This window comes from Polyodon spathula, chromosome 5 (genome assembly GCF_017654505.1).
Source record: "Polyodon spathula isolate WHYD16114869_AA chromosome 5, ASM1765450v1, whole genome shotgun sequence".
NCBI lineage: Eukaryota > Metazoa > Chordata > Actinopteri > Acipenseriformes > Polyodontidae > Polyodon > Polyodon spathula.
Genome location: NC_054538.1, coordinates 63,631,710 through 63,765,069, shown reverse-complemented (window position 1 = coordinate 63,765,069; position 133,360 = coordinate 63,631,710). Strand labels below are relative to the sequence as shown.

Here is a 133,360-nt window from a genome sequence, read left to right as displayed (position 1 = left end):
AGCAACATTCCTTTTTTGAATGAAAGGCTAAGGAATTGCTTGGTGTTAAAGAGCCATAATGAAATCCACAACCACCGTGGATAAAAAGCTTCTAGTGTCATCATACATAGTGGCACAGAAATTTGCTAAAGCAAAAAAAAAAAATCGCACAGTACACGCACAATACGCAAACACAGTCACTAGTCCTGGGTGAGTGCTGTAGTGCTCATGGTGCAAATGCAATAATTATCGTGGCACAGGTGTAGTGTTGTCCGGGTTCGTGCTGGCCTCTGGCAACAGCTCTGTAATGTGTTAGCCGTCTACTAATAACAACAATCAACAAAACAAACAAAATACTCACGTATGACATCACAACAATCACAACAATGGAAAGGAACAGATTGCATCTCTCCTTTCCCTTTTATGCTATCACACATGACTCCTTGGTAAATGAGTGCAGCAGTCCCTCCAATCTGTGATTGCCACATCGTTTCCCTTCTGGGTCAATGAGTTAATGCACCGGAGATCCGCTCCCTTTCTAGCTGGCAGACTTCCCTTGAACCCTGGGAAAGAACTGTTGGGCCAACTTGTCCAAGGTACTCTATTCTTATTATTCTGCGCCTTCACGGGTTGGGAGGGAGATTTACCACCAAGAATCACTGTATTTCTGTCACAGTGTGTCATACAGAATCATACAGAACCATACAAATAAGATGGAGTGAAAAACCAGAAACAACAATTTTGACAACAGGCAATAGCAGATACCAGGCTTAAAGAGCATTGAAAGCAAGAGAGAACAAGTTTAGGGTTAGGTAGTGGGTTAGGGTTAGATTTTAGGGCTGGGGTTGTTAAGGTTAGAGTTGGGGTTGGGTTAGGGCTGTAGGGTTGCCAAGCTCTGGAAGTGAAAGGTGGGAGTGCTTGACAAATGCCTGTGTCAGAGAGATGAAGAATTCGAACTGTAAATCTTCCTCCCAACCAGAAAGGGCGCTGTGAAAGGTTGGTGGTACGATTCCTCCTAGATGGACTGCCTTGATGGTAGGAAACTGGAAGGTGACCATATTAGAGGGAGTGCGTAGCTGCATGTACCTGGAAGGACTCCATTGCAATCAGCTGTGGGGCGGCCCTCTATTGGAGAAACCATGGTGATGGGTTCATTGCAAGGAGGAGTTTTTGGGTACAGACGGGATGCAGCTATGCCAGTACGGCCCCTTGTGCTGACAACGTAATACAGCCAAAGTCTGTGTTTGTTATTGTTTTGTTGTGTTTTACAGACAAGGAGTAAGAGTTGGGAGCTACAGCCATGGAGCCAGCACCAAACCTGGAGCAGGTCCCTCACAGCACAACACCAGCAGTAACACTCTTTAATAAATCCAGAGCAACAAACTCCAGGTGTTTTGCTGCACTTTGTGAGGAAGTGGGTGCAGAGCACCATTCCTTGCGCATGCATACAGAGATGAGATAGGTACCCATATATTTAATCTCAAGGAAGAGTTATGTACTTTCTTAGCTGATAAGAAACCCAAACTTGCAGAAATGCTGAAAGATAATTTGTAGCTGGAAAGACTGGGTTACCTCACAGATGTATTCAGTGAAATTAATTAGCTTAATAAAACTATCCAAGGTGGGAGCACTCATTTCATTGCCCAGATTTAAAAGGAAACTACAACTCTGGAAAGTTTGTGTCTGTAATCGAACGGAACAAGCCACTGAACACCTGTGGGCTACAATCCCCATTAGTGAGAATACTGAAGCTAAACTGTCCCCTCTGTCCCATCAAAGCTGTTAGAAGAGTTCATTGACATTTCATCAGACAGTCCTTCAGAACCAAGTTCAGTGAAATGTTGCCAGAGACATTTTGGTGTGCGTGCTCTGATGAATACAGCATATATATATATATATATATATATATATATATATATATATATATATATATATATATATATATATATATATATATATATAAAATCGTTCTTTGTCTTCCGACTCACTCTGGTCTCTTTCACCACTTCACAGATAGCACTCTCTTTCAGGCGTTAGCTGTCCCTCACAGCCTAACTCGTCTACATGCGTTCTCACGCTCGCGACCTAGGGCTAAAAGTTTTGCATCGCGTACATATGTTTTTTTGGATTGAGCCATTATAACAAAAAAAAAAAAACGAAAAAACAAGATTAATATAATTTCGATGTTTTATTTAACACCATGTAATCAAGGAAACTACAGAACTATATTGCAAAAGTCTACCGGAAGCCATAATAGTTGTACAGTAGTATTTAGTTTTCAAATGTCACATTTTTTTAATTGTTGTCAGTTTTTTGTTTAGCATGGAACACTACAAAGCAGTATGTAATTCAATAATGTAGCATTATTCCACAGGCTTCGTTCGACTCAGTGACGCAAAATGATTTAATTATATAGGGAGATGCAAAATCTTTGGTCATAGCTGTATTGCTAATTCATTGTATTCTAATAGATACATTACATTACCAAAATATGACCTTTGGTTTAAAGAAAATAAATAAATATATAATACTGGCACTACAACTGAATCAATGGAAAATTACAAAATTGACCACTATAATGGAAAGTGATTTAATATGTAATATACAGGGCTCACACAGTAGGGTCATTGGTTAATAATGCATGTTGTATGAGTCTCTATTCTGAATACCTAATGAGAAACATTTTGCATATTAAATAAGGAAAAATCAATACTGAACAGTCCATTTTTCAAATAACAATAGCCCCAAGCAATTCATCTGTTAAGGGGACAATCTATATGAAGACAATGCTATAGTTTTCACAACTGTATTGGGCAAGTCATGGTGTTTATTTAGCTGGACGACCAGGACAATACTGTCTGCTGTTTGTGGTGGTGTTTTCCAGCATAGGGTGGGTCATGTGGGTGACTGCTTTTTTGGGGGATTCTATATTAATGCACTGCTTAAGCCCTATAGAACTTATACCAACTGTTAATATGTTTTGGAAGGACATATGTTTGCAGATATTGGCTCAAGAAGCAGTGGTAATAACAACAACACATCTCTAATCAACTGTTTGTTTACTTTGTCTCTGGAGTTGTGACATTTGCTTTGCCAAACAGAACCCCGTTTTGAACTGCTCCTGTGGAAAACACATTTCTAAGAGGTGTTGTGTGCTCCTATGAAAATGTTGCATTCTGATTTTTTGTAAAGTTCTCTTGTAACATGTATGTTGGCTAATTGCTATACGGACTACGTGCGGTCCCTAGTGTCTAAGTGCAGTGATAAATGTTGTGGACAACCTGCATACACAGGACACATAGAGTATTGTAGTTACTGTAGCCAAATAATCCAGCTGAAGTTATTTAATGCTAGATCTCTCAACACTTGTTGTATAGTACTGGATGCGATCTGATCTGATTCATGCAGGTGCATTATGCAACTCCAGCAGCAAAAGTGAATTCACTGCACTAGCTTCTCAAAATGACACCAAATTTTGAATTCACTTGTGATGTAAAGTGCTCTGAGCCAGGAAGATTACAGACAAGTTCTATGTCTTTAAATTGCTGCACCAGCTCTTTTCGTGCTGTTTTATTAATCTGCAGAATGAGTCATTCCAGTACATCAAACTGAAACATTTACAGTAGACTTAAGCTCCCATAAAGAACTATGGATGTGGTGTAGATAACTCTAGCCTCAACACTGCTCGCTCTGACTCTCAAATAGCCCTGGGACTGGGATAAAGTGGTGGTAGAATTTCAGCTTGCCGAATGGATTACTGTATTGTTCCATTCACACTAGTACCAAAGATCCCACAGATACAGTACAATGATCTGCATTTTATTCTATTATCTTCTGTACCCAGACAGCAAAAGATGGTCATTTCTGTTCCCACAAATATATAGTGCTCTCACAGCCAAGCTTACACATATGTTATACATCCCCATTTATATGTATATATTAAACTGGCACTAAATGGCAGTTTGACTGTGGGCAACAGGACTGGGTGATACAGATTTTTTTTCTGAAAGAGAAAGTTTTAGCCATGATTCCCTTACATTAATTACTGGACTTAGCTAAAGCGAGTTATGAGTGTTATTAATATTTTACAGACAATTTATTATTAGGTAAATACATACATCAACACTGCAGAGGGTAATGAACTTCTCTTTCTCCTTCAGCCATGAGCCCAGCCATGACCACAGCACGGGTCTCATGTAGCATACTGAACTGTAATTTTAGTTGCACATATTTGGTTTTCTCTCGTCACGTAGAGAATATTCTCATTTTACAGTGAAAGAGTCCCAGTAGGTCGTCACTGCACCCTGACCTCTTGTTTCCTGATTCTATATTGCAGCTTGGCACTGTGTATTGCTTGTACACATGGTGGACAAGCACTTCACTTTTTAGTTTGTACTATGGCAAACTTATAGAATTACACATTTTACAATTGGTTTTCCAACACCAGTACTGGTCTTGGCTAAGGGCCCTCCTAGACTGGAACAGTGGTTTTAAAACTTGGAAATAGATCAGTAACGTATCTTTTTTAAACATGTTGGGAATTAATGCTCTATAACATGATGTGTTTCATCAGCTTTGTGCTGTTTTATCAGCTCTGTGCTGTGTTTCTTATCAGTGATGTTGCTGTTACGATGTCTTATTGTAAGTAACTCTGCATATAATGCGCAGTTCACAGCCTACCTCTATAAAGCGCTTTGTGATGGTGGTCCACTATGAAAGGTGCTATATAAAACTAAAGATATTGTTATATTAGTATCATATTATTGTTCCTCTTTTAAAACATTGGTCTGTAGAAGTGTAATATAACACTGTCTGCTTAATTCATTGGCTACTTCATCCAAGCTGCCAATGGCATACATTTCCAAGACATCGCAAGTATTAAAAAAAAAATCTCTTTTGCCTTTAGGGCAAACAATCGCAGTGTGGTTAGATTGTGTTGAGCTGATATTTTTCCACTTCTATATTTTAAATATGGAATTTACATTGTATACACCGTGGGAGTAGCAGAGCTGTCTCTACTGATATTAAATCTACAGTGTGCAGTTCCTGCTTACAGAAGAGCTTTTTTCAACACAACATAACTTCACTTTCCCAAGGTCATGCATAGTGAATCTAGGACTGAGCTGGATGTCTCAGCCTTTATCAATTTGCAGACACAAAACCGCTCTTCTGCAGCCTACATTATACATTTCAACAGCAGCCTGCTTTCAAATGAACAGCCATTAAAAACATTTAAAGGCTCCATCAGTGATGGCAATACTTTTGATTGTCTTAATATATGCCAGTATTATAGCTGACGCCTCTGTTTCCAGACTGGCTACTATGCAGAACTGGAGGTGAGGACGTTCCCACGTGAAATATAAAAGCAGGCATGACTTGTAAAACACTTAAAGGTCGAAGTGAGGTAATCCTGTTTCTCCTCAAAATAGATGATTTAATGTTGCCAGGTAGCTAAACCTTTACCGTCTTATGAACCCACACATGCAACTTCTCACATAATAAGCCTATTAAAATATAGTAATGTAATGTGAAAGCAAGGCATGAAGCCTGAAACAGTAAAGCAGTGAATCCTTTGATACGTTTTAGTTCTGCATCTTTATATAGCCTTTACTTCTCATTCTGTTTATACGTTTGTGGTACTTCTAAAAAGAAACTTAATAATTATCTCTTGCAATGACAACCAGGTTTATTATGTACAGAAACCCTATTTCCCACCCAGAGCAGTCCACATAAACATTGAATTATGACACTGTTCAAACTCAGCAACAAGCTTTTCTCTTTAGCTGGTATTTGAGGAATGGTCCAGTACTGACAGCTACATAGATAAAAAGCCAAGTAAAGACTGGAAGGCAGTCAGACTTGTTATGTGGACTGTCTGCAATCTTATCAGGCTTGAACAATCAGTTGGCTTGATGAGGCTTCCTTTAAATATAACAGAACACATAGCCTAAGATAAGCACCACTGGGGCCAATTTCACTGATGGTAACAGATTACAGCACACAGTAAAATATCTGGACATATGTTAACCAGATTATCCAGATGGTCCCAATAAAATTTGTATTTGTATTTACTTTCCTTAAGCAACTGCATGTCAGATACAGATATGGCAAGCTGTTTTAAGATTTAATCCTCAATTTCTAATATCCGTAATGTTTTCTTGATATCAGAAATACCATTTTTTGACATCAGCAATTCTCAATACTATTTTTTGTATCAAAAATATAATTATTTCTATCAATAATACAATTGTTAATGTATAAAATTCACGAACAACTGTTTAATCAGTTTCTGATTTCAACAATTCTATTTTTGAGATAAAAAATGTGACAAAATTACTCATATCCAAAACAGAATTTTTGATATCAGAAACTGACTATCAAATGTTAAAACAACTTGCCATACAGAGTGGAATGTGAGTATTTTAATAGCTTTATATGTATTTCCAAAACTGACCAGACATCTTTATGCGCTGTATATTACATTCCTAGCATATTTTGGGAATTCATCCAGAAGTATTATGTAAAGTATTCTAGCATGTGCTGGTAGAATGTGCTGGAACTGAATCTTATATGGATGGACAACGTTAATGCTAACAAATAACCATAAAGCCAAAATAATCTACGATATTTCCAGATGTAAACAGACTTCAGTATACAGCAACAATAATCTTAATGATTCACTAAACCAGGATAGCCAGACCATTTTAATAGGGTCAATATTTTTTTTCACAGGGCATATTTTTTTTTTTTTTTTTTTTTAAGGAATTTACTAATTTTGTGAATTTAGTACTTTGAAAGAGAAGCGTCAATGGCACTCGCTATAGTTAGGAATGGCAAAGCTGGAAAACCTGAGGAGTCGAGAAGATGGCCTGAAATAACAAACATTTGAGTGGTATTAGTCCCTCCTCAGTGTGCGCTAAAACTGTTATTACATATTGAACTATCTTCTATTTATAACCTAACTGGGAAACACTCTTTTGGCTGCATTCACACTGGGTCCATTTCAAATGGACACTGTCTGGTTCGTTTAGTTTAAAACAATGTATCAATGTATATGCTGTTCACAGTTATCCGCAAACAAAGGGACAGAGTTAGTTTGGATGCAAACTAAAGTTTTTTTTTTTTGGTCCTTTTCTGTTTTTTTTCAGGACCGAGTCCATTTGTGTTCACAATGCAGTTTTCAAGTGAACTCGGTTCGGTTATATGGTGTGTGAACCAGATGTTTACAACATCCTGCAAGACATATTGAAAAATAGCAGCTATTGATGTATTGCTTCGGTTTTTAATATAGCATGTTTTAGAGTCTTACATATTGCTGTGGAAGAAAGCATTGGCGGAGCACTTCACTAATTTACACTGAACAAAAATATCAACGCAACATGCAACAATTTCAAAGATTTTACTGAGTTACTGTTCATATAAGGAAATCAGACAATTGAAATAAATTAATTAGGCCCTAATCTTTATGGATATGCATCTGTTGGTCACAGATACCTTAAAAAAAAAGGTAGCGTCGTGGATCAGAAATCAGTCAGTATCTGGTGTGACCACCATTTGCCTCATGCAGCACCTCATGAGGCTGTTGATTGTGATCTGTGGAATGTTGTCCCACTCCTCTTCAATGGCTGTACAAAGTTGTTGGATATTGGCGGAAACTGGAACACGCTGTCGTAAACGTCGATCCAGAGCATCCCAAACATGAAAGAACTGAGACATTTTCAGCTTCCAGGAATTGTGTACAGATCCTTGCGACATGGGGCCGTGCATTATCATGCTGAAACATGAGGTGATGGCGGCGGATGAATGGCACGACAATGGGCCTCAGGATCTCGTCACGGTATCTCTGTGCATTCAAATTGCCATCGATAAAATACAATTGTGTTCATTGTCCGTAGCTTATGCCTGCCCATACCATAACCCCACCGCCACCATCGGCCACTTTGTTTACAACGTTGACATCAGCAAACTGCTCCCCCACACGATGCGATACACGCTGTCTGCCATCTGCCCAGTACAGTTGAAACCGGGATTCATCCTTGAAGAATAAACTTTTCCAGCGGGCCAGTGGCCACTGAAGGTGAGCATTTGCCCTCTGAAGTCAGTTACTACGCTAAACTGCTGTCAGGTCAAGACCCTGGTGAGGATGACGAGCATGCAGATGAGCTTCCCTGAGATAATTTCTGACAGTTTGTGCAGGAATTCCCACAATTTCATCAGCTGTCCGAGTGGCTGGTCTCAGACGATCCCGCAGGTGAAGAAGCCGGATGTGGAGGTCCTGGGCTGGCATGGCTACACGTGGTCTGCGGTTGTGAGGCTGGTTGGACGTACTGCCAAATTCTCTAAAACGACGTTGGAGGCGGCTTATGGTGGAGAAATGAACATTCAATTCTCTGACAACAGCTCTGGTCGACATTCCCGCAGTCAGCATGCCAATTGCACACTCCCTCAAAATTTGAGACATCTGTGGCATTGTGTTGTGTGACAAAACTGCACATTTTAGAGTGGTCTTTTATTGTCCCCATGCTGTTTAATCAGCTTCTTGATATGCAACACCTGTCAGGTGGATGAATTATCTTGGTAAAGGAGAAATGCTCACTAACAGGGATGTAAACAAATTTGTGCACAAAATTTGAGAGAAATAAGCTTTTTGTGCATATGGAAAATTTCTGGGATCTTTTATTTCAGCTCATGAAACATGGGACCAACACTTTACATGTTGCGTTTATATTTTTGTTCAGTCCAATTAATACATGTATTGATTGATGCCTACAGTAGGAGAACAATGCAGTCTACACAATTCTGCACAGTTCTACTGTCAATCATTAAACAAAGGCATTTAAAAAAGACTGAATTTATTGCAGATCATAGCAGCTCATTATTTACTTTATACTGTCATCTTTCTCAATCCTGGGGATCCCCTGTGGCTGCTGGTTTTCATTTCAACCAAGCTCTCAATTACTTAACTAGACCCTTAACTGAACTGATCATTTGCTTAATTAGACCAGGGTTGAGAAACACTGATCTACTCAACACATGTTAAATGTACAAAAAGCTAGATTCAAATTGATCAGCTATTACCATTTAAACATATGGTATCAGATAGATTTTTTATTTCTATTTTTTTTTTATTTGGAATTGGCAATTATTTGTTCTCATTTTTCTCCCCAATTTGGAAAGCATTTTTTTTTTATTTCAACCCGGCTCACCGCTGTCACCTCCGTGCTAATTCGGGAGAGACGAAGACGGACACACGCGTCCTCCGTAACGTGTGCCGTCAGCTTCTTTTCACTCTGCAGAACCACCATGCAGCCACATCAGAGGACCACGCAGCTCTGGGCAACTTACAGGCAGACAGGGCAGGCGCCTGGCCAGTCTATAGGGGTTGATATAAACATTTTAAAAAATAAAACGGCAAAACTGGGATGATTAACAATTTTACTGTTGCCGACAGGGACAACAAATTAAGGCTGAAACTGTGACAATCCCAGTTTTCACTGGATGTCTGGTAACCATAATGTAGTTCCCAAAGACGTTTTTGTTTTTTCACACTACTTGTTTCCTTAGAATATGACACTACGTGCATAAAATGTTTACTTCCGAGTCAGGTTACCTTGTATAGTTTGTTTCCTAGGTGCAAAAGGACCTCTTTAGGTGAACTCGGTATGATTAGTTTCCCAAGTGGACATTGTTGGTCACACTTCCACACTCGGTATGGTTCAGTGCATTTGGTGGGGACAAACCCTTTACATTTAATATGGGTGTGGCCTACGTTTCAGGAGAGGAGTTACTTTTTAGACTTAATGGTGCCCTGTTGAAAGTTGCAGCTAGCCAGAACATTTAACATTTTCCATCAACGTCAGCTCAGAGAAGGGCACACTGCCAAAGATTTTCGACAGGGTGAAAAGCCGGGATTTCTGTAATGCAAAAAGCGGGATTCAGCTGCTTTGGCAGGGCAGTAAAGGACTCCCTCAGTTCCGTTGCCTGACCTGAACCAAAAGGAATTCTGTCAAAGTTGTCTTGCTGTGACTTGAATTTTAATAAGCGCAAAACAGATGCCGCAACACTGAATAGAGAAAGAAAACTGGAGCTAGCAAGACTACTGCTTCTATTAAGTGTTACGTTGAGCCATCAATATATAATGCTATAGTAAGCTATAGTATAATGTATACTAATAGCCCTTCCATAACTTTAAACACTCAATTCATCCTCGTTTTCTGAGGTAAGACTAGTAGAGGTAAAATGTTCAGCCTAATGCACTTTTGACATGAGTGGGAAACGTTAGTGATTACATTTTCTTAAGGTACAATTTTCCCTTTGTTCATGAAGGAGAAACTTACAAGCTGGAACCAAATTTGTTGTTAGACAGTTTAAAAATTATATAAACAACATAATGACATAATTTGGTAACAGCTAACACTGGGATCTTTAAAAAAAAAAAAATCTGCCTGGAGCAAATGATGTGTTAGCAATAGACATGCTTGGGGGGCTTATGGTCATATGTTCTTAAATCAGCAACATCCAGTTGTTTGCAAAAATATTCACCCCCCTGCAAAGTTTTCACATTTTGTTGGCACCTGAGCATTCTCCATGATGCTTTCAAATTAGAATTTACATGTAGAATCTACACAAACTGCTCTACATTGATAAAGTTAAAAAATGTATATAGAATATAAATATGTAAGATTTACAGAGAAAAAGAGATTAATCTCAGCTGCATAACTATTCAACACCTTTGCTACTTGCTGTCCTAAACCAGCTTAGGTGCAAATGACTTGTTTGAAAGGTCACAAAATTAGTAAAATGGTTTCAGCCTGTGTGTACTCAAAGTCATTTAACTTGTAGATCATTTCCCTCAGGATTATAAAGATCACATAGTGATCCAACAAAGCAACCATGAAGACCAAGGAGCTTTCGAAACAAGTCAGAGATAAAGTGGTAGAAAGGCACAGAGCAGGAGAAGGGTACAAGAACATTTCAAAGGTGTACAGTGAAGTCCATCATTAAGAAGTGGAAGATGTTTCATACCACCCAGGCACTACCCAGATCAGGTTGCCCTCCCAAACTGAGCAGCTGGGCAAGCAGGAAACTGGTTCGGGATGTCACTCTGAAGCCAACAATGACCTTGAGAGATCTGCAAAGTTCTGTGTCTGAGATGGGAGTCAGTGTTCACACATGAACAATAAGCCGGTCCCTGCACAAAGCTGGCCTGTATGGACAGGTGGCAAGAGAGAAGCCATTACTCAAAAAGCCTCATCTTAAAGCACGTATGACATTTGTGAAAAAGCATGCAGATGATACTGCAGACATGTGGACATTTTTTTTGTTGTCAGACAAGACAAAAATGTAACTTTTCGGTCTAAATTCCAAGCGTTACGTCTGGCCCAAGCCAAACACTACAATCACCCAGTCAACACCATCCTAACTGTCAAGCATGGGACTGGGAAGCTTGTCAGGAGAGAGGGGAGAATGGATGGTGCAAAGTACCAGCAAATCCTTGAGGAAAACCTGTTTGAGTCAGCCAAGACTCTGAAACTGGGGAGGAAATTTACATTTCAGCAGGACAATGACCTGAAGCACAAAGCCAAAAAGTCACACTGGAGTGATTGAATAAGAAAAGAATTAATGTTCTTGAGTGGCCCAGTCAAAGTCCTGACTTGAATCCAAATGAAAATTTATGGCGAGAATTGAAGATTGCAGTCCATTGACGATCGCCAACAAACTTATCGTAACTGGTGCAATTTTCCTTTGAAGAATGGGCAAAAATTTCACCATCCTACTGTGCAAAGCTAGTACAGACCTATCCAAAAAGACTCATAGCAGTAATTGCTGCAAAAGGTGCTTCTACCAAGTACTGACTTAAGGGGCTGAATACTTACGCAAGAAGTAAATTTCATTTTGTACATTTTCTTTGCAAGTTTTGCTGACATTTAACCTTCTCCTCATATAACAGTGTTCAATTTAACCACTAAGCTTTGAATAAAAAAAGTTGGTTTGAAAAACTGTGCATACATTATTTGTAATTCAACACAATGTCACATTATTGGTAGGGGGTGAATTCTTCTGCAAACCACTGTATATAACATATGCTTAGTTTGAATAGATGATGGCAAAGAAGGAAATGGGTTTATGCTAAATAATAAATTAAGCCCTGTTTTCCTTTACCATTTAAAAATGTTATGCAACCAGGCAAAACGTATTCATTCTCAGTCTAATAAATAACAAGGTCAAATCTGAAGTAAATAAATTTATCTCAAGAACAGGATTTTGATTTGAGAGGGGTATATGATGTAATGAATATGTGTCAATTATGACTTGCAGAGGGGGCTAATACATATTGGCTGGTGCTTTGACAAGAGGGAGTTGGGTAACACAAGCCATAAAGTTTAAGAGACTGTTAAAATGATTTGTTAAAAGGCTCATGAAAAATTAAACGTTATTTCTATGGCAGAAAATGAACTGGATTCCAAAATGCTTCTCCTGGCAAGAATGTCACAGGATTCTTCCCAGCTAATGAAACTCTTCTACCAAGGTGGCCCAGTTATTGATTTCTCTGCGACAAAGTGCCCTGTTCCATCTCACAGTGGAACAGTCACTGCAGGATGACTCGGTGCTTCTGGTTGAATTGTATTCCTGCTAGTTAGGGTGAAACTAGAGCTCTTATTTAATAGTGTAAGCAGTGCCATATCTAAATACAGATTCCCTTTACTTTATTTAACCCCTTGGGGTTTTTCTACAGGTGTGGTTTATTGACCTCCTTATTGACCTCACTATAAACAGTAATAATACAGCATAAAGAAGCCAGCTAAAAATGGTTTGTTGTATTGTGATGAATACAATGGCACCTCTCTCTCTCTCTCTCTCTCTCTCTCTCTCTAATTGCCTGCTTAATTGCTTACACCTGTACTAAATACACACATGAGACTCAGGGCTGCATTTAAAGAAGTATTACTTTTGTGGGGCAGTGATTGAGAATGAAGGCTAATTGATGTGCTGTGAGTGAGAGGCTGAAAATTTTAACAAGCTTAACCTGAGCGAGAAGCTCATGAACTGAAACCAGAGTGAGAGGCTCAAATAAAGCTAAATTGCATGCAACTAGAGCGAGAGTCTTACTTATTCATCGACTGTGCCAAACCAAGAATAAAGATCGCTGTATTACTTTGATGAGCTTAACTGCAACTTGGGGACTGATTGATTGCCGTGCCGGTGTCTGTTATACTTGGAGCTGAGGAATGTCTGACTGAGAGAGGCCGAGTCATAAAAGGATGTCAGAGGGCAGGATTGCGGTACATCTTCGGTTTAGGAAGACTTTGTGATTGAGACTTTGAGGAGTGTTCCTGACCATCAACCCAAGAGAAGTTTTTAAATCCTTTTTAACCTGTATTTGAATTGACTGTATTGAGGGGTGGGATTTTGTGCTGTGAGGGGACCTTGTTTAAATGCTTAGTTAATTACTGATTACTGATATTTAGAACTATTAACAAAAAAATCTATTGTAATTTGCACTATTTAAAACCTATAGCTATATTGCACAATATCCTATACTGGTTCAATAGGCCTGAGTTATCTATTGGCTACATGTTTGAAGATTCACTTATGTTTTTATATTTAGTGATTTGATATTGTGTTAATTTGAAGGGTTCACTTAATTGTTTTCTGTGTGTAATTTTAGATTAAGTTAAATGATCTGCTTTACTGTGCGCACTCGTAGATCATTTTATACATTTGTGTCATTAATTGATTTCTATGCAGACTTATTGATCCTGATTAGGTAACATGCCCTAATTGCTAATAGTGATTATTGTCATTTTGAGCATTTTGTATACAACGATTTTAAATGTTTCTTTTCTCTTGTGAATAAATAAGGGGTTATATCAGTCTAATTTCCTGGTGCTTCTGTTAGTGTACACAGCTTCCAGCAACCCATTATCTCTAGACCTTTTCGGGTAATCAAAGGTGGTGGCAGCTCCACGCTACTCCTCGTAAATCCAGTCAGTACACTACCCTACCTAGGAAAGGGGTTTTATTACAGTATTTAGGGCAACAGTATTTGAATCTGCCGCTGTTTAATTAATAAAAATAGGCCCTGTTAAGTGCAGACTTTCCAATGCTTTTAGGGATAAGTTACTGCTGCCACTGACCCCTGAAAGGCTCTAAATTGCTGCCCAATTTTAAACTGACAGTTGCAGGCCTCACATACAAAGAACACACGAGACAGCATGTGACAGAGAGAGATTCTTGGTGATAAAACTCTCTCCTAACCTGTGAGGGCGCGGTATAAAAGGAACAGAGTGCCCAGACTGGATGGCCACACAATTCATTCCCAGGGTTAGAAGGAAGTCTGTCACCTAGAAAGGGGGCGGAGCTAAAATCATCGACCCGGACGGCAAACAACGTAGCCATTTTCTGATGCATTAATTGCTTTCAATAGTGTAGAAAGGATAACTTTTTTCCAATTATTTTGTATTCACAAACTAGTCATTGTAAGGAGTAAGAGAATCTGGTTTTCATGTACAAACTATAACCAGTTTCCAAGGTACACTGATAATCAAATAATGTGCTTGTTCTTATTCTAATGCTAAATCTAATTCAGTAAAAAAAAAAAAAAAAAAAAAAAAACACTTTTTAAAGTAATAAACAAATAAATCACCAAGGAACACTCAGTTCTCAAATCTCCCTGTGGACCACATTTAAAAGTATTTGTATAGCAGTCTCAAAAGATTTGTGATCTTGTTTAGTCATACTAAAAGTGACACAACTGTAGATAGTGGGTTTCCTCTGAAGTATTTTTTCATATTGCATCCTGCCAAGACCCTCTGTTTTCTGGCTGGATAAGTTAAATATGTTATATTTCAAAATATGTTGCAATAATTGCAATTGGCATTTAATACACTGAACCCTAAAGGAATGCACAAAGAAGTTTACAAACGAGAGGAGGTCATTCGGCCCATTGTGTTCGTTTGGTTGTTAGTAGATTATTGATCCCAGAATCTCATCAAGCAGCTTCTTGAAGGATCCCAGGGTGTCAGCTTTAAGAGCATTACAGGGGAGTTGGTTCCAGACCCTCACAATTCTCTGTGTAAAAAAGTGGGCCACTCCTCTTATTTTTGTGTCATCTGCAAATTTAACAAGTTTGCTTACAATACCAGAATCTGTCATTAATGTAGATTAGGAACAGCAAAGGACCTAATACTGATTTACTTTATTATAGTTTCCATAAGTTTACATATAATAAGTCATTGGTCTGTGGTTACTTGGTTCAGTTTTGTCTGCTTTTTGGATCGGTATTACATTTGCAATTCTCCAGTCTGTCAGTACAACCCGTGTCAAGAGATTGTTGCATGATCTTGGTTAGCGGTTTGTAAATAACTTTCACTTCTTTGAGTACTATTGGAAGGACCTCATCCGGCCCAAGGGATTTGTTTATTTTAAGAGCTCCTAGTCCCTTTAACACTGCCTCTGTGGGGCATGTTGCCCGTATCCTCCTTTGTAAAAACTTCTAAAAAGTAATCATTTAATATACAGTATTTGCTATTTTTTATCTTTATGATTTTGCCATTTTCTCTACTTTACTCCAATCTACTTCTGTTAGTCTGTTTCATACCTTCATAGTTTGCCTTCCTAAAATTGTAAACCTTAGCTTTAGTCATTACTCTTTGGGTTTAAGAAGCACTTCAAATGAGACCATGTTGTGGTCTGAGTTTGCTAGTGGTTCTCTGACCTGTTTTAGTTATTCTATCTTTGTTATTTGAAAAGACTAAATCAAGGCATGCCTCCTCTTGGTTCGGTTCCTTGTCAAATTGTGTTAGGAAGCAATCATTTCCACCATTTCAATTTAGTCTGTCGTGCTCCCCAACGGGTTTTCCCATTTTCTATGGTGGAATTTGAAATCCCCCATTTAATATGGCTTCTCCTTTGCTGCACGCATTTCTAATGCCATTGCATAACAGATTATTTTGCTCGGCGTCTGAATTTGGACGATCCATATTGATTCTGTGTTTTTCTTCCAGATTTAACACCTGGGCTTCAAGACTATTTTTGATGTATAGCGCTACCCCTCCACCTCTTCTGTCCTGTCTGTCTTTCCTATACAGTATATACCCACAAATATTATATTCATCTCCATCACTCTCGGATAACCAAGTCTCTGTAATACCTATCACATCGTAGTTACTTGTTAGTGCAGTAGCTTCTAATCTTCTCAGGGCTTATGAGCAAAATCTTGCCACCGTCCCAACTGTAACTGATAGTGCCTGGGAGGCCTATTCTTTCTATCATGCCTTATCAAGTAAAGCAATCCTTTCAATGAACATTAATAGATTGTGTCAATTGCTAAATAGCAGTTACTCTCAGTAATTTTTATACTGTAGGAAAGTCAGAATGCCTGTGACACAGAGCATGTTTGTCCCCTGCATTGACCTTGAGTGGTACACGTTGAGAGGGAGCCTGTGTTTGTATGCCTGGCACTGATGCAGCTGCTGGTGGTTCTTTCTAAACAGAGTTACAATCAGCCTATTCATGTCAGTCTTTATTACAGGGATTTTTATGATGCCTCAACAAAGAACCATTCCAGTTTATAAAACAACTATCTTGAGGCCAGCACACTAAATGATTCAATTTGTGACACCATGGTATGTCCTATTTTCTATATGTAGACCATACTGGAAATGATTCCACTACCAATACCAACTTCACAAGAATGAGCCTAAATAGCAATGAACACCTGTCTTATACGCAGCAATACAAAACCGAAGCTCACACCAGCTAGCCCACCATCAACAGTAAAGTAACATTTGGAGCCAACTATTATACTTATTACAGTATTATGAATCTTCACCTTCAAACAGGATATTGTGTTGATATAAATTAGACTTTATGTTTACATGTCCTGGTAACACATGTCTAAATGTTAATTGTTCTGAAATAGCAGCTGTTTCTCAGTAGGAGCAAAGAGTCACTCATAATCAAGTTTCTGGACGACACATCAGAAATGACCAGACAGTTGGTGGCTGCGTGTGGGTACAAACCCTTTCGTACAGAGCCATGGGCTGAGCTTTAAGGAGGAGAAGGACTTGGATGACGATCCCTGCTCTGACAGGCCTTTCACTGCTGTCAAGGTAAGAGCTGCGACCTGTGTGGAAGGTACAATAATGGAAGAACCACACAGAATGAGATAGCAGATTTAAATATTTGAAATTAAATAGGTGTCCAGGGAGATGGCATTCAGTTTTTAACGATCCTGCAGACGACACTCGGCAGAGAGTGCGCAGTCAGAACTGTAGCGCAAGCAGGAGGGTGTGGCCACTGGACTACGTGTTCTGTCGTTGTGTGAGTGCTCTGTGATTGGTTGCTTATGTTTTGTTAGGCACACTGGACCTGCAATGCAGTGTTAGTAGCCTTCATACTAGCCCACGAAAGGCCGCTCACAAAACTGTTCACGTGAAGTGCACCTGAGAGGGGAAAGGACTGTATGGGGGAGTAATTTTGGAGTGTGTCTGTTAGAAGGACTGGGGAGTATGCTGAGAGGTATGAGGAACTAAAAACTACTGGTTACAGATGTATATAAAATATTAGCCAGCCAGTCCTTTTAAATCTTAAACGTCTTGGTAATATTTCATATTTCCCTTCAAAATTTTGTTTTATCATTCCCACTAAACCGTATAGATTGTTTGAACAATAAATGAAGAGAAACTACTCTCTGGTGAACATGTACATTTTAAAATCAATATAGCTGTGTCTAGCATCACTATGCGTTTAGGTGCCACTGTAAATAAATGGTGCAGCAACATTTTATGGCTTCCGATCATAATTGAGGTTAAAAGGTCTTCATTCTTTCAGTGTTTGAGTGAAGTTCAAAGTAGCTCCAGTCCAACTCTTTGGAAAAGAAAATGAGATCCCAAGAAAGTTCCCAGCTTGGGCCCTCGCTTCCAGGTTGCAAAGTTGCTTCGGTTTGATGGGTTAACAGAAGTGATTGGCTTGACAACAGAAACCAAGGTCAATCATTGATTTTCAGTCTACCTGAATGGGACGTGAGGGGTAAAATTATCAAAGAGTTAGTCATTTGAATGGGGGGGGGGGGGTCCTACCTTGGTACAATTGTGTACTTTGGAAGCCAGGAAAACTAGTTCCAGGTTAGGAAGCAGTTTTAATATGCCTCAAAGGGTGTCGATATATTATCAACCATGCATTCAATTATGTATTTGTCCTAAAGTGGTTAACTTATTGTTTACATGTTAAACCTGGAATTTACTATTTACACAGAAAGTAATAATACAAAAATAAATAACTAAAAATACATCACCTGTAGAGTATTGTTTAGGTCATTGAAAACAACTATATGTGTCTCTCATTGTTCATTGTGCCGAGCTGGGTAGCATTGTTTTCATTTAGATTTCCTCTTGGCAGCTGGCTGTCACTGCGTTCTGGAAAATCACAGAGTCAAATATCAGCCAACTCCACCTCCTCTGGTGCACAGAATGAAGTACTGTAATCACAAACTAGGCCTGAAATTACCACAGCAACGGCCCAAATGTAAACAAATATTATTACTATAAAACACACATAGTGGGAGCTCTGCTTCTACAAATAGTACCATAATAAGGTTTACAATATTATTATAGGTTCAGTCTAAAAATGATATCCAGGCACTCGCACGCAGGCCAATGGGTTCTGGTAAGCAAATTATAATTGGTTATCTTGCATGCACAATAGTTTGCCTTTGTGAGATTTTGTTTTTCATATTTTATTTAAAGGGGATGAATAAAAAACCTTGTCAATAGGCTGTGTGGCCAGGACACTGTTTTGAAGTTAAGTCTGCAGTGTGTTCAAATTGTTCTGGGGGGATACAGTATTCCTCTGTGATTATAGTTTTTAACTTTGTATATGTAAAATAACAGTATTTTTTTAATACCAAATACAGTATTGTAATATTGCATGTAACAAGAGGAAAGCATAGTGTGTTTAGAAAATTGAGCCATGCTCTGAAGATGAATGTGATCTCTAACAGGGACCCATTCCCCCCCACTACGCAGTCATTTATTCGTGTCAGGTAGAGAAGTTGCATTCTATAAAGCCTCTGTCTTAATGCTGATCTGCTGACTTCATTTGGCAGCGTTTCATCAATGACTAAGATTTTTTGTCTCAAGCTTAATTCACAATGGGCTAAACGGGGCTTTCAGATTTCTGCAGCCTGCGTTAATGAGACTTCAGTAAACGCGAAAGGGTATTTTTATTAAAAAGGGTATTTCACTAAAGTACAAAATCATGGAAATAATATTGAAGAAGCAAAAAGAAAAAAAAAAGAACATTATACGGTCTTATGTCTCTCCAGCCCCAATGTCCTAAAGAAAATGTGTTAAACTCACTTTGTCTTTCACATGCGATACAGTATAGTAACGCATACTATACAGTAAAGGGGCAGGGATTATACTGTAATTATTTCTGGAGGTTTAAAATCGATTTTATAAACACTCTTTGACCTTAATTAGCTTAAACAGCATCCAAGAAAAGCCTAGAAAAACATTTTTTAAATGAAAAGCAAGCCTTATTTAACGAATCAAACCGTACTTTAAACTAGTCTTCAAATAAAGCGCAACGCAAAGGCTCAGGAATAGGACACACACAGTGACTCAGAGAAAAAGTACAAATATAAACTGTTTGCCGTATTTGTATCATAACTTTCAGGCTAGTTTAAACTTTGATGTCTGTGGTAATTAAGAATGAGGACCCTATGCTATCTGATTTGAAAGCAGGGCTTTAAAAAATTTACTCTGGCCCTTTGTCTGCTTGGCAGCCTTGCGGCAGTACCACGGGCTATTTCTGAACTCTAAGTGGCAGCAGTACTGCACTTCTAAACATACAGCAGGTCCTAGCACAATACCAAGGCACCGCACAGGACTGCAGGATGATGTAATATCACCTGCTCTGCAAATGTATGAATCATGGTCAGCTGCTTCCGAACACTTTCTGTTTGAAACTAAAACAAAAATGAACAAATGGCTAACTGGTCATCAGTCCAAAATAGATGCTCACCCACCTATTTTAGGCACTATCTAAAACTAGTCGGGTGTGTAATTCGAGCACCAGATTATTTTCCAGCAGGACCGGTTTCTTCTGACATCAGCTTCTTCAATGTCATGTCAGTCTAATACTACGGGATTAACAACCAGAGAGTGAGACTTCGGCCTTAGAGTCAAGGCATGTAGTGTTGTGCTAAACCATCTACCTTGGCTAGTTGGCAATATCTTTTAAGACATATTTCTATATTCATTTATTTGAAATATTTTACCAGAACAAAAATATAATATCATTAAAACAGGATTCAATTTGATTTATCAATATCAAGACATAACCAAAGACATTGCTAAGGTGAGTTAAGTGCTTGGTTGGCTAAACATCACAACTTATAAAACTGGGACACTTTTTACTGCTAAATTAAGAAAGCTGCACATTTGTCTGTTTTGTGGCCACTGTAAATCCCCAGGAATACAAATTGTCACACTGCATTCATTTCAAAACAGATAGGCACCAGTTATGCTTTTAATGGTGTTCTTCAATGTGAATAAAAAGACATGATGCAGTGTCATTAGCATGTGGTCTACATTCACCACAAACATGTGCTTTCGATGCCTGCAGCAAAAGCAAACACACAAACCCTTTACAGCAGTGTGATATTTAAACGTTTTAATAATAAATGTTGCAATAACTAAATTAATTTTATTTATTTTAAAAGCAGCACACAGCAGCATTGAGTGATACTAATCTATTCAATTGTGGTGCAGGGAGGCAGGAAGAGGATTGTGACGACAAGTGTGTTGTCAAAGTCTATTCCAACCATGCTACACTAGATAGAGATGCTGGGATTTGTTGCAGGAGGGAGCATGATCTGGATCCACTGCAAGCCTTTGAAAAGAAATTCTCTTTCTTCAGGCAAATGCTCCTGAGTAAATGTTGAGAAATCTATTCCCCACGTGATTTATGAACTATGATGTGCACTTAAAATTTTCAAAAGACACTTTGATCATAAGCATGCTACTGAGTATATAGCAAATACAAATACTATGAAGGCTGTTTAATAAAGACACATTTTGTAGTAAGCCTTCTCTGGTAAACTAAGGTTAGTTGAAGGTCTTTGTGTCTGGAAATGTAACACTTATCATCCCTGTATGAAAGTGTTAATGCTACAAAGCTGTGTTGTCATTAAAAAAAATAATGTGGTTTTTAAAATGTGGGCATGGTGTCAAAGCCATTTTTAAACCAGTCATGTCTAAAGACTGGAATGACAAAAAGGAGAAGCACGTTGATCCAGCAGCTTCTTGTAAATCTTGTTTCTAGTTTAAGCTGCTTGTTGAAACATTTTATTTAGATATAAACAAATTTTTGGTCTTAGAATACAACTCACAGAATGGGTTAATGATTAAGCCAGATTCGGGTTAAATTCCTACTTAGACAGTACAAACTAGAAATAAAACAGGTTTTCTTAGGAAATTACTGTTAATTTTATGAGGGTTATAAAAACAGGCAACTTCAAAGAAAAACTGAACTGAATCGGATGCTTTGAAGCTAGGGTTAGGACAAATGGCCAATTAACCAAGTGAGAAGAGATCTGTGTCTTTCTGCTTAGTTTAAGGAAATATCACGATGTCACTGAGTGACTGCATTTAAACTGAGAATACCGACATGTTCTTTGTCTTGCTCTGATCCATGCTTGGAAAGAGGATACCTGCAAATGGTTGTCCCCATGTAACCTTTAAGGTGTCTAAACTTTTATCTTCAATAAACTATACTTATCTGAAAGCCAAAAGAAGCAGCTTGCGACTTCTCTCTTTTCGTCATTTCTTTCCTCCTTAAATTCAACACTGCTATATAAAGTATTTTAAAGTTTGGATCCCCACATTATAAAAACCCTAAACACAGCTGGTATTAAGTATGTTCCACTTTATCAGAAGGTCAGAAACATGGCCAGGATGCCAAAGGGGGGGGTCCTTTCTCCAGACTCTATCTACGGTACCCATCCCTCTCCCCACATCTGCCAGCTTGGAATCACTTTGTTTTTTCTAATTTGATGTAATCCATTTTCCCATTTATGGTAAGATATTACTTTTTGATACTATTGGAAAATGTCGTTTTTGGCAATGTCTGTTTAATTATTGTATAGCCAGCACTTATTAATAAAAGAAGCATAATGTCATTTATAGTATTCCACAAGGTAAAACTATTATGTATTGGTTACCCTGGAAACCTAACTTGATGGATGTGCCTCTGTTGGACAGTTGTCTCGTCAACATTATTCTACCCCCTTTTATTACACTACAATGTACTGGATTTACTTTAGATTCAGTTCGAATAGAGTTCTCAACCCAATGCTACCAATCTAACTGGTAATGGCAGAATACTTTGACCATTCGTCATGACTTCAGACAGCCCATGTGTCACTTACCTTTTTTTATATTTAAAGATTATATGAAGCTAATATACAGACAAAGATTAGATCACACATGGTGAAAGCCCAAACTGCTAACACTGTCTCTTGAGACAATTCAGGAGATCGCAACAGTCACAATATATAGAGACCTTCTCTCGACAGGCTTTCAATCAACCTCTGAGGAAACTATTGGAATATTATTATTTATAAGTACACAGCAACTCGCACAAGTTCCTCTCAAGAACAGGTGAACTGCTTTCCATAACCCCAAACGCCAAAGAAAGAATACCAATACAGTGGAAGGATAAGCAATGACTGTCAGCGCAGGTCGGTGGAGACCTCGTGACTCCGATCTTAATATTATGATTTCGGAATCGGTCTCCTAGCATAAAGATCTTGTATTATACTGGTATGTGACTGTTTTGTGATCATAATCAAACCAAGCAAGGATCATGTGACCTTACCGCTGGGACGGCTGTTTGCTGATGGAGCTCCTGTCGCCACTTCGCTCTTTCACGTATAATTGAAAAACTTACACACTTTATAATTTTTTTTTCATAATTTTTTTTAGTTATTTCTCTTAAATCCACACGGACTCTAAGCGTATGGAGAGCCCGGATGACTGCGACATCTGCTTGGCAGAGGTTGCGCGCACTTGTCAGGCGGGATGTGACCAGAGCTGATCTTCAACAAAAGAAAGACGAAATCGATGAGTGCAGAGCTCGTGTTGATGACATGCAGGATAAGATGGCGGTCCTTGAGGGCAGAAATCGTCGCGGTAACGTCAGACTGGTGAGGCTTCCTGAAGGCGATGACTCCATCCACTTTCTTCAGCAGAAAAAAGCCTAGGGCCTTTGGTGAAGTGAGAGCGAAGTTTCGCTCCCAGGGAGTGGACCATTTCTTGGTGTATCCAGCTGTTTTGAAGATTATTCATGGTTTGCACATTTCCACTTGCTGTTTCTTGAAGTTAATCTAGTCTATGTTTTTTTATTAACATCTGTGATGTTGATGTTATAGTTGGTGACAATCTCTACGCTAATTAGTTACCTAAACATTGAGTACATGGGATACTAGTTTATATGCTGCTGTGTACAGTGGTTCGATTTGCGGTTCATTTTTACTGTTCGCGAGGTGGTTTGGCACACAGCAAGTCCCCTCAGGGTAATCTGGTTCACGTTGACAGTTATTAGATTGGTTGAGGTGGTGCTAAGGTGGAAGTTGAGAAGGGGAGGCTGAGATTTTGTGATGGGGGGGGTAGGGAGCGGAATCTGTGAGTGAGAGGGAGTACAGATGTTAATTGTGACTTGTTTTCTGATATGTAGTTGCGACCTCCAGGCTCTCGTTCATTTTTTTATTTAGTAATCGCTAATTGATTTTACCCTGTTTTTTTTTCTCCCAATTTGACATATCCAATTGTACTTTTTTAGTCTCAGCTCACAGCTACCAACCCTGCGCTGACTCGGGAGCAGCAAAGACGAACACCCACTGTCCTCCAAAACGTGTGCTGTTAGCGGACCGCTTCTTTTCACTCTGCAGGCCCGCCATGCAGCCAGCTCAGAGTTACAGCGTCGGAGGACAACGCAGCTCTGGGCAGTTTACAGGCAAGCCCACAGGTTCCCGACCAGACTACAGGGGTCGCTGGTGCGTGGTGAGCCGACCAAAGGTATATTCTTTCTTTGATATTTTAATTCTAGGCACAGGTTGTAAACTGCCTCAACAGGTCCATTTTGATCTTCTTACGCTAACACAGTGTTATTAGTATTTTAAACTTGGCAGTTGTTCTTAACTCTAGGTTTGGATATTACAAAGAATTTTTCATTGGATATATATTTTTTATTTTTTCAAAACATCAGAAAAACCTCATTTTGCCTACACCACTTTTATGTAGGTTACTGTGCAGAAATAATCATTAAAAAAAAAAAAAAAAAAAAATTGATTTTTTTCCCTTTGTCCTGCCTATTGCTAAGCCAGTGATTACCAGCTTTATATGATGTGAACCCCCTGTGGCCATATAGTGCACAAATTTGAGAACGCCGGCATATTGGTCAATGTTTTTTTAACATTTATAAATGAACACTAGCAGCTCCCCTTGCCTGTATAACGTTTTCAATCCAAACCCCTGCCTCTGAACGTAGAGATTTAAGACTGCGGAGAGTTTTGCTTGACAATCTAGCAGCCTCAGGAGTTCCTGGAAGCTTCTAGGGCATTACCATAACAGCATCAGCAGGATGAACAGTGGCCAGTATTCACAAAATCAATATGAAAATACAGTAATGGAAAAAAAAAGCTGATCTAGCAAGCTCTTTGCTGTTTTCTCCCCAGGCATGCAATCCTGTCACAGCAGCTCCATGTTAAGCCCAGGCAGAGAACTGGACAGGAAGGACTAGACAGGAAAGTGTAGTGCATATTTGCCTCTGGCAGTCTGATGATGGGGGTACAAAATGTCCCATCTGTGTGTCTGGTGATTCTGTGTGACACACCTTGTAATTTTCCAGATGACCTCAAAAAAAAATCTTATATAAAACAGTTAGAAAAAAAAAACCAAAACATGTAGGTGCATTCTAAACATTCTAGTTATTAATTTATATTACAATTTGAATTTTTAAAATCAAGTCTCAATTATCTCAGTAATGTTTACACTTCTGTAGTTATATTAGTGGCAGATATTTACCAGATTGCATACAGACAAAAATGAGCTCCCTTGGAACCAGATTGACAGCTTAATTGTAAGCAACTGTACAACTCGGATTAGTTTTATTCTATGCATGTTTTAAACATAACGAATGAATACTGCACTTGTGATAATATGGCTTATACATATATGTGGTGTATACGTATTCCCATAAGGTGTTGTCAAAGCACCTAGAAATAATGATCCACCTGCTATGCACTTTCATAACTGTATTATATAACTATATTAGGTTTGCCCACAGAAATGCTTGGATTCATATTCCTAGTGCTCCCTATGCGTATTTTTGTGTTTTATATTTTATGTGGTGTTATTGTCCACAGGACTTCTCAACACAAATTTGGCCAAGTAATGAAGCAATATGTGTGATCGATTGATAGTGAAAGTATGTGTGTGGGAAGCCAAGAGGATGCTGTTCTTGTTTAAAAGATCGTGTATTACTGTGTACGTTTACATTTTAAAGACGTATCAATACATTGTCAATAATTGTAAATTTGATTAGCATTTTAAACTTGCCATTGTATAATGTTTCAAATTTACCATTACCAGCATACTATAATTACAAATCTAGAAATGTGTGGATAGGCAAGTCTTAAATTCCACTAGTTGCTGTTGGCTGTGGGTGAATAATTGTAAATAATGACCGCTATATTTAAATTAATTGCAAATACATAAACAGAGGACCTTTGTGAGCTAACAAAGGGCTTTCTGTCTTCTTACAGGAACTCTGACCACTTCTGTTACCTAGGCTTTCATCTGTACTGTTAGGCTATTCTACAGTGTTATCATGTAAATATGGATTAAAGGTTGCAGAACTGTCAAATATTACTCAAGATTACTAAACTGTATAATTTCAAAGGAACAGTCAGCATTGAGTGAAATTATTTGGCTTCGTTGTTTGCATGTATTTGCCTATTTATTATCTATTCAGGGATAACACATCTAGTGTGCAAAGGGTTTGATTGAGGTGAAATGGGTAATTACAATCCCAGCTCCAGAACGTTGGGGTACCTCAACACTTGTGTAGAAATATAAATAAATCAAAGTGAACTATCGATTTTTAAGTGTAAAAAATACCAAACACTGATCTTGAAAAAGTGTGGTTACTATCTGAAATAGTTGTCCAAAATTAACTTTTGTTTTTAGATTATAGTAATTACTGGAAAATGTGTATCACGAATTAGCAAAATACCAATTGCAGTGGGTTTCTTTCAAAATATAAACTTGTAACAATACAAGTGAGATACCTCCTACTTACCTTTCTATACATGTGGCTAAAGTTTGCAACATGGATAGAAAGTACAATTCTTGGGTAGTGATCATAGTTACTTTACTGTAAGGCAAGTTTCAGGTAGCATTGTTAAGGAATGCAATGCAAAGTGTTTCAACATATCAGAATGGTGTATCAAGAGCTCCCTCTGCTGGTTGGCAGCATGGTTTACATAAAAAATGTGTTACACCAGTTTGGAATCTTCAGCGCAGTTTGAATTTTGAAAGGTCTACCACTGCAGTCTGTGCTGAAAGGATATCGGTGATTTCCTTAGCTGTATGTATTGTTTTAACACTCTTCTGAGGTACACAGCACATCGGTAAGGGTGGTCTGCTTTAGCACCCTTCATTACAATCAAAATCCTGGTTAGTGTGGTTTATTGTGTAACACAGCGCCTCCTTGTTGAGAACTTCACCAGATATAGAATAATAAACATAGATAGTGATGTATAAGGCTATGTGTTTACAGTTTATTGTAATGGCAGGCACAAGATCAAAATATAATTTACTTGTAGTAAATACATTTACTGCATTACAGAATAACAGCAAGCGGGGAAGCAGAAGTATCAGATCGTTCTCATGAGTAAGTATAGTTTTTGTTTTAATTGTACCTGGATCTTCTCCTCTAATAACTCTACCAGTCCGGCCACCCTTTCCTCTCTCTTCTCTCCCACTCTCCTCACCACTCTGGACGGGGTGGGGGAACAGGACTTCTGCTATTTACCTCCCTGCACTTTTCTGTCCCCCTCCTCTCTCTCTGTTAGCACCTTTTTGAGTTTCACGCTGTTGAAATCACCTCCCCTTGTCTCCCCCTCCTAATTGTTCTCCACTGCCATCCTGGACCCCTGACTCACTTTCTTGATGAGCTTGACTTCCTCCTCCCTCCTCCCCGTTGTTCTCTTAGGTGACTTCAACATCCACCTCTCCAAAACCAACCACTGCTGGACTTCTTCACTCCTTCTCCTCCTCTCCTCTCTTGCCTACGCACACCCCGTCACACAGACATATTAAAGCATTAAATTGACACAATATTTGAGTAATTGCAATAAGAACTCAGAATGACTGTGTGACAGGATAGCCGGGAGGACAGAAACTCGGAGACAATAAACTGCAATGAAAGCACTGCTGCTCTGTTTAATCAACAAAAAGTAAATCAGAAAGTCAAAACACAGCTCGCAGAGCCAAAAAGAAAACGTCAAACAAAAAACTGTTCAGGCTGGGCAGAGCCTTCACTGATCCACACAACACACCCAAAGTAATTTCCCCCTTTTTTTATAGCATGTGGCTGGAGCCTAATTATCAGTTATTCAATTAGCTCCAGCCACATTCTCACATGTATTTTGGCAGGGATAGGAAATTAACCCCATCCCTGCCAACCACCACCAAATCACCACAGCACAATATTTACAGACAGGGTCCTGCCCTGCCACAGACAGTAACACCATAAACAAGGTAATGGGATAGTTACAAATATGAAGATACTCTTAAGCATACTGTAGCTTGTTAAATGGTTCTTAGTTTCTCCAATATCACATGACAGTGTTCAATTCATATGTGTATTTAAAAATAGTCTTGTGTGCTCTTCTTAATTTCAATACATTTTTCATGTTTCCTTCTTTTTTGGAATAAAACCCTTTTTTAAAAAAAATGTATAGTGTTCAGTGTTAGCTCAAATTTATTTTAGATTACAAAGGCCAGTATTAGGTTCAATATTACATTAATTTCAATCTTACCTTTCTATGTATTCTAGCAAAAGTTTAGAAGCTTTGATCCTGCTGGGATCATCCTGTTCAAAGCCCACCGAATCTATGCTATAGTAAGCTGCATCTGTGACTACGGAATCAACTCGTTTTTTTTTTTTTTTTTTTTAAATCATGTTTACTGCTTACAATATTTTGTTTAATTGTTTTTGGCTTCTTTAGGCTTCAGGGTTTAAATATTCTTAAACTTTCCCCCAAAGCCAAATTTTCTTTTAGCAGGAAAACGCCTCGCAGAATTCTTGGTTGCCCATTTTTTGAAGTTGATGTTTCTTGAAGTTTATGTATGTGTTTATTTATTTATAATTTTGCCATGGAATATCCCCCATGTAAAACTGATGTACATAACTTTAATTGCTTAAACAGATTCCTAAAATAAGATGGTCTTGGGTGACTGAACTAAGTCTGCATAATTTATTTACCAGTCAAGTTATAATGTAGCTTTAAGGGAACAGTGAAGTCAAAAAAAAAAAACTTGTCTGGCGCAGACTTTCACGACTGCAACACAGACTTAAGAGTAATGCGAACAGACAAAGTCTGTTCAGTGGCGGTACTTCATGTTGTTCAAGCTCAAAGCAAGATCAAAGCCAAGTAAAGGCAGATTTAGAGAAAAAAAAAATTCAAGTGTGGCCAGCAATCAAGATAAGCTGCGTCCGAAATACGCACTAAATTTAAATGTAATGCTTAAAAACATGCATAGCAATTTTGCTGCACAGCTTGTCTGCCACCCTTAAACTCCCACTAAGAACTACATCTTCCAGCATACAATCTATTCAGTTACTAGGAAACTACACAAGAAAAAACAACCGAACACACATGATCCAATCTCTGGCTAACACTGGGTGCGTTAAGTAAGTGGGCGGCTCAGAGCGGCTCAGTAAGAGAATCCTGCTGAACTGCTCGGCGCTCCATTTCTTATCAGTGATCAGAGTGAGCGAACGCAATGGCCACCTGCAGGAAACAAGTGGAGATGACAGGCAGGATTGACAAATACGTTTGTCAAGAACGATGAACTGCTTTCGACTTCTGAAGTTATGGGTTAATTGGCTAAATAAGATGGTAAAAATTGTTGTTTTTGAATTTGTATCATTTAATTTCATTTTTTTTTTAAATGTAGAGCTGTTTTACGGTTATTGGTGTATTATTAGGCTTGTAGTATTAATATTACTCAATTTTCATTATTAATGTCGGTATTAAACACAGCCAGATATGAGGTTCAGTCCAAACAGAGCGCCGAACTCGGTGAGGTACAGCAGGGGACAGTAACTTCACACAGGGCCATTTCATCTACCATCACCTCAGAAACACACACAAGCAAATAATTATTATTCTCAATTTTTAAATGTCGCTCAGAACTCTCTTGGAGCAAAGCGTTAACTCATTTAAATGAGCTCAGTGTGCTTTCTGAGCGGCTCACTTAACTCGCCCACTCTTGTCTTTGCAGCCAATCACAGTAAGAATAAGAAATTCGAAGCGACACAGGTTAAAGTGCCTATAATGTTTTAGAACTTAATAAATTATTCTTATTTAATTATCTGTATGGCTTTATTTGAGGTTTTAAAATGTTCACCGAGTTTAAGAATTTAATGTTAAAATATAAGTGGTGTAATTCACAGTAACTCTGCAGGAGTCAAATCTGACACTTATCCAGTGTACACGTGACGCCACACAAGGGTAAAAGTTACACTTTTCACAAAGTTAAAAAAAAATAACACTTTAACGTAAAACACTTGACACTATTCGAGTTAAATGTACCTCTCTTTCAGTGTATAGCCCTTGATTGTAAAATGAACTACCTAAGTGTTCGGAAATAACACTGAGAGCACATTTAACACTGCTGTTGTGAGAATTTAACTCATTTGAGTACACAACTGCACTCTATATCTAACTGGTGTAAACTAATAACTTCTTATTTTTTCAAGTTTTGTTTCACAGCCACGAAAGTAAATTAAAATATTGTGGCAAGCACGCTAATGTAAGGTGAAACACACACCAAAGACCACAGTTACAACCTGGTTTATTTAGGCAATCAACACCAACCAAATGTTGCAACATAAACGTACACTTTCCCTACCCCAGAGCACTACCCCGCCTCTCAGGGTGACATTCACATAGTACATAAAACAACACAGGAAGGTTTCATCAGTTACAGAGTATGGCAAAATAATTAATAGGGGTACTTAGAATAATCACAACAATAACAGCAGTATTTCCCTTACACAATATCCCACTCCCAGCGTCCTCTGTTCATTAAGGAGGCCTGCTCCGGGCACTGCACACAATCGCCCAACAGGTGGCAACGGCGAGTCAGTCCAGCTGTGCCCATCACAATATATTAGCCTACCTTGAACTTCTCCAGCATGGATAGAAGCGGCGCCATTACAGAAACTGCCGCCTAAAGTCCCAGATGTTGATATTATTACTCTGTATTAGTATACATTTTACTCTGTGTTAAAATTGGAGAGAAAATTACTCCCAGACCCAAAACCTTATCTGGAGCGTTGAGTGTACAACATTACCTAGACCCACTCATAATTGCAAACACCATAAAATAGTTCATAGAAAATGTATAAAATTAAATTAAAATGACATTTGAAGCTACCAACTCTTTAAACTATACAGAAGCAATCGTTTGTAAAAGTCACTAAGAGCAGTGCCAGTGTTAAAGACTGCATTATTCTGTGAACAAATGATGAAGGGGGAGGAGGGCATTCAAAAATAAAACAAAGGAAGACCCAATGAAAAACCAACCCATCTCAACTGGAGAAGGATTAAGAGTTAGGGTGTACAATGGTTAGGGAGAAAAATGGAAACAACTGGATTGTTACGTAAATGGATGAACCTACTGTGTACAGTTTGGGTTTTTGTAAAATGGTATGCTTAGCATGTTTTCTGTAAGTTATAAATATGAGTTTCAGCTGTGGGTGTTTGGTTGGCAGGGGCTTCCGTAAGACTATAACAGTCGTAATGTAGTGGTACTAACTTTTTATATGCCAGGTATTTCTATTATGTTTGATCAACTCCTATTGTCTTTACTTATGTTGTGAAACAAGAGCATAAGAACATAAGAAAGTTTACAAACGAGAGGAGGCCATTCGGCCCATCTTGCTCGTTTGGTTGTTAGTAGCTTATTGATCCCAGAATCTCATCAAGCAACTTCTTGAAGGATTCCAGGGTGTCAGCTTCAACAACATGACTGGGGAGTTGATTCCAGACCCTCACAATTCTCTGTGTAAAAAAGTGCCTCCTATTTTCTGTTCTGAATGCCCCTTTGTCTAATCTCCATTTGTGACCCCTGGTCCTTATTTCTTTTTTTAGGATGAAAAAGTCCCTTGGGTTGACACTGTCAATACCTTTTAGAATTTTGAATGCTTGAATTAGGTCGCCACGTAGTCATCTTTGTTCAAGACTGAACAGATTCAATTCTTTTAGCCTGTCTGCATATGATATGCCTTTTAAGCCCGGAATAATTCTGGTCGCTCTTCTTTGCACTCTTTCTAGAGCAGCAATATCTTTTTTATAGCGAGGTGACCAGAACTGCACACAATATTCAAGATGAGGTCTTACTAGTGCATTGTACAGTTTTAACATTACTTCCCTTGATTTAAATTCAACACTTTTCACAATGTATCCGAGCATCTTGTTAGCCTTTTTTATAGCTTCCCCACATTGTCTAGATGAAGACATTTCTGAGTCAACAAAAACTCCTAGGTCTTTTTCATAGATTCCTTCTCCAATTTCAGTATCTCCCACATGATATTTGTAATGTACATTTTTATTTCCTGCGTGCAGTACCTTACACTTTTCTCTATTAAATGTCATTTGCCATGTGTCTGCCCAGTTCTGAATCTTGTCTAGATCATTTTGAATGACCTTTGCTGCTGCAACAGTGTTTGCCACTCCTCCTACTTTTGTGTCATCTGCAAATTTAACAAGTTTGCTTACTATACCAGAATCTAAATCATTAATGTAGATTAGGAATAGCAGAGGACCTAATACTGATCCCTGTGGTACACCGCTGGTTACCACACTCCATTCTGAGGTTTTTCCTCTAATCAGTACTTTCTGTTTTCTACATGTTAACCACTCCCTAATCCATGTACATGTGTTTCCTTGAATTCCAACTGCGTTCAGTTTGAGAATTAATCTTTTGTGCAGGACTTTGTCAAAAGCTTTCTGGAAATCCAAATAAACCATGTCATATGCTTTGCAATTATCCATTATCGATGTTGCATCCTCAAAAAAATCAAGCAAGTTAGTTAGACACGATCTCCCTTTCCTAAAACCATGTTGACTGTCTCCCAGGACCCTGTTACCATAAAGGTAATTTTCCATTTTGGATCTTATTATAATTTCCAAAAGTTTGCATATAATAGAAGTCAGGCTTACTGGTCTGTAGTTACCTGGTTCAGTTTTGTTTCCCTTTTTGTGGATCGGTATTACATTTGCAATTTTCCAGTCTGTCGGTACCACCCCTGTGTCAAGAGACTGCTGCATGATCTTGGTTAGCGGTTTGTAAATTACTTCTTTCATTTCTTTGAGTACTACTGGGAGGATCTCATCCGGCCCAGGGGATTTGTTTATTTTAAGCGCTCCTAGTCCCTTTAACACTTCTGCCTCAGTTATGCTAAAGTTATTTAAAACTGGATGACATGTGGGGCATGTTGTCAGTATCTTCCTTTGTAAAAACTTGTGAAAAGTAATCATTTAATATATTTGCTATTTTTTTTCTTCCTCTACGAGCAGCTGAGAGTTGTTGGCTCAGCAGCCTTTGTCTTCAAATTCCCATGAATGAATCTGACATCTGTGTGACCATTTCTTACAGCACCACTGTAGTCATCATATGCCTGTTTAATGGAGGTGAGAATGCTCTTTTATGCAGTAGCATGCTCAATTACCTGTTTAAAAACAAATACATAAATTGCATTCTCATTCTGGCCTTTCCTGTGTCTTATTTTATGCATAAATGTAAAATTGAAACCTTGGGAAATATTACAAACTGTTTACATATCATGACTGCTTTACGTTGTCAAATGCAACGATAAAGCGTTGCTCATCTGGACCTTTAGCAGGATATCCTACTCTTTTTTTTTTTTGTTCACTCGATCAATTTATTCACTGAATCCAAGTTGTTCTTGTCTCTGGCACTGATATAGGAGGAAGAACAGCATATCCATTGAATGAAAAGCTTGCACCTGAAGATGAATTCAATCAAGCATCCAAAGTGCCTAGGTGAAAAATAGGCAAATACAATATTTGGTCTGTGCTGTCCAGGGTTGCATAATAATAATAATTAACAGCTCAAATGGTGTAATGATCTTTGGTGTTTTTAAAGATTATATATATATATAGTGAGCAGGGAGAGGGTTAATTCCTCCCTGCTTAAAAAAAAAAGTGCAAATGCACATTTGCTAATTGTTTGTTTTGTATAATTGTTGTATTGGTAAATATCCCTTGCACCTGGCTATCATTGTAAATTAGAGCCAGGTGCAGGGTATTTAAAGAAAGCCATCAGGCTGTCTGGTCAGGGCTGCTAGTGTGCTCAAGCATATTTAAAACAACAACAACAACAACAACAACAACACCACCACCACCACCACCACCACACACACACCCTTTTTCAACTCGTGTTAACCTGCGTGGTTTGGTTTTGTTTGTGTCAGGTAAACGGCATAGCCATCCAAGTTAGTGCTCGAAAAAGAGCCAGGTGTTTGTTTTGTTTATTTTCATTGTGTGTGTCATAATTAAAAATAGCGCGTAACCGATCCAATATATCAAGTTTCTGTGTCCTGGATCTATTTTTAAAGGAGCAATGAACCTGAGTAGTGACGGCCGGTTACATATACTCTGCAGTTTTGAAAATCACTTTTTTTTTCTTTTAAGTATTTGTAGTTTACACAAGAAAAGCGAGGCGCGTTTTTCTTACGGTATAATCGGTATAACTGACGCGTAACCAGCACAATCTATGCTCTGCTCCAACGAAGCGTTTGCGGTACCCAAGAAGGCTGCTAAGAAACCTTGGTGAGCAATGATTTGTGGGGGTTGTAGTTCACTCGTGTTCCCTGGTGAACAAATAATGAGATCCAACTTTTAATTTTTGCAAGACTACTATAATAAAAACATTCCGAATTTGGATAGGCTACATTAATCGAACCAAGATTTTTTTTTATTTTATTTATTTTTTGTATTATTTTCCCAAAAATAGCGAAGTGCTTTCTGGGCTTGCTCCCTTTGCTCATGATGACTGATATAACTACAACTCCCATAAAGCAAAGGAATTGTTTTCTGAAATTCTTAAATTGCTGTAATTCAGGTTGCTATTATCGAATTATAATAAATTACTCGCAAAAGGTTAAAAAAAAAAAAAAAAAAAAAAAAAGTTTGGTCGGTAACGAGGATCAAAAGTTTGTATTTTCATTCTGGCAGTACGCTAGCCAGCCTTCCCCTGCACCGACTGTAAGAAAACCCCGTGTCGCCAGCTAGAAGCCCTCTTCTCATGATCCGCCATTAGCTGGAGGTTAGTGGTGAGTTTGTGCTGCTGGATTCAAATACGGTTTTTGTTCAAATAAATACACATTAAGCCCTTTTTATTTGCAGTATGTGTTTGTAAAGTGAAAAAGCTGACACGTTATTTCCCTATGTGCAGGTGGAATCTGTTTCAAGATGCAGATCTTTGTGAAAACCCTGACGGGAAAGACTATAACCCTTGAGGTGGGTTAACTCCCCGGCTAAATCAATGTCTAGAAACGAAGTGAAAGCATGTGCGTCCGTGTGGACGAGGACAGTTACAGGCAGTTTATCTTGTACACCATATCTGCAGCAACATTAATTTATACTGCTTATGGTGTTTAACGGCGTTTAATGATTTGTTCGTGTGGAGCGATTTTAAAACACACTTCCTTACGCTGTTTATGTGTAGTAGCCATTCTAGAATTAAACACATGCAAAACAAAGGGGATTTTTTTTTCCCACCACGGTTATAAGGTAACATCGCTATAGTATTGTTTTCCTCTAATTTTATACGTGATGTGTGAACATTGTCTTAATTCACGCTGTAACTAAATATAGCCAAGTTTATAGTGGTGTTTCATCCTGTTAACAAGCATGAAGGGACATTAGTGAAATACATGGTGTGTGTATGTGTGTATATATATATATATATATATATATATATATATATATATATATATATATATATATATAACAAAAAATACTATATTAAGAACTAAGTGTATAGGTCCCAGAGATGTGACAAGCCGCGGGACATTGTGAAACGTGCCTTGGGTATCGCCGGCCCATGTGTACAACAACTCCTTCCTAAACTACACCGCTTTTCTATTACTCCATCGTTTGCTTAAGTTCAAGCTGTTTCAGAAGTTGAGTAATTTTACACTGCCTGATAAAGAAATACATCGTAGTTTTGGTTAGTGGATTGATGTCAAGAGTAGGGAATTTTAATAATGACAATTGTGCAATTAAACTGCGTCTCTTCACGCACAATAATTTGAATTTCTCACTGATAGGTTGAGCCTTCCGATACAATCGAAAATGTCAAGGCCAAAATTCAAGACAAAGAAGGTATGCAAATTCATAAGGATTTTGTTAACTATATGATTCGTTTTACAGGTTTTGGAAAGGAATGATTTTAATCTTAATTACTTAAATCATTACGATACACTAATGTTAATATAAAATATGTATTATACTAGTCAGTTGTGAAGGGCAAGTGTTAACCCTACTGTAATGTAGGCTAGGGAAGGTATATTTGGTGTAACTATTTTAAAATGAACTTTCTTTTGCAGGCATCCCCCCTGATCAGCAGAGATTGATTTTTGCTGGCAAACAGCTGGAAGATGGGCGCACTCTGTCTGACTACAATATTCAGAAGGTGTGTCTTTTTATTATTTCAGTTAATTAGGTATCTGAGTGTATGCCAGAAACATAGACCCTCCATATATTCATGAGGGTATGCCCTGTAATGATAAGTGTGTTGCTGTTTAGGCATGATAAGTTGAACATTTTACATATGCCTTTTTAACAACGCTTACCAGTTTTGCCAATGTACAAATTGTTTGATTTGTAATTTGAAGGATGAAAGCATTCTATTCAGTTAAATATACATGCATTGTTGTAATTTGGCTTGAGCAGCACAGTGAATTTAACATTGTAGGCCAGTACTCACATTTTACTTGTGCATCTCAAAAAGAGGTTACAAATTGTTCATTTCAAATTAAAGCTTTAGATACTGATTTATAACATCCATTTGAAATCTGGAACAGGTTTAAAGTGATAAACTTCTAGTTGTTGAAATATACGGTGCTTGTGATCTTCCCTGCAGGAGTCCACACTTCACCTTGTGCTGAGACTCCGTGGTGGTGCCAAGAAGAGAAAGAAGAAGTCTTACACCACACCCAAAAAGAACAAGCATAAGAGAAAGAAGGTCAAGCTTGCTGTGCTCAAGTACTACAAGGTGAGTAATTCTGAATTTCCTAGAATAGGTGGTATATAAAGTGGAATATGCTTTGGAGAATGTTAAATAACATGCTGTAGGATGGCACTAATGAAACATTAGTCCAATGTTGTTCATTTTAATTGATTGAGTGCCAGTGCTGGTAAATAGTAAAATATGTCAACATGCTGTCAATGTTGAATCAACAAGAATTTTAGCACTAACTCCATGTAAATATTTTTAACCTATAACTAAATATATTGGATACACCAGACAGAAGCTGATTTGTTCAATTTTTCCTGCTCTGCAGGTTGATGAAAACGGCAAAATCCACCGCCTGCGTCGTGAGTGCCCTGCTGACGAATGCGGTGCAGGGGTCTTCATGGCCAGCCACTTTGACAGACACTACTGTGGAAAGTGCTGTCTGACTTACTGCTTCAACAAGCCTGAAGACAAGTAAAATGAACATCTAATTTAATAAAGATTCTCCAACAATCCTTTTGCCATGCCTCCTTTATTCTACAACACAAGCTGGATCTTCAGATTAAGTGAAATGAGCTGATGCAGAGTAAATGAGTCTTGAATAGTCCTGTAATAGTGTTTTAGACTAGGTCAATTTATATATTGTACTCCTAAGATGGGGTGAGGTAGTGCATCAAAGAATTTATGGGAAAAGTATTTTACACCCCCTAATATGGTCCCTGGGGAGGTTCAAATGTTGGCTCTTGTGAAGCCCAAGGATAGAGTAAATGCGGCAAATTTAGAATGTGTGTCAAGATACTAGTTTTTCTGGATGGCATTCCTATCTGATCTGCAGATATCAATAAATACCGTTTAAAAGTTGTACAGTTTTCATATAAATGCGGTAATTAAGAAAAATGCTTTTAATTCTCTTCACTCCAAACAGTTTTATCAATAAGGACAAGTGCACCCAATAAAGCTTCTGGTCCATCATGTTTTACTTGTGATCCAATCCTGTGGTTATTTTCATTATTTTAAAACATTGGGTCCCAGCAGATCTGTTTCTGTGTCTTCGTAGCACACATCTTAATCTCCAAGCTGCAAATCAATGCCCTTATCCATAGAGAGGCCACACTCCATTCCAGTCTTTACGGTTTGCACATCATCCTTGAGGCGTTTCAGGGTTTCCAAGAAACCTGAGGGAGTCTTAGATGATGTACTAGAGTGCCCTATCCCCCCACCCCCTGTAACATAATGTTGCACTCTTAATGTTACACATTGAAATAGTCGGATCTTACGTGGTATGTGTCTTAAATACCAATACATTCATTCAAATTGTACCAGTAATATAAACTTCTATTTCTGGTGGTACTTAAATACTATAAATACATAATCACCAAAAAAAAGACAAACCATTTTATTTCTTATGTGGACCAGCATGGCTTTTTGTATATTAAACTAAGCGATGGCATAGAACCCCTTTGTAATGTAATACTGTAAAATTTCTTAACTAAACACTTTCTGAAGACACCCACTGTGTCAACTGCAGGCTGTTTAACTTGCCTTGCCTGAGCTGTCCCTTGTTCACCCTGCAGCCAGCCGCTGGCAACAACCTCTTCCCAACTGTCACTGAAAGTAGCCACAACAAAAACAGTGGTCGTTTTTACTGTGGAAATCTCATCTCATCCCCACGATGGCATGACGTTGATATTTTTTTAGTACCCGTGTTTGTATATTGGTACATTACACTTGCCTACTGCATTCTCTCAAAAAAACAATTCCACCCGTCTGTTTGCATAGCTATTATGGAAAGTAAAAATCAATGATTAAAATGAGTGGTGCTTACTTCATTCTAAATGTCTGGATCTTTTTCCACAGGCTTTGTCTGATTGATTCTGTTCTATTAAAACATTCAGCTGATGGAACACAGAGCCACTTTGTGGCTTGGAACTTGGTTTCAGGCCACTGCGTGGCACACCAGGGGTCTGTTTTTTAAAACTTTTAATCTGGATCCGGATTTTGTAATCCTATATTTTGTGATTGAGATTACTTTTATCTGGATCGTTTTGATCAGGTTTTTCAGGAGACCTGGGGTTTGATACAGCAAAGTTACCTCAAAACTAGGTTTACCGGTCTCTTGGAACCAGGTTTCAAGCCACTGTTCCTGAAAAAGTGGCTTCATTAGCCTTCAGCTTTACACTACTTAGTAAAAAAAAAATGTTCTGATTAGTTTACAGTTACAAGTTGAATATGCTCTGTTTTGCAGCCTGGAAATAATAAGTATTCCAGAACTCATGCAGGCTATTCAGTTGATTTAAGACAAGATGGTGGATATGTTTGAACTAAAATGGCAGTTTAATTTTTATTTGTAATATTTAAACAGTGACCATATTTAGATCCCACTGGCTGATTAAGTAACAGCTTGGTAAAGCTCCTATCATCTGTCGCATGCAAGTTCGTATATATAGAGTATGTGTAATGTGCATTAACACTATTGACCAAGTTTATCATTAACGTACCATTCATCAAAGGATACAAGTTTCACTATAGTTGTTAAATTGAAGTAAAAAGAGATTAGCAACAGGACTGGGGTTTGCATGTGCGCTAATCTATTTTTAGCCAGCGTGCAAATTTACAGAGTTTTGGTGAATTCGTGTAATAACTTGCTCACGCATTATTTGTTGCAGAGCTTTGCTATTCAGCAATTTCACACATGACCACAAGAGGTCATACCTGTATTACATTTTTTTTTTTTTTTTTAAAGTAGGAACTATATGTTGAAAAAGTAGCATTTTTTGGCATACTGCAATAATGAACTAATATGATCATATTTATTTATATACTAAAAGGCATTTTGTAACTATACAAAACAGTTAATCAATTAATATCGGAAGCCTTGTCTTTTGCAGATTACCTGAGAATGTTTCTGCAAGTTTAATGTCATTTTAGGTAATGTCAGACTCGCGGTGGACAATGAACTGCATCATAACTGTCCAGGATGTTCAGAATGGCCTCCACAGACCCATCCATGTCACCTGGCAGGCCAAACAAAACAGAACAGGACACTGCCCCCTCCCTCTCCCATTTTCAGGTAAGAATAATGGAAGATCAAACCAAGTCTTTGAACAGTTTAAATGATCCATTCCGTTTTAAAAAAAATGTTTAAACAAACCTTTTTTAAATTTCTGTTTCGGTTCCTGACAAAAAACACAGATGCAATTTATATTTCAGATTTTTCTTTTACTCTTAAATTACATTTATTTTCAATGAAGGGACATTTTCAACACAATAAGGAAGTAAAAAAAAATAAATAAATAATCCAGTTTATTGTGACAAGCAGGTTTTAACAATATTTATTAATTGAATTTCAATTAGTTAGCAACTTACAAGATGTAATTTAGTATGTTTTTTTTCTAGGGCAGCTCCCTTCCTAAAATACCATTCATAAACAAACCCCACTAAATTGTTACGATTATGTTTTTACCAACCTGCAGTAATTGCATTAAACAAACTAAAAATTAAAAACCTGGAAAATGCCATGTCTATATATAATCTTTTATACTTATAGCTGCCTGTTAGTTTAGTTTAGATTACGTCCTTAGTTTACGTCATAAAGGCTCTAAGCCTCAATAACCTCAAGGACATCAAATCACTGCGGTCACTGATTTACCAGCTACTCAGTTTTGAAAATGCCCCTGTGTATTCAATGTAAAGAAAAAGCGTGCCGCCTTGGATCCAGAGCAGGTCGACAAGCTTGTATTCCTGGCACACACACACAAACAAATTGTGTACATTGAAAAAAACTGATTGCAGTTTGTGCTTTTTTGGAGTTTCAAAATGATGTTTTTTTTGAGTTTTTCAAACCGGCTGCATGCTCCGCCGGGGTTTCCTGAATGATGATCACAGCTAGTCAATGTTAGTACAATCAGTGCCGCCCACAGCTGATAACATTTTTTTATGCCGGTGCTCCCACAGTACCACGCGCAAAGCTACATTACAGCTCATTACCCCTTGCATCCCATTGCTGCGCACAAGCTTTTACTGAACAGCAGTTATATAAAAATAATCAAATTGGTGGGAGCGAAAGTTTCTGTGGGCGGTACAATTATCAATATTTCTTTTGAACGGTTATATTTTGTGTGCCCAATTAATCGATTGCTATTTGGACACTTAAGTGATAGCCCTATTAAGCACCACATTTATCCTCCAGAAAGGAACAATTTCCTTCACAGACGACCGAAGCCGCCAAGCCCCTTTCAAAAATCGCCCCACCAGGAACTGAGCTCCTGGGGAGTCAATTTTGACTTGGCAAGCCGAAATGGCTGCCAGTTAGACCGTTAACATGGAGGGGGATTTCAGCTCGTCAAAAAGGTCCTGCAAAAATTGCAGTATAACTACCATGGGACAGGCTGTGGGGTCAAAACCATGCGGCAGACACCACATCTAAAAAACATCCCACTTTTACCTGTATTGAGAAGGCGTGGATGGTGCTCTGGCATTCTGCACGGTGTCAATGACCCTATTGGAAAGCTCTAGATGGCTCAAATGCAGCCAGACCCAGAGCTGCAGGCTTGATGGAGTGCTATAAGGGATGCTATAAGGTCTCCCATGCCTCACTGAGCAGGTAGTGTCTCTTGGGCAGATGCTGTGGGAAATCTCAATTACTGTCTCACCCCAAAGCAGATTAAACAGTGAAGGTAAGCATAAAGCCCTTTAACAATGTGGTGTCCGTTTTAGTGCATTTATTCAAAATGGAGGTGAACTAAAAGCACTCCAGCTTGACATTATAGCTCAGATTGCCAAATATTAGTTGTTAGAAGATACACTAATAAAATCCTTGCTCCAAACTTCACTTACCAAATAAAACAATACCAGCACGGAAACAACTTTTTAGACAAAGCATTTTATGCAACAAAATTGAGACGATTATTAAGTCAATATACTCATGTGTCTCCCATTTTACATCCCTCCATTATTAAACTTTAAATTCTACAGCATGTGACTTTGTGTTCTTTTGCATCAGAAGTTTCTCAGCTTTTTTTTTTTTTTTAAATGCTGTTTCCTCTTTAAAAAATGTGAGTATCCCTTAGCAACTGTTGTTTATCAACTGAGCTGAAAGGAAATAGCTGTTTAACTTTACCAAATACATGGGTGAAAGCACTCTGTCTGTAGAAGCAATTCCGTCAAAATGGCCCCTTCGAGGTTCATTTGTATGATTCATGTAAAGCCCTGTTCACACTTGTATTGGTGCGATACTAGAGCCTTGTTCACACTTGTATCGGTACAATATCAGTACAGTTTGTTTCAGTATAAAATATACCGGTACGAAACCACTTTCTGACCAATTTTACTTTTCAATACCGTTACAGTTCCGATACAGTTGCGATATAACTGTCCATATTAATGTATGTTTAAATCAGGTTCAAATCCATGAAACCTTTTTAATATATTTTTCTCCTGTTGAACTGTAACTTGATTGAGACCATAGGCACTTAACCCATAGAGCACAGGGGAGTCCCTCTGCGAGCTGGCATCCGCCATAGAGCTCCTATTGCACATTTGTCCACATGCCTTCCGACGTACCGGCTAAAACAAATAAAAAATTTAGCCTTGAAACCATGTCTCGCATCCTTCTTGACACCACCACAATACATTTTAGGTACACAGTAAAATGCACCCTACATGAACATTGGTTTGACCCATAGTCTGCTCTGCACTGAACAGCTAACATTAGCAGCGGTGTGACTGCAACAGATGATGCTGAATAGTTGACTTCAAAAATTTGTTTTACTGAATATAGGCTAGGTAGTTGTTAGTTTTTATTCTCTAGTAGGGAAATTTTATTCAGATGGTTATGTATGTATTTTTTTAAAATTAGGCAGTTAGTAGGTTTGTATTGCCCGCTATGAACAGGCTAACTCTAAATAAAGTGTTGTTACTGTTATTAAGCACTGGTAGTAATCTGAAGCAGTGGTATTTCAAAATAACAGAAGCCCGTTTTTACTTTAGTCAAGAAGGCTAGAATGTTTTTTCATTAAAAACTTAGCGTTGTTCTTTATTGAAATACATTTTCAGCTTTCATATGTGTAGGTGACTACTCAATCAAACCAAGTAGGAATTTGCTTCCACCGTTTAAGACATTTTTCAAGTCAAGTAAGTTTATTTGCGCATAAAAAACAACAATACTTTAAAGGCATGTACCTGATATCCTAAGGTAATTAAAATGTTTGCTATTCTTCCCGTCATTCTGCACACTGTCAGCTCTTGTTAAAGATATCAAATAATGTACACGATCTGAAGCAAGTGTAAAACTTGCCTGCATATTTAAAGTAGAAAATACAATTATTTTACAACTAACAATAAATGACTTGTTGCACTAGAAGCACTTACATTATTGTGTTAAGTTATTCTACTATGGGCAAACTTTGCCCTCTAACTCAGTGGACCATATTTAGAAGCAAGCACAAAAAGCCAAATTTTAATATTATAAAAGAAAAAAATACTCTTGACATGGCAAGTATTTTGAACCGCCTTACTTAGAGAATAATTACCTTCAAAAGAACAGCACTTGCTTTTCTTTGTTTAACACTTTCCTTTAAAGCAATGTAGAGACTTTAAGAATCACTTTAATAAGAAAATGTATTTGATTTTAAGTTAAAATGTAAAACTTTTTTAACACCTCTGGTTTGCGGTCCTTTCGTCCAAATTACACAAGATCACATTTCTTCCATAACAAAATAATGTTCAGTTTTGTTATTGTTCACTTCTGCAAGGATTAAATTGGCCTGTAACTTTGAAAACTAAATAAATACTAATACAAAGTAAGTAGTGTTTTAAGCAACAAAACACTAGCAACATAGCCACAACTGTAACAGTAATTGCTCATTTTGGTTTATTTTGCTCATTTTTTAAGTACCCATCCAGCTCACAATAATTGTGCATTGTGTTGCAGAGCAGCGGCAAGATTCCGACTTTTAATAACATGTTTGTTAACATTTATGTACTTAGCTACATTGGTTTATTAAATCTAAAAAATACACGATTTACATTAAATCCGAGAAAAAAAATGCTTGTTAACATTGCAGAAACATTCACTGACACACTCGCCACTAAAAACATATTTTCTCCGGTCCCATGGGAACAAAAGTGATTGTCAACGGCTTATTTGAACGGTAAGCACTTGGCCTACTCATTTATGTATTTATTTAAAATGTTCTATCTGTCTATCCGTTACATTTTTTTTTTGTTTTACAGAACTGCCCCTTTGGTCATAGTCGCGCCCCCCTTGGTGCCTCTCGACGCCCCTGCCCCCTCCCCTCCTGCTCAGTTTGCACACAAGGTTCCAAAACCGAAAGGAAATCAGGAAGTGAAACTTAGATAGATTATGTCTGTAGCCGAACTTGCGCAAGCAATGAACAAAGGTTGTATATTTTGAGTTTAAAATTGTGAGTAGCACAGTGATCAAAATATTCTCTGTTGCTCTTGGTTGTTTTAAGAGTTTAACCCTAATATGTATTCTTAAAAAACAGACCATTTAGCATCTTTGTAAGAAGCCATTAGGGTTTTTTTTTTTTTTTTTTGTAGTTTTTTTTCATTTCATAAACAGTCTGAGATACAAACTGAACATTGCCATCTTTTTATAGCAGTAAAATGTCAATAAGAAAGTATTACCAAGGTACAAATAGAGCAGACTAAATGTGTCAGTGATCTTGACATTGATCGCAATATGGCTAACCTGTAAGGTCAAAAAGACAGCATGCTTACTGTCATGTTCTGTACGCAGCTGTATTCTTTGATTCTGTCATTGAAAGGGTTTTTTTTCTTTCCTTTTTTGCTGCCTTTAGATAGAATAGATAGTGCCAGGTGGATTCTGATGCAGATACAAATGCAAGGTAATAGCTAGTAAAAAATAAATGAAATTACAGTATCAATGTATTCTTGGAGGTTGAGGCAGTGCAGATGTTTTATACACCAGACTTCATTGACTCAATTAACTCATTTGTGTTATTTTCCTGCCAGATGACGTCTGTGAGGTTTTGCAGCACAATTGATCTGGACTCCTTGGAACCAGACTCCCACTTAGATATGGATCAAGGAGGCAGTCAAGAAATCAGGAATGAAGTACAAATGGGCAAAACTGACTGAGGGGAAAATCAGGGAAAATAAAGATGCAGTGAACAGGTACACTCTCGCTTGGGGTGGAGTTGATCTGTTTTGCTTTACAAGAGAAAGAGCTTCAGTTGTACTATGAAAGAATGTACTCATTGTAATTCTATGGCATGCATTTTAGTAAATATGTATTTGTTTTTCTTGTAAATGTATATATATATATATATATATATATATATATATATATATATATATATATATATATATATAGATAGATAGATAGATAGATAGATAGATAGATAGATAGATAGATAGATAGATAGATAGATAGATAATGTTTACTGCTGCAAGACTACATACAAATACATGTTTGAATTGTGAATGTTTTACATTGTAGGAATAAAATGTGTTTATTGCAATGGACATTATGTTTGTATACTGTATACATGGGTGTTGAAGTTTTCATATCAAAACTAGCATCAAGATAAAAACTAGATTGCAAAATGGGTTTTGCCCTGATCTTATATGTGCAAACTGTTCCTTTCATATATGAAATTATTACAAATGTAAAACAAATGTAACCAGATTTCAATAACGTGATCTTCTTGGGAGTTGTTAAATCATAAGCAGGAATATGATGTTGGCTGAACTCTGATCATTTGCTAATAAGCTACTTTTTAACAGTCAGTAAACTGAAAAGTGGCTCTTGAAATAAAGGCTGATCAAATGTAATAATGAAAAGACCTGGTACTAACATTATAATGAAATCCCTTTTGTTTTATTCAGACCCAGCAGTGTTGTAACCATAATGGGTCATGCAGACCACGGTCAAACCACACTGCTGGACAGTTTAAGAAAGAGACAGGTGGCGGCTATGGAGACAGGAGGTGTCAGCCAGCACATCGGAGCATTCCTCTGTAAGCACTGTGAAGCTGGGCTCACCTTCATTTCACTGCTGCAATTGTAAACCGCCTTGGACAAAAAAAATATAATCTGAAGATCTCCCTCTTAGGACCAGCTCTCTGTCAAAACCTTTGTTTTTTTTACATCTCAGCTGCTCATAATCGAGGAATTTTACAGTACGAATGGGAGAAAAATGTTTCTTGAGATACAAGAAATACATGCGCCTTTTAATTGCTTATTGCAATGTAGGTACACAGTGAAGTCAAAGTTATATAAAAGGATCACATGTTTCACATGTTATATTACCAGTATATAAAGATTACCTGTCTGTAAGACCTATTGAATTACCTTAACGACTTGCAGTGTCAGAAACTTATGTACAGTCTATGATAAATGTTTTAGTGAAATAAAAAAAGGAGAAGAAAAAAAAGTGATAACTATCACTCTTTTGTCTGTCCCCCCCCCACAGTCCACACCAACTGCCATCTGGTGAAAAGATCATTTTCCTAGACACCCCAGGGCATGCAGCCCTGTCAGCGATGAGAGCCCGAGGAGGCCATGTAACTGATAGTGTTCTACCGGTGGTAGCTGCAGACGACAGGCTGATGAAACAAACAATAGCATCCATTCAGCATGCCAAGAATGCAAACGTTAATGTCACCTGCTGTTGGGGAACAGTTTTACTCTTTTTACCACAGGTGTGGACATTTGTATACATGCATGCACATATATACATGCATTTGAAAATGTCAGATTTGCTGATCCTGTTTCAGACAAAAGTTTTACTTAAGATTCCCATTATTTTTTTTATATATATATATATATATATATATATATCTATCTCTCTCTCTCTCTCTCTCTCTCTCTCTCTATATATATATATATATATAGACACACACACACACACACAGAGTCAATTCCTGTTGAAACACATTAGATGAATTCACTGATAGTACAAGGTCCCGGCCAAATTTTGCAGTCACTTAATGCAAAATACTTATAATACAAATTCACTTAACACGAATTTCCTGTTACTGTGAATGTGACTAAAGCGAAGTGCCTTAATTTGAACAGCTGAGTGTAAAGGATATTGGGAAATGTATTAACTTGCATCCAGATCACTGCCTCTGTACTATGTTTTAGTGCTGTTTGGGGACTACAGATCCTATGATGCATTTTGAGTTGCCATAGTGCTCACACATTATCGTTGTAGAGAAAAGTGGAGATGTTGAAAGGGTTGGATAGTGTACCACATTATAAGCAAAAGAATTGATGTTGCTGCAGATTTCAACTTTCCCACACGCTTTGACAAATGATCTGAAAAAACAGAATACACTAATACAGGCCTATGATTATGAACAGTAAACTGTGGATGCAAGTTGTCAGCGTTCCTGATTGGCTCAATACCCTGATGTTGAGAACACCTTGCTTTTGTGTTTTAAACATCCCTGTGAATCAGAACGGGACATGCAGATTTCAAGTTGCAATGAAAGTACCCAGACTACCAGTATATAATCGCAGAATATTCAAAACCTTCACTGCAGTGTACAATGGTAAATGTATAACAATGCATACGAAAGCACAGGCTCACTTGGTATATCATAGATGAGTATCCACAGTAGACTTTTTTACTGATGGATTGCAACCAATCACACTAGTAAGCAATGGCTGACTCATCAACAATTTCTCCTGGGCTGATCTTAAAATCTATAGCCTGTCTGGCTTGTTGTCTGCTTTATTCAGCCCTTTGCAATGCAGTTTAAAGCAAACAAACTACCTTTATACAAGGTACTAAGACAGAGAGGGCACCATTGCTCTTCACCACTACTGATGGTGGCAAGCAAACGCCTTTCAGAAACCACTGAGGTCATTGTATTTCTTTGGCAATAATGAAAAGGTGTCTTGCTTGTGAAAGACACTTTGGGTTGGATCTTCTTGCTTAGTGGTGTAAAACACATTGTATTCTGTAATCTACATAGTGTGTTGTGGATTTTTTTGTTTTCCAGACTGAAGTAAATTTTCCTGACAGTTCACTTATACCTCGTTTCCATGCACCACTCAACCTGGGTTGAAAAATCTGCTGCCCCTGATGCTGTGTTTCCATGTTAATTTAGCCTGGTATTTTTCTGACCCTTTTCTAAAACTGTCAAAAACTTTTGTTGCATGGAAAAGGAGTCTTTTCACTCAACCCGGGTAGACATTCAACCAGGGTTCAGGAGCAATGCAGGAGAACCCATATCAGATCTGATTGGCGGTCAATCTGTGCTCATGGAAACAGGACATTAATGTATAAAGCTAGTCTGAGCCCAACACAGTTATCAGCTATTACAGGTCTTGTTACCTATAAATATGGAGATGAAATGTCATGGCAGTAAAAGTGCAATTGAGTCGAAGTGCAAACCAGATCTGTAAAAGAGAAAGATTAACATCAAAACTCTACGGGGCTTGTGGGTATTTTGTTGTGCTGCTGGCAGAGGTGCTGGAACTGAAGGCTGATCCCACAGGGCTGGCCGAGCGGACCATCGTAGAAAGCTCTGAACAGACAAAGGCAAAGGGATGCCTGCATGTGGCGGAGTGTCCCACCCCTATATATATATATATAGGGCGAAGGTGCATTGGATGTTCGATGAGAATAACCGAGCAATGAGTGAGGTGGGGCCCAGCATTACCGTGGAGATAATGGGCTGGAAGGATGTGCTGTCCGCCAGGGAGTAAATCCTAGATGTGCAGTACGAGGTGAGAGTACAGGTACCGCACCTTAAAATGCTGCCAGGATTTTGGGAGACATGAAGGTATCTGGTACCATTTTAACCCATTAGCTTCCAAAATGTACCAGGGACATAGCAGAGCGCTATGCAAACGCCAAACCACAGATTTGAAGTTTTTCCTCAGTCAATAGAACACAATACTTGTGTGTTTCCAGAACAGGGAGCTTACAGTATAGTACCCATGGGGGTAAAGATGGGTTTTGCCTTCAAGGCCTATGGTAAAAGAGAAGCAGTAAGAATAAATAGGAACCTTGTGGAGTTATGTAGCTCTGTACTGGTAAGGATTAAAGGGTCTGTCTAACTAATCAGGGTTTTTAATTGCATATTAATTTATAGGCAGTGACAAGCTAAATTGTAATGCTAATTGAACTGTATTGAAAATCCCTGTTCTAAGTGTTGTGTTAAAAAAAGTCACATTTCTTTATGCAGTCAGGAGAATTATATGGGGAAATTCTCATATGTGAAAGAAGAACTTATTTAAGTCAAGCATTGTCTCAAAGTGTCGTTCAGACAGTTGGAAAAACAATGTGGAACCTGAACGTTATGCAAATTATAGATAAGGATTTAAGGAACTATTTGGTTATTACCCCTTTATGTTGTGGTCAGATTTGGAGTTCTCTATTTAAGATCCTTGGGAAAGATACAGTAGAGGAGGCCAGGTGTCTGTCTGTTTCTTGACTAAAGAATTTATTTTTAGTTGTTTTGATATAGCATGGTTTTCTACACATTATACACTTATTTATGAAAAATCAACCAGCTATTGTAAAGAATTTCTCAAAATTCCTATATATCTTATCCTGTGTATAGATGTCATCACCTGCATAGAACATGCAACAGTTATAAAGTTAAAAAAATAAATAAATAAAAAAATAAAAATCTAAGTAAAATCTTCATTTTTGTGAGGTATAATATTGTATGTAGGGGGTGTTATTATAACAGAAATCATTTTCCAGCCTCACACATGAACATTCCATCCTCTTCTACCTTCTTGACATTCACCACCACCACCCCTCTTTTGCTTTTGCATTTTCCTACTGCAAACATCACATTTTTTTCGACACACTTCTAAACCAAGCGGTGATACTTGCAGCCTTAGCAAAATGTACGAGGAAGATCTTTTTGTGAGCCGATACTGTATTTTAGTAATGGTTTTGAAGGAAACTGTCAATGAGAGACTACAAGTATCAATGTCTCAATTAGCAGAGACAAGCCACTTCAGTGGGATAGCCTACAAAGCTGAAAAAAGGCATAGAAATTAACAATTTTTTATAATAAAATACAAAACAGCCAATGTTTGTATTTTACATTGATTTCTGCTGGTTCAGTTGGTGTACTTTAAAACAGCAACGTCACAACATGTTAGAACTTGGTGTCTGTTTAATGCACGTTTCTATTGTTTCCTTTTCTCTACCCTCACCTTATATCAGAAAGGTAGTTTTACCTGCCGGGACACATTTCCCCCCTGCTTTAGTAAACTACATGTGGGAATTCTAGGTGTTACACTGTGCAGACACAATTGGTACTGATTGTACCATCTGGTGCTACTTGCATGTATTTGTAATTAATGTGTGCTCAGTAAGTACATTTTATTCTGAAACACCGGCCCAAATTTGTAGGTTTGTAATTTCTAAAACCTTAGAGCTTCTTAATTGTGAAAAAACAAAAAACAATATTCGCCTCTCTACGCTTGGCAGTTAGTCTTGAAATTTGTATCAGAACAGCTCTATGAACCCAGTATTTACAGCATCTGATACTGTTAATCAGAGATTGTATATGATTTTTGCAGCTAATATTATTTATATTAATATTGTGTGAATTTATCAGGTTGATCCAATTGGTAAAACGACAAGTTGTAAGTGATGTCATTTCTGAATTTTTTTTTCTACAAAGTCAAGTTCAAATTTGGTTCTGGAAGTGGTCCAAAATGGCTCAGAATGCATCTGTGAGCATATACAACCCTAGAGGTTAGGGGGCCTATGCGGCCCAAATATATATATACTATATATACATCACCCACTCGATATATTGCGGGTGTCGGGGTCCAATACAAATCTGCTATATATAGAGGGCAATGATATAGCAAGAGACCCATAGAAAAACAAATAGGCTAACAAATAAATACTGTACAACCACTCCCTCATTTTATCGAGGGCATCAGGGTCCAATATAAATCCTCTATGCAAACAAGCTTTTTCTCATTTTTCGTACAAAAAGCAGCTCTCTGTTTTAATTCATTGCGGAGGGTAACTGCTTCTCATCAACTTAAGTCTCTAATTAATTTCATGAATCTTCCTCTCCTTTCTCAAATGCCCAAACCGCTGCATTGAAAGAATCCATTCACAACATAGGAAGCTTGTTGCTAAGGAGCTGACTTCACCGTCCTGTGACTTTTGCTTGTGCATTGCTTAAAAAACCGCTTCAGCAAGTAGATATTTAATTTACTTTGTGTTATTGTGCAATGCGTGTGGATATGATAAAAGTACAATATTAATGCTTTGTTTTTAATTGTGCTGTATATTTTAGTTTGTGATGTGCAGTACAAAATAAAATGAACAGTAATTCTAAGTGAAATTGTCCATGTATAGAGCAGCTATGGCATGCACAGTTACTGTTAAAATGGGGAGCCAACTCCAGGACCAATAACAGACACATCTCTCAAGATTCATACAAGGTGTATAAAATGAGCAACATAGACCACAAAAAGGAAAAAACCTATGTATCAGATTAGATTAGTGGTTTAACTCTTACTGTAAAATATGGATATTTATGCTTTTAAGTACTGTAGTTGCAAAGTGGGTTTAAATGCTTTGTGTCAGGAAATTGAACACTCGCAGACCCAGGCTTTTTTCATTCACATTTTATCAGTCCTGTACATATTTCTTTTCTGACCAATATCCCTGTGAAATGAATGTGTTCCCGGTCTTGGTTGTGAAAGGTGAAACCACAATTAGTTAAGTTGGTTTGGACTAAAAGCCTACTTATGAACATGTAAGTGGTTCTTGTCTGGGCTGAGAAAAATTGCTATAAAGTTTTGTTTCCAGCTTGTGTTGACCTTGAGGATCAGCCATTCTCACTTGTCCACCACTGTAACCCCACACCTCAATGAACACTTTAAAAACTATAAAAGTACATTATGTTCATCAGAAATAAACCTGTTCACAAAATGCCATTGTTTAGTAGTGGCAGTTTCAAAAGCAGAAAAGTGCAGAACGTTAATAAGGTGTGTGTCACCTTTAAATGAGGTCAGTAGTAAAGTGAAGTACTACAGTGTGCTTTGGCGTTGTATGAGTTCTCTTGAGAAAAAATACAAGTCAAGAAAACAAATGGATGTCTATTGAGGCTAGTCCACTATAATACATTAACCAACAAGCACCATGAAAATTAGCTGCAAACCAGATGCGTTATTTGTATGATATGTAGTGCGTTCACAAAAATCTCAGAAACAATGGTCATTACCTACATCAAATGCCTTTATATAAAAATGCAAAAAAGGAAATGAACTATACATAACCAATCATTAAAACTAAAATGCTTTTCTAGATAGGGAATACCACTGGTTCTTCTATTGGGAAATTACCTTTACATAAGATTCTTTCCAGATGTTCAAACACTTCATACATTTCATCACATACAACCAACTGAAGCAAAGCATTGGTATTTTTTTTATTAGTATAGTGTTATTTTGGTATGTGTCTTGCAAAGAAATATGATAATATGATTCATAGCATAGCGTTGTCATCTTGATTGCTACATGCAGATCGTGGTCAACGCCCACATGCCAATAAGTTTGTGTAGGTCTTTAACAACAACATTGCTAGTGTCTACATGCTTTACATTTACAAGAAAGCTAATATAAACCGTTAAACAGTCTGGCTATTTAAAAGCAAATGTTAGACATAAAATATGACCGATTCTTCAGGGTCCATGAAAAGTTTAAAATGGTTTCTTCCTCAGGAGTTGAACTTGGCACCGTAACAGAATATTGGTCCTTAAAATGTACATTAGTGTTTTCTAAAAGCCAGGTAGCAGTGCAACTTGCCTTAAAGTTCTTCAGTCCAAAATAAATGCATCTCATTACTTTTTTAATGGAGTCCAACATTGCTCCTTGATTCAAGGAAAGTTATGGTGTCTCTAACATTTTCTACTGACGAAGGGTTCTTAAAAGAATGGTTAGCTTTACACACTCATTTCTCAGTCATGAGAGTCTCAGTAGACCAGAACTAAAGGCTTCAAAATGACAGCTTGAAGGTCACTTTTCTCTCTGAGTAAAAGGTAGACAGAAAAAGAAAGTGAGTTTGGAAACAGGCATAGAATAAGTTCAAGTAAAAGCAGAAAACATAAAACAAAACAACAAGAACACAAAAACAGCATGCATTGAAAGACAAGGGCTGAAAAAGAGAGCAGCGGGTTCAATTTCACGGTATCCATGCAATATTGTATAAATGGAATACTGCATATAATCATTAAAACATCTTCATGAAAGTTGGCAATTATTCAATAAATAAATAACTACCATTTTTATTAAATCTTTTTAAATTACAAAACATACTTGGTGAAAATGGAGAAATATATTTTTATATAGTACATTTACTTAGAAATGAACAGAAAAATAACATGAAAATGTTGTGGTGTTTAATGCATTGCATTTGTCAAGATCATGCACACTTGTGCACTAAGCAGAACGTTTTAGCCCCCTGCCCAGGCATGGAGATGAAGATGCAGCAATGCAGTTTGGCTTTACTTGAATATATGCAAAAAAAGCCAATTCAAAAGCAAACAGATATGTACTTATTAGTTATAATAAGCAATTACAGAATATATGCAATGCTGTTAGTTTGTTAAATTTATACTTTGGGCAGGACACTCACCACTTAGCCCACTTTGTCGGTGGTAGGTGGCTACGTTTAGGAGCTATGTTGCTCCCCAGATCTGCTTTTTGATTTTCTGCGATCTTGTAAACTTTCCACATCTGCAGAAGAAAGGCATTTCATATTATTTCTGAATACAATGGGATTGATATTAATCTGCACCATACATAATCAATGCAATAATAGACAAATTACTTGCACAATTACATAATCTATGCTCCACTGTAACTGACATTTAGGTATGTTGTTCAGTTACTAGGCTGTTTTTCTAACTGTAAATGCTAACATGTACAAAATACAAGGAAACTTCAAAGGCCAAGTTTACACATACAATAACAACATACGACTTGTTTTATGCAGATCATTTTTACCATACAACATAAAATGCTACTGATCTTTCATATCACAGTACATGTTGTTCCCACACAAACTCAAAATAGTAAGCAGCAAGAGCAGCAGACATGCAGAAAATAAAACATGCAAACACAGTGCCACATATGTACATATTTTCACACAAGCAAAACATTTAGTGACACATCCACTGCATACCAGATAATGTTCGTTTTCATTTAAATTTAGCAAATGCTACTACTGACACTTACAAAACCTGACTAAAAAATACTGAAGGCATTCTGAAGGCTATTACGATGTACAAATCTCATTTTTCAAAGGTTTTTGGTTTTAGATAAATAAAATGAGGACAATATTTTACTTCTTACAAACTAAAGGATTATCTGAAACTGAACAACATACCCTACGTATTAGTAATGTTAAAATATAAACTATGCTTTTTCAGTTAAATAGATTAAAAAAACCCATACAGTACATTTATCTTTATTGTTAATTTTAGTCATAATTTGTTGGGTCAGATAGTATTGGGAATGTTTTGGATTAATTTACAGATTTCAATTTTTTGACCCACGCCAAAGCTTGAAATTAATTTTTAAAAATGGCTGTGTGCAGACTTTGCAAATCATTTTATAGAAATGCATTCAAAATATCCCTCAAAAATGTACATAAAAATGTTTAAATATAAGCAGTATATGGTTTTAAAAAATTGTAATTTTAAACAATTATTATGCGTGTCTACTGCTCATGCATTCTAACAACAAAATCCTGCGTTTAATAAAAATAATCTATGCAGCTATAGAAGCAGATATATTGCAAAACAAACATTCAAAACGTTTTGACAATAGTGCAAAAGTGGTAAGAATATTAACAATTACAAGTCTTAGCTGAAAGTCTGAAAATCATTTATAAAGCATGCAATGTGGTATGCAATACCTTAAGCCCACATAGCCTGCTTCGGTATACAGACAAAAGCAAAGAGAAGTCCCTAACATGCAACTTCCACCTATTATAAAAAGAATGTTGATATTTTGCTTTAACATGTACTACTATATAAAGTTCAAGGTGTCTACAATTTCCTGTAAATACACATTCATGTAGTTCAAACACAACCATACTCATACCACAGGGACTGGTTCTCTTCCAAAGATACTGATAGTGACCCAGACACATTGTTAATGTTTACATGTTCTACATTAGTAGGCTCACCAGTGGGGAGGGTATTCTCAGGGCTAGAATCCTGTACACTATACTTGTTCTGTACTGCTTTAACAGATGACACAAAAGCTATGTCAGTAGGCCTTGAAGTGGCTCTTGGCGGCAGACCACTTATGTTACTAACTAAGGATCTGTTTAAAGATAAGAATGGCTGACTTGCACTGGCAGTGATGAGGGAGGCTACACTGTCACTGTGTGGCTCTACAGAGTCAATGAGCACTGAATCAACTATAAAAGTTGAACCAAAGAATGATTTAGAACTCGAAGCAATCTGACCCCTATTCCCGGCATATGTTTCTTCCATAACTGGAGAATGACCACGACCAAGGGAACTACATTGGCTGTATTTCTGCAGAACTGGATGTGAAGGACTTTGGTAAGGTACATGATTAGAGAAATGGGGATGATGGTCTAAGTGGTACTCACTGGTTGCTTGTTGGTTGCTTCTATTAGCCTTAACTGGGGAAGGATCAACAGATACTGGTTGTCTTGTGTCTTTGGACATAAAGTCGTGAATGCTTGTTCTCCTGGTGGAGCCTTCAGCCGTTGAGATCACACTGCTGGCACGGGGTAAGGTAGACAAAGTGCTGCAATCTCTCTGTGTCGGTTGCTGCTGCACAGTATCTAACTTTTCAGCAAGAGATGTGGCTTTTCCCTGAGCACTTAGTGTAGGTCTAGCTGTTGTGCTTTTAATACGTGTGCTTTCTGTCTTCCTAAGGCTAGGTCTGCCAATCTGTCCAGGTTTGGGAGGTCTGCCATCTGAGGAATCCACCGTGGTTCTGCCGCTCAATGATCTCAAAATTCCCCGGCTGCGAGAGGTGTTCCTGTGTGGTTTCTCTCTTCCTGCTGGCTCTGAAGAATCACTGCCCTGCCTCATGGTCTCATCCACAAGGTTCTCTTGGCTACCAGACTGGAATTGTAACGCAAAGTGATATGGAAAGTTAAGCTGAAACAGTGTTTTAAATGGGCTTGTACAAATTACTTCAATGCAAAATTGTTTTTAAATCCCTGATGCTGACTCCATAAGGAACAATATATGTTAACAAAATATTGATAACAATATAATAATTATTAAGAATATCTAGTGATGTAAAGTATTGCTAACTTTATAAATTATATTAACACATATTCCACAACTACTATTACGACATCTACTAGAGTACAAATAATATGTGTTATATTTTAAACAGTTTATTGTAGATCATTTCAAAAACGCATGTTGTCTAACAATTTGGATTTGGTTTAAGTGATTATTTAACTTCCTAAAAGCACATATCACATTTTTCCAATGTAAAACAAAATGCAGCTTAATCTTTGAATTGCATAATTCCAGTACCACACATGCATTCAAATGCTGCTTTTTATTTAAAAAAAAATTATGACATGCACTGTCAAGGGGTTAATTATAAAATATTGTATTGTCTGACCCTGAACTCTTGTTTATTATGATGCACTAAAACAAAACAAACCAATACTGGTAAAAACAAGGAAATAAATGTTTTTATTTTTGACAAAAAGTTTTAACTACAGCTTACATTTGTTGGTGAATGCACGCTGTTCTCTTCCAAAAACTGTTGCAAAGAGACAATCTCATGTCCAGAGGAAGCCTTTTTCTTTTTCTGCTGACACGGAATGTCCAATGTTTTCCCAATGAGCAAAGGACTCTGTCTTGAAGATCTTTGAGGAAGCTGACCAGTCTGCTGGACAGGACTGCTGCTGCTTGACCACACTTCATTATCAAGGCTCAGACTAAATTCACTACTGCTTTGACTATGTGGCCTGGTGCGGCTGCCATTTAGCGCACTTGCTGAAAGGTAAACAGTCAGAAACATTGAGCTGATAAAACCAAACGCTGTTAGTAATTTTCTTTGAACTGAATACACAGAAAAAAAAAAAAACATTAATATATCTGTCTCTAGACCGAATTATGGCCATGCATGTTAGGGCTAAGATCACCATATCCAATTGTAAAACTTGCCTTTTTATTATTGTTGTTTTTTTTTTTTAAACAGTGATTCAATTTGGAAACTTTATCCTGGTCTAAACTAAACTAAATCCTGGTCAGATGTTCTCAGATCCCTTCTGATGGCCTAGTATAACATTTTAGACAAAGATTAATGATGGCAGACAGGGACACATTAGAAATTATGACTGGTCTCTTTGGACTCGTTCAAAACGGGTAGACAGGCAGCCATCTGGATGATAGAAATGATAGAAAAAGCTGATCACTTGAGCTTGACACTCAGCTGAGTAAGTTCATTAACATGACTCTCCTAGTGAAGCAAGAACCCCATTACAACACAAAGAGGGACAGCGTGTGTTCGTCTTCGCCGCTCCTGAGTCAGCGCAGGGGTGGAAGCGGTGAGCTCAGCCTCAAAGCAATTGTTAAAAGCTTAAAAAATGAAGACCCCCCCCCCCCCAAAAAAAACAAACAATGGCAAGACTGTACCTTTAGCATCATTAGGCGAAGCATTGTTATTGCTGTTACTGCTGGTTGTCTTGCAACTATCAAAGCTGGCTGGTCTGGAAGCTGGATGGTAAAATAAAGAATTAGCACGGAGACAAAAAGGTTAGCAGACGATACTACCTTGAAATTCTGCTGTCAGAATTGTCATAGGAATGGGACCAGGCATCGTGTGACATGCTGTGCAAGCTTATTGTTGAGAAATAGTCGTGTCTTACACATAAGAAAGCCAAGGGTTTGCCAGGAAGTACAAGAGGACACGTTGGAAAAGGGCATTAAGTTAGAGTGAACAAACAGGAAGATGAACATGGGAAAAGAGGAAATCAAACAGAGAGTTGCAAAGGATTTCATGCTAACAAAAAACAAAAAATACTGCGTTCATCAAAAATGCACATGAATAAGTCACTTACAACAGATGTGACAAGGAATTTTACACATTGTAGAAGTGCCAAGGACAGCAGGAGCAATAGCATCTGTACAGCTAATATCCTGCATCCCTATCCAATGCAACAGAAACAAGTCCACGGGTTAGTTTCTTTTGCAATTAACTAAACATCTTGCTGATTATTTCTCACTACTGTATTGTTATTTATCAATATACAACAATTTATTGTATTTAATATTGGTATTTACATAAATTAACTTATTTTAAAATTGATCTAGTTTCTGATTTAAAAAATCTAAAAACAACATAATTTAAACTATAAACTGTTTAAAGGAGAGTAAAACTAATCACTCTTTCCTGTTTTTTATTTCTGTATTTTTAAAAAAAAATTATTATCATTATTAGAGATAGCTCTGAATGTATGGTTATTATCATAACCCCGGTTCCCTGAAATAGGAATACTAGCCATTACAAATGGGTGTTTCCTCTTTACGACACCGAACCTGAAAACTTTATACCAAAGACACTCGTCAGAGGAGGGTGACGTAGTGCTGCTCCACCCCCTCGAGCACAAACTCACTACTCGCCCTCACAGTATTGTCATTTTCCTTCGAGAACTGCGACAAAGAATGCTGCAACCTCAAAATTAATGGTTAATATTACTACTTCAGGGAACCAGGGCTATGATAATAACTGAACGTTCCCTTTCAGTAGGGAATATTAACCATTACAAAATGGGTCAGTATATCCAAGCTGTCGCAAGGACATGGAGCATACATAACACAACTGAAGAGGATAAGCCTAACTGCCTTGTGCCTGAATCAACTACCAGCATAGCTGGAATAAAACAAGTAAGGACCCATCTTACTATATACGAGTATACTTAACCGTCACAAGTCATGGTATACAACATTGAGTTACAAGCTAAGCAAAGTCCCTTGTGCTACAACAATATTCCCGTAGCTGAAAACATTAGGACTCACCTCAAATTTTCCATCGTGAGGATGGACTGTGAAGCCGCCCTCAAAGTTCGGGAGGAGGGTCAGACACCAATCTCCGTGTCACCAAATTGAATCATTCAATTTACACATTAGCTAATTAAGATTGTTAGCTCTATAAATACCCTCTTCATTTACCTCCTCAGTTGCGTTTCAATTTCATCGTAAATGCATGCATCATGGTCAATATTCTGGATTATTCTGTTTCGTCGGATGATGATCTGTTTGCAGTTTTCCCGGAGCCGAGATCCACTCAACCAGTTCAACCAGCCCTTCCAGGGCCAACTCCACGACAGCTTCGGTCGGTGGTATTTACCACTCCGAACTTCTCTGCCCAGGTGTCTGCTTCTCCTGTCTGCCGTAGCTCCCGCCTGACCACTCATTCCTCTGCAACTCCTGACATCAGAGAGTGGACTTTCCCCAGGCTTTAGCATTACCTTCGAAGCAACAACATCCCTTTCAAATCTACAGCATGTAAGGAGAATTTGTTTACTTTATTTCTCTCCACTCTGCAGCATCCTTCCCGTTGCAGGCGCTATGATGTCAGCACAGATCATGGCTTTATAGCTCGCTCCCAGTGTTGCCAAGTCTCAAGACAAATCAAGCATAACCCATGCCAGTATGGATGTTTCTGCAAATTCCAAACCACAACTCTCAAGAAACAAGCCGAAATAAGCGGACTTGAAACACCTCGCCCCGCAAAGACTGCAGCTCCACGAAGTGTGTCTAGATCCGGAAAACTCTGAAGGCGGGACCACAGCACCAGTCAATCAAAGGCTCACTCAGCAGTTACTGAGCATTCTGGCTCCAACCTAAACCTTTCAGGTTTCCTCCCCTCACTGCAGGCATACAGCAGGCCCCTTGCAGTGACCTCTCTGGCCACTATAGGCGTCCAGCACGCCCCATAGTGGTCCTTTCTCCGTGAAATGCTTTCTTTCTGTTTCTCCTCACTGCAGGCGTCCAGCATGCCCCTGCAGTGACCTCCCTGATGATCATTTGTTAAAGATTGGCTAAACCTTCAAGTGGGCTATACTATTCAATATACGATATTCAATACTAAAAGTGGCATTGAGACTGGCTTGTTCTTTTTGGGGGTCTCCACCTCGTCCATTCGGCCAGGAAGTGAGCCCTCAAACCAAGTTAGGTTTGATGCCAAATGAAAGCGTATATACAACATAATTCTCGTAAAACTGCATACTCCGTATTCTCCACAATAAATAGTTGTACTAAAACATTTCGTGATTGGTGTTTGTCCCGAACTACTGAATTGAAATTTATAATTACAGTTCGGGAGGAGGGTCAGACACCAATCTCTGCATCACCAAACTGATCATTCAATTTACACATTAGCTAAGTATGACTGTTAGCACTATAAATACCCTCTTCATTTACCTCCTCAGTTGCGTTTCGATTTGGTGTTTGTCCCGAACTACTGAAATTTTCGTGCACAATCCAGGATTCTGCGGGTCCACGACGTTCAGCTGATAGAACCTGGCAAACGTATGGGAAGAAGCCCAAACCGCTGCACTGCATATCTCCTGAATAGATACACCCTGGAACAAAGCCCATTAAGTCATCTGACCCCTGGTGGAATGGCCAGTGAGCTTCTCGGGCAGGAGCAGATTGGCCAGTTCATAAGCAGTCTATTGCATCTGTTATCCATTTGGATAGATGCTGTTTAGACAGAGCCTGTCCCTGACTTAGCTCCGTAACAAAAAATTGTTCTGACTGCCTTCAGCTTTTAGTTCGGTCCACATAATACCCTAATGCCGCACTGGGCAAAGTGTATGGAGCTGGCACTCCCTGTCAGACTGGTTAATATGGAAAGCAGAGATAGTTTTCGGCAGAAAAGCCGGGTTAATACAAAGTGTGACCTTTGTTCTGGCCTCTGAAAAAATTAGATTTTGTTAGTACATTAAGCACCACATTTAGCCTGCAGCGAGAGACCTCGGAATGGAGTCTCCACTCTGCGCTGCTGGAGACCCCCCTCCAGAGGAGGTCCGCAGCAGTTGGTCACTCCTGGCAGGTGGACTGCCCCCAGTGAGAGGACGTTCACTTGGGCCCACAACAGAAGCTTGTATGCCACACAGTGGAGACTGGCCGACCATAAACCACCCTGGTTTTGTCCGTATGGATGAGCATGTGTTCCCCTCGCTCCTGCTCCAAAAATTCCTGCAAAGACAGGAACACTGCCTGCAGTTCCACAATATTGATGTGCTGACCCTCCCACGGGGGCTGCCACACACCCTGTACGCCTCGGCCATCCCACACTCCGTACCAACCTGTGTTGGACCCGTCTGGGGTGATGATCTCTCTCCTGGTGACGCTGCCCAGCGCAACGCCTAGGAATTGATGGGTCTGCAGTTTCCACCAAGACAGTGTCTGTAGGCAGTGTCGGGACACTGTCAATAAGAGGTTGCGGTTCAACACTGGCTGACAAGCCATGCTGTTGAACCAAACCTGCAGAGGGCGCATATGCAAAAGACCCAGATACTACTGGTAGTGCCCTGCCAAGATGAAATAGCTCTAAGCAGACGGTTACTCTCAGCACTCAGTTGTCCGACAGCGTTGCCAACATGCGTCTTAAATCCAGGCACACCCTCAGATAGGTCACTAGCTGGCTCTTTGCATGGTTTACCTTCAACCCTAACTGATGTAAACGGTTGGTGACGAGCTCTGTGTGTTTGCCAGCCCTTGCTCGAGACTCTGAGCAAATGTAGTCCAGATATTCAATGGTGCTAGTGTAGCCTACATGCATTTTGTAAAAACACGTGGGGCTAGAGAGAGGCCAAACGGTAGAACACAGAACTGGTACACTGTTCCTTGAAAGGCGAACCTCAGGTATTTCCTGTGTGCTGGTTTTAATGGGATATGGAAATAGGCGTCCTCAGGTCCACCGTGGTGAACCAGTCACCTAGCTTGATGGACAGCAACAGCCGTTGCAAAGTCAGCATCTTGAACCGTCTCTGACTCAGAAACAGGTTCACAAGCCTTTGTAATTGTGGAGCTTGGATAGCTACAACAAAACAGCAATGAGCTGATAAAGTAGGCATGCCCACAGTAGCTGCTCGGGTTTCAATACTTACCTTCCTGTAAGAAAGAAACACAGTACACACACACACACACACACATATACACACAACTGAAAGCAAATGCAAAGCGAAAACACACTGTAAATAGTGGTGTAAATTAATAATGAGACAATTATTAAATAATAATATATTTTCAAAATAGTCTAAAAAATAAATTTCAGCTGAACAAGTTATCGACTTGGTGCGCTAAGATCCTGGGAGGGACGGCAATAGAGCTGCAGGTTTCCCACGGCACACAAGGCTGTGTTGGGACTTAACCAGCGCTAGCTGAGAACAGAATATACAGAAAATACACAGAATATATACAGAAAAACACGCTAGAAATAATAAAAATAATTATAGCGATTCTGTAATAGTTCCGCACTTTTTTAAAGCAATTGCTAAAAAAGGAGCGTGAAAATACACAGGATTTACTTATCAACTCTCTGATGTTAATCAGGTTAGACTGAAAAGGAAAACGACGATACTCTCAGGGCGAGTAGTGAGTTTATGCTCGCGGGGGCGGAGCAGCACTACGTCACCCTCCTCTGACCAGTGTCTTTGGTATAAAGTTTTCAGGTTCGGGTGTCTTAAAGAGGAAACACCCATTTTGTAATGGTTAATATTCCCTACTTGAAAGGGAACACAATACTATTCTTTGAAAATTATTATTCTGAAACAGCTCTAATTAGTGAAAAAACTAATTAGGTCTATAATCAATTCATCCTATTTCAAAATAGGGAAAACAATTATATATGATCGCTGGATTCTGTAGCAATTATAGGTGGATATTTTTTATAACCTGTTCCATATGTGCAACAAAATATTCTCATCTTGATTGTTTTTTTAACAGAAAATATATAAGTTTTAGTTTTAAATTTCGAAATGAGAAAGTTAGTAGTGTTTTGACAAAAAGCTGCAGCTAAACACTCATGAAATACATATGAAGCACTATATGTATTACAAACAGAGGTGAAAGTAAAATGGCAAATGTTAATTGATGAAATCAAAATGCAGGTTATTGTTTGCATGCTGGTTTGCAATTCAACCATTCCCAGTGCCGAAAATAAATACTGTACATAACAATGTGGTCAAGAATGCATTTACACTACACAGTAACTTAATGAATACATGCAGCTCTTCCACTCACCATGAATTCTTAAACCATTACTAGATTCATCTGTGACCTGAGGAGCAACATCTTCACAAGATGCATTATCTGAAAGCATATACAATAGGTCATAAGAGTAACTTGTGATAAGCAATTTGTGAATACAGTTTTATGACAATCTGTTTTTTTGTTTGTTTTTTTAACAATGAAAACAAATATTAACAATTAAACATTATTTTCACCCTAGCTATACCTTTCGACTTATGCCTGTGCTTGGATCTGAGGCCAGCAGAAGGGTTCAGTGTAGCATAGTTGATTGCTGTTGTGGAGTAGGCCATAGCTCCCAGTTCCTTCCTCCTCAGCCTGGCAGCAGCATCATCAGGCTCATCCAGATTCTCAGAACTATCTGTCCACTGTCCTCCTGCCTGGACCATGGTTTGCAACAGGTCATTCATGGCTGAGATGGAAATGAAAATAAATGAATTACCATGGATGAGTGCATTGACCACGCTTTGTTTTCTTTAATCTATTTTAATATACTGTTTTTCAATTATCCTATAATCATTTTTTTCATTATGAGGTTGCTTGGTCGTCCATGTAATCATGACATGCAAAGAGCTGAAATGCAGCTTTGACAAGAGAAGTTGGTTTATAGACTTCATTTCAGCTCAAACATGATAGTTATTATTGCTTTCCTGCAGTGCAAAGCCATGCTAGAACTGCCTTCAAGTGCAGCTAAAGTCAGAAGATTGGTAATGGATAATCTCAGTTGCTATGGTAAAGTAGGAATGGATTGTGGAAATATGGAAATGTTTATCTAATACTAAAACCAGCAATGGAAATGGATCCATGGTCAGTGCAGGGTAAACATACAGGATCTATTATCTGCTTAAACGCAATGCTTAATTTAAAAGATGGTGCCTTTTCATAAAGATATAAAACTATAATATATAAGCTCTGTGGTATGTTTTTCCTACTTTAAAAATGACACATAATTTCAGTATAACTATATCTATAAAGCATTAGTAATTAAAACAGCTTTTTGACCAACAATGTATCTTTACTTCTACTGTATATGCACTTTATACAGTCAAGTCTCAATTATCCATGGACGGATTATCTGGGTTGTGGATTAACCATGCTTTCATAAATGGAAGAGAAATACAGGTGTACTATACAGTACAAATTCTATTACGCATATGCAGGTTCTGTTATTAGGTCAGTGACTCAGTGCCATTGTGACTGCAAACATGTCAGCAAGTAAAACTAAGCGCATGATTTCAACAATTCAAGAAAAACTTGAAATCGCTGAGAAACTGGAAAAGGGTGGTTCTGTAAAACAGCTTTCAGTGGAACATGGAATTGGTGAACAGACTTCAGATTTTAAAAAGGAAGAGATCAAATAGATGGCGCCATCTTATTTTCATATTATAAAGTCATCCAGCTACCACCTTAGACAGTGAAGACAGGTATCCAGGAGAAGTTAGTATAATTTAGTAAAGGGACTCAGTGCAGCCACTACAAGGCAGCTAAACTATCAGAAATTCTTACACATGGAACGACGGTAGATGGCCTTCATTTTGTCTTTTTCCTTGGGTCTGTTCCTCATAAACGGCAGCCTTTTCAGTGCAGCCACTTTTATGTCAGAACATGTAGCAAAAAAGAAATTGGGAAATGAAAATATAGAAAAGAGGTTAACAAATGCTGAAACTAGGGACAGAAACCAGTGCATTTTCAGCTGCTCAGGCTTAACTACCAAACTGCCTCAAACACACTGCTCAGTGGAATGACTGTGGATGAAACTCCTCTACAGAACATTTCACAAGACAGGACGGAGGCAAAAGATTTTAAATGGGGCATTTCAACTAGAAAGCAACGTGTTATATTTTGGTGTAAAATGTAGTGTGTTTTTATACAATGGGGATCATTGTTTTATTGTTTAAAATCCAACATATTGTAGCAAACTAGGAGAGAAATGCCTTTCCTGTGGGGTCCTGAGACTAGGTGAAATGGGGGCTTGATAACGCCCACCAAGGGATTCTGCCAGTAGCAGAGATTTTTCATTAGCATGCCGAGTATTTGTGAGTGACAGTGTATCATCGGCAGCTACAAATAGGTTCATTTATATTGTTTAAGCTACTGGTTACTGGTTGTCTTGCACCTCAATAGATAATGTGGTCAGTGGTGGTGGATATCCATTCAAAGGGTTGCTGTTTAATGCATGTTTTCACTGTCCCTCTGTCCTTCTTCTACTTCTGATCTGTTTACTATGGGGAGTGAATACTATAGGATTCCCTGGTTTACTACAATAGCTTGATAAATCTATATTTTTTATTAAACGTGAATGGGAAAGCCATCACTGTCCTATAATCTTTAACCAAATGTTCACATTGCACAAAATTCAGTATCATATACTACTAAAAGGCTTTTTGTTCAGTGAGGTATCTTTTAATAGCTAAGAGGTGTATGCCACCTTTAAAATTTGACATGTGGATTGCACCTAAAAATACAGAGAATATCTTAACAATGATGAATCACAACTCATTCACACATATAAAAAGTTTAATGGGTATTTATCAGCTTTTCTGCTTCGATTTGAACTGTCACCCACATAAGAGTATTTCAGCACTATTATTTACACACTATTCACTTGTATGCGATGAACATGTTGAATCCTAATTTCTACCAATAAACAAACACAGAAAGAATTCTGTCTACATAACAAACAACAATACATTCAAGCAGCATGAACAAATAATTAGAATGAGGCCATTTCCCTTTCATTATTTATTTCTGGTTAGCTGGGAATTGTCCCATAACTCATAACATACTATGTAAACGCCCCATCTAAATACTTCTAAAGCCCACTTCCTGCTAATACTCACTGTTGCTCTTCTTATTCCCAAAAGACAGGCTGTCATCAAGGGAATTGGAGCCAGATCCCACTGAGGAGCTATCCTGACTGTCTTGCTGGGGTAAGTTCAGGAATCCGTCACTTGATTCAGACTGTGACGGTGTGAGGGTCAGAGACTTAATACGTTCACGGTTTTTGGGTTTTATCAATTTTTTCATCTTCAGGGTGATCCAGTTACCCCTTCTGGAATAAAACATGTCACATATCCTTTAGAAGAACTGTACATTTAGAGAACTTATGCTTATCAAAACACACATCTGCGTCCTTTATTACATTCATTTAGCATGCCGTGGAGCTTACCCTGCCAAACATCTCAAACTGGCACTAAAATAATATGATTGTTGACTATGACTATGATAGAACAAAAATACATACAGCAAGTCAAATCTTGTTATGCAAATATCTGAGATAAAAAAGCATAAACAGCTTCTCTACACTATTTACTATATTTTAATGTAGTCATTATATTTTATACAGTTACCTCCTTGGGGGAGAAGGGTCATGAAATTTGTACTGGTCCATGATCTTCTCTTCCAGCTTCTCTTTCTGCCTCCTGAGCTCGTTTAGCTTGTCTCTGTAAAAACATATACTGCCTCAGTATTGGACTACAATGAAAATCTTTGTATTTTAATACACTAGAATGTAAGTGAGAAATTGGTATTTAAATATTTAATAACCTCCATTTACTACCAACTCAGGGATACCAAGATATTTAGTAAGCAAATGGTCAGGGTTGGGTAAAACAGGCAACAAATATCCCACCCTCAAGCACTGAAAACCAGCAGAGGTGGTCCAACACTTTGTACAGTTTGTAAATACTGTGAAATCTCAATAAACAGAGTATCCGAGGAAGTTTAAGGCAAATGGCTTTTATTTCAAGGTGTCTTTCACATGTATTGAAAAAAATAGTTTTTTTGTTGAGTGATGGAGCAGGGTGCCCTACCAAAACAAAGTGATAGCAATTACTGGTATTACTTTCTACATACATGTACTGTCTCTGTTCTACAATGAACAGATCCTTGCTTTCCATAGTTTGATCCAGCAGGGTTCTATTCTGCAGCATCAGGGTCTGGATTTGATCTAATAGATGTCTGTTTTCTTCTTCCAGATTCCCCTTTAGCTGACTCAGCAACTGTGGAAAAAAATAAATAAAAATTTTAAACAGGATAATAGTGCAATTAGATCAGCATAGTCTGAAGTGCTTGCTAACAAAATTCAATTTTAAAGACATTTGATGCTAAAACCAGATGAAACTAATGCGTTTTAATACAACCACCATCGGCAGTCTTTAATCACTATCATTAAAGATCCAAAAATAATTCATTGAAGGATTGCTAACCAATGCTTTAAAATTCACCCCTTTTTGTGTCATGACTATTTCGTTTTTTCACTTGTTTATATACGTCTATTCAGGATATACAAATATTTCATAACGCTAAAGATAAACTGTTTGATCCTGGCACCTTTTCTGTAGGTCACATGATCTGATTATAGCTATAACATTGTGAGTTTGAACTGCAAAACATGATTATGTACAACACCAGGAACCAGCATCAACTTTTCATCTATAGTGTTGTCTTTGAAAAACATTGCAAATTGAAGTAAAAAAAAACTACAAGCAAATAATCTTGATTTAGAGTGGGGCAGAGCTAGTATTACTAGTGCTAATCAGTAGCACCAATCTTTGTCAGCACCCCTTTCTGTATAAGAGGTGCTGAATTGAATTTCTGTCCGCCTGCCATTGGGCAGCCAGGTCACCTGATTGCCACTGGGTGGGCGGTGTAGTCCCCCTATTGGTGTTAAATAGGACTAGTGCTTATCAGTGGTCAGAAAATGCATTTCATCTTAGTTAGTAATAATGTTCACAATAAAGTTTAATATTGATGTGAAAATACTCCCAAAATTCCTGCATAAAATTAAAGCAAACATTTAATAATTTATATATTAAATCCATTAATTAAAAAAAAAAAAAACCCTGCAATACCTCACACTGATTGTTCAGTTTAGTGTATGTAATATCTAGCTGCTGATACTGTTCCTTTAACTTGGAAAATTCGGCTTCCAGTCGAGTTTGCTCAAGCGTTGCACTATTCAGTAAACTTTTGATATTCTTGTGGTCAGCCTGCAGTCCTTCATTCTCTTTCAGTAATTGGCAGTGTGTTTGATTCAGCCTTCAAAAGATCAAGACAATTGTGATAAGGAGTACATCAATACAGCAGGGGACATTCTTTTCAGCACAACATTACATACAATGTATTTCCCAGATGGTGCATGCAAACAGTATGATTATAGCAATTGACATTTAAATACAGTGCATTTATTCCTGTCTCATCCTTGGTTGTCTGACCTCCAACTGTGGCCTTTTAAAATGAGGGCTGGGTTTAGTAAAAGTATTCTGCCAAGATTTTCAAATCAGGATCTGCTTTGCTTTTTAACATACCGTTTTCCTGGTACTGCAAACATATATTTCAGTTTTTGTAAAAGAGGATCCTGGTCTTCATAAATTAGTCAAGAGTACCCTTTTCCTGACTGTTGGAAACATATTCATGAAAAGCATGGGGGTGGACTTTTTCTACTTAATTATACTGAAGCCTTATACCGGCCGGCAGGTTATGTTAAAACCACCACAGATATAACATTATGCAAGGGGCAGCTCTAATCTATTTTCTATTGGCTTACAGTAAAATACCACATACGCATACAGGAATTGATTTACAGAGCATGTTTATCTTCAATACTTACTTGTCATTTTCTTCACGCAGCTTCTGATACTCTGCAGCTGTAGTTTCATGGTTTTTCTTTTCTAAGAGCATTTTCTCCTGCTCTGCTTTCAAGACTTTCTCAAGGTCTTCCAACTGGGCCTTCTGCTTCAGAAGCTGATTGTACCTATGAACGAGTGTACTGTGTCAATAACTCAATAGGCTTTTAGATAGTTAGTTTTGCTAGTATGTTTTGCTAGTTGCAATATCAGTGCTCAGAGGATGCCCTCCCTACTATTTTAATTTTAGCAGGAATTACTGTCCAATTACATTATTAACTCAAGAATATGTCATAAAAATCACTGCATGTTAGTAAATATCAAACACATGTTTTATTTTTTATTTCTCAAAGTACAAAAGACAAGGAAGTTAAAAAACAATCCAATGGGACTGAAAGGCATTACATGACAGGCTTAAATTCTGTCAAATAATTTCACTAAATCACAACATATTCAAATTACTTAACCATATGATTTGCTAAAAGAATACATTATACCTAAGGCTTCTGTTTTTCAGTTTTTATTAAAAACATTTTTTGGTGCTTATTTATTAGCTATTTCATATATAAATCGTTTTTTTCTGGGCTTTCGGTTTTTATATACTGTATGAAATTATTGTTTTGGGTTGCATATGTATAGTAACTAAAAAGTAATTGCACACTGCAATTGCACCTTGTTTTTGCTTTTCCACAACAAAATCCTTATGGTCGTGGGCACATTCTTCTGGGATTTTTGTGTTTTTAGGCATTTTTTTTACATTTCTCCCTAGTCTAGTGTACTGTAATATAGCTTTAAATCTTGCGAGCAACAACATCTCGTTTTAAATCCTGCAAGCGTGTTACAATCCTCCAATAGAAATATAGCAATTTGCTGTCACTCAGTAGTTGGGTTGGGTTTAAAGTATTCACAACAAATAAATGCGAGATACAAGTCAGGAAGGAGGGACTTTGCTCAACTGCACTGGAACGTTTTTTTTTTGTAGGTACTTCATGATTTTTTTCACAGAGAATATGGTCAAGTCAACATGAATTGAGTAACCATTTCAAGTGCTTTTCCAGTGTTTATTAGATATACACCGATTTCCTTTTTTTGTATCGGGGGTGTTGTATAATTTTTTATCGGTTAAAACCAAAAATCAGAAGCCCTAATTATACCCTAAAGCCCCCTTTATGATTAACAGACATTTGAAAATGAAAACCTAATTGGCGTCCTCTGTATTTCTGACATATCTTAAAAAATGAGGTAATGAGCCCTAGATACTGAATCGCTAACATGTAATAATACCTGTCCTCAAGGTCCTTGTGCTCCATTTCTAGGTTTTTGTGGACCGATTTAAGGCTGCCATGTTTATTGATGAGACATTCATACTCTGCTGCCTGGTGTTCATGCAGGGCCTCTAGTTTCTCGTGATCTTTTACCAGCAAGTCATACATGGATTTTAGCTCTTGTTTTTTCTTCATTAGGGATTCATTATCATTTTCAATGGTGGAGTACTGAAACTGAAGCTGTGAGTTCTGGGTCATCAGTGATGCACTTTTTGAGTTTAGAGTTGAATTCTCTACCTGTGGACATTAAATAAAAAAAACACAATTTGATTAGGTACAATGACAAACCAGTATCAATGCTTTTAACTTGGATATCTTTCATTCAAGCACCAGGAATGATCACCAGAAGCAAATGTTACCTGTGAAAATGTTATAGAAAATCTAGCTTCCTTCTGTGCTGGTTTTGTATCTAACAAAATGTATATTGTATAGCCCGGTCACGTATAAGAAATCAACCAATACCATGCACAAAACATATTTTCTAACATTAAAAAAAAAAAAAAACAGTGTGTAGGGTGTCTCTTATCTTAGCAGCCACTAGCATGAAATTATATCTCTCATACAATAAGTACTGTAGCCGACAAGTGCAAAGAGGTAGCAAATCTACAAAGAGGTAGCTGCAACCAGGGAACTAAAACGGGGTGGTAACATCTAAAAAACTTCAACTACATAAAAAGGTAGGAGCTCTGTTTAGAGAGTGTCTGCCAGAAGTAACATTTTTGTGCTGGAAGTAACATTTGATGCCAGAAATTATTTTATATTTCTTATTCTTTGTAAAGCAAGGTTCTTGTGAATGTCGCCATACTTATGAGTCAGCAACACTTACAATATTATCAGTGCAGCAATATTTCTCTTTTATCTTACTATTTACCTATTTATATCTTGGAAATTTATTTTGTAACAAACATAGTCTTCTTAACTAAACCAGCAATCTGTTTAATGAAATAATAATTTTGAATTTTAGTTTGAATAACAAAGGCCTTTCTGTCTATTTTGTTTTATATTTTCTTTGCAATTAAGTTCTGTGACATTCACCAAAACCTTGTTTTAGCCCTCCAAAAAAACCAAAACAAAAAAACCCCAGTAATTTCTGGACCAGAATTTAGCTTCTGGCAGACATCTTTCTAAATGATTCACCTGCATTATTTTGTATGCGGCTGCAGTTTTACCACCCCTTTCTCTGATGTTACTATCCCATGGTTGCAGCTAAGTCTTTGTTACCTCTTTGCACTTCTCGTCCACTGCATATAAGAGACACCCAATGTATATATTATAATCAATAAAAAATATATACAAAAAACAGTAGAAAAAGGGGGAGTGAGAGAGATATATTTTTAAAAAGCATTGGGTTAAATATAACTAGATTCTTTATGACTGAATCATTATCACCGAAAGACAACAGAGGGTGCTGCACTTTGTATGTAAGACAACCACAGTATTATTTTTCTTTAGCACACCATTTGCTGAAGTTTCGTTACATGTTAATAAACAGTCAATAGACATGACATGCATGTGTGTGTCTATCATTAGAGTACCATTTGAGTTCATATTTTATGTGTATGCTGAGTACCCTATTCACCTGACCATCACCATTTAAAAACGTGATTGTGAATAGCAATCATGTGGTTTAAATGTGCATTATTTAGGTAGTGTGGGTAGCTTATAGAATAATATCGTTAATGCTACAAACCAGTCCACGTGTCTATTTTTACTGGAGCAGGAAACAAGCAAGTCTTAAAAAACATACTCAACATACATATGACATATGAGCTCAAATATCAGTCTAATGATGCACACACATGCATGGCATATCTACTGACTGTTTATTAACACGTAACTAAACTTCAGCAATTGGTTAATTGACTATGAATTAAATGCTTATATGCCACTGAAAATAAAGTATTACCGAATACAGTTTACACCAATTTTTGTGAAAGAAGAATAAAACTACTAATGTTACAAGGCAAGAAACCCACAACTCAAGGTTAATTTGATGGCCATAAAGTACTGAATGTCTAAGTCGTTATTTCTTACTCGTAAATGTTTTGTTTTCTTTCCAAAAAAAGGACAAAAGTAAAATCGGGCCAAATGTACTTTCATGTTACCATGCGTTCCTAGAATAGCAATTGAGTAGAGATGAATAACCTGCAGTTTAGCATTCTGTGTCTGTAATGCAGTATTATGCTCTTGCAAAGTGGCTGTTTGTCTCTGGAGTGCTAGGATCTGCGCCTGTAGATTATCACTCTGGCTCTCCAACTGTTTTAGCTGTGTCCGCAGGGCCTGTTTCTCCGCCTGGAGTGTAGCATTCTTTCAAACACAACAGAAAAACATATATAATTAAAAGTGTTAGAAACAACTTACACGACCAAATATTTAGCAACTTAACAAAACAATATTAACAACTTGCTAATAATGCAAACACAAGAGACACTAAACATAACTCACATTCCTTTCCACCTCAATTAGCCTGTCTTTGACCTTTAGAAGCTCCCGAGTAGTTTCATGACTCTCCTTCTCCCATTTACTGACAGTGTGGGTTTCTTCACCCGCTCTGGGTGGAGAGCTCTGCATCGTACGTTCCTCTTCCTCTCTCTGCTTAAGTGCTTCATAGTTCTTTTTAACCTAAACAAACAGAAAGACTTACTTACATACATTACATCCATGTAAAGTAAATGTGTGTCTCGTGTGCAATATGAGACGGTATGACATACATTTAATATAGAAATGTGTGCATTTCAAATGAAAACACATTGAAGCACTTCAAATGAATGCTCACACACCTATTCAAAATGTGTGAATGGTAGTGCAATGACCACTGCAGCCAGTGGGGTAGTGAGGGGGAGTGATTGATGTTCTGAATTAGAGCCAGCACATTCTGAAAATTACTTTATAAATGAATGTAATAAACTGCTGCTAAGTAACAAAATAAATATGTATTTTCAAGTCATGAATATTTCTCTAAGTAGTCCTTCTTGTTAGGAAATATATATACATTAAATTGGCTGTGCTAATTGGACAGACACAGACAGAAAATAGCCTACAATTAGGTGCTAGTGGAAGCCGAATTACATCTAGAACCATTCGGGAAAAAAAGCAGCTAATGAAAATTCGTAATCGTAAGCCCCTCGTAAATAAAAGATTGGGTTTCATACAACATTGCCGATTTTCACCAGAAACCTGCTACAGCTAGACAGCAGCCGCAAGTGGCAATTTTAATAGCAGATCCTATTAGAGCATACAACGGCATTGTAATAAACATTAATCATGATTTTCACATACCATAAAATTGTCGGGTCTCAAATAATCGCCGGTCTCCAATAGGTGTCGGGGCTACTGGGAATTATTGTAAATAAATGCCAGGTCTATTTTAAATGTTGGGTTAAGAATAATAATAATATAAGTTAAATGTGTAACATGTGAAAAAGTCAGTCAAGGCTTGTGTTCTCACTACAGATCTGGACGGACGCAAAGATGACCAGATTCATTGTTTTAAAGAAGGGGAACCAAGCACATCTGCAAAAGAGTTACTGCCCATAAAGCACAAGATGACAAAGGGAACTGTCACTGACACTGCATTTGAGGAAGATGATGAGGCGTTTGAGCACAATAAACTGTTAATAAGTGACAGCGAAGAAAGTGACCCTCAGTATGAATAACTTAAATTAAGGTGCACGTAATGCATAACGTTTTTTATTAATGCCGTTATTACATTTTAAAGCTTTTGAGTGTGATGTCAGCCCACAGTATACACTTATTTTCCGATATTTATAGGGTTGCTTTTTTCATATTAACAGTATTTAATGTGGTTGTTTTACAATGAAGATGCTTTGCTGGTTCATTTTCCATCCTTTGTCCATGCTTACCAAGGTACACGTCTGAGAGTGAACATAAATACAATATTTTCTGATACTTACTGCTTTTATTGTTAATTTTAAAACCACGTTTTGAAGATTTTTTTGATTGTGCCTAAAGCCTACTGTAATTCACGCTTGTGTTCCAATATTTAAAGGGCTGTCTTTAGTGGATTTTACTGTTTTTATTATGAACAGTGGTAGATGCAATTGAGTTTTTCAATGCAGATTCATTCTGACCCGTTCTCCTGCTTGTTCATTTTGCATATCCTCATTTATCAATGTGTTAAAAATAAAAAAAATTAAAACTTTTGTTTTATACTGGGGGGTGTACAAAACAATGCCACTTTGTTACAAAATAAAACTGTTACTTAATACTCACTGACACACAACCTTTTAACGACACTGCTGGAATGTTGTAATTTAGTTATGTCGTTGCTATCAGGTTGTATGTTAGCTGCTTCTTCATGATTGCATCTGAAGTATTTGAAGATGTTAGTGATACATAATAAAAGCCAGGTCTCAAATAGTCGCTGGTCTCCAATAGGTGCCAGGGCTATTGGTAAATATTGTAAATAAACGCTGAGGCGTTTAAAATAAGTTTTAAGGTATTTATGTCTCGCACAATTATTTTTCTTTTTGATTTTGCCCATTGTACAAAAAAAGTTTGCGCTATTTGGTCACTGAAATGACTGAAACTTTGCAGACCTTGCAGAATAATAATAATAATAATAATAATAATAATAATAACAATAATGCATTTTATCAACAATGTGTCTAGCTTCTAAGTATTGATCTTGCCATTATTGCTTACTGAAATGGATAACAAAGTACGTGTTTAGTTACTCCATGGTTGGGTCAAAGGGGAAGAGTTCTCCTGTCTGCTTTTCTTTTTTCGCTTGTATCTAGTCCACTTTCAATAACAGCAACAGCTACTTCACAAATTATTATTAAAATTATTTTTACAAATTACAAATTATTTTTTCCTTTGCACCCCTGCCATTATGTAATTACTTAATTGGTCACTAGGCTTTAAAGTGGATTATTGAGTTATTGATTTTTTTTTACAGCAGATCTCTAAAGAGTGATCGCAATCGACAGCACTTGCAAAGTGCTTTATGAAATGTACGCAGCGACAACCTCTGCGTCGCAATCACCGGACCTTTAAGAAATGGGCCCCTGATCAGTTGTGCTAGAATTGATGAACAGAAGTAACAGACAGCTTCTTTCATTAAAATGCACACTGTATTTTAACCTAATGACTGAAAACTTTCCTATATGCACCAAATTAATGTTTAATTTCCTGCAAGCATACACTTTAGTGTATTATCTATAAATATATTTCAATGCAAACAAAAAAGCAATGGCAAAATAAATACTACTGACGATAAAAGTAGAAATTTTGATTAAATTTTATTTTGCTTTTGACGTGAAGAACCAACAGGAATTCACTCCTAAAAACCTGTGTTATTTTAACCCTCAGAAGCTAAACTGCGTTATCTGGTGATCCAACTCCTATACATATTTTCACAACTCTAAACTACTTTATTGTAATACACAATTAAGGTTTGTATTAGAACAAGTATTCATTTTATAGATTTTATTTTATTTTAATACTGTTCAGGGTATTTCTATCAGTAATATTATAACTTCAACAGTCCCCTTTTTAAGGCACAATGACGTGATCCACATTTTGAAGTCCAAATACCCTCTGCCTATTGTCTGAACCATGCATTATGTTTAAGAGCTTACGGTTTTGAGTTCCTGACGAAGCTGCTGGTTCAGGTTTGAAGACTCCTGCAAGCGAGCTTCAAGGGCAGCAATCTTTTCTTCTTTTATTTCAAGAGACTTTTTCAATGTGGACTCAAGTTTAGACTCCAGCAGCTTATACCTACTGTTGTGGTATTACAGCAAAAAAAAAAAAAAAAAAAAAAAAAAAAAAATAAAAAAATAAAAATCATGACCTCAATTAGTTGTGACATTTATTTTAAATCATAAAATGCGCCCTCTGAAGAAATATTAGTAAAGTATTCACTTATTTTAACTTAAGGATGTTTACTCTTCATTATAAATGACAGCTAATGTGAAAGTAGTCCAGTCTTATCAGCCAGATAATTATTTCATATTACTGGAGGATCAAGGCACCAGAAAGATGATTACAAATTGTTTGCAAGCCAGTCACAAATGGAAAGCCAGATGTACTTTCTGAAGGCTATCTCAGTGAAAGGCAGGACTCTTCTTTGCTTACAGTAGCCGAAAACCATGCCCGTTTACCTGTTTAGTCTGGGTGATTTGTTATCTTAAGCAGCTATCTTACCTGTTTTCTGTACTTTGTTCATCATCTAAGAGTCTCTCTTTGTTTAATCCTAGTTTTTCCAGCTCATGTGTCAGTTTTTCAAGATCATTATTCATTTGTTGAGTCTTCAGTTTCTCACTCACCAGCTCCTAAAACATCAATTTATTCATTAGTTTTCCCACCTAATTTTTTTTAAAAACCTACTTACACCTGTTACAGTATGTATTTAAATAGTAAAAATTGTAAAAATATTAAAATGGGAAAAAAAAAAATTGTGCATTACATGTCTACCCAATGATCTGCCACAGAACGCATTATCATCTAGAATTTCTGTTCTAAATTAACTAAATCAAATACTGTACTGTATGTTAGACCCACTATTTTACATTTATACTTATCAGGCTAAAACATTACCTCTCGTAAGGTTAATAGGGTCTTTTTATCTATTGTGGCCTGTTTAACGAGCTCTTTGTTTTCCTTTTCAAGGTCTTTGACTCGTCCGCAGGAGTCTTTGAAAACATTCACTTCTTTGGTGAGCGACTTATTATCTTTCTCCAGGTTGATAATTCTCATGTTGTTTTCATCAAGCGTGACGTCTCTGATCTCAGCCTGCTGTCGAAGCCTCTTGTTGTCTTTCTCCAGTTGTTTTTTGTCTTTTTCCAGCTGCAAAGTTTCTTGCTCCAGTATCTTATTCTCTTTTTCTAACTGCTCTAAGCGTTTGCTAGAAATTTTGAGCTCCTCCAGGTTTTTTTGCAAGCTTTGGTTTTCAGTCTCCACATCCTGGAGTTCACTTTCAAGCTGCTGGATCTTTTTGTTGCTGTTCTCCAGTGCCTTTTGGAGCCTTTGGTTTTCTGTATCGAGCCCTTGACAGCTGACCTCCAAGCGTTCTGTTTTCTTAGAAGATGCTTTCATCAGATCCAGGCTTTTCTTCAACTGCCACTTTTCATTTTCCAGTTCTTTGTTTTCTAGTTCCAGCTGTGCCACCTTAATGCAGGACGACTTTAATGAATCTACTGTTCTTCTTAGCTCCACATTTTCTTCGTCAAGCTGTGTGTTTTCTTTTTCCAGCGTCTCTAACTGAAAGATGAGATTGTTCAAGTTGTCCAGTTTCTTCTTTAGCTTTCTGTTCTCAACCTCTAAATGTAAATTTTCTTGCTCCAGTGCCTCCACTTTATCGCAGGTGATAGTTAGGCCTGTAATTTTTTTCTGAAGCTGTTCATTTTCCCTCTCTAGACGATGCACCTCTTTCTCCAGCTCCTCAGCCCTTTCTCCCTTTTCTTTGTAATGTTCAAGCTCCTTTCGAAGCTGTTTCCTTTCAAAGTCCATCTTGTTTAGCTTGCTGCTAGTCTCTTTAATTGACTCATGCAGAATTTTGTTCTCTTTTTCAATGTCCTTTACTCTTGCCTCTGCACTTATTTGGGAACGCTGCCTTAGGGAGGATATGGTTTGATTTAAGTGCTCATTCTCTTGCTCCAATACTTTCACCTTGAACACAGAACAAATATTGTTAATATAATTCTTAAGTAACCATGTTGGGCTATATTTATAAAGCATTCAAATGACAATATATGTTAAGGACTTCAATGCACTTACAGTACTAGCTAGCTAATACTCATACTCAATCATACCTGGTTAAAATAGTGTTTGGCTTATTTGGTGATCTGTCACTTATCCATTTAATTCTAAACAGCTTTTTGTGATTAAATAAAAATGGAAGTTTTTGTAAACAAAAAAAAAAGCATCCCAAGGGGTATAATCAAAGGGAAATGTTACATCAGATTGAATGGCTTGTAAACATGAAATAAACTGAATATGTGAAAGAGCTGTATTGTTGATTGAAACAATATGGCAGTGAAATGGTTAACTTGTTAAAATTTCTATGAATATTTGTTGTTGTTGTTGTTGCTTTATCATGAACAAACTTCTTAAGATTCATTGTGTCCCGATGGTGGGTTTGTACCTGTCTTTCAGAGTTTTCTCGAAGGGTCTCAATAGTCTTTTCAAGTTCAGTTTTCTCTTTCATCAGATCATTGCTCAGATTTTCTACATTTGTCAGGCTTTGCTTCTCAATGCTCATTTCATTCTCAAGCTTTTTCAACTGTGAAATAGTTAAAACAGTTTAATGGGAGGATCATGAAGGAAACTAGACTATAAGCATATACAATTAACTGTAAATATACACAGACAGGTACAATTAGGAAGAGGCTGGTCTAAAAGTGCTGATTGAAGTCTGAATAATAAATACATTGAGCTTCTCAGCTGCATCCACTGGACCCCTACAGGGTAATATGTGGAGACTGAAGGCCTCTGATTTGTATTTCCAGCTGTTTACTCCACTAGATGGATTGCATGCTAAGAAGACAAAGACTGCGATAAAAAGAAGGCTGATGAAAACCAAAAATACTTGCAGCATACTAATTATTTCTAAGCTGCTTACCACAAAAAGGTGACATTTTTGTAAGCGAAAGCAAAGAAAATACTCTTGAATTTTTAAATCTCAATTAAAATAATTTTACATACACCCTACAATATTTAAAAAAAACAAACAAAAGAAAAAAAAAAAAACAGATAGTTGTTTTTAAGTTTAGTTCTTTACTATTTCTAACCACACACCAAATTCACTAGATTTGTATTGTCAACTACACTACCATTCAGTTCAATTTTCCACTGGAATAGTCACATATAGAATACAGTACATTAGGTCAGTAACTGGTCAAGGGTAATCAAGCATAAAAAGGATAATCATTGAAATCATGCAGTTTTATAACAGAATTCTTCTGCAAAGAGAAAACAAATCTAAACTAATGAACATGCAGGCTTGATAGTAACCGTTTTGCTTAATCTCTGATTTTCTTTCTCCATTTTCAGGACTCTCGAGTTACTGTCTTCTGAAGGATCCGTTGCGGTTCTAAGTTTTTCAACAGTTTTTAAAAGACTCTGATTTTCCATTTCCAGCTTAAGCAGTCGGCTTGAAGTCAATTCATTAACTTCATGACCCAATGATTTTTGAGGCACTGAAACAAAATAAAAAACTGATAAAGGATAACTGGCACTGAGTTGTGCATTCATGATATGTGCTATTGACATAAACCACATTGAAAGCTAAAATAATAACACAAATGTAGTCAAATTTAACAAAACTAAACTTTTTTTAAACTTCCTATTGGAAAACAGTAGGAATCAGTCAATAACATTTCAAATTCAAAATACTGTACAGCATTAGAACACTTGTGTCTTAAACTTCCTCAAGTGTAATAGAAGTACATTTTCATGTCTACATTAAACAATTATTCATTAATACACTATGCTGATATTCAACTTCTCAAAAATCAATCAGCCATGAGAATAAAATCCAACCTGGTTATGTTTGGAAGCCAGAGATAATTCTCACACAGGTACACCACAGGTTGGTAAACTGTATTTTTTTGGTTTGACTGAGAACACATGTGATTACCTTCTGAGTGCTCAGTGGTCTTGGAAAGCTGCTCTAATTCCCAGCCAAGATGCAATGATTCATCCATACTCTGTTTCTGAGCCATTTCCAGTGTCAGGTTTTCTTCTAACAGATCCTTGATTCTCTTTCTATCAATATCACGATCCTGAGGAATACACATATTCTTTGTTTATTTAATGCTTCATTACAAAAATAAATAAATACAAATCTGATTATGCAAAAGATAATTCACCATCTCTAAGTCATGCATTTTGGCCTTTATTTGTAGATTTTCTTTTTCTAACTCATGCAGTTTGTCAGAACGGGATCGAGATCCTTCCAGTTGATCCTCCAGCATGGTCTTTGTTTCCAATAGAACCTGGTTATCTTCCTTTAATTCCTACAATACATAGAAGGATAACAAACACTTAAATGCATGCAAAAAAAGCAGCAAGCAGTAGAAGCTACACAGTTTAAAGTTACTTTCAAGAACGTGCAGTCAAAAACAACAGTTTGCTGGCCAGCAGGAAACATGAAAAACAAGTTAGCAGGTGCCAGGAGCTGTTTTTTCCTTTCTTTTAAAACAAATGTACACAAAATTTTTTGTTTTCCTAAAATAACACTTCCTCCTCAAGAACCTGCAGTGCGAATTTAATCAGTTTATCTGGAAATAAGCAGAATAGTGTTTAACTATGTGATTCTACTTCACCAGTAACATTAAACACACACACACACACACACACACACATCTTATATATAACTATGAAGTTTGTCAATTTGTTAGTAGCTGTTTTACTGTACCTTATAAAAAACACCTTGAACTGGTGCATCCTAACGTACCTCAACTCTGGCTTTGTAAAATTCAATGTCATGCAGTCTTTCTTTGTACCGGCTGACTTCACTTTCAAGCTTGTCAACTCTCATTGCTTTTTCTCTGAGAGCATCCAGCTCATCACGATATGCTCTGGCTGAACGGGCATCTGCCAGCAGCAGAATACTCTGGCAAGGAAACAGGAATAAAATTACATCAAAAACATATTTACATGTCCTTCCAAAAAAACAAACAAAAAAAACCACAAGAAAACTACAACAAGCACAAACATAACAGCAAATAAAAAGGGTCGCATTTAAGGTGCTATCTGAAACTCTACAAATCACAGACACTATATAAATAATGCAATATCATTTAGCTCAAATGATGGCTTTTCACTTCACACTTGTGGAAACAGCTCACAATTTTGTGAAGTGAAAAGAAAAGAAACTTGTATGACAGTATTTGTCTGTCATCATGAATAAAACAGTTTCATATTAGGTGTTGTCAAAGAGCCTAACGACAGTACCTTCTTTCAATGTCTAGCCACAAATGTATGCACAAATATTTAAAATGAAATATCCAATTTTCTTAACAAAATATATGATAATACTTTTATGTAGCAGCATACTAGTTATTACGTCTTAAGAACTATACTGAACATTGTCGTAGTTAAATCTGATTAGGCACACCTCTTGCTGAATCCTCTGCAGCTCTGTCTCCATGTGCTCCAGCTCTTGCCTACAGTCTAGCAGCTGCTCATTCTTCTCTTCCCTGAAAGTAGCAAACAATGTATGCTTTATTAGGAATCAAATCAATATTTACAAGACACAAATTTATATAGCATAGTACACGGATTGGACAAAAAATGTGAAACTTCATGAAAACTGATGCTCCCATTTGCATATGTAACTGTGTAGAATATGTCATTGTCCAAGGAGATGATGCTTGTGAGTTTTTATCACACATTCTGTTCTGTTAACTGTGTGTTTCACAGGACAGCGACCTTGAAAACATTAAGCAAAGAAGGCTCTGTCATCCACTTATCAAACCAGCTTAACGAGATCATCACATCATCTACATTTTCATAACATAGAACTTTGTAGCTGTTTAATGTCATGTCATATGTGTTCTTAGTTTTTGCTTACCAACTATTCCAGTTGTTTTTAACCACTAAGCCTGTTGTGAAAAGACTCCTAAAAGCTACATTTCTGAAGTAAGTTGAAAATGGTCCCTAGGAGTGTGAAGCTGTAATTTCTGTTCCCTCTGTATTTTGTGACATTTACAGAGGGGGTAGGAATGCACATACCTACCGCTCATTTCTAAAACTACTTAAAAAGAACAAGAAAAAAAAAACAGAAACCAGCAGGATTCCACAAATGATGTGTCAGAACACATGAACTGTGGATGACTTGCAGAATGCTGTAGGGTTCTTTTTTTATCAGTAAGATTGCAATCTTAGTCTTTCAGGATGATAATAATCACCACATGACAAGAAGTGTAAAAGAGGGCAAGATCAGAACAGATGTTTTTTTTTTTTTTTTCCTCAGTGCTGCACCTAACGGCCTCTTATCTGGTCAGTCAGACGTCACAGTAAATCTACACAATCTAAATGTAGAATTTATGTTGCAACACATTGTAAGGCTTCGTCATATCAAACACAAACAAAGAAAAAACATACGACCCAGGGAAGCAGAACATGAAACAATAAAACTCATGACAGAAAAAAGCTGATATACACATAGAAAAAATGTGTAAGCAAACAAATAAAATACTGTATTTGGACCACATTTGCTGGGAGAATTTACAGCAGCGGGTTAAGCAAGCAGCACTGCTAAAAAGAAGTAGGGATTAAACTAGATATTTAGGCTAACAGCAATTTGTAAATTAAAAGCAGTTAGAAAAACATTTTGGACCTTATTTTAATACTATGAACAGGGACTTGACTGTTGTGCAAATAAAATATGCAAACATGCAAACAAAACAGGATTATATCATAACCAAAATAAACCTAATTCATTTCATTTAATTAAAAGAAAAAAAAAATATATATATATATATATATATATATATATATATATATATATATATATATATATATATATATATATATACCAGGAACTGGGTTCTTTGAAACAAATACTAGATAAAGTACAACATTTCAAAACTTTGTCATAAAATGTCATTTTTTTTTAGTATTTACTGGTATATTTTTATAATATTAAATGTGCTTTGGGTTGAGTTGAAAACCACAAGGCCCTGTGTAAGCCCTGTGACCAGTGATTCAGGCAGTATGATAGAACAGAATAAAATCGTTCTATTTGTGAGCTAAAATCACCCAATAATTATAGGCTTTTGTAAATGATTGGTGCTGGAGCAATGTATTACAAAGAATCAAGAAAAAGCTTAGCTTCCTGTTAATTGACCGGTCAATCAAATTAATAATACCAATCTCCAGTGTTTTCCATCTGCAGCTTTTCACACACTGATCTTAGTTAACAATTTAAGTACCAACTAAAAGATGCACAAAATTGATCAAGTTGTTTCCAAGACACTGCCTTCTAGTTCTTCAAACGCCAATCAAATGTTAGACATTGAAAAAGTAGGTCCATAACCTACACCCACAGAATCTATAATTGCATTGCATCACCTTACATGCACTTTCATAAACCTTTTGCTACTTTTTCATAACCTTTGGGTTATCAGACAATTGACACATACATTTAAACTGTATTCTTTAAAGGGATATTAAATAAATTACTTTCTTAATATGACAATTTTTTTTAGCATAACTTCTATTTCAGATAACAACTGTGGCAGGGCAGAAGACCTGCTGCTGTAAATAGTGTGTGTGTGTGTGTGTGTTTGTGAATGTAAGGTTGGCAGGGATGGGGTTAAATCTGTTCTTGCCAGCGATCACAGGTGTGGCCATTCCCCAATTAGGTAATTGGTCCTAACTGGGGAGTGGCCACATGTCTAAAAGCAAACAGAAATACTTTGTCTGGTGGGTGAGTGTTTGTGGTGTGTTTTTGTGTTCTGTTTTTGTGTGCTGTTTATTGTGAAGGCAAATGCCCAGCCTCTATTGTTTTGTACTGTATTGTTTGAATCTTTGTTTTCGACCTTGAGCCGTGTTTATTTGTTCCGTTTTTTGTTTGTTTTGTTTAATAAAGTGCGCAACAGCGCTTTAAAACTGCAGCTTTCTGTCTCTGGGTCTATTTCCTGCCGGTAGCCAGTCTGGGCCGTGACGCTATCCTGTCACAGTGACATTTTCGGTCCATTAAAATAAAGGGCTTTACATAATCTCTGCAAGTAAGAATTTGCAGTACCCAGTGTGAAGGAATACTAACATCCAAAGTAGCATTAAAATGTTCAGTACAAAAAAAATGGTGCCTGAGTTACAAGCTCTTGCAGTGTCTACAAAATCAATAAAAAAAATCCAAAATATGGATTGTAACGTAACAACAGGAAAACGTGATCAATCAGGCTTCAGTCTGTATCATCTGAGCTGAAACCGCCCAACTCCGCGTCTTTGATATCTGAACCGAAGATAACCCTAACCCTGAAACATTCAACGCACAGAGCAACTACTTCTAGGCACTTTTTTCTATTCACGTGAGCCGCGGTATTTCCACTCAGGCATTATTTGTGTATGGTTATTAAACAGTGGAAATTAATGGTGAAAACTTGACTTTCAGCTAAAAGTTGGATGGGGGCGATTGTTCAAACCAGTGAGTTGATTCGGAAAGTAAATATTTATTACATATCATCTGTAATGACAAATTAATCTTTCCTTACATAAAGCAGCCGCCTGTCAAAAACACCTATATTACATATTAAATTGGTAGTGCTAATAACATTATAACCTGCTCAGTTAGCTTTAGTCCAATAGCTAATGTACTCTCAAGAGGGCATTCCAAAATGTATAATGTAAGTACAGCGCCTAGTATAAATGGTGGGAGAGTGCATGAACTCTGACTTCACATCTAAACATTTTTTTTGCAATGCAATGCTACTTCGTTGAAAGGTGGTTGATTACAGAGAAGAACTAGTATTAACTCAATACAGTAAGTCCTGGCTGTCTTAGTGTATCCCAGAATGCCTTAATCTCTATTAAACTCCAATCAGAATACTTACAGTTCTTGCCTAAGCCTTCTTATTTTTGCCTTGGCGTCTGCCAGCTCCACTGACAAGTGTTGTCTGCTTTCTGTGCGACGCATGCTTGGTGATCCATTGGGTGACTGCGGTGTTGGTGCGTGGGCTGAAAAATGGCCACATTCTCGTTCCTGGGAAAGTTCTATAATTGTCTGTTTAACAAAAAGAAATATAACACTGTATAATTACTTTATTACACAGCAAGATTGCTTGACATTTTAGAGAGAATATATATATATATATATATATATATATATATATATATATATATATATATATATATATATATATATATATATGTATATACACACACACACACACAGTTGTAGGTTACTGGAGCGAGGCACCCACTGATCGATCTATAAACAAAATATAGATCAGTGGAGACGCCTCGTTCAGTAAGGCTAGCGCTCGCCCTCTGTGGAAACTTTTATTTGTAGTTTTTGTAATGTGTTTTATTTTGCCTTTTGTACAGTCTTCTGTAGGTGCGTTACTATTGTTGGTAGCGTCACATGACTTGTTTGTTTACTTTCTGTTTTGTGTTTAATAAATCCTGCGCGCCTGTGCTGGTGTTTCAACTCCAACTCCTCTGTCTTGCAATGAGGTTACCCACACTTTAAATGTTGATCACTGTGAAGGAATCTTTACAAAAGCACTATAAATTGATGTTTAATTCAAATTTGGCATTTTGTCATTATTCTGATACAGAAAAATACCAAACCCTATTATAGTGAACACCCTGATATAACGAACATTCCTCCAGGTCCCATGGGGGTTCGTTATAGTGAAGTTAGCCTCTGTGTGTGTGTGTGTGTGTATATATATATGCATTCATAATATATTGCATACAGGCAACTTATCTCGCTGTAGTATACAATTAATAAGATGTTAAAGATTAGGCTCCTGGATTTACAGTTTAAATGGGTGCTGAGGAGGATTGTTTCAATTAACAACTTCCTAATTCTTAACTTATTTAAAGCAGCAGCCTGCACACACTGTACCCTGCAGGGAAAATCTAGGTAGTTATATTGAGTTTCACCACATTAATTAATTAAAATATATTTTAAACAGAAATGAAGACTTGGCACTGCCAATGTTGTACTGACAAATTAATCTGCTAATCCTACTCTTCACGCCCATGAATGCCAATAATGTGTTTTACCTCAGAATATTCATCCCTCTCATCAACAATTCGTTTTAAATGTAATGCCATGTTCCTGGACAGAGAGTCAAGGTCTTCCTGGGACAAATCAGCAACGTCCATCCACTGTAGGTCAAACACATTCTCCTGATTGTGAGTCACCTTCCAAGAGTAAAAGGATGGACATTATTACTAGTTTCATTAGATCAGTTAGGTACAGGACATTAACTAAATAAAATACCACCCCTAGACATTATTTTAAACAATGGTAAACTAACTATTTGTTAAATATACTGCACTAATGCACAACACTTTGTAAATTAAAAAACTCAATGCACTATACAATAAGATCATATAAACATAACTTTTGTTTTAATAAACTTTACAGATTCTAAACAGCACGTGCATGGTCATCTCCTGAAAATATTAATTATTTATATTTATTTAATGCAAGTTCACCGGCAGATGCTATGTAAAGAAAAAATTCCCGTCATCATTATACCATTATGGACAGGGCACTTCAATTAAACACAGGCTTACATTATTTAGGCCCTTCAATTAATTGATTATACATAAAACAGCAACTTTATGTTCCCATTAGCTCCCATTAGTAATTAGTTCCCATATTATTTCAACAGAACACTCAAGAAACTGCTCAACAAAATGCACAACATGGATGTTTTTGGGTGTATGAAACTGAATAACTTGGGTATAAGAAATACAATACCAGAAATGTGTCATTCTTTTTATTAAAACAACCATTAGTAAATACCTCTTGAATGTGGGATGCAATTGCTGCTTTTGTGTCAAAATCTAAGGTCTGGATTTTCTCAATGAATTCTTCTTTTTTCTCACACTGAAAAAAAAAACAAAAAAACGTGTTCAAAATATGAAACATATTTTCTTAGCAACAAACATTCCCACTATGCATGCAATGTGTATTTTATCTAACATAAAATGCATGCTTATCATATTGGTTAGTTAACCAAATTCTACAGTAACATAAGCATGTGTTAAACTGTGTCATTTTGGGCCTGCAATACAGAGATTATTTAAAAAAGCAAATTGTGTGGCAAAATATAATTTATTATCAATTACAAACTGGGATAAGGGGCAACATTGACAGTATCTTAAAACTCATGTTAAGCATTAAAACCAGAACAGTTACAGCACAACATTTTTCAGAAGAATCCATATATTTACAGTTACAATTACAAATTGCAGTAGACTACATTGGTTTTAAATTTCTTAAAGTATTGTATATGGGATCAAAAAGAAAACTGTCACCTGAACTGCACAACCAAGCAAAAGCAACAGGAATTTCTTCATTTCATCCAGACCTTGTTCTGTAAATACATCATTTGTAAACATAAGCATCAAATATTTCATATTTTTGTATTATTTCATTGTAGAATATTGTTGTGAAATTTCATTTTGTCTTCAGATACATAACACAATATTCTATCAGTGTATGGCCTATAAGCTACAGTACTGTACATGTTTGCCTGATTCCACCAGTCAGATGCTTTCACTTTAAATTAATCAATTACATTTCTCAGCTCTAAGAAAATATAATGTAATACAAATGGGATAAGAGTTAAGAGACAATACACTATTATTCTTGAATTTAATTATTTTTGAAAAAATTAGAAATACAATTTTTAAGCATACAAAAAATGTATAAACCTGCAGAACTTACACAGATGCAGTGTAATATGCTTCTTGCCATGATTGGCCGGTTTCTCTTATTTATTAAGTTCTAATATGGGACCCCGGGCTATTTATTTGTGTTGTATGTTGCGTATAGTGTGTTAATGTTGGTGTATTGTAGTTGGTACACGGGAATATGGGTTATGAACACGAGTGATTTAAAATGTATATTTGTATTAGGCACGAGGATTGCACAGCACTTCACGTGCAAGTAAAATGTAATATGTGAGCACAGGAATTGCACTAAGTAAATTCACGTGCAGTTGTACCGAGACTCCAATTGAATGACTGATTAGCAATCGAGTCTCGGTACAGCTGCATAAAAGCAGCATGTTTTCACTCACTTGGGGTTGTGTGTTTGGTGAGTGGAGAATGGATGTGGAGAGGAGAAAAGCAAAAACGTAAAGTAAATCATAATTTAACTCACCGTGTTTGTCTGTTCATCCACTCGTTTGTTTGTCTGTTTAGTGTTAGTACGTTTTGTTTGTATATTTATTTTGGCTGAAGTGCCGTGTTCTGTGTTTTGTTTGTCTTGCAACCTTTTATTTTCTGCTCTGTTTAATTATTAAATGCTGGGCGCAAGTATGCGCATGGTAAAATGCGCAAAAATGTGCAAAAATGTGCACGGATTAATCTACCAATTTACTTTACAGGTTAATCAACTAATGCCCATAAATTAACTGATCAAAAATTTGATTCGAGCAACAGCACTAATTTCAATATATACTTTGGTGTGTACGTGTTTTGTTTTTTTTACTGTACTTTAATCTTTGTGATGTTAAAACATTATTTGCTTAATTAAGGGTTATTTGCATCGAAAGTACTTTCAGTATACATCAAAGCTGTCAGTATACATCAGAATGTAATATAAAGAGAGTGTGTGTATGTAGCCTAGATGTGGTTTAAACGTTTAAACGTTGACACCTGCACAGCATTTAAACGTTCATAAAAATGTACCAAAAGCACATCCCTAGTAAATTACTGTATGAGTTTTTGTTTTCCAGCTTTCTCATGTATGTATTCATTTATTTATTTTACATAATAAATTATTATGCCTGCATTTTAAAATCTGGGACGGAAATAAATGAAAATAATTATCTGTAAGATTATGTGATGTAGGCAGATTTAAAAAAAAAAAACTGTACAGTTACAGAAACAGTTGTAAAGATATGACACTGTACAAAGAGTGCTTATTGTATACAGCTAATGAATTTGACTAGTCCAGGGTTTTTTTGCAGAACTGTAGACATTTTAAACAGCTGAAAAAACAGGCGGCCATGATTAAAACCTTTGATATCAGTTGCAAATCTTTGCTGCCACTGTTACTTAATGTCTCCAGGCTGCCCAATTAATTCCTCCACTGCAAAACCCCTAAACAACTGCAAACCCAGACAACATTCCAAATTTAAATACAATTGTTAAATTAATAAAACCAACAGCATGCAGGAAAAAAAAAATCAGTTAAGACAGGATAAAATGAATAACCAAGTATGAAGATGTTGCATTAACATTTAAAAAGCATTTTTATTAAATCTGATAAAATACCTTTTGTTTCTGTTGTAGAATACAATGCTAAATAAAATGTCCAAATCTTCAATTTACATGCATTTCCTACATGATTAATGGTAGAGTGACACTGAAAAAAATATATATTCATCATGCAATTCATTACAAAAGGTAGTTTACAGGAAATCTTGGAATTTTTTATTCATTTTAATGAAAAATCACCAGAAGCAGTGAACATAAGGAACAGACACTACAGTTCTAATTCATACGGAATAGGAACTGTGTCAGAAATTAATAAACTCTAAATAGCACAATTAAGTTTTATTTCACATGAAAGCAAAAAAACTGTTTAATCTGTCAAGATTGCTGATTATGACAATATTTTACTATTAGTATCCTCTGTCTTAAGTCACCATACTTGCATCCTGTCAGGAAACATATGGCTATAGCTAAAATAGGGAAAAAAGCTATAGAAACAAAAAATGTTCCTTTAAAGGGTGAACTTATATGTCTAGGTTCTTCAAATTCATACAAAACTATAACAGTGGAATAATGGAGAAACATGGCAAGAAAAACATCTGTAAAGCACAGTAAACTGGAATAAATTCAAATATGTATGTATGTGACAGAAATACAATGATTCTAGATTGTAAATCACCCGCCCGATCTGTGAGGGCACTAAGCAGCGAGAACAGAGTTCCTTGGACGGGGTGGCCTGACAGTTCTTTCCCAGGGTTCAAGGGAAGTCAGGAAGGGGGCGAGACTCTGTTGCAATAACTCACTGACACGGAAGGGAACCAACGTGGCAGAAGGATCGTAATCTGTTCCTTTGCATTTGGTTTTGTACTTGAAACTGAGAAGGACCATGACAGACCTGTTAAAGCAGTATCATGGGTGTTTTTGTTTGTCTGTGTGTAATCGTCTTGTTTGTAACGCTACACTAGACGGCTAACACGATTCTGGAGCTGTCGCCGAGGGCCAGCACTAAAGCCGGAACAGCACTGCACTGATGTCACAAATATAACCTGTATCACCCACCACAAGCACTACTGCACTCACCCAGGACTGGTGACCGTGTATGTATAATTGTAGGGCAGATACGTGTGGGTTGTTGTTATTGCTTGGGTCTGCAAACCCGTTATTGTTTATTATTGTTATTGGTCGCCAGACCTGGATACAAAAATAAAGACCACTTTTCCAAACCGGATTAAACCTCTCTGTCTGTCATTACCACACTGCATCACCCCTGCACCTGCATCCACTCAGCCACTTTGTCACAATGTATTATTCCCTTATTACTATACCCATTTCAGGATTACTATATTGCAGTACACTAGGTTAGCAGACTGTCAGTGGATACTAAAATTAAGCTGCAATTCCTAAATTATTGTCACTTTAATTTAGGTCAGCCAAATCTGTGGTGATTGCTATATTTGTCCATGCATGTTTAAAAACCCTGCAGTGTGACTGTGGCAGGGCAAAAGCCCTGCTTGTATAAATAGCGTGTGTGGGCATGTATGGTTGGCAGAGATGGGGGTTAATTCTGTCCCTGCCAACAATCACAGGCCATTCTCCAATTTGGTAACTGAGTGCTAACTGTACACAAGGGAAGAAAATGCTTTATTTGGGGGAGTTTGGTGAGCGTTTTTGGTCTGTGGTGGGGAGTGGGGGAGTGTAGTTTGACTTCTGGTAGTGAAGGCAATTACCCAGCTTTTTTTCGTTTGAATCTTTATGTTGGCCCTCGTGCACAGTTTGCTTGTTCCTGTGTGTTTTGTTTTGTGAAATAAATGTGCGCACCAACACTTCACTGCAGCTTCTCTCTCTGAGTCTCTGATTCCTGCCAGTAACAACTTAGGCTGTGATGCTACCCTGTCCCAGTGACATAAATAACTGAATTATGTTAAAAAGGCACACACATAATGGTAATTTACAAACATTTGCAACAGCCACAGTTTCAAAATCTTACAGTATCTGGAAATCTTATCTTGTGAATGCTGTAAAATGCTTGCCTTGAATTTGTATTTGTCAATGGATATGAGTGATCCTAAGCCTGTAACTACTGTACCCAACTACAACAGAACTAGTCTCATTCACTGAATCAGTCTGTCAAACATGATAGGTAGCTACTGTAGCAGCTGCTTTTAAAAATGATGTTATTTATTGTAAGAATAGCAATATATTAGCTCCTGTTACAATTAGGTTTGAAGGTTTGCTTGCTAGCCAGGAATTCAAAAGTTGTTTTAAACCTTCTAAGGTTCGTCAGGTGACATTCACACACTGTTTACAGAAACCGTTTGACAATGTGTGAATACTATAAATCATGTCACTCACATGCAAAAATTGGTTCTTTAGATTTGTATAATGCATATTACGTAAACAGAAGTTGTTGCATTAAAATCTACTACCAAATCGCTATAGGTAGCAACTCTATATGGCGCCGCTGCTGTGTATGGATCAGGATAGATGCCAAAGCACTGGGGGGGTACCTATAGTGGTTGTAGTGCTTCAGTAAAATATATTATATGCTGTTTGGGATTTTGTTGTAAAATGCCCAGGCGACCAAATAAAAAATGTGCAAGCTACTGTTGATGTATCATGGAGGCACAACCAATCTGTGTGGTCACTTGACAAGCATAAGTTCATATTATTATTAATATTTTTACGTATTTTTAAACAACATGTGATCGTTGTATTCCATTTATATGGATTACCTGTAAAATAATAGGATTTTCAATCAAATTTAAACATGTATCCATGGTGACATAACCAGAAAATTATTGCAATTAGTACCATCGAAGGTTCCAACCTTCCTTCGGTAGTGTGTTCCAAACCTTCGAAAGTCAAAATTTACTGACAAACAATATTGCTTTGTACGGACTGCAAACTAGTAGTCTACTGTACATTCCCATTACCATAGTAACTGCATCTAACCCTGGAAACCGTTATTAGTGTGTAAATACACTTGTTATTCTTTGGCCTGTAATCAATTTCAGATGTTATAATATCCCTTTGTATTCTGAGGCACTCACATGCAAACCCCCTGCTGCGTTAAGGAAGAGAGCACTTACTTAAATGTACACTGTTTTTAGACAAACCTAAAAATTAAAAACAGTTTGTTTTTATGCATGAAACAAAGTTTGATATTCATGTTAAAGACTGCGCCGTTTTAAAATGTCAGCACCATTTTTTTCTGATGTTAAAAGATAAATAACTCAGGAGGTTCATTTAGGAGCTCCTACAGTACATTCACCTAGCTGCCTTTTCTTAGCTCTGTAACATTAGCAGTTTGTTTTTCATTTTAGAACAAAATGATGCAAACCCAGCACAGCTGGTTATGGTTTGTGAAAATGGTCCAATGGATTTACAACAAATTTGAATGTAAGTCATACACATTTGTCCTAGTACGGTAAGATCAGAATTTTCAATCTGCCATTTCTTCATCGACAGCACATTCTTTAATATTTAAAAAGTTAAAACTTTGTGAATAGGGCCAAATGGCATACAAAAAACCCGAAAAACATCCAATTAAAATATACAGTAATTGCTGTTAGTATTTGATATAATAGCTACAATTACAGTGCTTCACTTACCAGAGAGAGGATTTCTACCCAACACCAGGACATCTGGAAGGGGCATCACGATTAACTGCTGTAAAGTCTCCTAAAAAAAGAACAACACATAATTAGGCTGGGATGAATGATGTCCTTTCTTTTTAAATGACTTTCTGAGATTCTGGCCTTTTTTTTAATGTGATGCGGTCAAAGAGGTCACCGAAGTTTAGTAGTTTTGTCAGCAGACTTCTGTATGCACCCATTATAATCATGTGAACATTTCAGTGGACTTATTTGGAAAATAAAAATGTAATAGTATTTAAAAAAACACACACACAGTATTAAACCCTGAACCTCCAACTTTTTGTTTTGTTTCTGCTCAAAATTAAGCAACAGGTTGTACAGTAAAACTGAAAAAGCCTCCATCATAAACTACAGTAAATTGTGTACTTTTTTATGATGTAAGTAACATTGATTTAGCAACCTGTGATTTGGTATCTGAAACTGGCTGCACACATATTATTTTTTTGTAATATCTATGATGTAAAAACAATTGTAACATGTTCTTGCATTACAAAGATTCTGAACCCAAACTGCCTTCAACAATACTGGGTGGAATCTGTCTTTAAAAAAACAAAACAAAAACAAAGACTCATCAGTAAAATGTAGTCTTTCACTTCCTTGTTTTTCAGTTACTTCCTTACCAAATATAATTTTGTCTGTTTTTCTCCTACAGAAAGTGATAATACAGGATTATGTTACATCCTTTCCCGTTAGCCAGTGGTTTAATTCAAGGTGCGTTAGGCTTTTGTTTTTTGACTGTGGCAATTTCACTTGTTGCACTTTGAGTTAATGACTAAAGGGAAATAAAAGTTAATCATACATTGTCTAAGACACAGCTGTGTTTGTCAGCACCATGATCAGGCAAGGTAGTTTAATGTATGTATTTAGAACTACAGGAAGGGATGCACAGCAGCAGTTGTTGATTCATAGTTCATACCATAGTCTCTGTAAGTTGCTTTGGATAAAAGCGTCTGCTAAATCATGATAATAATGTGGAATGTAGGCTATACCATCTCATTTACAAGGGGATCTAAGGAATAGCATGCAATTTAATTATATTAATACACATTCAAAATGCAACACATGAATATCAGTGTTCTGGATTTGTGTTCAATATGTAAGAAATTCTAAGTTGGAAATACATACAGACAAAATATTCCATTTTAATACCTATAGATGCAGTGGATCACAAGCGCTGTAGCTTACAGTACAAGTTTTCTACTTCTTATATTTGCAACATTCCCATTAGGTTGCTTCTATGCTCATTAGTGTAAACTTATTATGTGTAGTGTACAGCACAGTAAGCCTAAAAGATAGTTGTTTTTGTTACTGAATAGGGTTGCAAACATCCTTGAGACATGCACTAGGCCTAGATCAGCATTCTGTGGTTTTGCTGAAGTGGATAAACAAGTAAGCCTATTATCTCCAAGGTCACTCCTCAAAAAAGTTGATGTATAGCCCATACAGCAAGGGTTAATTATGGTTGTGATTTCTGTCAAAATGCAATATTGTAAACATATTATTGAAAAAAAAATTAAAAAATCAATGAACCACTTGCCAACAATTGTGCTGGACTAATAATTACAGATCATAGCAAAGTTTGGTAGAAATTAAACAGATACAGTACAGTACAAATAAATCATCATAGGCCCCGGGTGAATAGAGGGTTCTTCCCTTCCTTCTCCACCTCCCATGTCATGTTAATTAACGTGTCTTAACACCAAGTCAGTCATGTCAGTGGTTTAATAGTGAATTAGCTACATTATTTACCCTTTTGTTGGGCTACTAAAATTCTGCCTGATCAGCTATCTAATCATTTTGGTTGAGTCAGTATTTTTTTTTCCCCAAAAAAGTTTTACAGCTGCAACACCGAAATAAGAGGATTATGGGATTGCACAATATTAAGATATTAAAACACCCTGTGATTTCACTGAACGGACAAATCCATGAGAAGAAGCGCAGATGAACACCAAAGTGACCTTATCTAATAAATGTTGGTAAGTTGTTTCTATTGTACAAACATGTCTTTTTTGAAAATCACCCTACAGTGGATGATGAAAAGCATCACGTGGATTGAGGCACTGAAAGGCTTCCCATTAACTATGTAGCAGTCATTTACTGGAATTAAAACAGTCATCTCCGGCAAAGAGAACACCTTTGGGAAGTAAGCAGTGTTCTCTTAGAGACTACTGTATTTTAATTCCGGTAAATGACTACTACATAATTAATGGGAAGCCTTTCATAGCCTCAGTCCATGTGATGCTCTTCATCATCCACTGTAAGGTGATTTTCTGTTGGTATATTAGTACGAAAATCCAGACAGAATTAAGAAAGCAACAATCAATACATGAAGTGTTTCTTTGAAAAAAAACTGAAGTTTCCAGGGGGAACAGATGTTTGTTCTCTTTTCCAATGCGATTTTTTGCATCTAAAATGTAACAATTAGTTTACATGTACTATATTTGAAAAGAGTTTCAAAAGGTTAAAAATAAATATAAGTTCTGTCTTTTCTATTTAAAGTACATGATTTGATATTTGTGTTTCAAATCTATTTCCACTACAGTATGCTGTATTAGTTTATCAGAGTGGTGATGTATATATGCAAGGGTTTTTTAACTTGTACTGTAAAAACAGCGAATCAATCAGTGGTGCCATTTTGGAAAAACAGCAACTGTCATTTTCTCAATTTAAACTCTTCACTCCTGCACCCAATAATTTCTTCCATCTGTTTTCCTTTAAGACAAGTGCTTGTAAAGCTGGTATGCTATAAACATTACTGAGGATTTGTTACACTGCCATAACAAGTTTCTCTGAGGCCCTTTCATCTTTGTAATCCTCTCTCAAAAGCACAATTTTCATTAGACTTAATTTCCAGGTAGGTTGTTACTGAATGAGACTCACATTCCTGCACCTCTGAAACACTGTGGTTTATACAGCATTTTTATTACTTGACAGCATAATTGCTGAATACATTTTACTGCTTTTCAAACACCTCATCAAAACAATCCATCATACAGTACTTCAAATTTACATCTGCATAAAAAATATGAAAAATAGGTCTGTTTTTTTTATTTATTTTTATAAACAACTATGTCATTTATACTGTAATCTTTACTTAAACATTTCCATACAAATCTGAATACATGTTGACATCTCCTGCCACTGTCTCCACACAGTAATGAATACCTGGGCAGTTTTGTTCAGATCCACTTCCATAAGAAAATGTAAATTTCATGATTTGATGTGCAAATGTACTCAGACATTTACACAATCATGCAATATAACAGCACTTACAGTATGTAACATATAGTACTTTACCGACTTTTGAAAATAACACAGTGTTGTTTAAGTACTATCCTTTTCATGTACAGTCCTTAAAGGTACACATTTAGTCAGATCAGGACATTGTATTGGTAATATAATGCTGTGTCAATAGCATGATGTGAGATTATCAGACATTTCTATACATAACACATGACTGCACTTTGAGAATAGAACAATGTTGGTTTCATGTTCGCCTCAGAGAGATTAAATGTGTGAAATACACAAAGCTTAAATATGTTCTTGTTTTCTTTACAGCACATACTGTAACCATTTTGTGATCTTTTTTGTATCCATCTTGGCTCTTAAAATATTAATGATGGCAGCGTTTCCTTGCAGAGTAACTGAACAGCAGGATTATATTTCACTATAGAAAACCACCAGAGACCTATATTTTCTTTATAAACTGTTCAGTGTGACATTGTCTTCTGCTATTTATTCTAATATAAATTAAAAAAAAAAAATACATTTGATGGGGAAAATACAAATTATAACAAAAAAGCTTAATTCATGTAAAAAAGAAACCTAAACAATATTAAAAATATTAAAAAGGAAGTAATGTATCTCTAAATGTTAGTTGTACATACTTGATTTAGCTTTATCTATGGGCATGAAAAGCACATGCACAACTATTGTCACTTTTTAAAAAACAATTTTTAGGCCTACTTATCAAGTGTTCTGAAGAACCAAACTCCTATGAGGGTGGTTGCAGTCCTGTCAAAATGGAATCCCTGGATGTGTTTTGAGTCCATGACTTTATTTATACAAGGTCACTTGCTGTTTCAAAGTAACAAATTAAAGGATGTGTAAAAGATGTTTGGAAATGGCAATAAAAGCTCTCTAGAACAGAGCGCTCACAAGCTTACTTTATGCCTTAAATGTCCTGTTAGGTAGTGTGTCTAACATCCAGTTCTTTCTTTTCTTGACTACTGTATTTGCAGATATGATTGATTCAACATAAAACACTGATCTAATTTTACGGTTACATATGCTGTAGAAGCATTTATATTCATATAAACGTCATGGACCTGTAAATACAGTCCAAATACATACTGGATATAACAAAGGTTTAGCCTACTTCTATAACATTTCCAAAATGTCAGGCCAGGTGAATCAAATGAATCCCATCTGAAATGGTAAATACACACAGTAATGATAGTAAGTATATGACCTGTATAAAATGTATTTTTCCACAAAAAAAAATGAACATGTTTCTGCCAGCAAGAGAATCAGTATTTTTCTTTTTGCTACAGTTGCTAGAAAAGTCAGCTATTGAATGTTATCCTTTAGAAAGAAATGGTTGTAAGGGTTCAACAGTGACTAGCATTCCTTGTAAACCACAGAATGCTTAAATTACATTTGCCTCATTTTACAAAGAAGATGAGGGTTTCCATGGAAACATCACTAGATATATTCATTGTAGTCTTGTTTATCAAGGCCTGTGGCATGATTTTGGCCTTGACTCTTTAATTCTTTACTCCAAGTTTGACTACAAAGTTTTCATTATTAAAAGATTCAGGGGTAGATGTACTAAAGTGTTGCGGCTGTCGCAGTAGTCTCAAACCAGTTGCGGAAATGAATCGGAAGTCTAGGGTGAAATGCTAGGATGAAATGCTACACAAGAGCAATGCTGTTAGCGACTTTTTAGGGAATGCTTTGCGGCAGCAGTTTTTCTTTTTGGTTCAGCTTCAGATGAATATATAATTATGGGCGTTCCTGCATAAATTTGCAAAAATGGGGCTGCGACAGTGCAGGTGAAGGGTCTCAAATATTATAATAAGACGTACTAAAGCTGCCGGAAATTGAGACACTTACAATTGCATCAATTTGTTAAGAAAGCACATTTTAAACAGTCGCCATTAGCAAACATTTAAAAGACAGTATGAAAAACACTATCCCCTAACCATGGCTGAATAAAACTAAAATCATTTAGTTTCAATTTAAAATGAACTTTTATTCGCATTATACACCAATGTGTACAATGCAGCAGCATCATTTATTTGTAATACTGGTAGGCTACAGGCTAAAGTAAAAAGAAAGCGCGCTAGGTATTCATTTGATTTTACTACTGTACTGTATACTGTATAGGCCTACTGTACAGATTTAAATTGCTACATAATGTAATGTGTAGCCTATCCAAAACACATTAGTGAAATTTAAACATTTAAAATATAATGAGCACTATAAATGTATGTGTGTGCGATTTTATACTGTGTTTCTTTTAAACTCGACACCTCTCTATGTCAGACTAACGTGTACGTTTGACAGAGGGGCTACTGTATAATTATGAACAGCTTTTTGATAGAAACACATTTTTGATTTGGGGGTGAAGGTGGGAGCCCCACTATAGAATCTGATGGGATTAATCTGCCCAGAGAGCCCTAGAATCTACTGTAAACAAAATATCGTCTCCAAATTTTTCTTTAGGAATTTGTCATTCCTAAAAGGTGTTTTTAAAAGATAATATTTCTCTACTACAGTTTACTGCAGTTTTTATACTGGAGGCATTTCTCAGTAATAAATCAAATGTTAACTACCCTTCACTGTAAAATGTGGTACATACATTGTCTCCAATGCCTTTATACTGTATTGTTCAATCCTTTCATTATACAGTAGCAGTTTGCACTTATTTTCTTTGTTTAGTTATCCATCTTCCTTTCAGGGTAACATGCTGACTCTCTGAAGCCTCAGGGTTCTTCTAGTCAGGAAGGACCAACCATACCAATCATCTGTGAGCAGCACATCACTCACCCCAAACCACCCTCCAGGGCACTGAAGCCATATGGCTTTAACCTGCAGAATCAGTTTTCAACCTTTTAACATCTGGGCCTGTGAAATTATAATTTCATACACACCAAGTTCCACTAAGGTCTATACAAACCTCTCAAAAATATTTTATGTTTTGAATTAAATGTGTTAATTTAAACCTACAGTAGAATCTGTCATATCGATGTAATTAGTTCCAGGGGATCATGCAATACTACACTGTAGTTGCTTTATTAACATCGAGGCATTATAAATTAACAATGTCAGGTACATCAGTGTGTCTATAACACCAAAGTATGGTACTGCAGATTACTACACAAAGAAAACTAATGACAATTATTGCAAAGCAATGCACTGCAATACAATATGGCAATTTGCAAAACAGCATTCCAAAAACATTTCTTACCATGCTTTCTCAGTCTATGCCAAAGAATACAGGTTGTTTTTGGTTTTTTTGCACTGTGGGCCTCATTTACGAAAGGGCACTAAATGCAACTGTAACGTACTTAAGTAGTGCGCCTAATGTGCACCATAAATCTAAATTTATTGTCCCATTTACTAACAGAGAATGCATTCAATTACATGCACACTATCTGACAAATTTACATACCATAGCGTGCACAATACATGTATTGTGAGTGATAATTTAATGTTCACGATAATGTACTAGCCCGAAAAATGGACTGAGCTGAAAAGAAAAACTAAAGAGAAGACTGCTCAGAACCGGTCTACGACAACAGGAAAAGGACCATCCGGACAGGTGGACCTGACCATCTTCTCCCCAGAACAACTAGAAGGTGTGCAGAGCGCCACTGACACCACGAGACACACTGCCCCATGCGATCAATAGCAACACAATTTTCGCATCGGCCAGTGTGTTATGCTTTAAGAAGCGATATTACAGGATCAGCCGATTGATTTCAGTCGGCTCTCAGTTTAAACATGTTTAATGTTTTGCGATGCGATTCCCTCCTATTCGCTAGTATGTTATACCCACTCGCAAGTCTTACTGTCAGCAACAATGACTTCGGTTAAATGCTTATAATGTCAGCAAAAATGTGTATTATGTTTCCTCTTTATTGTAAATAAAAACATGATTTGGTATAATTTAATTATACTGTTATTAATAATAAATGAATCATACCATATGGTTATAGCAGAAGTTTTTAAGTATTACATTTTGTCTAATTGTTAAAAAGTACAATGCTTATAGGGGTGTCAGGGCTTGTTACGTACAGATACACCAACGTCACCTTCTAGCCAAAATTGTAGCTATTAGTAGCCTGCTGCCAAAGATTTTTTTGCGACACAACTTCCTCTATTGAGATGCAACGATTGCTTTGGGCAGTGTGTACTGGGCTAAGATCATTGTCAACCAGGAAAGTTAATGACACAAACCACTTAATTGCTTTTATAAAGTGTATTTCATAATTATGCAACATACAAAACAATTGTTTTTTTTTTTTATATAGTGCCTTTCACAACAGAGTTATCACAAAGCGCTGTACAAATCAAGAATAAGCCTAATCGAAAATGTTTTAACCTACTTTTGAAGACAACATCTTAAGGTAAAACTGTAATCTGATTTAAGAATTAAGTTTTATTTAACCACTATTATTTGTACCAACTTAATGAACTGCAAAATAAAATCTAAGAAATGATAACATTAAATCACATTTATTCATGCTTAGTATAACTGCTTATTTACAGGTAATTTTCACTGCTCTATATGCCAACTGTAAACTGCAAACTGCAGGTAATGCCTCCATGATGCCAGATAGATTTCTGCCGAGAAAAACAGGTTCAAACACTGTGCTGCTTATCAGTGGTTAAAGCCTGGTTTAAAAACAAACTAATTATCTCTCACTTTAAGATGCACACTACAATTCTCGCCCTTTAGTAAATACGGTGCTGTGGCAGGATAGCTGAATGATGACGTACCCAGACCAGGAAGCTGACACAGGCAGGTACTTACAGAGTTGAAAGCCCTGGTGTGCACATATTTATTTAAACAAAAATAAACAAAAACAACACTCACAGAGCAAAAATAAAGGTTTAAACAAAACAGCCTTGAACACATGCAAAAGTACTGACACCTAAAACAAACACAGTGCTTCCTGCACACGTAGCAGTTATTTTAGTTGTCTTTCACTTTTTTCTTTAGTTTTACCTCGCTCTCTCTTGCTCTCGTTCCTTCTCTCAAACATCCACAACAAACACACACACACAGACATGTTGATATACATGTGGCCATCCTGAATTAACAACCAATGAATTCATTTGGAGATGGCCACGTTCTGTTTAGTGGGATGAGACTTTAACCCCATCCACCCTGCCAAACAAAACAAACAAAAACATTGCGTTTTAAAGAAACACAAAACAATACATTAAAATCATGTCTTTTTTTTTTTTATCATAACTCAGCAATAATAAAAATAAACCATTACTTTTAAATCATAATACATTAATTTTAAATCATAATTCATTTCATCAGAAGGGCTTTGAACTGCCCCATTGATTAGAGGGCTTTTCTGCCCTGCCGCAGGTGTGAATAAAGCTCATCTCATTATTCAGAGTGGGGTGCCTCATTTAAACACATTATTATGCATTACCATACAAATCACATATTCATTCTGATTACGTGTGGCACAACAAAATCGCTGTGCGCCATAATATGCCCACTATTTTGCATGATAATGCATACAATTGCCATAGTAAATACGGAAATCATGAACGTACACACTAATTGCAATTATGGTGCACCATAATGTGTACAGCCCTTCGTAAATGAGGCCCTGTGTGTGTTAACCTGAGACAGAAACAAGAAGAAAGTGCGCACACAAACCCAAACTGGCTTTGGAAGTTGGTGAAAAAATCTTGTTTCAGGTTTTAACAATACAGTAATTATATTAATCCCTTGTTTTATTTAAGATGGTTAAACTGGGCAGTCACACCAAGTGACAGCATGTACAAAGTGTAACTGAATTCCCAAACGCAGTGTCTTTTTATTTTATCTGCAACTGAATCCATTCTGTCCTGCTAAGAGCTGAATTTATCACCACTCAGTTGGTAGCATTATGTGTAAATGATACTTAGAGAGTATCGTATTTTACAGGATCAGATATAACATTAAATTCAAAACAAATATGAATGTGCTTACAAAATCTTGTCATTAATAACAATAAAAAATCATAGAGACACACAATATGCTGTTCTGTCTACTGCTGATAAAACAGCACCACAATTTACTTTCCTAAACCTTTCAACCTTTTGCGGTCCTATGTCGGACCAGGTCCGACATTACAATTTTCCGATGTCGGACCCTGTCCGACATCATCAAAAAGATGTAAAGCACAGGTCTGTAGTCGATTTTTCTCTGGAAAAAGCCAAGAAAACCCTTCAATGGCCGAGTGAGAACAACAGAAGCAGAATGAAGCCGAAAAAAGGGCGTATCTGATAGCCCCATGCACCACAGAGGTAACACGGACACAAACAAAGGAGATAGCTGCTTCCACATCCAGCGCTCAAAGAATATCATGGACATTTGCAGAGCTTTTTGCAATATTATAGTAATACAACAATGACTTGGATCGCATTATTGAGGAATTTGGTGATAAAACAAGTGATCAGGAGAGGATTTATCAGTATGCACATCTATAAAAAGGTAGGGCCTATGCGAAAAATACAGAAAACATGGGGTGGGGCTTGGCTGGAGATGCAGTACTGAGCATCCTTTTGTGATTCAGTGCCTTTTAAACCTGTTTTACTCTGAAAAAAAATAATAATTAAACAGGTACCTACAGGTACCACCATACCCGGCCTTAGAAGCAGAGTATCACCTCAACCACAAGGGCGACTCCTGGTGACCAGGTTCTCCAACCGTACTCGAGAACACCTGTTCCCTCATGGGAAGACCGAGTCTCCCAGGCCGACTGAAAACTCTTCTCTGGTCCTCCGAGAGTGAGGGTCTATCCTATCCTGTCTGTCCAATCTCCTAACACTCCCTGATAAAAGCCCCTTAGCTCTTGCAAGCGCCCCTGAACCATACAGTGATCACACATGATGACTAACTATAACAAATATGTGAGGTAAATTAAAGAGAGCAAGCCAAATTTCTGATAGAGCTACTGTCAGAACACAAACAAACCAAAAACTAATGTGCAATGTGACCCACGTGAATACAAAAATGCAATTAAGTGTAATTATTGCATAGGACTAACTTCATAAAGTTAGATTTTATTTGCAGTGCACAATCTTTTTAAAAATGCATTCTTCCATAGTGTGTATACACTTAAGTTCTTATTAGCTGATGATTGTTCCTTTTCTTTTAGTTCCGTATACTAAAAACTTCCTGAAAAAGAAGCATTCTATAATTGTTTTATAGCTCTTAATGACAGAATTGAGGAACTGTAATTTTCTAGATACAATCTTGTCTGACCTTCTAATGCACTGCCACTCCCTAAGGCAGTTACTGTACCCCTAAAGCAGAATGTGTCTTGTAAGACAACAATGTTTATGCATTTCAATGACAATAGAAATTATACGGTAATGATAGTGAGCTTTGGGACAATTTTGATCATGGGGGGGGGGGGATTTAAGCTTATGGTACTACTAACATATTTGCAAATACAGTCACATTGATTTAACATAGCCTACGTTTTAAATCATTCAAGATGTTTTTATCTTACATGAACTGAATATAAAGTGACTTTAAAGGACCATGCTTTATTAACACTCAGCAGAGAGAATACAAAAAAGCATAATTCCAAATCCATATTATTCATTGGCAAATGACAGATTACCGCAATGACAGGCACAAATAGGAAAGTCTTACTAATCCAGGGGCTCGCAACAATACTACTGCAATTTGCCAACAGTAACTATCTTTGGAGTAATGATTTTTAGGTAAAAGTCAACTACTGCATGTGCCACAGTAAAAATGTACTGTATGCCATTATATTCATAAAAGAAAGAAATTAAAGTTATTTTCTGTCAATGTCAATGTGGTGGCTTTAAAACAAGGCTAACTGACCCATCATACAGTACAGTTGCAGTTAAATTCTGCAAAACTTTTGTGCTGGAGACCTCAAACAAAGACAGCATTGCAGTACAAGATAAACATTATGGATTCCAGTGAACTTCAACCTACAGGTCAACTAACAAAAATTCATTGCACTGTATGAGGCTGAGCTAATTAAACTATAATACGCATACTAAATTTAATTCTGAGCATGAATGGACTGTAGTAAAAAAAAAAAAAAACTTGGAATGGGGGCAGGGTTAATTTTACGCTCAACTGCATGTCTGGTGCTGTTACGCTTATTACCTAATGGTTCATTTTAGAAATAAATGGAATCAGATCTCAGGGCAGTGTTTCCCCAGTGAACAGGAAACAAACAGTTTCAGAACCCCCACGAGGTAGGGCCTGTTCCACATGGAGAATGGACCACTATTCACAGTTAATGCTGTTCAAATATATTACAGAAGTTACCTACAGTTTCCATGAAAATAAGTCATTTTAAGCATTACAAGGATGGACTGTAGTTATTTAAAAAACACAGATGACGAAACTATGTTCAGCCTGGACTACATGCTTTTTACAATACTGTATTTGTAACTCCTGAAACTCGAACCATTTTGGACATATTGCAAACATCTGCCTGAAACAGGATTGACATTATTTTCTTGAGTAGCCTACATTAAAAAAAAAAAAAAAGTCAATTTGCATGGTTTTATTACATATTTCCTTTTTATAATTAGTATTTGTTACCTTCCTTTACACTTTAAGAATATGATGACAAATCAAAGTATTAGTTTATTAGTCACTTCCCGGAAACTGTGCATGTGTCACTGTATGACTTAGGCTATCGACTGCCTTCATTATTAAAATGAAAGCATTACTGTTCAATAGCAGGATCATGGGAATACCATAGTATTACTGACTAGATCTATTAAATTTGACAGAGATGCTGACACTCTCAGTAGCTTGTACTACAGAATGCCCTTGGAAAGTTTCATCCCAACTGGGTAAGTGATTCGTTAGATATAGGCCTAACGTAAAACTGGTGACATGATATTGTATGTAAATATAGATTTTTTGCTGAGTTTCTGTTTATTTTACATGTAATGATTAATTGTTACTTGTTACAATACATAAGCAATTTTTTAAAATGATTACAAACACGGATTTAACATCAGTCACAATACAGAGGAATTCCCTGTAACACTAACCATTTCAACCTGTGCCTGCATCTTTGAATTTTAGGTACAGTACACTGATTCCACTTCCTTTAAAATATTTTGGCAATCACGTCAATGCTATGAGAAGGATCCAAATTGGCAGCACAGGTAACTGAAGGTCCTCCTCTACTTTCTCACAAAGTAGATGCCACACAGGCAGCCGCAGTATATGTTTCATTACACTTAGTACAACCTGTCCTGGAGTGACACATACTAGGGGTGAGAAGACAGTTTCAGTAATAGTCCAGTCCAGTGGTTCTCAAACCTTTTGGACTGCGCTCCCATTCCTCTTGTCTGTGGTACTTGATGACCCCCCATTTGGTGAAAAGCCATTGCAACTTAAATGCTGCATCCTATATTAGCTTGCGAAGATTTATAAATGGTAGCAGTAGAAAGACTGCCAAACCACTAATTCTCTAGGCATTTGCTAAACTGTTCACAATAATTTCTATACTGTAGTGTGTAGAGTTAAAACCCAACCCATTTTCTTTAGAATCATGACAAAAATTACAATTTAAATGCTGCCCCATGATCGATCATTTGTTAAAGTGAATTTAATTTCAAAATATACTGTGCTCATTTGACGAGGGATACACCAAACAGTATGTAGAGCAACCTACTTCAGAACTCAGTACTGTGGCGGTGGCGAACCTAGTTAAAATCCACATTTTCTTCAAAATTATTATCAGTAGTAGCAAAAGAAAAATAGCCTGCCAACATGTCTTTGCAAAGTAACCTAAGGAGATTATACAGCATTACAAAACTAAAAATTCAGACCCAGTGAATGCGGTAGCTCTAATGACAGGCACGTCAGGAACTATAAAAAGCCACTGTACTGAGTGCTTTCAGGACTAAGGAGCAAAGCGGCCAACACTTTCAAGAAATAAAACAATGCAGTGCCTCTGAGAAGCATTATTATTTTGTCAGTGTATTATTGTTGTCCACTACAAATGTTTACCAGGTCACAAATTAGGGATCAAACCTTAAAAAAAAACAATTACAATTATAATCAAAAATTGGTCATCAAGAAAATATCATTAAATAATATTTTTCTTCTATGGTAAACATGGCTGAAAGTCAAAAGTTAGAGGATGCTAAGGATTTAGTGTTCTCTTGACTGTGCTGATGTGAAACTGCTTTGTACTCCTGTAATGGTCTAGTACAGTCAAAATGCCTTGTGGCTTTCTGTTCCCGGAGCATCTGTTAAGGTTAAAAGACAGCAGCACTAACACACCGTTTTTATCCTACAACCGTTGCAATGTGTTTTTTGTAACATTCCACGATGAGGACATAGAACCCTGTGCTTGAAATTATTTTTCCAAGATTTGTATATAAAAAATAAAGATCATTTTCAAGTCTACATGGTGTAACAATAAACAATTCACTCTCAGAATTTAATTCAGTTTGTGTAACTTAGTTTAATTGTCTGCTTCCTGCAAGCTGAATAATGCCCTTATCATTATTTAGAGTGCTGTGATATCACTCTTACACACTACAGTACATTTCCAGCAGTTATTTCTTGAAAACAAGAGAATGTTGCTGCAGTCCAGAGACAGCCACGATCAAGGGCATGAAACAGACTAATATGATTGTTCAGCAAGATAGGCTCACAGGAATATTTACTACACAGCAGGCAGCAACAGTAAGTAATGTGGTGTGCAGTAAACCCTAAAGCCTGTTCAGTGGCACTTGTCTCAGTCTCAGTTGCGTCCTTAGTCTTGCACGTTGAAAAAAAGCAACATGATAAACAGCAGCATAAGGTCTGCTAACCTTTCATGAAGCAAACTGACTGCTACCGGCTGATAACCAGATGTTCAGCCAACTTGATCAGCACCCCAGGGAATATTAAAGCCACAGTGGCACAGATTTCAACTGATCTCTGTCCTAAGCAGTGTACTATAACTAGCAGAATTTCATCTTTTATAAAGTGTCTCAGGCTCTTACTCATTATAACCTTTTAATAGATTAAAAGAAATGCTTACTGTAATAAATTGATGATCTTGAATTATAACAACATTCTAATGAAATGGTTCAAGATTCCCTCTTTATAAAACTGCAACTATAATAACAAGGTTCTAAAGTTTAACAAACATACTGATGGTTTTTTGTACAACACACCCTACAATGTATCCTTGTCACAAGCAGTGGAAAACAGAGTATTGCTACCAACAGAAATGATCTGCTAGTCAAGGACTGACTGTATTTTTATCTGGAAATACTTAGTAATCACTTTAATAAACTCGATATTAAAGCAAGATATGCACTACATGCAAAGACTTTCCCTCCACTCAATCTTTTGAGTAACCGCCTTTAATTCTAACATAAACCAAGTTCAACCATATAGCGTGAACCAGCCTAAGTAACAGTCTGAGAATTCTGCATACACTATTTGTTTCTCATAGATTTACATTTGGATGGAGTTATTATTTCCACATCACATAAGCCACAAAAGCTGTGTGTGCGTGTGGTGTGTGGATAAAAAAAGTCTGTTTTCTACATGAACAGAAAAAGCTCATTACTGTGGTTGATGCTAAATTTCAAACACAAAGATCTGAATTAAATAATGTCGCATCTGTAAAATAAGTTAAGGTAATAAATAAATGAATTAAGCCACTGAAAATGTTAAATATATTGCTCCCTTGTTATTTTGCTATCTGGCTTACACATCAAAAAATTCTGAAATATTGAAAACAGTACATTTGCGAAGGACCCTTTAACAGTACACTTAATGCTAACATGACTGGGCATACTGTATTAATGACCTTGCCACATTCCATACTGTTAATGTACACTTGCACTTTGCAATAGTTATCTTAATGGGCACTTACCTGGTAATATGATTTGATCTGCCGTACCAAAATGGATAGATTTTGTATCCTGAGTGTAACATCATTGTTGACCTTCTTGTTTGTTCTTTGGACAGTTTCTTTAGGATTACTGCAAACAAAAGGAATATGTATTATTAACATATCACTATAAACTTTGGTGTTTTACAGTCTTATTGCACATGGCAGTGGTGCAATACTCATGTACAATAAGACTGTCTGTGTATAATAAGGTTGATGACACCAGTACATGAACACAACAAAACACTATCAATAGCAAAACAAACAACAACGCCCTGCAGATTTAAATTTGTATCTGCTGAAGACAGGGAGAAATTTGTGGAAGGACTGTAGGCAATTCTTAGAAAAACAATAAGCAACCTAAATTTAGTAAGAAATGACCTTAGCTACATGCTGTCTGTGTGAGGTTAGAAAGGGTAGAATGATGGCACTGAAGTTTTAAATGAATTATTTAAAAAAAAAAAAAAAGTTTTACATTTTTTTATTCTGTTGCCCAATGTTATTATAAACACTGCTAGTTGTACAATTTTTGTTATGTCACCATGTATTATTACAAAAAATAGGCTATACACCAAAACTGAACATATACAGCTACTGCAGCACTTTCGTGATTCACATGTCACCCAAAATCCTTGTTAGATTATGCACAGTTGAGTCTACATTATTGCTTATATTATTAAAATCAGTATCATCAGTTTATTTTTTATTTTTTTTTACATGCATTAGACCTATATCTTTACAGATCATAGCAAAAACTGAGTACTGAGCATATCTGATGGGGACTGTGTTTGACAGAAAGAAATGTATAACACTGAAGAATTGCCAAAACAATCACATTTAATGTCAGAAAATTACATTTTTACAGAAAAAATTAAGATCTAGAATGGCAGCTCAACAATACAGTTTATAGTGTGGGATGTAGGGTACAGTACAATGCAGGAATCCAACATTTCTGTGCTTCTTAACAGTTCTAATACGACTGACCTCAAAATACAATCACAGATAGTTTAAAAAAAAAGAAAGAAAAACCCTGATTAAAAAAAACAAAATATTGGACCTTTACTGGACAGACGGCTATTCTACATAGCCTCTGACCTAATTTTGCACTGCAGCAAATCTGGTGAGCAAATGTTACTTACTGTTTCTCCTTCAATACATATGTTATAAGATTTTAAAATAGCTTGTTTGCCTAAAATTCAACACGCTGTAATTCTCATGATAATAAAGAGGCTTGGATGACCACACATTTTCAACTGATCTTGCAAAATTATTCAATAAAATTCAAGGGTTATATACTGGTACTGTACGTGTGTGTGTGTGTGTGTGTGTGTGTGTGTGTGTGTGTGTGTGTGTATTGTCAATCATTTTTGTGTCTCGCTTATCTATGGTACAAGTTAATAAGAATAGTAAGAAATTCTGTTAACATCTAACTCTATTCCTATGGTGCATTTTTAACAGAAGAACTTATGAACCCATAGCACGGCAGAGACAAACTTAAAACCTCCTGCTCAGAAAGAGAACAACACACATACAGCCATTGAACATACTTCATTTTTTCTAGTAACTTTCTAGTAACTTCTAGTTTACAAAGTGATCCAGTAGTACACAGCTATGGCCAAAAAATTTGCATCATAGAATCTTAGGATTGAGACATAATTTAAATATATACTGATGCACAATGAAAACGCAACAGTCTAAGTTTTACATCAATAGCTCATTGGGCACGTACATAATGTAGTAGATAGGTTTGTTGATTATTTGAGTAATATTGTTTCCTGAGATTACAAAATACTGAGCTCAAGTCAGTGATTTCATAAAAACGGCAGATGCTCTGTGTTTGGCATTTGATTTGAGTTAAAATTGCTGAAATTAGTTAAATAAGAATCTGTAGCCATTTGAAAAGACATGATTTGAATTAATGCAAGAATAGCGAAAGATACGACCATGCCCTGCTTTAGTAATGAAGATCGCCTGGTTGCTATCGGCATGATTAAAGGCGGCCTGTCTGTGAGAGAAGTTGCCCAGAGAATGAGATGTTCTGCTTAAACAATCAGCAGAACACTCCAGAGAAACCATGAAACCGGCTCTGTGAGGGAAGGCAGAGGGTCACCACACTGGCCCGTTATGCTGACTGTTGCATTGTTCAAGATAACCGGTTGGGCGATGGAAGTATGATGATGTGGGGAGGAATATCCTTTAACACAAGAAAGCCTCTGGTGCAGATTGAGGGCAACCTTACTGCTCAGCAGTACATTGACAAAGTCCTTGAGGCAACAGTTTTTCTGTTCTTGCAAGCCAATCCAGAAGTGTCGATTTTCCAGCAGGACAATGCAAGACTACACAGTGCTAGGATTACAATTGCATGACTTCAAGAAAACAATGTTGAGGTCTTGCCGTGGCCAGCTTTTTCTCCTGACCGAGTCCAACTGAACATCTGTGGGATCAAATCGTCAGTGTGATCGACAGGACACAACCGTGACCACCCAGCCTTCACCAGCTGGCTGCAGCTGCACAGGAAGCCTGGCGAAACATCCCATGATTCTTTGATCTGTATTTTTGTTCACATTTCCTGTGATTTTGTTTTATATCTATGTGTGACAGACATAGAAAAAATCCAAGCTGCAAAAAGCACCCTGTAAGGTTGGTGGTATGCTTCCCCATCGATGAGGCAACTCGACAGTAGGCAGAAACCAGAAGTCGGACATCTTGAAGGAAGCGCATAGCTGCATGTACATGAAACGAATCCCTTGCGATTGGCTACGGGGCCGGCAGCGATTGGAGAAACCATGGTGCCAAGTTGATTGCTGAGAGGAGTTGGGTAGTACAAAGGGGACACAGCTACTTAAGTACAGCCCCTTGCAATGAAAACTGTTGCGCTGTTTTGGGTTGTTTTTGTCTGTATTGCAAAGGAGGAATAAGGAAGCAAGAGCTGTTGCCATGGAGCCAGCACAAATACCTGACTACTACCTTCACTGCACAGCACTAACACAAATCACGATCCCAGAGCTTTTGAAGAGGACAGTTGTGTGCACCGGAGACGTGGGATTATTACTGTGTGTTTTATTATTTTGGGGTTTGCAAGCCTGCCATGTTCCCCACGTTTCCCATTTTTGGGAACTTGAACCGGCAGGATGACATACAGGCTCCGTGGGTGCCTTTTTCCCCCCCGACATGCTTCCGGTGCCATGACGTCGCCCACCTCGCTAGGAATTGTCTTGCAACGATGGAGTGTGGAGCAGTCTCACATGTCTTGTCATCGGCACCAGGTAAGTCCAGGGGTAATGACTGGGGAGAGCCTTGTATCATTGATGTACTGGTTGGTAATGTGAGCACCCACACATTAGTAGACCCGGCATGCGGGCAGACCTTAATTGAGGAAGCTCTCTTGGTGGGGGTACCCTGGTGGTTAAGGGGGTCCGTGGTCATCTCTTGCATCCATGGGGATAACAGGGTATATGAAATCACTAAATTAGATGCGACGGTTGGGCATCAAACATACCGCGTAATCATGGCAAAAAGGTTGCCGTATCCTGTGATTTTAGGTCGAGACTGGCCTCACTGATACAGGTACAACTAAAACGGTAAAGCCAGTCTCCAGTAAGGCCATGGGGGCAGCAAGGATAGCTATTGGAAAAATATTCCCGCTGCATGCTGATTTATTCCACTCCTGATTCCGCCCAAAGAAAACAAAACGAGAGTGAAGGGTGGAAAAATAGGAAGGAATGTCAATGAGACAAGGTTGGGGTTTGGTGGCGGAGTCTTTGCGGTCTAACAAAGGTAGGGGGCTAGGGACCCAGTGTGACCTGCGGGGGCAGGTTACCGAGCCCCCTAGTGCTGAAGTTACACTAGGCCCACTAGATATCCCAAAATTCTGGGACTTAGCTTGGGAACAGAAAAATGACCCCACGCTGACTCACATCTGGGGGCAGGTTTGGCCTATCGAGGGAAAGAAGGTTGAAGGCAATCAGCTACTTGCATAGCCTAACCACATTATTGTCGGGCATTTACTGTACAGGGTATCTCAATCCACGAGCACAAGTCAGATTGTAAAACAATTGCTCGTTCCCCAGTCTTTTCGACATGAGATCATGCGGTTGGCTTACAACGTCCCTTGTCCCATTTAGGTGTTCGGGAATATTGGCATTTAGGTAGCGATCTGGGTGGGTTCGCCCAACTGCCCCTGGAATTTTGAACGCTTGCTATGGAATGAATATTGGCTTGATTTTATTGAATGGGAGTTTTTAGTGAAGTGAGGGCCCGGAATGAAAAAATTAAAAAAAAAACCCTCTGTCCAAAGGAAAAAAAAAAAAAAACAGGTTTGTTGTTGTTAAGTAATGTAAGAAGGTATCTGTAATGGCCCCGGGTCTAATACGATCAAGTTGTTCTGTTCATCAACAGTCCCATAGATTATATCTACGTTGGACCTACGCGAAATTCACATTATTAGGTTTTTGAAGCTTATTTTTTTGATAGGGTGATGCAAATTATTTTGGCCATAGCTTATGATTACGTTCCAATATTTTAATAGCGCTTGGATCAATTCCTGTAAAGTACCATAGGCTATATTTTAATAACTATGTGCCTTTTGACTCCATGCCTGCTCTTAGTCTTAGGCTCACTCAGTTGTTATTCTGAACCTATCATCCTGAGCGTTAAGCCCCACACAACTGAATAGGGCCCTTTGTAAGGTGGAAAATTTAAATGCTTGACGAACAAATAGCCTAGCAAAATAGGCTGAATTTGTAGAGAGGTCAGTAGGCAGCACAGCAGTAAATCAAGGCCTAAAGCCCTTTTACATTTATGAGTAACCTACTTATGACATGTTACATCAATTTCAGTTGAACTAAAAGCAGGCTGTATATGTGAATGCAAGTATGGTACAATAGAAATACATTACCAAGGGTTGGTATGGACAAGGACAGGAATGAAAATAATTTTGCCACCAAGAAAAGAAATCTGTCCAATTATGATATGTCAATTTCTAAAGTTTTTGAAATTCTGACTGTAAGAAAATATATGGATTCTGATACACTATTGTTGGATGTAACGGTCTGGTTAAACCTGGTCGAAATACAGTATTTATGTCAAACAACAGTTGCCAAATCTTTCTAAATAGGAAGGCTGCTCCCAAGGAAGACAACAGCAAGTATATGGAGAATGATCCTTTACACGTTAAATTAGACCTACAAAGACAGCTGCGTGTGTGTGATTGTCAAAGACTAAAAACCCTTCAAGTTTGACTTTCCTTTCAGGCCTTTGCCTTTGGAATTGCTGTATTCTAAGTTGCTTTGTTCTGGACAGCGGTAAAAATGTAAAGGGATCAGAGAAAGAACAATTGTACTACTACAGGAAAAAATGAATACAAGTATTTATTTTGTTTTTAAAAACCAGCAGATAATGCTATGTTCTACAGAAGTTAAAAAATACAAATGTATTATCATATGCTGGCTGATCAATAAAAGAAAGATACATAACCCAGTATAAGTTTAGCTCTGCCCCTGTCTGTAACTGACTTATCAGGGCTTTAGAGCAAGACAAGAAAAACACTTTTTTTGTATTAAAAGTACAACACTGCAGAGATCTGCGGAGTCAGTCTGCAGACAGTCATTACTTTTATCATATAATATATATATATATATATATCATATATAGATATATGACATATATAATCCATGATATATATATATATATATCATAGATATATTATATATCTATAACAGATTATGACTAATGCTGTCTTCTGTCTAGTTTTTGTACATTTAAAAAGCATTGTAATATTTAATGAGGGAAAATTTAATGTTTAATGTGTGGCAGACATCAATATAATGTTTCATATCTGTTTTCCAAATAACATTATTTAAAATAAACAAACATATTTTTTTGATTTTGCCGATTGCCAGTGCCAAAGCAGTTACCAACATAACTAAAAAATAAACCTCTAAAAAAACAACAAATTCTGTAAATTGCTCATCACCAGTTCAGTGAACTACAATTGGCAATGCTGAGCATTAGGGTGATTTTGTGTTCTGTTTGACACACTGTATCATAAATGAAGTCTGACAGCTTATTGGTCACAGCATGCTTTAGTCTGAACATACTGGAAACTACTACAGTACTGTACATCATCTTCAACCATCTGTCCAGGTTTGGGTACACTGTGCACCATTAAATAATCTAGTAGGCTTTCCAAATAAATTATGTGCCTGGATTATGCCAATAATGCACTGTGATAATGAGATGTCATACATTATTATATACAATTTGCCATGGATATACTGTTGTCTGCTTCAGCTATTAAAAATGAAATATTACCTATGGCATTAAAAGAGGACAGAAACAAAGAAGACATTCTGTCTCTTTTACCTTACATTCTGCAGTATTTTGGGCGTTTGTAGACAGATGACTGCCCTAGTGCAAATTAATGGTTACTTAAGCTTTAAATTGATTGTCTGATCAATGTTACATCTATTTCTCTTCATAATCACACAGCATGTCTAAAGGGACGGAGGTTCCTTGGTGAGACAGGGCTCTAATTTAAACGTCTTTATTGATTTTGTAATTAAACATTCAATAAAACCCCCATAAATTACTGTCAGCAATATATATTTCATAGCTCTTTAAAGTGTAACAATTCCAGCAGCACCTGATTACACCTGAAATTTTCTTCAATTAGATGCTATAATACCTGATTTTCATTTACACAACCGAAATATGCTTTAAATTAAATATTCCAATCAATACAAACCTCGCAATACAAACCTTGATGATTTTGCTTCTCATTTAGCAGACTAGATACAGCCTTTTATATTATTAGCATCCAAGGACTGAGAAGTAGAACATTAAACTCAAAGCTGCGACTGTCTACAAACAGTGATGCCAGTTAGAACAAAACGGCTGCAATATAAAAATGTTACTGGAAACCCCTGCTTTACTAAAATAAGACGCATGCACTTAGATTCTTAAGGACAAAGAAGTGGTTCATAAGTACTGTAAGTATGACAATGTCACTACTGTTTTTCAGCCACCCTATGAATGCTATAATTTACTTGGAGTCAATGTAGAGACTAACTGCAGCAGCTGTCCTTTCTGTACCAAAGAAGACAAGAAAACAATTTTAATACTGTTTTTAGCCTGACTGACAAATGCCATGGTTAAGCTAATGCCATGATAGACTTTCTCTGAAACTGCACAAAATATTGATACAAACGCTATTAGACTAAAATATAAAACATATTACTGTACTTTATAAATGTATTCACATACCACTGAAATGGACTTTCAGGTTTAAAAATCTATTGCCCCCAAAAAGAAAGATACACATGGAAATAAGTTAAACGCATCAACAAGGTCATGGGAAAATTACTGTACGTCAGTCATTAGGGACTTTTAGAGGGGTGGTAAGGAAGGGGCATAACCAGTTTTTCTAGTGTCCTGGATGTGGGAGGGGAGAAGGCATGCAGTCAATAAACAAATTGGGGTACAATGAGGTTCAAACCACAATCACCTCAGAACAACAATATTATACATAACCCACTAGTTCCTATTTATATCATACAGCGACCTTATGATATTGAAGTAAAAGACATGTGATGCTCCAGAAACTACATAATCTCAATAAAATGTAACATGTCTAGCTTTATCCTTCACATCTCTCATGAAATTATAATTATTTGGCTTGGTTTTATGAGGCGTTGTTTATAAGCTTTAAAAAATCCAGGACACACAGACTTGTGAAAAACATTAAGGCCATACTTTTTTAGATCATTGCTAACCAACCAGTATTCTCAATTTGGTAGCATAATTTTGATCACAAAAGTCTGGATCCTTATTTATCTTAGTAGGTAGGTACAGTACACCACTGAATTTATCAACATCACTGTACCAACTTGCAAAGTGGAAGCTCATCTTCCAGTGGACTGCAGATGACACTTCACATTGAAGCAAATAATGTGAATGACCACTCAAGGGGAAGATCAGTTGTTACTGAATTGGGCTACCAATTGCAAAGCCAGATTCAGGGGCAGTTCTAGAATGTCAAAGGTGGAAGTGACTGGTATTAAAATGATCTGACATCAATGATATCCAACTCTGAAAATGGGATCACTGAGGTGTGAATCAATCAATTCGAAAAATATTATTTTAACATTTGCAGATCATACTGTATTTTATTCAGATTTTTTGTTCACCCTATTGCAGTAGGTGGCGAATCTATACAGTACTGCCTGTACAGCAGGAACCAATGGTGCAAAATGACTGTACAGTTTAGTGAATAAGCTGTATACTTACATCTGAAGCATGATCTCATTTAAGTAGATACCATCCACTAAGTCAATGTATTCTGCAAGTTTTCCACCATCTTTTCCACCCAACGCCCCAAAAGTCTTCACCTAAAACAAAATTAAAATAAAGCCATCTAGCACAGTTCTTCCTGCTATAATATGTTATTTTATTTAGATAATTAACAAAGGGAAAGACTTACCCAAGTCACTAATGGGGTGCGCATAAACTGCTCAAGCAATGGAGAAAAGACTTCGTTCTCCATTTTTGCAAACCCAGTAAGAACCAAAAATATAACTCAGTTCTACTTTTTGCAGTCGTAACTTCGATGTCGCCTTCCTCCTTACCAATGGAAAAATATATATTTTTAAGTGCTGCTTCGGCTGTCCGAAATTGACACATCCATATCATTAAACGTTTCCAAAAAAAAAAAAAAAAAAAAAAAAAAAAAAAAAATCAGTACATTCCTTTAAATTTGGTTATTTCATTAAAGCAAATGCTGGTTAGGCAAGAATGTAAGTAGCTACATCATTTTAGACAAGACAAGAATATAACAGCCTACGAGATTTGGCGCAACGGGAGAAAAAAAATGCTCCTTCTTCTTCTGCTGTGTACCCTGGTATTTGAAAGTAAGCGATAAATTCCAATGAAACTGACCAGCTAATTATCCTCACTTCTTTCTTGAACGGCAGTTTAGCTAATACAATTTTAAGACAAACAAATCATACACCACATCCTCGACAAGCCAGTCCCGATTGGAGTGCCTTACAGTATAAATATATTTTTAAACGAGAATAAAGCGGTTTGTCCTTTTTCTTCAAAAAATGATGAGATGCCTTCAGAATGTACAGCCTATTTCTTCGTTACAATAAGACTTGGGTTTTTGACCAACGTTACAATGAAGATGAAGGAATAAATAAAAGCGGTGAATAATGCTCCGGTTTTTTAAAATGATTATAAAAAGCTTCCCATGCAGCGCCTATCCAGTCACACACACACACGCTTTCCTTCCTCTCTTTTTCTCGTCTCCTCCTGCGGATTCCTGCTAGGCTGCCAAGTAACGGCCACGAATTGTCAGTCAGAAATCCAAGAGCCGAAGCACTACCTCCTCTAGTCCTTCCCTCTTCCCATCACTCCACACCCCTTCAAGGGCACTGATTTACCAATCTTAGTCCATGTCTGCCTCCGACACATTTTACACGAAGGGAGGAAAGTAGTTCCAAGACAGAAAATAGGTCCTCCGGAAGTAATGGAAGATTAGATATGGTGGAAGATAAGTCACGACTTTATTTGCAGTGAATGTCGCAACTTTTTAAATAACGCCGTGGGGGGGTGGGGGGTTTAAATATCTACACCTTTTCTAGTATGATAAATGACTTGACTGTTACCATGGTAATAATGCAGTATTGTTATGCTGAGTATTCCTAAATGTGTATTCCTAAACTGAGTTTAAGGTGAAAACAATTATCTTTGACATCTTTTCTGTAAAATGCATTGGCTAAGCACGGAGAACAACAGTGACACCTCGTGCGTGTTTAAATTTAACAGTGGCTTTTTTTTTTTTTTTTTTTTTTTTAAACGTTTATCCTCAGCTATGTGTGATCATCGTTTTTGAGTCTTAACATTTATTTTTGTTGTAACTGCGCACGCTGATTTGTTTTTGATTACCTACGTTAGTTTTTCTCACGATGAGGTTATACTGCTATTTCGGTCTGATGTTAATTCCTAATCTAGTTTGTGTCTTCATATTTTTCAATCAAAGCTTAACCCCACGGGTTGTTTAAAACCTGTGCTATACATCATCACAAATTTGTCAGCTTTACTTTTTTTTCTTTTTCTTTTTTGAAATAAGAAAGGTCTTTAATGTATGCAGATCTTCATTTTATGTATTTATTTATTTTTTCATCCACATTACTAACCCTGGTATTAACTGACTATTTCAGTAAATATACAACTCACCATATTTTGAATTGAAACAAAAAGTAACACATTGCCATTTCAAACTGGAAAGTTTCAAAAGGTTCACATAGTTACTTTGCAGTTACGGACTGTATCCCCCCAGTTGACAAAAGTTGTTTCTTGATAAAAAATCAAATAACTCACATTAAGAAAAATGTGAAAAGAATGTATCAAAATATTTATAATTCAAGAGGTGTTTAAGATGCTTATACGCATAAATGCAGGCATATTGATTGTAGGTAACCATAGGCAGCCTGGAGCACTGTTTAAAAAACAAAAACAAACTGCAAATGTTTAAATTGTTCTTGACTAATACATTACTAATCTGAATCATTACCACTTCTAATTCCTTCAGCAAAGTTGGGGGTGGAAATCTAAATTTATAGTCTCCCCAAAACATCTGCTGACTTGTCCACCAGGGATTACCCTAGGGCCTAGGGTGACCCTGTTGATCCCTGTGAGCCTGTATCTTTTGTGTACTCACCTTACTTCAATCTTGAGAACTGCTCATCTAATTGTAAAGAAACTGACATTTTTGAAGGTATCAGAATTATTTTGAAAGGTCATGCTTTGTTTTTGAGCACCTTTTTTAATGGGTAGTAACTGTTAACAACAAACTCATTAACATATTAACACAAGTGCTTCATTTTTTTTAGTCATGGTTAGATAACATGTTTAAAAAACTAATAGAAACGTTGATACCTCCAAAGCATTATCATTGAACTATGTTAGTTTAAAAAAAAAAATGTTACTGTAGTAACACTTTACATCATATCTTATATACTGTACTATACCATTTTTTAAAATAATTTATAAACACTGTTAGAAATCCATTTGTTTACAGGCCTATGAGTCATTTGAACTGATGAAATCTACAGTATATCTTCAAATCCACACAAATTGGTTAAACTGTAAATTTCCTGTGTGTCCCAATGTAGCCATCTCATTTGAAGCACTTCCACTGAAAACAGTTACTAAATATGGTTTAACATCCTGATCATTGTTTAAGAACAAATCTACTATTTATAAGACATTATTGAAGGTATCTGTTAATAAAATAAGTTCTTCAGTGCATTTCAATTGCATTCGGGTTAAACCCTAAATAAAAATAAATTAAAAAAAACAACACATGGGTGATAGAAATCATACCGTCTTTTAGCTCTTTTAAGCTTGAAAAGCAAAACTAAAGTAAAACAAGGCACTCACCAAAATAGCTGATACAACTGGGACCACTAAACCTGCAAGCAGTTTAGCGCTTGATGAAAATGATTAGAGTCACTGCAACCTTTGTTTCTTTCAGCCTATTTGATGTAATGTAATTAATGGCTGACGATTTCAGGGTTTCTTGTTTTATCCTGAGGTTGGAGGATATGAATGTGATTTCAGGGCTTTATGCGCTTCTGTTGACTTAACAGTTTGGTCAGTACTATGAAGCAGGTGTTGAAGAAGATAATGTTCACTAATTGAGTACAATTTGAAAGAATAGAAAATTGAAATACGAACTGTAACTAGCTTTACCATGTTATTGGACTGCAACTAGTTTTAGTCAGTGTCTTTACTGATATAGTGTATTTAGGATGGGTTTTGTGGTTAAATATAATTGTGTATTTTTATTAGTGTGTTTTCTTTTACAATAATCGAACACACTGTGTGATCCAGAACATACACAGTGCTGATGTCAGGAAAACATTTTTGCTGTTACTATCTAGATATACCGTGCAACTTACTGTAGCAATGTCTTGACTTTGTCATTGATTGTCATTTAAAACGTGTTAATTCTAGACCTCAGAAAGCATCAATATGTTGCAATTTACACAAACAGTAAATGACTCTATAGTAAAACTAATTACTGTGCAATGATTTATCACTCTACCCTACTTCCACATAAATGTTTATATTATTTTTTTTATATATTTTAAGCAAATCATACATTTAATGTTTGAGATTCCAGCCTAAACTATAATTTCACATGGACTTGTTGCTGCATGTTTGTCACATTCTTGCATAGTTTAATTGTTTTTTTTATTTGTTTCTGTGTGTTTCTGTGACAGGGTGGCTGAAGTGGTGTGTGCGAATGATGTCACACGAACAAGGAAATGCAATTTGATTGCCATAGTACACAACAACACGAACTGTAGTGTTTTTATTATGCAATTGGCACAACAACACAGAACACAGTTCAATGGCGGCTGGCACGCCGCTCCCCTCCCCCCCCTTCTCTTGGTTGCTGGCGTCCTTTCGTGCACAGTGCAGGAGTGCTTGTGGTGAAGGTGCTCGTGGTGCAGTAGTACTCTCAGTGTTCGTGGAATCCCGGATTACTCTGCAGCTCCTGTTTCAGTCCACGTCCTTGGCTGGAAAACAAAGCACACACCCGTACAACACTTCTCTCCGCTCTGGCAAACTGTGTTTTAGCAAAAAGCCCTGTGCTCGCGGAAAAGCCATCCCTTCATACTGCCTGGCTCGTCTCCGTGATCAGCTCAGCACCATTTCTTAGCCAATTGCTGACCACCTGGGGTTCGCTGTGCAGTACCTCGTTTCTGCCCCGCACCAAGATGGCCGACTTCCGATTCCGATTCCGCCTCCACTGTCCCGTCAGCTGCCCCTGTCGCGATTGCACAGTAAACCGTTTTCAGCGCCTCCTGTGGTCGGGAGAGCGATTTACAGCTCAGACCACCTCTCACCTTGTCACAGTTTCACATTAAGGAATCAAATCCATGTATTTTTATATAAATTGTTACTTGCATTGTTGGCTTTCCTTTGACTTTAATGCACTTGTTGGGTATATTCTTGTGTTTCAAAGACATTCTCTAACCTTACAAACATTGTGCCTGAGTGTCAGCTGTAGTATCAGGCAGCTTAGGAAGACATACTGTTCTATAAAGTGCTTTTCTCCTTGAACATTAGGGGAGTGTTGAAGGAGAGTCTTTTAACTGAAGAAAGGTACATTTTAGTTCTTCAGCTGAAAATCCAAACATATGCTTTGTTAAATCCAGTGATTGAAAATGTGCTATAGCTTAAGGCACACAGCATGTCAATACAAAGTAAAGCCATAATCAGAAATTGAGTTGGATGTTAATGTCATTAGTTTGCTGTTCACAGGAGGCATTAGTGAGCAGCAAATATAATTAACTTTTAAGTGCAACCACTGGTTTTATTGAATGCACCACTTACAAAACTTCAAGTACTAAATCTTAGTGTTGAATTTGGTAATCAGTAAATTAAGATATTGGTTCTAGTATATTTATTTTTCAGGGAAAATCACAGGAAGTCATTCCCACATACTTTTTAAAGCTTATTACTTTATGATTTTGTTTAATACTTCCTTTATATCTTCTGCTTAATATATATTTATCCTAAAGGCTTTAATATACAAATATGTACTGTGTATATATATATATATATATATATATATATATATATATATATATATATATATATATATATATATGTGTGTGTGTGTGTGTGTGTGTGTGTGTATATATATTATTATATATATATATATATATATATATATATATATATATACAGTTTTCAAATACATATTTAATTGGCTTATATTGAATATCAAGACTGTTTGTGTGCTTCTGTAATTTATTATATGTAAAAGCAAATATGAATTCAATTTTTATACAAAATCTGGGATTTAACCTACTCAAGCTGTTTTTATGTATTTATTTACCATGCACAATAACTTTAGATCCTTACAGCTACTTAAACAAAAATGCCATAATTCAGCAATATAACTCAAGAGGGTGTGTGTCATGGGATAGTGCCACGTCTCAAAGCAACTAACAAAAATCGATTTAAAGAGAACCGTAGCAATGTCCTAAGATAACGCCGCAGCTATGAAATCACATAGACCTGTGAAATTAATGGGAGGATGATCCTTGCCATTGTATAATACATATAATTTACAGAATGTTTGTGAAGGATTTCTGTTTTAATTTTCTGTTTTTAATTGGTACTCAAACAGCATGCATCCTGAAAGAAATACCATCATTGCAGCAATTCAACAATTGAGTTATATTTCTTGGCAAAGTACAGTGGCCTTATGGTGTGTAGACAGAGATAATAGTTGAATTCTGCAAACACCACACTTTGTGATCTTCGGTGCAACTGTGCGTTCATGGAACACTTCAGGGAGCACTTACAACTGCAGCAAATCTTTGAAAGCTGGGGGGGGGGGGGTCATTTTAATTTGCCTTGAGGATTAAGTGATTACACACTATGCTGGCTGATAATCAAATAGTATTGACAAGAAGCAAGTCAAATTAAGAATAAACGATATCTAGAAGAAGTCCTTGTATTTTACAAGTGATATGAATTTCATGAAGCCATATTGTCTTCTTCACTAAGGATGTGATATACATGCAGCCTGCGACTGCTTGATTGAAAAAAAAAAAAACTATTCATTCTCCTTAAACACCATATAACTTGTAAACTTCCTGTGCACCGCTTTCCACAGTATTTTCAGTTTACAGTCAAACTGCAACGTTACCAACCCATTGGGAATGGAGGGGCTGCACACTGTATAATTACACTTTAATTACTAATTATCACACCTTGCACAGGAGGAATAAAAAGAACAAAACAAAGACAAGTCTGGAGAGCTGTGTTTAACTGGTAAAATGGTCTGATCTTCATGTTATATACAGTAGCCAGGAAGTCTGTTTCTGGTTTCAAGTGGTGTGTTCAGATAACTTGTCAGTTTGTAAGTATGGGGTTTAACTGTATTTAGTGATATTAAAAAGGGAAACATTAGAGGGGTTATTATAGAGAGGAATTCCTGTTACAGAAGGTAGAGAAAACCTCCAGATTAATTTAAAAATAATCCAGCGATCATGCTGGTTAAAGGATTGGTGTCTGATGTTTTAGTTTTTATTTAAAAAAAAAGAAGTGATACTCACAGTACTTGGCTTGCATGTGTTTTCTATATTGGTTGGGCTGACAGCCAAGAAGGAGGCATGTTTCCACTTTTGTGAGATCTTGTTCTAGTTTCATACATGCAGATGTTTTATACTTTAAATGAGAGATAGCAGTAGTGTCTGTTTCAATGATCTTAACAGCAGAAGATCTTAATGCTACTTCGCTGAAACTCTCATCTCTCTCTGACTTCATTGTATGTTTATTGTATTTAGTGATGTTAAAAAAATCACCCCTGGTGGGTCATTGGCAGGATTGATTTACAAGCCAGTAGCCTCTTTTCATAACGGGGAACCTATGAATTGATTGGTAAATTGGTAGGTTAGGTTGAGGGGTACTAAGACTAAGATCAGTAATACAGTTGCTTCTTAACCAGTAACCATTATTATTGAAAACCCGGACTTATTGGTCACGTGTTTCTGGCAATTCCTAGGCAGGCTGCAATTATTTCTATGATCCATTCTCTAGCTACCGCATGCAGTATATTCACAGTTGACCATTAAGACGCCAAGAACCAACAAAATATAAGAAGCTTGACAACATGCAAATCCAAGCTGTGCAGCAAAATTGCTAGGCATATTCTTTACACATTAAATTCAAATATCATAGTTAATTCATATGTTTTCAATGTGTAAAACACCCAGTATGCAGCTTACCAGGAGCGCTAGTTGGAGGAGTGTCTTACTAATTAGGTCAATCTCCCAGGATGCTATTGCCTATTACTCATCATAGAATTTCAGATAGCAATTTCAAGAATGACAGGAACAGTACATTATATTCTCAGTCCAACATGTTCAGTTCAGGTTTATTCACTGCACATCACTGTTTGATAAAATGTTACTTATTAGCTAAGGCATGTCAACATTGGGCAGTATTATCCAGTATAGTGTTCTGTCATGATTACAAATGTAGTATCGCAGTATAAAGTCTAGACATCTCTCATCTTCTTTTCATGACGACTGTAGACCACCCACAAAGGTTGAAATGCAAACATTTGTTCTGCTGGGCCTATGTTAGGCAAGTTAGCACTGTACAAAAAAAGCTTTTATTGAGTTTCTTGTTATAATAAGATATTACAGTTACATGCTGCAGAATTTGGCAACATAATCTTGCATTCACTTCTCTCTATCAGCCTGAATTTCCCTCAGCTTGTGTGGTTGCACAGCGTTTAACACATTCACTGTGTTTTCGCCCACATGCAACATACTGTAGAATATGCAGAGATGTGGAATAAATTTGACCTACATATTGTGTAATCTCAATTTATCCTAAATACCCCTTTGGAGTCAGTACAGAAAACCAAATGAGGATTAGCAGCAGCCCTCCTGTTGGTGCTGTCTACAAAAACAGCACTGGTTTCTTTGGTATGGTAGGGCAGTGTTTACAACAAAAGAGCCTAAAAATCAATCACATCAGCATTCTAAAAGATAAGACTCCTCTTAAGATGAGTCTGGGTAAAAGGTTACAATGTAGTCTAATGTTAATTTAGCTCCAAAAATGAAGTATTAATATAGTGGCTATATTTATATGTTCTTGAAAGCCCCCCCCCCCCCCAAAATTATTTCTTATTTACAGACGCAATATCGTATCATGTAAAGGACACTACTCATGAATATGTCAGGATGGGGCAAATTTCAATTATTGAAACAGTGGAGATTTTTGGATCAATTAAATAGACCCTACTGTATAATTTTATGTTTTGTCTACCCCTCATTCATTTGATACTTTCCATTAAACATATTTGTAAACCATGTCTTAATTACATTGTAATTACACGTGTAGTTATATTGTACAGTGTACATAGTAAAAACACATTTGATCACATTTAATTACAAAGAGCCATCAAAAACAATAACACATCCTAATGTATATAATGGATTTTAGCAAGTGCCGGCCAAGAATACAAAACTAAAAAAGTGCCTTTCCCATCTATTCAACAACAAGTTTGAATGCATTCTTCAGGTTTCAGAGACAGCCCTACTGAGGATAATCAATGTCTTATCACAGAACACAGACAGTGCAGAGTCCTCTGATCTTTATTCATTTGGACATCAGCCAAATAACTCCATTGATCACTGGGTTCTAACCTGGTGATGTCAGAATTGGAACTGCTCTCCATTGGTTGGCTTCTTATTTTGTCCATCAATGAGCTGTTGTGACATTCACCATCTTTACATCTTCCATTTCATTTGTTGCCTCTGGTGATGCACAAGGCATTGTCTGTGCTACATCTCTAAATGAATGACCACATCCCAAGTTTCCAACTGAAGTCAACTGATGCAGTCTTTATAGCTATAACAGCAGATAGATGAGTCAGTCTCAGCGATTGCTCACTTAGGCATCTATTTTTATGCAAATTCTTTGTGCAACTGTACTTTTCAATTTCCATTGGCTTGAAGCAGTGCTGAGATCCCAGCGAGCCTGACGCGAAAAATATAATATCTATATGCAGCAGTGTCTGCTGTTCTGTAAATAAGTGTGAGGTACCTCAGTATGAGAGACACTGTATCAATTGCTGTTGCTGTAGTTATGAAATATTATATCATTTTACATGTTTTGCAGTTGCATTGAAAAAAAGTAATCAGATAAAAATGGTCGGTGGGATTTCTCACAAGTTAACTCAAGCTGTGAGTGATATGAGAAGAAAAGTTTATCATCTAGAGTCAGCAGAGCAATACCTAACTTAAAAGTATCTAGTATCTAGATGATGGTCAATACAGTAGCCACAATCATTGGCCACAGGACAGAATAGTCAGTGAATAAATTAAAAACTAAAGGCCTACTGGTGGAAGTTATATTTGCCTAATTTATATGCACAATTCAATCAATATTAGGGATATTGATTCCAAAATACTCTACAGACCTATATTGTAAACCAGTTTTGAACTGGAATTGTGTTACAGGTATAATCAGACTCCAGTGCATAGGTTCAGAAGAACTGGTTCCTCCGAACCTGGTTAAGTTTGGCTGAACATTTGTTTTTGCATTCAGAACAATGAATTACAAAAGGATTGCTTTCTTGTGCGTGTAAAGGTGGCAATAGTTTCTTAACTAGAGTTGCTAGAGACCCCACATGGTATGCTGAAACAGATGTTGTTTTGATAAGTGCAGTTTTACTGGGTGGCCCAGCCTGATGGGGACATGTAACAGGCAGAGCTCCTTCTTGGGTAAAACTAAAACAACTATGTTTGGACTACCTTTTTGACTGTAAAGTGGCATAATGTTACAACACAGTCTGTAGTTCTCCTACTGTATGAACTTTGGAAAACAGCCTTAGTCTCCTTATGGAAAACGTGTTATGTAAGATTAATTTAAAATGCATTACTGTGATCTTTAATGTAGCTACAGAGCAGCTAACATTTTAATTTGCAGTCTAACAAAACAGTTATTCATTTTGATGCAATTTTCATAATAATACTTATTTATAAAAAAGGGGGCTCTACGTTAGCACAACTACCAGTAATATCATTGAATTTAGTTTTAAATGACCTCTTACCACTTTTAGAAATATACATGGCCAATGATTTAATGACATGCATCAGCTCTCATTGTATTCCTTTTAAAAGTCACACTGTGGATTTGTTAAAGTCACACTCTCGATTTGTTAAAGTCACACTGTGGATTTGTTAAAGTCACTCTGTGGATTTGTTAAAGTCACGCTGTGGATTTGTTAAAGTCACACTGTGGATTTGTTAAAGTCACACTCTCGATTTGTTAAAGTCACGCTGTGGATTTGTTAAAGTCACGCTGTGGATTTGTAAAGTCACGCTGTGGATTTGTTAAAATCACACTGTGGATTTGTTAAAGTCACACTGTGGATTTGTAAAGTCACGCTGTGGATTTGTTAAAGTCACGCTGTGGATTTGTAAAGTCACGCTGTGGATTTGTTAAAGTCACGCTGTGGATTTGTAAAGTCACGCTGTGGATTTGTTAAAGTCACGCTGTGGATTTGTAAAGTCACGCTGTGGATTTGTTAAAGTCACGCTGTGGATTTGTAAAGTCACGCTGTGGATTTGTTAAAATCACACTGTGGATTTGTTAAAGTGACACTGTGGATTTGTTAAAGTCACGCTGTGGATTTGTTAATGTCACACTGTGGATTTGTTATAGTCACACTGTGGATTTGTTAAAGTCACGCTGTGGATTTGTTAAAGTCACGCTGTGGATTTGTTAAAGTCACACTGTGGATTTGTTAAAGTCATGCTGTGGCTAATGTTTCTTGTAGCAATTTACTTTATATGTAGTCTGGAGAAATCCTTGCTAAAGCTACAGAGCAGTAATGTTCACAGATGCAGCACACATTACTAAAATGAAACTACTACTACTACTACATAATAATAATAATAATAATAATAATAATAATAATAATAATAATAATAATAATAATAATAATAATAATTAGTTGTGGGTTTATCATAAAGAGGCACAATCGATCAGATTTATCAAGATTTACTTTGGCTCAATTCAAACAAGGAATTACAAATGTGATGTTTTGAAACACATTTACATGCGCAGAGCACACAGCAGTAGTAAATTCCACTGACATCAAACTAGGTGCAACCTTTACATTGAAGCAAAAACCCAGCAAATCTGGTCCCATATTTTCATCTGTGCTGTGATGATAAGCATGACATTTAGTCAAAAAGATGTTTCGTGTTTTACTTTTTTGCCCAAAACTATATTATTTTCAATTTTCAAGTCCATTAAACCTTTAACATAAAAGAAGGACATTTTAAATACAATAAAGACCAATTTCCTGTGTCACTTAAAAAAATGTCAGAACATCTTATTAATATAGGTTAAACTGTCTTGTCTGTTCTTACACGACAGCAAGACGTAAAATAAGTTCACAGAGGTAACCTACTACAATGGAACTGTTTAATTTGGAAACAGCAAGGGAAAGTCTCTATATCCTAAGTAATGATGGTCATATTCAACAAAGCTTTGTCTCTTTTAATATGACTTGTGAAATGGGTTCCTTTCAAATAAAATGCTTTATAAAAATAAGTGTTAATTATGCATACATACAGCATGCAGTATATTTAATGAAAAGCACTGTAAAAATGAATACCCTTCAGAATATTTCCTCTGAAAAATGGAAATACTGAATGTCCTCAACAAAACTTATTTTAAATACCATCATATTTAGTAAACTATTGCATTGATAGATTGAGGCAATATTTAACTAAGCAATATGTATAGTAAAATGTGTAACACACTTACTGGTATGTACGAACTGAGCTGTCACAGCCTGCCCAGAGCTGGACGTTCTTTGTCAGGAATTTAGTCTTGACTGTATACATATTTTATTAGGATTAAGAAGCACTTTAGCACTACTGTATGAGGGAACCTACTGGCCATCGTCCATTGCAGTCTGAGTATTACATTCACAAAGGAAAAAATAATTAGACAACTACTGCACTCAAACCTAGATTTACTTTACTAATGCATTGCGTTACCGATAGATTGTGACCTTAAAAGACATATACTGGCTTCAAAATAATTAGGATTACAACATCAATAGCAGTATTAAAATTGCATATATATTACTTTGTTTTATTCAGGGAACATATTTAAATTCCTGTACAGTGATATATATATATATATATATCCCTGGCAACAGCAGAATTGTTAAATTAAGAGAAGCTGTGTAGAAATGTGTTGGCCTAATCTGTTTCCATGACAACAGGCCCCATCACTTAACCTCTTTGCCAGCCCCAAATACATTATGCAGGATTAGTAAAAGCGAGATTTTAAAATAAATTATCTTAAATTATAATAGCCAGAATGCCTACATTACTAGAATAATGTACTTTGACACATGGGCATCTTAAACCCTGAGCAGTGTTGCGTTTTCAACCTCTCCCAGACCTGCTCCCTGTGTTGAATGTGAGCTTTTGTTTACATACCCCCCTGTGTAGTGGAAAAACATACAGTATTAAAATGAAACTCCAAATCTGATATATTTCTCTCTTACTGGAAGCTGTGCTGATTGGAACCTACAGAAGGGCATTATGAAATGTTATGAAAGAATGCATTTTATTAGATTCTGTCACTACAAATACAATATATTGAATGTCTCTTGAGCAGTTGGCATTTACACCCCATTAAGATTTGAACATGTAGGGTTGGGTTATAATGTTACAATGTTACATTCCTGCTTTTCATTAAATGAATGAACTTAGTACACAACAGAAACCTAATTACTTTTTATAGTGACTATTAAAAACATTGCTGCGTGATTGTGCTAGGGTAGCATCACGGTCCAGGCTGGCTACCGGCAGGAATTAGACCCAGAGACAGAAAGCATTGTTGAGCAACTCACTCACTCACTCACTCACTCACTCACTCACTCACTCACTCACTCACTCACTCACTCACTCACTCACTCACTCACTCACTCACTCACTCACTCCTACAACAAAAAAAAAAGCATTTCTGTCTCCTTTTATGCATGTGACCACTGCCCAATTAACCCCTTTACTTAACTGGGGAATTGCCACACCTGTGATTACTGGCAGGGATAGATTTAACCCTATCCATGCCAACTTTGCATTCTCACACACACACACTATTTACCGCAGCAGGGCTTCTACCCTGCTGCAGTGATTTTCTGATGTTGCTTGTCTTGAACTATGCTTTCTTTGTATTCCACTGGGCCATTAACTTAGACCCTATTGCTTGCCCGCACTATGGCTTAACCACCCTAAGAAAGAGCCAGTGTAGTTTGGACTAGTAGTTATCTACTACATAAGTTGGGTTGCAGTCCACTTACTAGACTTATACATTATGAGTAAGGGCCCTTGTCTCCAATTCAGAGATTCTTATATTTTTTTCTTTCTTTCTGAGGAACGTCTTTTTAGATAAACCCATAACTAAATAACAACTTGATAAAACACATAAATACCAACGCAGTGAAACTACCCAAATACAAAAATAAACATGTTATATATGCACCACGAATGAGTTATATAACACAGATGAAATATATAAAATAACTATTCACGGTTACATCTCTGTCATATTAGTTCTGGTTGGGCGCAAACTCTGTACCAAGTGCTTCCCATGCCAGAATTTTAACTGTCATACTTGAAGTGACTCACAATGTGGAAATCAATCATTACAGCCTCCTATCTTTACATTACAACACATGATAATAATATAAGAAAACTTTAAATATAAGTGCTATACTACTTTATGTTAGAAAATGTCACAATGTACAGAAGTGTGCTTCAAATTTCTAATCTTTAGCTGATATTTCCTATGTGGTAGAAATCAGTTGTATTACTAATAAATGTGATTTATATTAGTCACAGTGTGATAATAACCAAAGTTATTATCAGGAGTGATTCCCCATTGAACCCAATTATATTCTGTCCAGGACAATTCAATGTGGTGATAGTAAGCGGAGGGCAGCATTATAAAGTTTGCCTGTAATCATAACCAGGCACCACAAAAAGTTTAATACTGTTGCTAAGTTTAGAGTTTTTACAGAGCCTCTCAAATTTAATTCAATTTCAGTTAAATTTCAGTTCAGGGTAATTTTTTTTTTTCTTGGACCGCATGCACATTCCATTTATTGCACACTGTGTGCTACTTGATAATGAAAAGCATTCATGGCAAAGCATGTAGGTCATACTGCCTTATTTTAACAATACAGATAGATAAGTAATCTGAAGTTCACAGACACTGACTAGTCTTTTAACAAAATGTTCCTTATATTCCTTATTTAAGCAACCAAAACAACGCTAGTGCAAGCAGTGAGCCTCAACGCATTTACTTCAAATGTTCCATGGAGAAACCAAGAATCCTTTACTGCTTTATTTAGAAGATGCTACGTTTGATGGTCCACTGGTTACAGAAAGATTGTTACCAGGAGGTTCCTGGCTCAATCCTAGCTCAGCCACTGACTCATTGTGGGTGACCCTGAGCAAGTCACTTAATCTCCTTGTGCTCCGTCCTTTGCATGAGATGTTAAAACAAGGTCCTATTGTAAGTGACTGCAACAGATGCATAGAGTACCCTAGTCTTTGTAAGTCACTTTGGATAAAAGCGTCTGCTAAATTACTAATTAATAATAATAATAATATAGAAACACCATGTAAGTATTACATATGATTAATGCTTATTAAGGGTACCTAAAAAGAGAGGTATACATTGATATTGCTTTTAAATCTATGCATGCTTGTGATTAGATAATAATATCTTACTGTATCTATGTTCATTTAAAAAGCTGTTCTCTAAATATTAAGGTATTTATTTTATTAATCTGATTGCATCCAGTATAATTTGATTTGACCCCAGGAAACTATGAAATAGTCCCTATTGTAATTTTGGTAATGTATTGTGTTATTCGTTGAAAAATAATTTTAGAGAATCTTGTATGTAATACTATAAGAATGGCTTTGCTACATGCTATAGTACTGGAAAATATCTTAAATGGGAAACTATGAAGGAGTTCTCATTGCAACTGTTGTAAACTTATGGTATTCATCTCAAAGTCATTTTTTATGAATGCCTTCTATGTAATAATGTAGGAGTTACTTAGTTACATGCTAGAGGAGTGAAAAATACCTTAGATACAGAATCAGATATTTCTGGAACGATGCATTACCCTCTAAAAGCTACAACTTAGTTTGTCTTTGTCTCTTGTTTGTTTGCTTATGGGGAACTAGGGAAGAGTCCTCATTGTAATTGCGTGCAACTTATAGTTTTAAGCTAAGTAATTTTGAGAGGATATTTGATATGTAATACTATAAAATATGTTTTGACTAAATACTCAAATGCTAATATTGTTTGTTTTGCCATGTTGTATAAATAAATCATTATTAATAGTCTCATTTGCAGGCTTTTGTATCAACCTGAGGCCAGAACTTGATTCAAAGAATGAATAGCTTACTATTTGTTACAGCAAATCTGATGTTATTTTCAGAGGATAGCATCACAAAGGCCCAAATATATGACATCCCTTAAGATTAATTGTTTTTATCCTTATAATTCTTATAAATAAATATCAGCAACGGGGGGGGGGGGGGGGGGTTGAACTATGAACTAAGCATGAATGACTGACCCTATTTGGTTGTTTATGACATTCAACATGTCTCATCCTGTCTGCTAAGCTATTGGGCTTTTTCTTAACTACATTAAGAAAAACAAACTGGCAGGCATTTGATTCTTTATTCATAAAGAATACATTTTAAAATTGTTCTGCACTTAGAAAAGGTGGTTCCTATGCAATCTATATATAGCCATGCATATATGTTTTCCTTAGAGCGTCCTCTATGTTACATTCTGTAAAGAATCACATCTTATGTAACGAACAACAGAAAGGCTCTTATAGAACGTAGTCATAATGAGGCTTCGCAGATTTTCCAGAATGTTTCGTATATGGAACCCTACAGTTCTTTTTAGAACCAGTTGGTTCTGAATGTATTATACAGCACTTTGAGTTGTTCAAATTGATTGGTATAGAATTAACAAACTATGCAGAAATGATACATTCTGAAGTGATCATTAATTAATAATCTCCAACAAAGCTAAAAACACAGCAAAATCATACTTTGACCTCAGGCATACATGGTTTTCCCATTCACCCTAACATTGTTCAGTGCAGGATTGCTAATTTGTAAACTAGATGTTATCAATAATGCAGGAGATGTGCTAATAATGACACACAAGAGATCTGAATGGTCTGGGAATGCCAACAGAGCATATACATTCTGTGTTCACAAACAAAAGGTTTACTATAGGTTTACTATAGGTTACTATAGTAGACTATACTATACTATACTACACTATACTATACTATACTATATTGAATACAGTGTTCAATGTTTTGTATTAAGCTCACTGAAAGGAAGCAGCAGCTATCATACAGTATCTGGGACCCATTCCAATTGTCTTCCAGTCTGGGGTTAGTTCTACTTCCGTTTATGTATTTAAGCTATTTATGTACTAATGTGTTTATATATTTCATATGCTGTGGCAGGAGAGGGAATACTGTCTGATTGTACAGTAAATGAAGGATTTAATTAACTATATTAGGGGTAAAGAAATTATTTAAACCATATACTGTATTTAGATAAAAGAATGTAGGATCTGGTCTAAGTAACGGTCCCTTGAGGAAGGGATTCTGCTGGAAATGTGCTGTCTATTTTTAGCTTTGTCATTAATGTATTGCAGTATTCAGCATTTTCCTTTCACTGTGTCTGGGTTACTGAGGGGAGGTTGGGAAGCATTTTTTCTTTAGATGTTACGAGCCAAGGCTCTGGGTTGCAGCTAGACAAGATCATAAAAGGCCTCTTCTTCCTGCAGTGTGGTTAAATATTTGTACAATGAACCCGATCTTAAAAATGCAATTCCATGTGCGTGATACAGAGCCAGCACAGCCATGTCTGTGTTGCAGCATGAAAAGGTCTTGCAGCCGAATCTGCAGTGTAAAATCTCTTGTTTCTCTGCGAACAGACAGTCAGACTAGAGGCAAATCATTTCTAATTGGGATCTGGAACAACTGAGAAAAATTATAAAATAATCTCAAATAATAGCTCAATGGATCTAGGAGGAAAAGCTATTCACCCTTCCCCCATCAACCTGCAGCTGCATAGCATTCACCATAACCAGAAAATATGCTGCACTGTAAAGCATACAATAGATCTGGTAGAAAAAAAGAAGAAAAAAAAAACTCAACACTGCCATCTAGTGTAATATCTACTGAAATGTATTCTTTCATTTTGCTTTTTACTAAATGCTT

The 133,360-nt window shown here is 36.9% G+C and overlaps 2 protein-coding genes and 1 long non-coding RNA gene across 8 annotated transcripts; 2 read left to right on the top strand and 1 right to left on the bottom strand.

Annotated features, from left to right (window-relative positions):
* The first annotated feature begins 24,028 nt into the window (after positions 1-24,028).
* LOC121315316 lies at positions 24,029-28,174 on the top strand. Its single transcript, XR_005950241.1, has 3 exons — positions 24,029-24,062; positions 26,896-26,940; positions 28,108-28,174. It is a non-coding gene; the product is annotated as an uncharacterized LOC121315316 (long non-coding RNA).
* Positions 28,175-34,595: 6,421 nt separating this feature from the next.
* On the top strand, positions 34,596-37,058 carry LOC121316151 (ubiquitin-40S ribosomal protein S27a). Of its 2 annotated transcripts, none has more exons than XM_041250987.1 (6): positions 34,596-34,638; positions 34,761-34,825; positions 35,638-35,692; positions 35,917-36,002; positions 36,453-36,584; positions 36,874-37,058. In XM_041250987.1, the coding sequence occupies exons 2-6, from the start codon at positions 34,778-34,780 to the stop codon at positions 37,021-37,023; spliced, it is 471 nt and encodes a 156-aa protein (XP_041106921.1). In that variant the 5' UTR covers positions 34,596-34,638; positions 34,761-34,777; the 3' UTR covers positions 37,024-37,058. The 2 variants fall into 2 exon arrangements, with proteins under 2 accessions (XP_041106921.1, XP_041106922.1); XM_041250988.1 differs by having other exon boundaries at positions 34,600-34,631.
* Positions 37,059-51,756: 14,698 nt separating this feature from the next.
* LOC121316150 (girdin-like) lies at positions 51,757-116,863 on the bottom strand. 5 transcript variants are annotated; one of them, XM_041250981.1, is made up of 34 exons: positions 115,931-116,859; positions 115,738-115,838; positions 107,434-107,542; positions 92,255-92,324; positions 86,736-86,794; positions 86,221-86,304; positions 85,470-85,610; positions 84,290-84,459; positions 80,848-80,929; positions 80,185-80,343; positions 79,598-79,744; positions 79,366-79,510; positions 78,741-78,925; positions 77,872-78,009; positions 76,326-77,396; positions 75,933-76,060; positions 75,368-75,509; positions 72,210-72,386; positions 71,910-72,071; positions 69,724-70,001; positions 68,424-68,567; positions 67,666-67,852; positions 66,668-66,813; positions 66,163-66,255; positions 65,653-65,864; positions 64,319-64,402; positions 63,021-63,224; positions 62,807-62,875; positions 57,613-57,699; positions 57,188-57,268; positions 56,274-56,545; positions 55,165-55,648; positions 53,173-53,273; positions 51,757-52,565 (listed from the first exon to the last, which is right to left on the bottom strand). In XM_041250981.1, exons 1-33 carry the CDS (start codon positions 115,991-115,993, stop codon positions 53,209-53,211), a joined length of 5,739 nt encoding a protein of 1,912 aa, XP_041106915.1. In that variant the 5' UTR covers positions 115,994-116,859; the 3' UTR covers positions 51,757-52,565; positions 53,173-53,208. The 5 variants fall into 5 exon arrangements, with proteins under 5 accessions (XP_041106915.1, XP_041106916.1, XP_041106917.1 ...); XM_041250982.1 differs by lacking the exon at positions 57,188-57,268; XM_041250983.1 differs by lacking the exon at positions 57,613-57,699 and having other exon boundaries at positions 115,931-116,858.
* Positions 116,864-133,360: the final 16,497 nt, after the last annotated feature.

What these genes read in the sequence shown, in the direction of transcription:
- LOC121316151 (XM_041250987.1), top strand. Translation starts at nt 34,778, where the DNA reads ATGCAGATCTTTGTGAAAACCCTGACGGGAAAGACTATAACCCTTGAG. An exon ending in CTGACTACAATATTCAGAAG is followed by an intron (nt 36,003 to 36,452) that starts GTGTGTCTTTTT and finishes TCTTCCCTGCAG; the next exon opens with GAGTCCACACTTCACCTTGT. An exon ending in CTGTGCTCAAGTACTACAAG is followed by an intron (nt 36,585 to 36,873) that starts GTGAGTAATTCT and finishes CCTGCTCTGCAG; the next exon opens with GTTGATGAAAACGGCAAAAT.
- LOC121316150 (XM_041250981.1), bottom strand. Translation starts at nt 115,993, where the DNA reads ATGGAGAACGAAGTCTTTTCTCCATTGCTTGAGCAGTTTATGCGCACC. An exon ending in AACTGAACAATCAGTGTGAG is followed by an intron (nt 66,814 to 67,665) that starts GTATTGCAGGGT and finishes TTTTTTCCACAG; the next exon opens with TTGCTGAGTCAGCTAAAGGG. An exon ending in GCGTGCATTCACCAACAAAT is followed by an intron (nt 55,649 to 56,273) that starts GTAAGCTGTAGT and finishes TTACAATTCCAG; the next exon opens with TCTGGTAGCCAAGAGAACCT.